Genomic DNA, 144179 nt, shown 5'->3' on the forward strand with positions numbered 1-144179 from the left:
TCGTTTGTGTACTCAAATTCGCTTGCATCTTTCACTCTTGTATCCTGACAAGCACAAGTGAGACATTTGGATTGACTTTAGTTTTTAAAATCCCAGAAGTATTTAAGTCACACAATTACTGCTTTGTCCCTAGAGGGTATTTGTGTAACTTTAAATAGATGCCTTGTTATTTCATTACCAAATGTCTGTTTTGAGCTGGCCCTTTCCATCATGTCAATGAAATGTTTCTAGACATGGCTCAGTAAAGACAGGCTAGGTAAAGACAGTTCTGCCATAGCTTGACAAAACAGCATGTTTCCCCAAAGCTCTCTAGTGTCCTATGTGATTTTAACAAGTTGTTTAGAGCAGGGATACAAAAATCTGAGGGCTTCTGAATGTTGTTGGATTTCTGTGCCTATCAGATGCAGCCATCATAGCCGATGGTCAACAACACTGGCAGGGCTACAGGATTGTCATTCCTGAGGGAGTGGGTGACATTGTGGTCTAAACTACTGAGCCTTTGGGGCTTGACGATTGGAAGGTTGGCAGTTTGAATCTATGCAACGGAGTGAGCTCCCATTGCATCTGTCAACCTAGCTGTTCAAAAGCATACCAACGCGTGTAGATAAATAGGTACCGCTGCAGTGGGAAGGTAGACGGTGTTTCTGTGCGCTCTGGCACTCGCCACAGTGTCCCTTTGCACCAGAAGCAGTTTCGTCATGCTGGCCACTTGACCTGGAAAGCTGTCTGCAGACAAACACCAGCTCCCTTGGCCTGAAGCAAGATGAGACTTAATTGTCCAGGGGTCCTTTACCTTACATTCCTGATATAAAGATTACTTGATCCAAACAGAGGTGTTGTCTCATTTCTTCAGGTTGGAAGTTTGGGTGAAACTCAGCTTGCTGAGAAGAGTTTATATAGGCTTAAAACAGACAGAGCAAGAGACCTGAAGATTATTAAGACCAGGCATCCCCAACCTTCGGCCCTCCAGATGTTTTGGATTACAATTCCCATCATCCCTGACCACTGGTCTTGTTAGCTAGGGATCATGGGAGTTGTAGGCCAAAACATCTGGAGGGCTGCACTTTGGGGATTCCTGCTTAAAACTATCCCCATACCTTTGACCTCTTTGCTGACCTTATCTCTTTCAGCAGAGAGAATTTTCATAAGTGGGGCAGAGTTCTCACTGCCGCGCCACCCAGAGGGGCAAAAACTAAGTTAAACAAGAGAAGAGTGTGTGGCAACCATCCCACCTGTTGCATGTGCCCACAGGCTGCTACAACGGTGGGGTCCCATTGCCCCCAGAAAGGGATTGGACAAGCCGGCAGAGGTTGTGATGCCAGGCCCGATTTCCCCTCCACGTGTATTACCCAGAGAGTGAGCAAACACACGAAAATGTGTTTCGCTGGCACTGCTATGAAGAAAAAACAAAAAAAATTCTTTCCAGTAGCACCTTAAAGACCAACTAAGTTAGTTCTTGGTATGAGCTTTCGTGTGCATGCACACTTCTTCAGATGAAGAAGTGTGCATGCACACGAAAGCTCATACCAAGAACTAACTTAGTTGGTCTTTAAGGTGCTACTGGAAGGAATTTTTTTTGTTTTGACTATGGCAGACCAACACGGCTACCTATCTGTAACTGCTATGAAGCTCTTCATAGCAGGAGCCAGGTCCTAGGGGGCCGTGGTCCCTTCGCCCCCCATAGAATATTGGAGGGGGCCGGCCCCCCCACCCCAAAAGTTGATACGTATTGCCATTCATTGCGCCCCATCGTATGATCGATTATGCGAGGCGGGGCTTACTTGTCCCCCTACAATATTTTATTGTCACCCTCCTGTAGCCCTTTTTCAGTGCCGAAATCACAGATAGTCACCACCAATGGCCTGGCTTTGCCGTGCAAGGAGCCGCCACCTCTGCCCACTGGCTGCGTGGCAAGGCGGACTGGGGCCCCGGCGAAAGTGAGAGAGACGCTCCCCCCCCGTCCCACAAAAAAAATCTCCGCTGTTGTCACCGGCGGCCGCCAGGGCTTACCGCGGCACCGGAGCCCAACCGGCCTTCGTCAGCCGACGTCCCCCCGCCTTCCTTCTCTCGGCTCCTCCTCCCTCGTCGCCTCTCTCTTGGGCCTAGCCTCCTGAAGCAATCCCCGAGCGCAGGGGGCGGGCCTTGGCTTGGTGCCTACTGGGTGGGAGGTTGCTGCCGCCGCCTGTGGAAGAGGAAGGGCACGTCATGGCCGCGCTGAAGGTCTCTCGGGTACGTAGTAGGTGGCGAGGGGAGAAGCCGGGCGCAGAAACCGAAAGCGGCAAGCTTGGGGGGCGGCCTCGGATTGTTGAGGGAAGGAGGCCTTGCAAGGTGGGGCGGGGTGGGTTCCTACTCGGGAGATAACCCCGTTTAGTCCAAGGGAGCTTACCCACTGCCCCAGTAAAGTGCTGATAAGCGGGCGATGTTTACTGCGTATTTAGTAGTCTTAAGACTTCTATAATTACAACATTATACAGTTGGAAGGGGCTCCCGAGGGGCATCTAGTCCAAACCCCCTTCCCCCTGCCATGCAGGGATCAGAACTAGAACATATTTTTTTAGAAGAGGGGAAGGATGCCAAGTTCTCACGGAGGAAAGGAAAAGGTATCTCCACCCGCAAAGAATCATACTTCCAGCTTATATAAAGCGAAGCACATTCAGTCCCGTAATAAACAACAATACCGCAGTTTTTGGTATTATGCAACAGCATATCTATTTATTTGTTTGGCATTCATAAGGAGGGGTTGGTTTCCGGAAGGAAACTGCCTTACCTTGATCCTAGGGTTTTTTTTAAAATTTATGGCAAATGTAGGGAAACAGAAGAGATCTATAGAAACCGAGGTCATATGTGTGTTAGGTTTAGGGGATTTTGATAGAGTTATCTTCTGTGAATAGGTTTAACTAATTATACTACCGGCTATATATTTCATATAAAACATTCTTGTGCCAGTGTAGCTGGTATATCTTCCAACTTTTATTCTTGTTTACGGTTTGTTACAAAATCCCAGTTTGTATTGGTTTTTGCCCCTAAGTATATAAATGATAAGACATAGTCTTAAGAATTCATATGCTAGAAAGAAAAACAACTTTTTTAAAGCATTGTGCTGTGACCGGGAAAGGACTGCTTTTGAATCTTGGTAGTTTGGGTGTCCCTTTGCCCTTTTAAAGTCCTTCTGTATTATCTACATACTATAGACAAAGACCTAAGGCTACGAAATGGTGCTTAAGGCCATCTAGTATGTCCATGGCAGAGGTGAAATTTAGAATACAGATAGTCTGATGAATAGGGTAGTCTCTACTATGCCACACTAGCTCTTTGAGAATGTTGGACAGAACAGTCCTTTTATGAGTTTTGTTTATACACTTGATTTATAAAGCTAATAAGAATACTTTTATATTTGCAGTTTTGTTTCAAATCTGTACAGAATACTTTGATCTAGTAGCTGTTTGCTCTTGATTTAAGCAAAATGTGAGCAAAGCTAGTAAACTTTGATAATTACCCACTTATCACTGATGAGTCAATCTATATGACATACTCAGTATGTAAATAAATGCATTTTTGCACTCTGAAAATGTGCGGGTTCAGATTGATGTATACAATAGTTCGCCTAGAAAGGATTTGCAGGGCTATTAATACTTCTCTGAGGATTTTTCTTCTATGACAGAAATGGCCCTACACAAGATTTCTGTTGGTTAAATTTGTTGGTCGACAGTTATTGATAAAACTGAAGGATGCCAAACCACTGAGCTGAGTATTGCATATGGTGATGTGGTAATGTTGTGTGCAATTAATGTGCCACTTTTCCAGTCTCATACAGGTTGGTTTATGATGTGGGAACTTTGTAATATTCTACTCCGTAGGTGTCACACATAAATCATAACAAGTGATTGTTATGAGCATGTATTTCTGCTAGGACGTACCCAGCAAACTGGAGGATAAACAGGGCAAATGTTTCATTTGTGTACAGAGAGTTCTTTTTGAAAAAAAAATATTGCTATGAGAGTGAAAAGCAGAAGTGTTTTCCATAGGGACAACATATAATTGGAAATTGCCACAACGAAAAGGTTAGCCTTTAAACCACTGTACCTTGTAACTTTAATGGAATTTGGTGTTGGCAGTGCCAGTGAGTAGTCTGCTTCTCTCCCCCCCCCCCCAAGAGTATGACACATAAGATAACTGATATGTTCCAACCCCTGAAAAGCAAGGTATGGAGCAGAGTGCTAAAAAACTTTCTATTCCACCTGGCCATTACAAAAACTCGGTAACTAAAAAATAGTTTCTGTGTTTGCTTTTTTCATCCTCCCAATCTCTTTGCCTTTTATGTCTCATATTTTTGGTTGTAATCCTTGGGGGAGGGCCTTTCTAACACTGGCATTTGTAAGGTACTCTGGGAGCCTCCCTCCCTCTCTTTCTCTCTCTGTGTTGGCTGAAAGTAGGATAAAGATGCTTTACTTAAATCAAATAGCATTAGAGACTTTATTCTACAATTGTTTGCTAAAGCATCACCCTTGAAGCCAGGGAGCCACAGGTTACAAAGTATTTTAGTGTAAATTATTCTTTGAAATTGTAGTGAAGTTGAAATGGCCAATAAGTTATTCATATCCAAAGCTTTGTGGCCTTTTGGTTAATATTGTACACTTGATAGAACATCTTGTGTATGTCTCATGCAATCTTTATCTCATTCACTTCTTTTTCTTTTGAATGACTGGTGTGTAGTTGTATAATTAGATGGACTTTGTTCTCTTGCTATTTTATCAACCACTGGACCATCTTTCGTCACTTTCATATTCTGCTTAGTCAAAGCTACTTATTTTAGTTCTTGTTCCCCAATTAGGAGCGTAGGAAGCTGCCCTATGTTGTGTCAGAACATTGTCCCATCTTATCTCACTGTTCTCTGCACCAGTGGTGAGTGGGGCCAGAGGCAAAAGTGAGTTGAACCACAGATGTGACTTGTCCACAGAGCCGCATTGTAGCCCAGCAAAAGTCAGTGTTTCTACACTGCAATTTCCCCCTGCAAATTAGGAGTTTAGTCATTATGTTTGACCCTTCTCTTTCTTTTCTTTCTTTTTTTCTTTCCTATCTTATCTAAGGTTTGCTGGTTCTCTTGTTAATAATTCTCAATCTCTTCCATTTTAGTCTATTTAGATTAAATTCCTTATTCAGACTCTAATTCCTGTTTTGGGCTGATGACTGCAATGGTTCAGTAGTCTTGTGCTTCAGTTTAAACTTACTTGGCGGTATCAAACACTCATCTTATTTAACTTCCACTCTCTTGTGCTGTTTCTCAACTTCATGCTTTTTCTGGGCTCCTTATATGTGGAACTCTCTCCCTCTTGATATTCAGTTCACTATCACTTTGTCCCACTTTAAGAAAGCACAAAATTGTCTTTTTTCCCTTCAGTTTTGCTTTGTTTCTTTAATTGTCAGTTAAGCATTATATATATTTACTTTGAACATTTTTTCTTTCTTTTATTCTTCCAGAGAAAGTTTCTCCATTTCCCCCTTCTAAGTCCCCTCTCCTATTGTTTCATGCCTTTAGATTGTAAGGCAGAGACCTGTCCCTGAAATTTGCTATGTATTTTAGTCACTTTCATTAATAATAAATGCTAAGGATACTACTAGATCTTTCATCAATAAGATATAATATATGTCCTATAAGTATGTATCTTCAACAGAACTATATAATAATAATTTGCAAAATCTTCAGTTTGCTCCAGCAATGGAAAGTTCATAGGAGGACAACAAAGTCCATAGAAAGGTACAGGGGCATATTTATTTGCAAAGGCCACATTGAAAAACACAGAATTCCCCAACTACTTCTAGTGAAAAATACGATCAGTTCTGTGGTAAATGCATTGGTCTCTGCTGCAGACTATTTTTTAGTTGGCACTTGCAATAGGATTGAGAAATTTATTGGAGGCTTTTATCGAAGCTATTCATTCCCCCCCCCCCAAATCAAAATTTCAGGTGTTACGAAGCATTGCTACATGCGGTTGGAGATCACAATCAAGTCAAGCTGCTGCAACAGCACCCAAAAGTAAATCGGCAGCTGGATTTAGCTTTGGTAAGTATTGACAAAGCACTGTAAAAATATCCCCTATTACCCTCTTACATTATGTCCCATGCCTCAAGTATTTCACTAACCTAAAGAAAATTATCAGAATTTGAACCATTTGATGTGTGATGGCAGGAGACTGATGACTCAATGCCTGATGCACTTACTTTTTATTTTACTAAAAGCAGCTGTGCAGTTTTACTAAATACAATTAGTGAACTACGAGTTGTAATTGGAGAAGTGCAGTGTGCGTTACATCTTTTCCTTATGCCACTTTCCCAATTTAAATTGCTTTCTGAGCTGCTTTTTGGTTCATAAGGGAAAATACATGATACAGGGGTTTGCAATTTTTTCAGTGAGGTCAGACAGGGGCCCACATACCAATGGATGTCGTAGCTAGAGGCAATACAATAGGCTGATCAACAGATGTGGTGGCTGCTTATGTGCAGTAGACTACACTGCAGCCACACACAGTCATCTCTCCATCCAGGCTTTCAAGGAGGGTGCAGAGCAGGACCAATAAGGAGCCTGGAGAGAGATGGTGTGGCCTGGGGAGGACCCTGATGGCCAGGGATAGAGGTACTTGGAGGTCTGAGCTGATCCAGCAGGGCTTGTCTTATGTCCCCAGGTGGAAAAACTGATGTGCAGTCATCTCGCTTGCAGTAGATGCTTCTGTAAGAGGCAAACGAACAGTCCATTTCTTGAACAGAGGCTCCTGATTTTCCTCACACTGTTCCAAAAATATAATTTATTTCAGCTGATGTTGCTTCATGCCCTTATACCTCTTAGAATATCCTGCTGTCATGGTTTTCGCTATATTGCTGTGCTGCTTAATGTCCTGTCACATCCTGGCGAGTAGAATTAGGGATGAGTTTAGGTGCCAAAATAATGCACTCTAGCAATCTCAGGTGCAAAGTATTGCAGTTCTGCTACTATGTTGAATTATTATGGGTATTTCAAATATTTGGATATATTTGATTGTCTAACACGTGAATGCCTTGTTTTCTAGAACTTACTGATGAACAGAAAGAATTTCAAGCTACAGCTCGTAAATTTGCTAGAGAGGAAATCTTGCCCGTTGCTGCCGAGTATGACAGAACTGGAGAGGTAGGCTTGCTATATAAGGGGGAAACAGCTTGCTTTAACATTTCATTGAGTAAATGTTTCTAAAAAGAGACACTGTACATGAAATGAAATGTTTTATTTCTTTTCTTTCTAGTACCCTGTTACCCTCATAAAAAGGGCATGGGAGCTCGGCTTGATAAATTCACATATACCAGAGAGCTGTGGTGAGTAAACTACCTTTTAAGCAATAAAATAGCATCAACTAAGGAACACTTTTAGGAGGCAAAGATACGACAGATTTTACGATAGGATGTTTTATGAATGTGAAGGAATAGCAATAGCCAGTATGTGTGGTGTAAGATAAGTTTTCATCTCTTGAGACCTTATTAGAAATAGCAGTGTTGCCAAACATACAGGGTATATGTATATGGATATTAGTTAACTTCTTTGCAGTATGTTTGATGATTGGTAAGTGGATATGCAAGCAGACACCATTGAAAGGTGTTGTATTACATCTTGGACCATCCTCTTCAACCATAAGGCCATTTACCACCAATAGCTCTGTAGAAAGGATCCCGAAGGTTTATTGTGCTTTGATGATGTTTTGATTTTTATTATTGTCTTTCAATATTACTTGGAAGAATTTGTATCCTGAATTGGTATTGACCCATTCCTACATGCAAGTTATGATATAGTTAACTACTCGGGTTATTCTGAATAGGGATATGCTACCAATATTGTGGGGGTTTGGTGTGTGTATTTTGTTGTTGAAGGGATATGTACAAATGGAATTGAAAAATCCTGTTACACTGATGTCAAAATTCACCCTATCAAAGGTTAGAGTGTATAGGAAGTAAAGTGCGCTTAAAATGGATTTGTATGGGACTGTTTTTTATTTCATAATGTTTTGCTATAGGTGGCCTTGGCCTTGGCTGTTTTGATGCCTGCCTTATTACTGAAGAATTAGCTTATGGGTGTACAGGGGTTCAAACAGCTATTGAAGCAAATTCCCTGGGTGTAAGTATTTTCCTTCTTTCTTTGTAGATAAAGTCTAGATAATGACTTTCTTTGTACTGAATGTTTCCTTTTTTTTCTTGCAGCAAATGCCAGTCATCATTGCAGGAAATGAGCAGCAGCAGAAGAAATATCTGGGAAGAATGACAGAGGAACCTATGATGTGTGTAAGTTCCCCCTCTCCCCCCAAGTCTGTAGAATTTTAATAATAATAATAATAATAATAATAATAATAATAATAATAATAATAATATCTTTATTGTCATTGCCCCCTCTCGGGGACAACGAAATTACTTGACTGCTCCATAAAAACACTAATTAAAACAATACAGTATTTACTTTGCTTTCTCTGGTGAAAAACCTGTATACACTTACCATATTTTTCTGTATATTGGATGCCCCCATGTATAGGACGCCCCCTATTTTGGGAGACTCCAAATTAAGGAAATGGGGAGGAAATTGGCCTAAGTTGTTGACATTTTTTTGGAGAGGATTGCCCAGAGCCTAACAGCCGTGTGCCTATCAGCTGTTCCCTCGCGGGCAATTGCTGAGCTTTGGGGGAGGGCAGGGTTGAGCTTTTTTTTGCGGGGGGAGGGGAAGAGTGGTGAAGCTTTTTCTTTCAATTGCTTTTAGCACTTTTCACCTTTCCCATGGGGCCTCTGTATTCTGCTTGCCTCTGCAAGGCTGTAGGCAGTCTGTTTTTGTGCACAGGCGGCGCAACATTACACAGGAGGAGTGTGGTGATTGAAGTAATATCCCTCCCTTTGCGCCTTTCACATCAGCGAACATCAGTGCATAAATGAAGCTGTAGGACGGGCAGAGTGGGAGTAGACAAGCAGACTAAGAATGCCCCACAGGAAAGGCACTGCTACTCCAGTTGGCTGCAGCGATCAAAGATATCTCTCCCCTCCATGCCTTTCTCATGTGGTCTTGTTAGTCTGCTTGGAGCCGTGCGAAGACGCTGCACAAAAACGGGCTGCCTACAGCCTCCCTCCCATCTGTAGGGCGGACAGAGTGGGAGGAGACAAGCAGACCACAGAGGCCACACAGCTCGCCTCTGCCGGGAGCTGCGACTGCTAAAGCAAGTACCATGATTATTTATATATTTAATTAATTGCTGTATTCCATGGATAAGACGAACCTTGTTTTTCAACCTAAAAAATCGGGTAAAAAACCTCATCTTAAAAATTGGGTTAAAAACCTCATCTTATAGATGGAAAAATACGGTATTATTAATTTATATACAGCTTATATGCAAAATATTGCTTCCACACAGTTTACAACAATAACATCAATGCATGATTGAAATACACAATAGCAATTCCATTGGGCACTAGAATAAGTCTTGATGAAAATATGCAATAAAACAAGCAGTTAAACACCGCAGTTAAAACATCTAAAAACAGACAGTTAATCCAACAAAATCAGAAGTGCAGTTCAGGGGATTGCTTGCCTAAACAGGTGTGCCTCCTGTTTATTCCTTTTTCTTTTTTCTCTTCAGGCCTACTGTGTAACAGAACCTGGAGCAGGCTCTGATGTAGCGGGTTTAAAAACAAGAGCCGAAAAGAAAGGAGATGAATATATAATCAATGGACAAAAAATGTGGATCACCAATGGTGGCAAGGCTAACTGGTATAGCAATTCGTAACTAGCTTTACTTTCTATGTAGTTCTTTCCCACATTTGATCTGTTTTTGTGTCATGCTCAGTGTGACTAAGATATAGAATGTTTATTAGAAACCAGTTGGGGAGATTAGGTATTATCTCTTACCCTATCACAAATGAGGCAAGAGCCAGTATGGTATTGTGTGTCCACATTCTTGACCACCATCCAGGATTTGGTTTGGAAGGAAGGAATAAAGTGAGACAATTTGGAAGAAGCAGTGACAGTACATGTTGGGAGGGCTGAAACCATCCTTTTACTAAATACCATCCTGTGCCACATGTGCTTTATGAGTCTTTTCCTTGTATACTGTCTTGTATTTCCTTTTTGTTTTATATATAATACTGAACAATAGAAGTCTTCAAAACACACTGGGTTATCCTCCTTTTTTGAAACCGCCTGATCATTGTTTTATTTCTGGTATAAAGCTACCAGAAGCATCTGTTAAAGTCAAACTTGGCTCTTGTTTTTGTGTGTGTTTATTAGGTATTTTTTATTGGCTCGCTCCAATCCTGATCCCAAAGCTCCTGCAGGCAAAGCTTTTACTGGATTTATTGTGGAAGCGGATAGCCCTGGAATACAAATTGGAAGAAAGGTAGAGTACACACACACACCATCTAGATTCTGTGTGTGGATGTGTAAAATCACAAGCATAATTCTTATACTCTTGGCTATAAATTACCAATCTACATTAGTTTTTTACTTCATCAAATAATTATGTTAAGGCATAATTAAATATTTCATAAACTTTCTTTTCAGGAACTTAATATGGGTCAACGCTGCTCAGATACAAGAGGGATTGTTTTTGAGGATGTGAGAGTGCCCAAAGAGAATGTATTAATTGGTGAAGGTGCTGGCTTTAAAATTGCCATGGGAGCATTTGATAAAACAAGGCCTCCGGTAAGCATCTGAAATAAGTTCTAGAAAAATATCATTTTAGAGTTCTGTTTTTATGATATCCATCATTAAAATTACAGGTAGCTGCTGGTGCTGTAGGGCTAGCACAAAGAGCTTTGGATGAAGCTACAAAGTATGCTATGGAAAGAAAAACCTTTGGAAAGGTCATTGCAGAGGTATGTGAATCTCTTTATCATTTATATGATGCCATTTCCAGTTAATGTGTATTAAGGGAAATCTTTTTCACAAAACTTATATTGTAGGGTGCTAAAAGAATAGCTTAGCAAGTTGGAAGTCAAAATGCTGGTAAAACCAAAATATGATCCACCAGTCTCTTACTAGAAGCCATTTAAATTTAAGGGTAGTGTTGCTTTGTAAATGGGTCTCTTGTGGTGTAAGAGGATTCAAGATTGCTGCAGCTGACAGTTAAAAAATGTGGACTGTCGTATAGCAAAGCTAATGCTGATTTTGTCAATGAGGGATAGTGTGGCTAGTCACTGCAAAGAACCAAACTAATCACATTTGTATACTTCTCATTGTGTATTAACTGTGAGTCTCCATACATAACCCCCCCACCCCACAAATGGCTTATTTGGGAGGAAAGGCAAAATATAAATTTAATAAATAAATACATGTTTGACTCTAAGTCATTTTAGGGTTTTCTTGTTTGTTACTGAGACAAGGCGACATGAAATCATTTAGTAATCTGCACACATTCATTAATAGATAATTATTTAAATATATAAGCACTTCAGATTAAACCAGCACTGCCTTCTGATAACTAGTGCTACTATCACAAAATAAATATAGCTGAGGAGTGATAGGAGTCCTAGGGAAATCCTAAAACCAGATGAAGAACCAGAACCAATAATTCTGACTTTGGGTAATTCCTGAGGCTTGGCTGTGCATTGGTAACTTTTCTAATTAGATGAAATTTCATTCTAATTTTTAACAAATATGAACAAAGTAGCTTAGCAAAATATTTAATTCTATATATTGTATTGATAAAGTTTTCCTTTTTTTGGTCTGATTCACATGTCACTTTAAACCATAGTGAAACCTAACCATGAATTAATGGGGAACACACAGCATACACCCTGGTAAAATTGCAGCCAGAACCTCCTTCTGAGAGCTAAGGCAAGGCTCATGGTAATGTGTCTCTCCAAACAAATCATGACTTGTAACCAAGTTTAGTTCTTATTGCTCGTGGCTTCTTTGAGGAAAATAAATTGTGAACTTGCGTTTGGATATAACACTTGTTGGCTCCCAGCAACACAGCAGCAGGAGAAATGCGGGAGGGGAAAATACAATTTTAGCACTAAGCAGAAGCCTGCTACATGTTCCTTGATATGTATTGTACAAAAAGTAAACTTCTCAATTCTAACTGGTCAATATTTGCCTATATTCCTCAACCATCTTAGCACCAGGCAGTGTCCTTCATGTTGGCTGAAATGGCAATGAAAGTGGAGCTTGCTCGCTTGGCTTACCAAAGGGCAGCATGGGAGGTGGATGCTGGCCGTAGAAACACCTACTATGCATCTATTGCAAAGGGATATGCTGGAGACATTGCAAATCAAGTAGCTACTGATGCCGTCCAGATTTTTGGAGGAAATGGATTCAATAGTGAATACCCAGTAGAAAAGCTAATGAGAGATGCCAAAATATACCAGGTAGGTAACCCATTTAATGCAAATACTAGAACTGTTGCCCAGTTAACATTTTTAGTGAATTGATAGCAGGAGTCTATTAATAAATTTGTGTATATAATATAAAGACAAAAGTATGTTTCCCTTTTAAATGACACATCTGTGTTGTTGCAGCGTTCATCTTAAGAGGTATTCTCTTTCATAGGGGAGGCAGTTTCTTTTAAGGTGGCACTCAGCACCTGCAGGGGTTTTTAAAGCAGTATTTGTATGAAATGCCTGCAGGTTAAAAATTAAAATCTACTGAGCATTAAATCCGGGGAGAAAAGACCCGTTTAGGATGCAATCCTATACAAAATATAGTAAATGTAGTTATCTGGGAAGTAAGTATGTTACATATAACGGCTTGACCTCAGATAAAAACACACATACAAACATGCATATATATAATTAAAATGTGGTAATTATTAACAAAATACTATGTTATAAACAACTAAGTCATACTCGGAGCAGAACCCATTGAAATTAAGTAACCTAGCAATGTTTATTAATTTTATGTTGGCCTACTCAGAGTAGGATTAGCACCTATATGGTTTGAAATCAAGTAATATTTTTGAAAAGGAGGTAGGTTTCCATAGCTGAGGTTATAGCCATTCCTTTTTTAAATAGTATAAAAATTCTGCCTGAGGTCTGAATGGCATAACTGTACAAACTAGAGCAGTAGTCTTTTACCTTTTCAGACCCAGGACCCACCTTGAAACCCATTTCTTCATATTTACCATATATTTGTATGGTGGTAGTGCTGCTGTTGTGACCCACGTATGATTAGGCTGGAACTCAGTACTGGATCCTGACCCACCAGCAGTAGATCATTGTACTTCAGGGATTTGAACTTGTTTCTATAACAGAAGTGTCCATATGGAAAACACATTTTGAAATGGAGGAAATTTTCACAAATGATTTGTAATGTGCCATGGGTGTCTGCTGTTCAGAGAAGAAAGTTGAAAAATGCCACTAGGTACGCTCAAGTTCTTAGGCTTAACTAAAGTAGCCTATTGGACCATAGCCATTTAAGTGCAGCCTTGAAGTACCTGGTGAGAATTGTTTTCCCCCCATTAAGCATCTGTAGCAACTTTTGCATTGAACTGGTAACATACTGATAAGAAGTTCCCTGTATTTTCATATTTTATGTAGTTTTGAAATTGCTCAAAAGCACCTGCCTTTTATTTATTTATTGTATGCTTTCTTTTCAGATATATGAAGGCACAGCTCAGATACAGAGACTGATTGTAGCTCGTGAACACATTGGCAGGTTTAAGGGTTGATAACTTTTGAAGAGAGACAGGGCATGTATTAACCTGATGCTGCAAACATTTGTATTTATTCTGGTATGCTCCTTTTAAGATTGAAAAAATAAAATGGCCTCAAAGTAGTAGCATATCTGTTTCAGATCTTCAGTATATGGGGAAAAAATTGTTTCCTTAATTATTGAAACTGTTAGCTAGAGACTTCTTGAAAAATTGGGTTATTAGATACATGTTGGTGCATGTGGTTCTTTTTAGTTTGTTTTTTTAGTGGCTGTTTTTACTTTCACCTTACTCCATAGTTACTTGGTTATCCCTGTCCTCTGATCTTCTCACAACATTTTTAAAGTGCCTCAAATTGAACTTGTGACACTGTATTGGATTAAGAAGTTCATACCAATACCAGCAGTTTAGGGTTCTTCTTTTCTATTTGCAAATTATGTATTTTGGGAGTAGGGCCACTTAAGAATGTTTATTTCTGAGCAATAAGAAGATTCTGGACTCACCATGTTATCATACCAATTATTACCAAATAATGCATATTGTACGCAAGGTAAGGTGTGAAATTATAATCACTATCAAGTCAGCTGTACTGTGACTGTATTTTAATTTGCCATTTCTCTATTTAGCGTAGCTATACAAAACATCTGTGGAACAGCTGTAGTGTGGATTTTTTCAACAACATACAAAGAGCAATGTGAAACAAAGAAACAATGAACCTTACTTTTGAAATCAATGTGTACCTCACACCATGCTACAGTGTGCCTCAGAACAAATTGCCTTGACCTCGGAAAAGCCACATTGCTGTATATTGTATTAACTTCTATGAAAAAATAAAGATTTTTAATTTTATGACTTTGGAAACTGAAGAGTAGCAGTTTTGCAAACAACTTTGTATGTTGTTGTAAAACAAACCCAATGGTGCCTGTGTTGAACTTTTCAATTATCTGAAGAGTATACATAATGGTTTTGGTGCCTTTAGCCTGATTATATCAACCTTACTAAACAAATGTTTTATTGCACTCAAATATGAAAAAAGCCATACAATGTATTTTTTTGTTCCAGTAATGTTTACAGTACTGTCATTATGTCAATTAGCTATAGTATCAACTAATTAAAAAAAATACTTGCCCTGAAACTCTGTTTTTCTTCTATAATCTGGGTATGAATTTTGGCATTGAAATGGAAAACAACTCATTTGTGTTAGTATTAAATCTGTTCTAAGGTGTCATTAGAATACTAGTGTCCAATCTCTGCTTCAACTGTAGTGCAGTTCAGTTGATCTCCGATGCTGGTTTGCTGTGAAATGCTATCCGATAACTTTTCTCTTGCAACTAAATGCATTTTTTATATGGTGGTGGGAATTGTGTGCATTGAAATGCTTTTTTTAAAAATGACTGGTGCATTTTTGTGTGTGGATGGTCAGAGTGCACATGCTATAATTTATCTCTTAGGTTGCATTTGCATCTTTGTTTTAAAAAGACTCCTTGAAAGTTCTGCCATTTCAGTAAGCTAAAACACTCTTTGAATATGACACCTTGCCTGTACTACTCTTGCCATTCCGACTAGCTATTTTGGACTTTTTCATCAAAGGCAATCTACTCTTGTAAATCATTTTAAAACATCTAACTTTTATAATAAACCAACATTGATAATTTTGAGAGAGCAAAACACTTAAGTAAGATAATGCATATTAGAATTATCTGTTTCAAAAGCTTCTTTCCTTTTTCTACATATTTATGCATAGGGCAAGTGTTCACTGACAGCCATGGTCCCTTCTTTAGTTCTGTCTTGCGACTTTTAACTTCCAGGGATGCCTTTGTGCTGCCCCAAGGAAACACTTCCACCCCACGGCCCAGTGCAAACAGGCATCAAATTATGAATAGTTTGGGTCATGATGACACAATCCCCAAAGTTCAACTCCTTTCGTGTTTTTCTGATCGTGTGAATATGGGGCTTGATGGAGCCCGTGTCGTTCCTGTGGAAAAGAATTCACCCAGGACAAATGTCCCCATTCGTCTCCTTCTGCGTTCAATATCTACTGCAAAAAGCAATAAATAAATACTGAAAGCAATAAAAAGAGAAGGGGAGAAAACGCTAGTTACGGTTTCCAGCGGTGAAGAAACCTATTCAGGGGAGAGAGGGGAAAGCCTTGCAATTTTAAACGGCAAAAACTCTCCCCAAGGCTGCTAATAACATGGGCCATAAGCAGCGCCTCATACATTTACGAACGTCACTGCAGGCATCACATGGACAGCTATGCTGGGGGTCCTCGAGCCGGAAATGACGTTCTCTTCCGGCCGAGGGGCGCGTGCGCGCTGGGCTCAGGGCTGAGTCCCGCAGATGTGCCAACATGGTGAGTAGCGAGTCGCGTTTTCCTCCCCTCCGCTCTCAGGGCGGTTTCCTCTCTCCCTTCACCCCGCCACCCCAGTTCCGCGAGCTGTGAGGGGAAACGAATCGGTCGTGCCCGCGTAGCGGACGTGCTACGTCGGGTTTTCGGTAGACGGTCTGGCGGGGGAGGGGGAGGATAATAGAGCCTGCGAAGGAATAGCTGAGTCTAGTGGAAGACGGGTTGGGCGGTGATTGGCCACTCGGTCCGCCAATCAAGCGGTTGGCCCGTCTGCGGCCTAAGAGCTGGATAGGGACGTGCCCGCCCTTCAGAACCTGCGCGCGGCGCCCCCCGAGGGAGAGTCACGTGGCTCTTTCAGAATCTCGCTCGCGGAGCCATGGAGGGTCGCATGCTGGGAGCCGCGCACGTGGCGTGGCCTCGCTTCGTCTTCTCTCTCTCCAAGCAAAGGTTTTTGTAATGGGGTTACTACGGATGGTCTCAAAGGGTTGCGGGCACTCTTCCCTTGATCGCTGGCGGTAAAGGGCTGTGCGGGTTGCAGGCACGAGGGCTGCGGGTTCGGCCGCCATAGTAAAACATCGCCTCGCCCTTTGCTTAAGCAACGAATAACTGCACCAAGTGGTGCTTTTCTTTTTTAATGTAGAATTGCTCTTTATCTTAAAGCGGCATATTACGCAGCATAAGATTGCAATGTAACCAAAGGCACGTAATTTTAAGCAACAGAATGGGGGGGGGGGTTATTAGTTGCTAAAAATAGGCAACGTGAACTTTGGTAGGCTATCGCAAAGCTGTTTGTTAGCATTTGAGAGCGAATGTCTTCTTCAGTATGGCTGTGGTAGGATTTCCTGGAACTGTTAAAAAAAATAAATCAAGATTGTAGTTTTAAGCTGTACTTTATTATTTAATGCTTATAAAGTGCCGTAACATTTTCTGAGAGACTAGATACAGTAAAAGAATGCCCTTGCCCACAAGCACATGCTCTAATAGACATGATAGAGAAGAGCATTGGGAAGAAAATGGAAATAAAGCTTGGGGGAAAGTGGCTGATAGACGGAGCCTGGTTGACCGAAACGTTCTCCTGGGAACTGGGTATAACCTCTCAGTGGCCCTTGGTCTCCTGGATCTTGGTAGAGGCCAGAGTGCTGCCTTTCAAGTCCAGTCCCAGATGACTGGTGCAGACTGGCTTTTTTTCTGGTGGGCTGTTTTGCAAAGCTGTTTTGGCCTAGATGAGAGTAACATATTCTTTTTTCACTGCTTTAGCAGATCCACAAGCTACCAGTCCCCAAGTATATATGAACTGCTACCACCTCCTTTCCTAAACCCACCCCACCCTGAAGCCACATGGCTTCTTTGTTCTCACATAAGTGGAATGTTTCATGGATGTGTAAAATGCTCTGTGTTGGATTCCAGAGTTCCAAAGGGAATGGCATCTGAGAGGACATTTGGAGACCCAAAACCTTATAGATTTGGTTTATGTTTATAGATCAGGTATATGTTTCAATTTTACAGTGCCCATTTAATTAGCATAAATTCTTAAACTTGTAAGCTTTTTGCAATTTTCAAATGTTTTCAGGGTCTTACTCTTCTGTATCTTTATTTTCTTCTTTCTTTACACGCCCCTTTCGTCTACTTTGTTCTTTTGAGAAAAATTGTCTTTTTAAGGTTTTGTATAGTTTGTAGTGTTCTCCATGTTGTGTAAGCATGGTAGAGGTGAGTGTACATTGCCTATGAGTCAGCACTTAAGTATTATTGCTGGATTTCACATTTCTAATTTATGTTGGGGAACATGTAGTCAAGAAGATGTAAGACAGGGTAATCACCTGCTCCTAGAATTAGAAATTAGAATAGCCTTTCCTAAATACTCCCCATTCTTTTTATTCTGCCTATACTAAGCATTAATTATGAGAATTCATTTTATTTATGATGTATACAGTGCTATTTTCCTAGAAAAAGGTGCCAGAACATCACTTGGAAAATCTGTTTTAGCGGCATAAATGCTTACATAGCGTACGAAACTTTTATAGCCAATTGCGTAGGTACAGTAGCGTTTCTTAACTACAAAACCAAAGAAGTAAAATATATGAAGGATCTTGATAAATTCCTGAAGTGTATCTGCCATTTGTTTAATTCGTTTTATGTCTGACATGTTACATGCAATCAGATTTAGGGGGAAATGTGAAAATAATTTTACCATATTTTTTTTAAGGGAACGCCACAAAAAGATGTCATAATAAAAAATGATGCACCAACTTCATTATTATTAGAAAAACATGCGGACTACATAGCAGCTTATGGAACAAAGAAAGATGATTATGTGAGTACCGTAATATAAGCTTGGTAGCATTTTTAATTCTTTTATTACAGTATAGTTCATATGACTATTAATATATTGAGTAAAAGAATAGGTTTATTTGTGACATAAAGTGCAAATGGTTTCTCTAGGTCGGTGATGTAACCTGGCATGTATTATCTGACTACAAAGTTGAAGATACACTTATTGATCTGAGACCTAAGAAACGTTTATTTAAGTTGATTATTGAATGTGGAAAAAAATGTATTGCACTTGTGCTGAATCTGGCAAACTTATACATGTCTACAAAGAAGTAAACCCACCTTAGTTCAATGGGACTGACTCCTTGATAAGTGTTTATAGGAAGGCAGCTACAGTGGATTATATATTCTGTGGTGTAGTTTGCATAAAACAGTAAATCAGAATTAAGCAAACTGGCTTACTGGGAATGAGCAAGTGTGCTTCTGCATACTGTTCAAATTGTGTCTGCCCACCACATTTTGCTTTACCATGAGGAAATGAGTGTAGGCATTTGCATGCAAGCCTAGTATCCATAGTTTGTTTCCCTCCAAACAGACCACAAGAACAAGCTGAGAACAAACCAGAGTTTACAATTTTGTGCACACCAAGCCAGTAAATATTTAGGCAGCTATTCTGAAACCTCCACTTGTGTTCGAATTTAAGCAAATATTAAGAGCCAAGTTCACAGTATTATTTTATAAATTGTTCTAATCTTGATATGAATCTGTTGTAATGATTGAAAGCCTCTCAAGGGAGAACCTTGTTAAATTGATCATAGTGCAACTAACCAGTGTCCTATCTGCAAACATTAGCATGAAGGGCAACTTGGTTTTAAGTGACTGGAAAAGTTTGAGCAATAAATGTGCAGTAAGTACTTCTGTGTTATGTAGCATCCATATTTATTTTGCTGCTGCAGAGGTTGAAAGCTGTTGTATTGTGCTTTAACACTCAAAGCAATTTATAGATCAAAACATTTACAAGCACTTCACTTAAAAAAAAATAGTTCTTAGAATACAGTTCAGTACACATCTCCCTTGATTTTAAAAATGGTCATTTACAAATATGAGCCATAAACAGATATAGAGAGCCTTCTCTAGCAAGGCCTTGCGCTGGATTGGTGCTAAAAGTGAGTATAAAAATAAGGGGCAATTTAAAACTGGCCGTTTAAAACTGTTTTTAAAGGGAATGAAATCAAGCAGCTTGGTGTTTGGGGGATTTCTGAAACTACTAAATGCGAAGTTACGTCAGTTTTATACTATATCACTTTAGGAACTAATCCGTTATACTTTTTTTTAGGAATACTGTATGTCAGAATATTTACGAATGAGTGGTGTCTATTGGGGACTGACTGTGATGGATCTCATGGGGCAGCTGCATCGGATGAGCAAAGAAGAAATTCTGGCATTTATCAAATCGTGCCAGCGTGAATGTGGTGGCATAAGTGCCAGTATAGGTCATGATCCTCACCTATTATACACACTTAGTGCTGTCCAGGTAAGCTCATGAGTAATAGCATTGGTTTAGTGAATTAATTTGTCCTTACTAATGGTGAACTTTCTGAGGCTATAATATTGATTATATTGTAGGAAAATTAAATAGTATCAGTGTGGGTACATCCTGTCTCGGAGGTGCTACTTAATTACATGAGGTTTCTTTTGGTGAAGCTTCATCTGTAGCTGGCTAAAAAGCAATGTTATTGCAGGCCTTTTCTACAAATACTGAAACACTTTGTTCAGCTAGCTTCTTTGGAAGCTTTTGAGCTTGAAGGCCAGAAATTAGGATGGGTAGTGGGCACAGTTTGACACATTTTGTGCAATAAAAGCATGAACACGGCTGCTTGGGTCAGTGATGAGATTTAACATCTTTATCTGAATCTAAAGTTGATGTGGTTTTTAACACATAGCTCTAGAATTACTCTGAGACCTGAGAATATTTCATGAAAATAGGGGAAGAATGCATCACCGAAGGGAAAACAATGTAGCAATAAAAAGTTAATTCTTTTCATGATGTTTGGGGTGGAGTTTGAAATACGCAAATATTTGAAAACAATTTGAAGTAGTTCTGGAATACACTAACATTCAATTTGATTGGTTTTGTTTTTCAGATTCTAACTCTCTATGACAGTCTCCAGGTTGTTGATGTAAATAAAATTGTTGATTATGTAAAGAGCCTACAGAAAGAGGATGGATCGTTTGCTGGAGACATATGGGGTAACATTTTCAAACTTGCATTATTGGATGTCTTTCCCTTCAAAGAATGCAAAACCACATGTTTGGCTTTCCTTTTGTATCATGCACAATCCCCGGTGTGAAAGTTCAGTTTTAGAGGGGTTGTCAATAGTATTCCCATATCCATTTTTTACTGATTCAGTAGCTTCTCAGGTCTGTGATGATTTTTGGTATATATCTGATAGTAAAGTTGATGTCTGTCACCACTTTAGCTCTAGAATTACTCTGAGATCTGAGAATAATATTGTTACACCTTTAATACTTTTAAGATCCCATGATTTTCAGCTTATTATTTTATCTACAAGCAGATCAAGCTAGTACTTTACTAGTACTAGTGATTAAGAAAGTGCTGATATGCTTATTGAAAGGTTTTACAATGAAAATAATTTGGGGAGGTTACTCCATATCACTACAGAATCGTTTCTGTGATGCTACATTACAAATACTTAATGAAAGTAATCTTTGGGGGAATTAGAAAATAGGAACAAGGGAATAATTCCATTTAAAATGCTTTTTTGCATCTGTTTGTTTATTGAATTGCTTAAATGCTTTGTCAAGATGAAAACTTAGTTTATTTCTTCCTGCAGGAGAAATAGACACGCGGTTTTCCTTCTGTGCTGTTGCAACGTTGGCTCTCTTGGTGAGTCCTTTCATCAGTGGCAGTCGTGATTTTGAAATACATGTTTAAATTACAGTGGGCAAAGAAGACTTTCAAATAAACTGTATTTCCTTTAGGAGGTAAGAAGTTCTCCAGCATACCACAAGCAAGCTAGCAACTTGAAATACTTCCAGAGTTGCAAACGGCAGCAAGTACTCATGACATGTTAGTTGTTCTGTACTGACCAAGCAAAGTATTTTAATGAATAAATGGTACAGCATCACATTTTGGTATTTTCTATCCCCAAAACCCTAGTATACAAGGTCTTCAGAGTGCGGTATTCTGTGGTCCTCCTTATTTTGCTCATCTAAAGTATACTTAGGATAGCATTGTTCCAGCTTTTGTGTGCTGTGGTTCATACATGAGAGACAGGTTTTTTGTAAAAAGAATTTGGTAAATAACAGTACTGTGCTATAGAAATATATTACATGATCTTTGTCATATTTGTTTCCTTTGTCATATGTTGTGAAAGGAAGCTTCTCCCCGCCCCCCAGTGGTAAGGAGCTGTAGGCAGGGATAAGTTTGGGATACTTGCTTGTCTAGTGACCTGTAGAGAACAAATGAATCTCAGGTTCATCTGCCAATTTTCTAAGAAACATTCCCCCCCCCCATGCCATTCAAGTGAAAATTGCAGACATTAACGACTTTCACACAGAAGTATATTACAGGGATAGCACTAGTATGTTGGGAGTTGAATATCCTTGGTATTAAAATGGAGGAAACATATTACAAGGATTTTACTGCCTTTCAGGGGAAACTGGATGCAATTGATGTGGACAAAGCAGTAGAATTTGTGTTGTCCTGTATGAACTTTGATGGAGGATTTGGTTGTAGACCAGGATCTGAATCTCATGCAGGGCAGGTAAGTAGTTCTGCTTCTTAAATAAACCTTGCAAGGGATTATTGATGCCTGTTGACACCAATTAACATACTAACCTATTTCTGTTCAGTTTAATTATTTCAACTCAAGTATTTATTAGCTTCACAAACTTCAGATATGCAAACCTTTAAGATGTCGTAAATCCTGTATAATGTAATGCAACAGGGAACTATTTTCCCCAAATATGCCTAGAAGTAGGACAGTTTGCAAATGTTGCACTTCATGGGATGGAGGAAGGAAGGGTGTGATTTGTAGAGATGTCTATCCTGGTTCCCGTGGTGCTTAATATTTCCATTATTTATTTGGATGGAGGCTAGGAACTGGAGTCTGAAATGGGAAAACTGAACTTGGTTAGGTGTCCAGTATTAAAATAGAGCAGCTTATGTATTTTTATATTCACCTGTGAAAACAAAAGTAACTGTATTAAAACTAAAGTATTAAGCTGGAGGAGGAACTCTAATTAGGATCTTAGCTGCTTTATCTTTGGAGGTCCCACCATGGCATCTGATTGGCAAGTAAGACGCCTCTATACATAAGGTGGTGTGCCTAGAACCTCCAAGTAACCCATCCTTCCATGTTCAAAACTAACAGCACAGAACCACCTTTTGGTGATGCAGTGGTGTTAATCCCCTCATGCTAAATTCTGTATTCATAGGTATAGGCACCAAACACTAAACATATATTGGTGTTAAAAGGGGTGAGTCTCAGTTATTTCATTTTCCTGTTCTTCTGGCACTGCCACAAGTCGGGTGGATGTTTGGAAGCATTCACTTCCATTTACTGCAGCTTTTTGTGACATTCAAATCTAAACAAATTGTTCAGTGACTTTAGTCTGTTTGAAATTGGTTTATGAACCTAGCTTGTTTTCACCAACTTCAGTTATATTAAGCACAGTTGTTGTTTCTCTAATGCAATGCTAAACCGCTTAACCTAAAAGATGCAGAAGCTTCTGATCTCCAAGTGGCCATTCCAAAGAACAGGGGGTGAAGGAGAGAGTGCTTGAGCTCAAAACTAGTTGTGGATTGTCCTTATCAAACTAAGCCATGGTTTAAATTTGCATGCAGACTGGTCCATTATCTTGCTGAATGCTACACATTTCTAGATGTGTCTCAAATGAGGAGTTATGTAAGTTAAATCAGCCTCTAAAAATAATAATTTTGATTTAAAATTTTATTAATGAAAGATGCTGATTAATTTCTTAAGTAAACATTTTTGCACAATTGGTTGGGATTCTGCATTGTAATCTTCCTTTGTTTCACCTGAGTTTCACCTGAGCTATATTTTTAAATAGACATGAACTTTATATCTGTAATTTTAGATCTATTGTTGCACAGGATTCCTAGCCATAACTGGCCAGTTACACCAAATAAACGCTGACCTGCTAGGCTGGTGGCTTTGTGAACGCCAGTTGCCATCTGGTGGTCTTAATGGAAGGCCAGAGAAGGTATTAAGTTACATTTTATATTTTATATACTGTATAGATGGAGGGGCCTGTGGTGGGGGAGTAGAACTAGTAGTCCATAAGTAGATTTCCTAAAGAGTGATTTTGGTAAATTATATTACGACTATTTTAACTTTGATCATAGTCTGTAGAATTGGATTCCTCTTTCATAATCTTCTTAATATGCACAGTTAAAAAAAGGTACAACAATTAAGCAAAAGTTAGCTTGCAGCAAATAAATACACTGAAAGACAGTTAATGTGTCTATTATATTCGGGATCAGGTTTGGCAAACTTGGTGCTTCACGCACATAAACCATTCTGTCACAGCACTAAAATAAAAAGTCTTTAGAGCTATGGGCCCCACTGTATTGATGGGCAATTTACTGTTTGATGCAAGCTTATCTCCATAAGCAAGCCACTCAGAAAGTCCTTGTTTGCATCACTGCTTTAGGCAAGCATTGTGAAATGTTTCTAGTTCTAGTGGAAAATAGGATGTCAAAAGTATTTCACATTTTTCTTAAGGGTATGACATGACATCAGGGTGTGTGTGTGTGTGTGTGTATCGTCCATTATTTTAGTCTATTTAATTAGGAACCTAAGCATAGCACATTGTATCTTAGGATGGTTTAAATTTAGCTGTGCACATGTTCAGTGGAAGGATAGAATCAAAAAGAAAACTGGGTGTAACAATGTGGGTTTTATCCCACTAAGTCACACTCGTGAGTAGATTCATCAATATGTTTAGCATTTGCATATTACAACATTTGTCTTAATACTTTAAAATTGTAAACCACTATGGCTGTCTTGGCAGAAAGGTGGTATACAAATGCAGTAAATAAAGTTAAATATATTAATTTCAGTCTGTCTACACAACAACCCTTTGTGTCTTTATGTGGTTGTTTCTCACTACATTCAACAGTTAACCCGATCTTGAGATTATAATTGCAATTGACCTAACCTATATTGCCATTATTATATTTGCTAGTTACCTGATGTATGCTATTCATGGTGGGTATTGGCATCCCTGAAGATTATTGGCAGGTTGCACTGGATTGACCGAGAGAAATTGCGCAGTTTTATCTTGGCTTGCCAGGATGAGGAGACCGGAGGATTTGCTGACAGGCCAGGAGATATGGCAAGTTACTAATCTTCAATACTTTTTATTTAACTAAACCAGGGTTTGCCAACATTTTTCAGCTGGTGGGCAGAACTTGAATTTTTGAGGGAGTGCTGGAGGGGGGTACCACCCCCTTTTGTCACCTCTGAGTTGCGCTCTCTCACACAGATGCACAGCAAAGGTGTGTGTGCATGTGTACTTTGATTCTACTGAATCAGAAGATCGATTTGATAAGCAATTTTAAGCCTTGAAAAGCACATACACTTGGAAGAAAAAGTAGAAAAGAGTGTCACTCTCCTAACTTCATCTTGATGTACTTTTCAATGTTTTGTGGGTATCAAGGAAAGGCCTCAGAGGCACTATTAAACTACAGTAGTACCTTGGTTTTAAAACAGAATGCGTTCTGGAAGTCCGTTCAACTTCTGAAACGTTCGGAATCCAAGGCGTGGCTCCCGATTGCGCAGGTGCGCTGGAAGCCATAGCAGAAGCTGCATCAGATGTTCGGCTTCCAAAAGAACGTTCGAAAACCGGAATGCTCACTTCCGGGTTTCGATCGTTCGGGAGGCAAAACATACGAATACCAAGGCGTACGACAACCAAGGTACAGGTGTCATGATGTATGTTTGACAATTCTAAACTAATAACGCAAAATTTGAGGCTCTTTAAAAGGAGCCATACTCTACAAAAACAGATGTAGTGGTTCTGGATCACTCAAGAAGATAAGACAACTGATATAATTTCATATCAGAAGTTGAGCTGATTTAGGCCCAGGTGATATTTAATAGATAACTGCTTTGGGAGAGGGGGGGAATGTTCTGTATAGGATATAGCTAATCAAATATATTCAAAATACTGGGCCTGTAAGTTGAGATCCAAAAGGCTTCATGCACTGAACATGGATACTTTTTAGCTCCTCCCTCTGTCAGTGTCTTAGAGCTCTATAATCATCTCAGCTAAAGGCCACAGGATCCTCTGGAATGAAACCCTGTACAAGGGTTGTCACTAGAAGGTGTTACATTCTTGAATATGCATGGGCATCTTGCTACAGAGGAAGTGCTTTCCCAGTCTCTTCTGCCTTTTAGGCGGTTCTTGATAAGCATGTGTCAATTAAAGGAAGCAACAGAGCTACTGGAATTTTTGGCTGGCTTCTAGGCTATTGCAATCTGGGTATCAGTTGCCTATAAATTCAAACAGTTAACTTTAATCTCACAGTTTATTCGGAATTTGAGAGACGTCAGACAATAAAATATCTTATTGCAGCTTTCTGCCTTATTTAAACCTTCAAATCTATTAATGCACACCGACTAACCTTTTGAAAAGTGCAAAACCATGTAAAAACCTCCTTGTGTATTTAATATTCACCTTGGTATGTTGTAGGTGGATCCATTTCATACCTTGTTTGGAATTGCTGGACTATCATTACTGGGAGAAGAACAAATTAAGCCTGTGAATCCTGTGTTTTGTATGCCTGAAGAGGTTCTTCAAAGAATAAATGTACAGCCAGAACTTGTAAGCTAGGTTTTGATGTGCACAATTTTGCCATACTCAGCTGCTTTGAATTTTCTGTCAAAAGACATTTCTAAATGTGTTTACATGATAAATTACCACTTTACTGTAAGCACTGTCATTTTGTATCTGGATTGTATCCAAAGTAAATAAACTGAGTGTTACATGTGCTTGAGGTTCTCAATAACAGATGTAGACATATGTTTAAATGTATTTAAATATGTTTGCCTCCGGGCTCCATTCCAGTCATGCTACTTTGAAATATACTGTACTAGACACAATAGAAGAATACTTGAATTGTGTGACTTGATATTTATGACACAATCATTCACTCATCTTGGTGACAGCATGTACTGGACAGTGAATTGTCCTAAGCACTGTTTCTATCGAAAGAAATTGACTTGCTAATGCCAGTGACACTTTATGCACTTGAGTTCCTGTTTAGGATCTGACTGCTACACTTTTTTATCCAATTTCAATCACATGTTCTAGTTTTACATAACTAGAAATTTTATGGTACTTGGACAACTGCTTTCTACTAGTGACATTCAATGAAGATTAATTACCATTAACTTGTTTTGAACTAATGGCCTTGCTGAATTTTAGAATTTGTTCCTTTGCTCTAATGTATTTATTGTAACTGTGGCTTGAAGCCCAGTTTCAGTAGCACTTCAAATGGTTGTATATAATCAAGAATAAAGCTATAGAAGAATATTACTTTCTGCAGGATGAATTATCTGCTTCCACTGGAACTTTAGAAGTGCTTCCATTTCACATTTGTCACAATTGTGCATTTGTACCTTGGCTGAAATCTGAGTATGAAATGGGATTCTGCTTCAAATAAACTAAAGCTTATTATGAAGTAACTACTTGAAGTACTAATGGTCCATTGGAGACAATGTTGTTTGTACTTTTCTTGTTGACAAGCCATTTTGTGAAAAATTGGTTTCCGACTGGTTACGACATTTGGGGCTTTCTGTTTAAGAACAAGTAAGCAAGGGAGGCCATTGATTGAAGTGTTCAGAATTATGCATTTTGTGGAGAAAGTGTACAAGAGAGATGGTTGTCTCCCTTTCTAGCAGTAGTAACTTGAGGAAGGACACAATAATTTCACACATTACATAGTTAAATTGTTGAAAATCGCTCCCACAAGATGTAGTGATGCCTGCTACCTTGGATAGCTTTAAAAGAGGATTAGACCAATTAATGGGCGGGGTAAGGCAATGTTCCTCTTCCACAGTCTGAGGCAATATGCCTTTGAATAGAGTTGCTGTGGATTACAGGTGAGGAAAGTTGTAGTGCTTTCAGGTCCGCTTGCGGGCTAAGAGGCACCTGCCCACCACGAGAGCAATGCTAGATTAGATGGACCTTTGGCTTTTATCCACTTGGCTCTTAATTGAACATTATGGTTGCATCCTTGGAACTGCTTCTGAATAGTGCAATCAGAACTGGAAATAGGGCAGGTTGTATCCAGCAAAGTTGTTCTATTAGCACAAGGAATTATGCCTCTCCAATGAGGCTTCCTTTCCCTGTGCACTCTCAAATCATCCTCTTAGGATATCTCTCCTCTCACTTGCAGGCCTTCCGAAATCTCCAGAGAAGATGTAGGGTTGAGCAGGATGAGAGAAAAGTCTCGTCACACAAGGGGACATTAACACCTGTTACATTGGCTGCATCATCAATATTTTAGATTTGAAGTGAAAGCCAGACATTTTGGTACTAATTGCAGATAAAGGACAGAGGTGCTAAAAATCTCTACATGTGTTGGAGAAATGAGAACCCCTTTGAGACATAATGTATCCTGAAGGGGGGGAAAGAAAAGAAATGTTAACCTGTTTTGCGGGCAGAAAGGCCAGTGCTTGTGACCAAAATAACTAACCACTATCTCTAATGCATATATACCACCCCTACTGCAGTATAGTTTTTTTCTCTGTTCATCACAGCTTTTCTTTGGCTGGTTTGATAGATCTTTTGCTTGAATTTGGCTGTGGGTAAAACCTCAGTGCCTAGGACTTGCTGATTGTAAGATCAGCGGTTCGAATCCCCGTGGCAGGGTGAGCTCCCGTCGTTTGGTCCCAGCTCCTGCCAACCTAGCAGTTCGAAAGTACCCCTAAGTACAAGTAGATAAATAGGGACCGCTTTATAGGAGGAAGGTAAACGGCATTTCCGTGTGCGGCGCTGGCTCGCCAGATGCAGCTCCGTCACGCTGGCCACGTGACCCGGAAGTGTCTTCGGACAGCGCCGGCTCCCGGCCTCTTGAGCGAGATGAGTGCGCAACCCTAGAGTCGGTCACGACTGGCAGGGGCACCTTTACCTTTATGCTAACGTTCTTCATAAATTCAAGCCCCTATTCTCATCCCCCCTGCCTTTCTAACAGCGTCAGATTAGTATAAGGCTACAATCAAATACTGTAGTGTAAATTGGGTTTAAAGTGTATTTTGCTTGGTGAAACTTCAGGAAGTTCATGGAAGGGAAATTTCCTGGTCCTTTCCCTACAGCCACTTGAGCCCTCCACCCCCAAATCTGGAAGATAGAACGATTTGTAGTGGGGCTGTTAGAAAAGGAGCCAGCATAGGAAGCCTGCACAAACTTCTGTTTTCAGTTTTCCCTAGCCACATTCTGCAGATAGTCATAAAGAAATTCCTCACAAGTGGTTTTTTTTTGGGGGGGGGGGCTGCAGATAGGACGAGGGAATGGAAAATTACTTTGTGGGCCATTCCCTAAGTTGAGGACAGCCGACGTGCTGCCTTCCAAATGTTGGGCTACAATTTCCACCATTTCTTTACTACTATGATGCATGCGTTGCCTTGTACCCTTCAGAACATAACGAGTTTTCTTCATACATAAAGGGAAGGCCGCATGCTGTTAGGCCTATGAGGCAGGAAGAAGTGACAGTCGGTCAAAGGGAGAAGCAGGCGCTGCCGCACTTAACGAACCTCTGGCCGGCACTAAGGCAAAGCCATTGGGGTCACCCGCTGTCCCTGTGCGGCGCTGAAGCCTCTATAGAGATGGACTGTACCACCTTAAACCTGCGCGCGGGGTGGAGTGGAATCACATTATTATTTTGCAATGCTCTCCATGTGGAGAGTGGTCGGGAAATCCCCTTAAATTAGGAAACCAGCACTGCGTGGATGTAGGTGAGGTGTACTCGGTGTCTTTACTGTCGTTGACAGTAACAAAAACTACCAACCTTCCCCTCCCCTCCCTCTGCTGGCTGAAATGGATCGGCCCGTTCAACCGTTTTTCCCGCCGTGCGGATGCTTCGCTCTATGCGAGCCGAGGGGTGGGGGAATGAACCTCCGGAGGCTTCAAAGCCGCTTCTTCTGGCTTCAGGGTTGGGGAGACATTTGAACAAGCCTCCGAATGGAGGAGGTTTCGGCAGCCTCCACCTCCTTCTCGGCCCCCTCCTCTTCTTCGCCTTGCGCGGAGCGGCGGCCCCGTGGCCTGCTCGGGTCGGAGCAGGCGCCTGCTGGCCGCGGCGGCGACCCTCCGTCTTCCTCGGACGAGCAGCCCCTTCGCCCTGAGAGAGACCGAGGCTCCCGCAGCGGCTTCATGGCGCCCTTCCTCTCAAGGGGGCTGGAAGGTGGGAGAGGCAGTTTCTCTCCTCTGGCTTAAAACAGACACACAGTCAGCTTGGGTTCTGAGGGTTCAAAGGCAAAATAAAAACTGGTTGTGTTGATAAGCAACCTAAGGACGTGTTCAGCTATGCCTCTCCTTTCCCAAAACCACCTCAGTTGCGGCGCTTTAAATTGGTTAAGTGCTGCACAATTCCAGATTTCGTCAATCTTCTTCTGGCTCTTCCAGAAGACCCCATATTCTGGGTTTATTCTGCCAAGTTTTAATTGTGTGCGTGTGCCTAATGAACGGTGGCACCGGGTCTTTATTCACATAGCTAGAAAAGGTGTTTTCCTTAGTAAAAAGAAAGAAAGTGTGCTTTGCTTTCTCTCTTCCCTAAGATGGGAATATAAGATTTTTGTATTTGCAACAAAGCACTTTCTCTGTTTTCTCCATACTGCCTTTCATTAACACATGAATCCACACAATTCAAAAGAAGCTGAAAGGCATGTGAAAACTCCCCACATCTTTCCAAAATGTGTAAGATCAAACTGGGGTAGTAAATAATTATTTGGACATTTACAAATCCACTTCTCTGCACCTAAACACTCAATTCCACTATGGCTGCAATTGTATGCACTAGGTTTTTTCCAATGTTCTACTCAGAGAAAACCCTTTGAAATTAATGAACATGACTTAACAGTAGGTAAGCACAACTTTTTTTTATCTGAGCCAGACCTTAAGAATAAAAATATGCTTGCACCACACTGAATTTTATTTTATTTTAAAGAAAAAATCTCAAAGCAGTTCGCAACACATTGAAACATTAAATAAAACAATCCACAATAAAACAAATTCAAGCATCAAGGAAAATATATTGGATCCTTCTCTAAGTGGGATTTTGCTTTCCTCATATTTGTTTTCCTATTTAATTTATACAGCGGCTCCATAACAGAAGTACTCTAGTAAACCAGTGTGGTATAGTGTTTAGAGTGTCGGACTAGGACCTGGGAGATAAGGGTTCAAAAATCCCACCCTGTCATGAATATACATGTATAGGATTGCATTGTAAATCATACTATTCACCCACTCAAACCAATAAAAAAAGCCCCAATGCTAAGGCTGTATTCCCATCCAAAATGATTTATTAATTAAGCCCATTTAAATACAGTTCAAGGTCCAGGATATGTAAATGGTCTAAAAGTTCAGAAATTAACTAACTCAGGATTAGGTGATTAGAAAATGCAGTAGAGTGAAAGGTACAATTATATATAACAGATAGAGGGAGAAGCACAATTATATATAATAAATATATAACAGGTACTGTTTTTTTTTCCTTTTGCTTGTGCAGAAAATGATTAATTTTTATTAAAATGGGAACTGGTTATCTTGATTTTCCAAATACGTTTAAAACATCCTAAAATTATTTGTTAGGGTGATCATTTCTGTTACAGGTCTCAGACTAATTTTACATTGAATTTAAGAGGATCAAGATTGTTCTTACAAGGTACTGTTGCAACTATCTCTGTGGAAAGCATTGCAATCACTAATTCTAAATTTCTCTTTAAGAGCAATATTTTTTTTAATTAGAGTCATACTTTGGAGACAAGAGTTCCTATGCAGAAAACATTAGCACGGTGAATTTGACAAGCTCTTCTTCAACCCGAGCTCTACATATTTCTCGAGTACGAAAAACACCTCTCTCATCTAGTAGAACAGGGTGCAGAAACGGGACTCCTTTTATGGGATATTCAGGTGAAGTTCACCTACTGTAATTTGTACATCTTAATCTTTACACAGATGGGTTGTAAATACGGAAAAAAATAGTTGGGGCAACACTACATGAATGGACGTCTTCTCTGTCCCCCACAGCCTCCCCAAATTCACTTTGAAGATGGTCCCCAGCCCCAGGATAAAATTTTGGGGCTGCAGGGGGCAAGAGAAGAAGGGAAAGTCCCATTGCCTCAGTGGAAATCATTTCCGCTGGTGGGTGGCCACCACTGGGCTCAATATTTGGTTTGATCATTTGTTACCCTAACACTCATGGTTGTGCAAAAGAGATTTTCTTGAAGAATTTTCACAAATTCTGCTATAAAGCATCAGAATGTAACTGTATCTTCAAGATGAGGTTAGGTTAGAAGATGTCTTGTGTATCAATATATCACAAAATAAATTGTCACATTTCTATGTAACAAAAAGTCAATGTTGTGCACTGGATAGAATGTTGAGGCAGCAGCACTTGCAGGGTCTTCTGCCAAATGGCTCAAGGCTTCTGTTGTTACCTTCAGGGGACAGAAAGAGTGCAGCAATGCAGCAGCTCCCACAATGAGAAGTTAACTTTAGGGAAAAAAAACAAGAGATCAAGATCAACTATCAGTTTCATGGTTTTCCTGCTTTATACCTGTAGCTCATGAATTTAGAAAATGCAAATTTCAGACTTGTAGGAGAACATAAGAATTGCATTGATGGATCAGATTAAGATCTATTTAGTCCAGATACTGTAAATTGTGATCAGGCCCAAAACCTTTGAGAAGCTCACAGGCAAGGCTGTGATGACCTCCTGCTTTTTGTCTCCAGCATCCAATACTCAAATTTTACTGCCTCTGAACATGGTGCTTCCATTTAACTTTCATTAGCTCTCTTTCTGAAGTTGAGAGGTGTCAGTCTTTATGTAACAAAAACAGCGCCTTCCACATACCAGAAGGAGGTATCACCAAGCTTGTGAGAAGAGCTAAATACAAAGCACTTTTAATTGTTGCAGGTTCCACTTCTCTTAAATAATACCTATTGAGAAACTCTTCCTCCACTGATTTCTCCAAGCTTTTTCAAAGCTATATAGTTGAGGGCCATCACCACATACCATGCTGGGCAATTCTGCAAATTTCTTACTTACCGGTATTGTTGTGTAATGTATCTTGTGAACCTACTGCCAGTCTATTTCACTGCACATATCCAAATTCTATTTTTATGAAAGTGAAAAATAAGGTGGCCAAGTTTGCTGATAACACCAAATCATTAAAACAAAAAGTAAAAATAAAAAGGGGTTGTGAGGAGCTCCAAAAGGATCTCTCCAAATTGGGTGACTGGCATTAAAATAGGAAATACAGTGCAATGTAAGCAAGTGTAAAGTGATGCATATTCAGAAAAAAATAATCTAATTTTGTATATTCAGTACCAGTGCACACTTGAAATACTTCATACAGTTCTGGTTGCCACATCTCGAAAGAATATTGTAGAGAAGAAAAAGATACACAAGGCAGCCATAATGATCAAGAATCTACAGCTACACCCCCCCCATGAAAAAATATTACTTCTTTAAGGCTTCTTAATTTTTTAAAAAGTGGGTAAGGGGAGTCATAGTGTGGAGACAGTTGACAGAGTGCAGTGTTTCTCTCATGATAACAGAACTAGGGGTCATTGAGTGAAGCTGAACGGCTGGAGATTCAAGACACACAGAAACAAGTATTTCTTCATATATTACATTATTTAATTCACTAATACAAAATGTAGTGATGACCACCAACTTGGAAAGCTTTCAGAGATGGTTAGACAAATTCATGGAGGTTAAGTCTATGCTCCAACTCCACTATAAGAGGCAGTATGTGTGTGAATACCAGTTGCTAGGAATCAAAAGCGGGGCTAACATGGTTGCACTCAGGTCCTGTTTGTGGGTTTTTGATAGTTACTGTCAGAGTTATCTGAATACCTGTTGCTAGAGATCACATGCGGAAGGTAGACCTGCTTGTGGGCTTCTCTAGACATCTGTGAGAACAGAATGCTATACTAGATAGACCTTTGATCTGATCCAGTAGATCTCTTCTTATGTTCAAATTTCTCTTTACGCAGTCTTTTCATCAATCAAGTAAACACCTGCTCAGCTTCAGCAAAGCCACAGCACCTGCATTCCTATCCTTTCCACCTTGGATCCCTTTCTACCCTTTCCCCAATTTTGTAGACCACTGTCATATCCTCTCATAATTATTTTTTTCTGGACTAAATGAAAATCTCAAACTCTAAAAAAAATTCCCACAGGAAGGGTCATTTTGGCCTTTATTGTTTTATTTGACATTTTCTGTGTCTTTTCAGCTCCATGATAAGATTTTTTAGATGGGTCCACTAGCACAGTCTACAGTATTCTAGATGTTGCCCTGTGCAAAGATAGATACTATTACAGTAAATAGTTTACTGGTGCTCTGAAGACTTTACAGATTTCTGTTAGAAAGTCATTTCCCCCCAAAGTGATATCCCTGCATGTTCTGGTTTCTTAAGTTATAATCAAACAGTTTTGAGGCAGATATTTAGCATCTCAGGGAAATCTTACAAGTATTAAGACCAAAATTGTTGAAAAATTATGTGGCATTTCATTTTGTTATATTCTTGCATCCACCATTGGCAAAAAATTAAGTGGACAGTAGAGGGCAGTGTAAAATTATATTAGAATGTTTTTGGAAAGTTACAGCTAGCAAACCTGACTATGGTTATAGTAGTTAACAACCACAAAGAAGAATTACTATTTAACATTATATATTTGGTTAGGCTAAGCTATTCTAATGAAATATAATTATTCAATTATTGGGAGTGGGAAAGCAAGCAGTTTTGAATGCCTTCTCCATTGTATAGTATGCAAAAAGATAAATAAGAGGAGAGTTGACATTGATGAAGATGTTGACTGCCAGTATAGTGAGCATGATTCTGAAATGGAAAAAAAGATTGATGATGATATTACTTTCCATATTAACATTTGATTAAAAAGACTGATGAGTTCTCTAGTGTTGTAATCACCAACAGAACGTGTTTTTAAACAAAAGAAGCAAACATATACTGATGCTTTGACTGGTGATTTACCATTAACATACTTGTAGTTTGTGCTGTTGTAAGCATTATCTGCTGTATGACTGAACATGATCATTTAGGACATCTGAACCACATTGAATATAATTTCTTAATGTCAATTTCTGGCCCTTAAGGTATTTTGTAATAAAAATAATTACCTAGACAATTCTTGGGATATTTTTGAAAATATAATTACATTAGAAACAACGTCATTTTATTCATCATCTAAATGTTTTGTTAACTGACAGTTCCATTTTTCTTACTGTCACACTAGCATTTAAATGCCATTTTGTATTGGAGAATAGCATTAGAGGATTGCTTGAAATCCCACTTAATGGTCTGTCACTGATATGCAGTAACTTGTTTTTGCCTTTGCTTAGCAAAACTATGCCAGGAAGGGAGGAATGGTCACTTATTACAAATAAAAACTGCTCTTGGATTGCAGCTTGGTGTGTGACTGGGCCTCTGGTATTGCATTTGACATCTAAAAATCTTAGTGTAGTGGCTCATACCATTCACCTGTTAGTAAAATTAGTTAGTATAGCACTTTGACAATAAGGTCACAAAAAGTATTAAGTTATTCAGATTTCCCTCAACACCATTCACAAACAGTGGAAATTGTTTTAAGAAACAGCATCAGAACAATATAAAAAATTAGTGACTTTTTTTGCAAATAAAAGGTCAGCTGTTTCATCTCACAAACAGCATCCTGATAAACATTATGGGTCCAATTAAAGAGAGAGGCTGTGCAAACATACCTCTTCATGCATGTGGGAATGATTGGATCCTGTCCATTGTAGTAGACAGGATGCGACAGTCCTCGTATTTCAAAACTCCACATGTGCACTAACCTGTCTTCTGTTTACTCTTTTAAAACACACATAAACAGTTCTTACTATAAAATAAACCAGAAAATGTTGGCATTATTTAATAGGCATTGGGGTCTAATAGAAAGGTTGGCATTGGTTTATGTAAGTAATGCAGAAACTTTATGAGTAATTTTCTTCTGACTTAAAAATTATGGAGCACAGTTCAGCCATATTGGGTAATATTCCACTTGTGCAACAAATTTCATCTTGTGCAAATGGGAGTTCCCTTCCTTTATCCCTCCTTACATCCACTATGAACTCCCAAACTACTCTGGAGGATTGGGGACCCACTGGAGCAGTTTGGCGGGGACTGCCGCAGGAAGGAAGGAAGGATAAATCCATTGGTACAATGTTGGACTCTGATCAGTGACCGAAATCAATCAATTCATTCAATGTTGGATTTTGCCCTCTGTTTTTAATGAGCAAGAAAAGCACATGCAGTGCTTAAATCGGTGGGACTACAAAATGCTTAATGTTAAAAACAGTTGCTTATAAAGTATATAAGCTTAGTAAAGTACTGCTTATGTTTGTCTTTGTAAACATTATTGTTCTATGTAGATATGTTATACTGCACACATATCTGTAAATGTTGCACCATGTGTGATTTTTCTCAAGATAAATTATTTTGGGCTTTTCAAAGTTTTGATATACCTGAGAGAAGCACATGCTTTAAACAGCAATATGAACAATCAAGTGTTGCTTGTAACAAACTCCATTAATTTTTGTAGAGCTAGAGCAGAGTTTAGATTAGGTCAGGTTACCTAATGTATCTCACTGTTTTTACAGTTACATCGTCTTCAGTCTCTGCTCACAATGCTGCATCTGTTATTGTGGCTGTAATAGAAGGGAGAGGTCTTGCCAGAGGTGAAGTGGGGATGGCAAGTATTGACTTAAAAAATCCAGAAGTTGTGCTATCTCAGTTTGCAGACAATACAACATATGCCAAGGTAAATCTGGATATATATTTGTATATAAACTGCTTAAGTCCCCCTTGCATTGAAGTCAATAGGTATTTGCATGTACTTGGCATAGAATTACAGTCACTGACTCACTGGACAGGATTACCTAAATTGTTGCGTGTGCATAATGAGGCACACTCACACAATGGAACTTCCCCCTTCTCCCTGTGTGCCTCCTCTGCACTTGTTGCTTTCTTGTCCTAGGTCTCAGCTTTGTCTGCCTTGACAGACCAAACAGAGATTTTGGAATAAAGGAGCTAGGAAGCTACTCAAAATGACAGCAAGCCTATGATTCTTGATAACAACATGTTACTCAATTGCTACCATTCTCTTGCTCAGTCCCCCCTTTTCTTTTTCTTTCCCTCTGTTGACTCCCTGTGTCATATTTGAGATTGCAGTTTAAAGAGCAAATACTTGTCCTGTAGTTACACACTGTTGTGCACACTGATTATGTCTCTCTCCCCCCCCCCTCTCTCTCTCACACACACAAAATAAATAAATAAATAAATAAATAAATAAATAAATAAATGCATGTGCTATAAAAGCTGCTCGTGTAAATATTTTTACCAAATCATGTTAATTTTTTTTAGGTTATCACTAAACTCAGAATTTTAGCACCTTTGGAAATCATTATGTCAAATACTGCATGTGATACAGGAAATGCAACAAAATTGTTCAGCTTGATAACAGAAAATTTCAAGGTACATTCAAGGAACACTTATTTAATATATTATTTGACAAGTATCTGTGTGGTAGTTGTAGCCCAATTTCTTAAAGAAGAACCATTTATTTTCTCTGAATAAAAATAAAATTAAACCCTCATTTGGGGGGAAATTGCATGGTGTTGTCACTTGCATAATAGAGAAAAAGATTATACAGTGCTACCTCGGGTTACCTACGCTTCAGGTTACAGACTCTGCTAACCCATAAATAGTGCTTAAGGTTAAGAACTTTGCTTCAGGATGAGAACAGAAATTGTGCTCTGGCAGCGCGGCAGCATCAGGAGGCCCCAGTAGCTAAAGTGGTGCTTCAGGTTAAGAACAGTTTCAGGTTAAGAATGGACCTCCGGAACGAATTAAGTACTTAACCCAAGGTACCACTGTAATGTATTAGTAAACTTATGGTAGGTTAGAGGATCTTTCATAATAATGAGTGCATGTTTCTACCCTCAAAGGCATTTGTTAGCATTAGGACTTTTGGGTACGTAAATTTGGAATGACATTTGGAACCATTGCCACAAAGCCAAGCTGTTGCTTGAACTATTTCCTTTATCTGAAATACACATAGTAGAATCAATTTTCTGAATAGACCATTAATTACCACCCAATACCAAGGACGCTACCCAAAAGTGCATTCTGTCACGAAGTAGTGTTATTTTTGAGCAGAAGGTAGACTGGACCAATAGGTAAATTCTAGTGGAGCACAAAACTCGTATTTGTAGTTGGGATTCTTGCAAACAATGCTGGATTAGGTGGACTGTGGCTCATTCTTGTAAGGCACTTCATCTGTTATGTAAGAATACATTCTCAGGATTGTTCAGCTTTGGGCTCATCTGCACGACCCAAACTCACTTCAAACCTTGCTTGTCTTTGCACTTTGGGGCAAGCAATCACATGATGTTTCCTCTGTCCTGCTGATATTTGACATGTTCTAGAGCAGAAACCCACTTTCCTCCTAACCGCTAGTAGTGTGGAAAGGATTTTGAGTGTGCTAACATGACAGTTTCCCTTTAACATACAGTGGTACCTCAGGTTAAGAACTTAATTCGTTCTGGAGATCCATTCTTAACCTGAAACTGTTCTTAACCTGAGGTACCACTTTAGCTCCACCGTTGCGCCACCGGAGCATGATTTCTGTTCTCATCCTGAAGCAAAGTTCTTAACGTGAGGTACTGTTTCTGGGTTAGTGGAGTCTGTAACCTGAAGCATCTGTAACCTGAAGCATCTGTAACCCGAGGTACCGCTGTATGTTAAACAAGCTAGTCCAGCCTGGCACAGCCTGCTGAGTGTGGGTCATTGGCAGAACAAAGCTGATGATGGCCAAGTCATTAGCCTAACAAAAGATGGGTCATCAGGAATTTCAGTGTCAGACAGCAAGGAAAGTGGAGCCCCTCCTCTAGCTGTGTGTTAGTGTGCAGAGACAATTTGGAAAAGGTTTAGGATTTCATTTTGGCCTGATGCAAGGGAGCAGGAAAATCATTTTGTAGTTTGCAAGCTGCTGAGAAAGTGGGCCACCATGGGACAGAGAACATGGCTTTTTGCTGTTTTGCATACAAGACTGCTGCATCTATGCAAGAAGCCAGAGACCCTACTGGAATGTGAATACTCTGAACTCCCTCCATCTAGACTCTGGTTGTATATATGTGTAAATAAACCATATATTGTAAAGATACTACAGTCTCTGCCGTGCCTCATTTCCAAACGACACACAGATCCTGCGTAAGTGCTTGGACCCCTGAAATCTATCACCATTCAGAATATTGGGGTGGCATATAACACTAGCAACCATTTTTAGTCAGAGTGCAGTATATCCTCCTTTGGAGCTGAAAAATACTCAGGACAAACAACGTGCATGGCAGAGAAAGCTGAAACCAGGGTCAGATAGTAATGTACCGTACATTGCTGAAATGCATTGCTAGAAACAATAATATTTAGTCAGAACACAGCAATAATCAAACAATGTGATGGAAATACTGAAAAAGAAGCAGAGAGCACATCCCCCTATATCTTCAGAAAACAGTGACAGAAAGAAGTGTCATCTAGTTTATGGTTTGGTGATGAGAGGTACATGAGAAACACAACAGTAGAGCCTAGGGGGAAAATGAGCAGGACATGTGAACCTTTTACTATGGAATGTGAGATCACTTGTGGTACAGAACCACTAAAGACTGTAGTGCAAAACAGTGCACAAAACAGATGTGGAAAATGGTGCATTTTCAAAAGATGTGCAGAAGAGCCCATAAATTAGCAATGCTTTATTAGTAAGGGAGGCTGTTGCTTTGTAGATTTAAAGCAAATTGTTGAAGTAGTTTTTTTTAAAAAATAAACAACAAAGTCTGCAGTCAGCCTATTCGTGTTCTAAAAAAATTCCTACCAAAAACTCCTTCATTGATGACTCAGACTAATGCTTAAACTCCTTTGAAGCTAGCAATGTATTGCTACTAATTTTGCAGTTCAAACAATATGCAAAACATTTTGTAGTAACCATAGTTTAGAAACTATATTAAGATGGTGTGCAGGATTCACCTTGTGTTTCTAACATCTGGAAGTAGGCCAATCTGTTATTCTGATTCAGCATGTTATTTAGATCCAAATCTGATTTGTTAAATCGGATGCTCTGCTATGCCTCCAATAACTCTAAAGGGGAATCTACAAACAGTTATATCTTGGGGAGATGCAAGATTGCAGATAAAGGAGCCTCTCGAGAGTAGATTAAGCCTGCCAAATCTCAAACATTCATCCAGGGATTTTCATGTAGAAAACCAATGGGGTGGTATCCAATCAGGTGCATCTGCTAGCACAAGGACTTTTGGCTGTGCAATGGAACTTGCCCTCCTCCTCCTTCCTGGGAGTTCAACCTATGAAGGAGGTTCTTACCCAGGGTAAGAAACCTGCCAAAGTTTACACAGGAACGTCCAGAGGCTATTTGAAGGAAAAAGGGTGGTGGGAGGGGGAAAAGAGCCATGATTTTTAATTGCATAGGAAAAATGAACAATTTATTAATTTCTTTACAACATTGGAATGAAAGGTTCTACATATTGGAGCAAGGTTCTGTAATCCTGCCTTTGCTTGTTTTCCAGAATGTGACTTTCACTACAGTCCAAAGAAAATACTTCCATGAAACGAAAGGCTTGGAATATATTGAGCAATTATGTATACCTGAGTTCAGCACTGTTCTGATGGAAGTTCAGTCCAAGTATGTATGTAAATAGAAATTACCAGTTTATCTTTGGATATGCCACATTTTTAGTAATTTCACAGTTCATAGGCTGGTCATCTACCTACAAGATTATTAGTCTACTGCTTTCATACAGTGATCTAAATATTTTAAAATACTTATATATGTTGATATAAATATTCTTCAAAACTTTATATATATTCCTTGTTGATAATAATGATTGATTTTGGCCCAATATGTTGGGTTACTTATTATTGTATATTGGGTTGAAACCAAAGATACATGAGTAGAATTCTAGGGTTTTTCCACACACACCCCTCACCACAATCCCCTGGTATATCCTGAAAAGCAACTCCTGAAGGCAAGGAAGTGTTTGGAAGCATATAGAATATAGCACAGAGGATTGCAGTGGGAGGGTGAATCAGTAGCAACTGAGCTGCCTTGCATCAATGAAATCCCATTGTACTTGCCCAAAAGCAGGTTTGGATCCAAGCCATTGTTTGCTTTCAACATTTCTGTAATCATTATCCTCGTTGAAATTTCATTTACCAACCAATTATAATTTGATGTTGTTGACTCTTACACCAACTAGATGAAATAATTAGAGAGTGCGCTAAGGTTTTCTCCAAGCCTCTACAATAGATTGGGGGCGGGAGGGGTTTTGGAGGCCGGGGGAAGAGAAAGAAGGGAATTTCTGTTGAGTTCTTGGTTCTTGTTTCACATGTGCAATGGTTTAGTTGGCTATAAGCTCAACTCTGCATAAAGCAGCTTGGAGTATGTTCTGTTGGCTCAGTATAACCTTCTCCTTAATACGGTAATTGTGGGTTGGATTTATAGAAAGATATGATATCAAACAATGTTACATGAAAATAAGGTTTATATAGAAATACTTCCAGGTAAATGTGTTTAGGATTAGAGTGTTAAACTGCTGTGAAGCTGCTGTTTTCCTTAATGGAATGTCTTAAGAAAACTCTCAGTTATCTTTCATTAGTTACCGGTATATCATTTTAGTTCCTTTATAGCTCCAAGTTGTGTTCTTATGTTGCTCTTTGATATGTGCAACCACTGTTTTATTCCAGCAGAGGGCGTATAGGCCAAAATTGTTGCTTCTGTTGGAAAAAGAACAATTGCATAAAGTAATGCATTGTCTCCTCTGTTCCTGTTTTTGTTTATTATTCAATTGTAGCTTCAAAGTTTTGCTCAGCTTCAGCAGTTTATGCCTATATAAATTCATTTCAGATAGTCCAATCCTACAGTGTTTGAATCACCACCAAGTATGACTTTGCACTATGCTTTTATCTTAATCTCTCTACATTCAAGACAATGGAAAAATTGGCTTTGTCTCAAGATTACACTCTGTGCATATGCCAGGATTACTTTTCCAAATCATTTGCTTTTATTAGCTTTCATTCTTAATTAACCTTCTTTGAATCTTTTGTAACAGTTTCTAGACTGTGATCTACAAATTTTACAGGACATGGTTTAGGTATCTGCCTTAAATGTATTTATTTCACTTATATCTCACCCTCACTCAATTTATTATTGTCATTTTAGCTTTTCAACAACAGTGTGAGTTAAGTAAGGCTGTATGTCAGTGGTTTGTCCAAGGTCACTGTGCTGCATGGTTGAATGTGAATTTTAATTGTTTACCATATTTCAATCTAAAATTCCTCTTAACCTGGGATGCTGCAGAATTCCAATAAAAACAGAAACCAGGATAGAAATTGCCAATGTTCACTTACATCCAGAACAAAAATAATTCCATTGAATATGATTCATATTTACTATTGCTGCTTTCAGTCTACAAATGATATCCAAGTATTTTTCCACATTCAATGAATGTAATTAAATAACATCATGACAACATAATTTACATAATAAGTTACACTTGTTACATAATTTCACTAGCAGACAGAGAGATGAATAACATAGCTTTTAATAGAATACTAACTGCAGCAGAATGGAAACAGTGATGCATATGAAGAATACAGGGCAGGACAGAGAATGATGCCTTATTACATCCCTACCCATAACTATGTAGTACAAGACTTCAAATTCTTTATAAAGTCTCTGTAACAGGACTGTAAAACCCAGCTGGACATCGGCTAAGTAGTATTTCCACCTGTCCTATCTCTGAGCCTTCATTGATAACAGATGGTTCTTGATTATAATAAGATGTGTTGACAGGGAGATTGTGAGTCATTCCTGTAGAGCAGGCAAACATGACAACTTTATCCACAGAAGGGAAATTATTTCAGATGGTTTACCATCTGAAATATTCCTTGCTCTTCCCTTAACACATGAGTTGCTTTGGAAGATCAGACAAGATTCATCTCATCCACTATTCTGCTTTCAAACAGTAGCCAACTAGCTGCTTCTGAAAAATTAACAAGCTGGGTATCTTGGAAATAGCCATCCTTAGCCCCACCTCCCCAGCATCTGGGTATTATACATACACTGCCTTTAATATGAATAATATATTTTGCTTTCCTGGTTGATGACTGATGGAATAAGCACTATTAATTCATGTAAGCTTAATTTTTTTAAAAAAATGTCTAAGCTAGATGAAATCTCCATTCCCTGCTTAAATGAATGATACGTTAGCTATGTGTACTGTGAAGTATTTTTTTTCATCTATGCTGAATTTACTGCCAATCAATTTAATTAGATGTGTCCCAGTTCTAGAATGATGAGAGAGAAAATATTTAGCATTGTCCATACCATCCATAATTTTTATAAATATATTTCATCCCTTCCTTCCTCAGTTGTTTTAAAGCAAAAAGTTACACTCTCACAAGTATTTCTTGCAAAGTAAATTATTAAAGTCTCTTTAGGTTGTATATAATGACATTATTGCAAAAGTAGAATTACTGCCACTTGTGGAACAATTTCCCCCCACTCCCATGTACTTCACGCATCCCCCTGATCTGCTTTGGTGGTTCCCCCAGTGCTCAGGAGCAGATTTGGGAGATTGCAGGGCATGCTGGCATTGAAAGACTACCAGACTAGATGTCAAATCCTCTTGCCTCCCTGACCATTTCACCTTTTGTGTCTGTCATATGTAAGACTGCAGGCAGAGACTCTCTTATTTTAACTGATTTTGTATAAGCCTTTGTAGGAACTTCTTTTTGCTGAAGAGTAAGTTACAAATGCTCTAAATAAAAATGAGGGAGTTCCAGAAACAAGGTGCCACTGCAGAGAAGGCCCTGGACTTTATAGCTTTCTGATTCTGAAGTTGGGAGGACTCAGCAGTGAGCCCTGGAGAAGATCTTAACAGCTAGACAGATGTGTATGGGAGAAGCGAGCCCTTTAGATATTTTATGTGATTTACTATCTTTCAAAGAAGGACCTTTCAAATGTCATTATCAATTTCTGAGAGTTATTTGAGAGCCTTACTCTAGCTCATCCCAGCTAATATTTTCAGGGTTTCTACCTTCAAAGCTAGGTAAGCCGTAAGTCTTAAAAGCTTATGCACAATAGTATGTGCAATTTTGTTTTTATTTTGTCTTACAATTTCATAGATACTACTGTCTGGCAGCTGTTGCAGCTGTGCTGAAGTATGTTGAGTTCATACAAAATTCAGTTTATGCACCTAAGTCACTTAAGATTAGTTTCCATGGAAGTGAGCAAACAGCAATGATTGATTCAACGTCAGCCATAAACCTTGAATTAATAACTAACAACAGGAATCCTAGGTAAGATGTTTCATTTCACGACTCTAAGGTATAGAGAAGATAGAAATGAATTTATATTTGTATTATACAACAACTGGTGGATATTGATGCATACCTACGGTGTTTTAAAAAAGAAAGTTTGTTTTTCAGCTAAAAATATATTTTGGTCTTTTCAGTCTAAACCAGGTGTCACCAACCATGGCACCCATGAAGGGCTTCAATGGTGCTCTCGGGCAGGTGCCACAGACTGAACTTTATTGTCTTCTAGGGAAAAAATGATATTGTAAACTTCCTTGTGATCCTCAGATGAATGGTGGTATAGAAATTAAATAAATAAATAAATAAATAAATAAATAAATAAATAAAGTTATTAAGCAAAAGGTGCACACAGTTTTCTAAATGTGATTGCTCCCATCTAGCAGTGTATGAGTGAAGTCAGAGCTGTGATTGTTGTTTGGACACCAGGCAGTAGAAATCCCTGAGATCCTAAAGAGCTTCTCCCCTCAAGTGCACTCCCCCCTGGTTAATCCTCTGATTCTTTTTATAGATATTTGTTGTTCCATATTGAACATGGTATAAATTCCATTCTGAATGTACCATTTCCTTTAAAGTTTGTGATTAGGATTATTATATGCTACATGTGATGAGCAGTCCCATGATTCTTCCTTCAAAGTTGTGTATTTAACAACAACAAAAGGAGTCATCGGAGATGTGGAGAGAAGAGGGATATTTATTCCAGCTCCAATGATTCTCCTAAACTAGTGCCGCTGCCACCACCATTAATTCTTACTTAGGAACCTTTAACTGTAGCTTCTTCCACCCAGTTCTCTGTGTTAATCTCTTCCTTCCCACTGCAGACAGAAATGGTAAATGTGGTACTAGTTTCAATATATTCTTCTGAAGTCTGTTCTCTCTCTTTTTGCTTGACAGAACATACAATTCTAATATTCTTGATAACATCTGTACAAATGATTAGTTAAATTTTCCTCTCATTTGTTCTTATCACAATACTTTCATTTGGCACTGTCTGAGTAAATTACTTCCTTTTCACTGAGAAATAAAATTCACTGCTCAGAAGAAAACTTTTGATGTATTATAGTCACACACTAATAAGCAAAATGCATGACTTGGGTCTTTAACATAGCTATATGCATAGCTATATGCTGAAACTGTATTAGTAAGTCATATACTTGTTGCATAATAATTGCCGGTATTATCTCTTGTGCTAATTCCCTTCTTCTTTGGCACATGAAGAACAGGTTTGGAGCAGCTCACATTAGACCTCCAGCATAATCTTCCCCTACTCCAACAGAGCAGCTGCATTGGCGCTATGATATTGATGTCAAAGGCCACTCAGTGCTTTCCTGTACATGGCATCCTTTCCTAAACTTCTAACTTCTGATTCTTTCCCTTATTGAAAAGCACCTACACACAGAGAGATGGTTGCTAAATATTTCCAGAACTATTTCAAGCTTTTGTGCAGTTAGCTGGATGCAGCGGGGGCAGAGGTTCCATCATCACTTGAGTGCAAATTTCTGTTAATAAATGCAGCAACACGCATTTCATAGAGGTGGCATGGCAGGTACTGCTGTGCTTTCTGCAGATTGAAGGAGCACAAGTGTAGCCTTGAAATGTGATTTGTGTGTTAGCAGTTGTAGAACGTTTAAATTGTTTTGTATCAACTTCTTAATGAGATTCCCCCCCCCAACTGTGCTGTTTTTCAAAGGAATGGACACACTCTTTTTGGTGTTCTAAATTATACTAAAACACCAGGGGGAAGTCGGAGACTTCGATCTAATATTCTAGAGCCTTTGATTGATGCTGATACCATTAATACAAGGTTGGATTCTGTTCAAGAGCTACTTCAGGAAGAGGAACTCTTTTTGGGTCTTCAGTCAGGTAATCAAATATCGCTTTATAGAATGGATAACATTTCCTTTAATAATGGGTATCATATTTCTATTAATCACAGCTTTTGAGCAGGATGAATATTGTTGCTGCTTCATTCTCAGCTTGTTATGAGTGGATCGCTGTATGTATGTATGTATGTATGTAAGTTTTTAAGTGTAGGATCTCCAAATTTGATTGGAACAGTGGGGCTTGGGGGAAGGAGTGTTTAACTCTTCCTACACCACATTTCCAAGCTAGCTACCAATGACAAAGAAGTGAATTATGATACCAATGATATATCTGTATCCCCCCCCCCCCGGCCAATAGCAGTTTTGGAGGATTATCCAGATTGATGAAACAATATGAGAGAACAGCTTCTCCCAGTGTTGCTGTTCTGATCAAATTTAATGTTTCTTAAGATAAAAAGTATATTCTGTCTAACATTTTGGCCGTATTAATTTTAGATTTAAAGCAGTTTAGCCTTGAGTATATTAATAGGATTAAATCTCAGTAAATCAGATATAATGGTTGTGGCTTGAGCTCAATGATTGCTTGATTTCTGTTTTATAGTTATTTCAAGATTCCTGGACACTGATCAACTACTTTCGGTTTTAGTTCAAATTCCAAAGCAGGATACGGTATGTTTATAAATACTTTTACTTCATAAATGGTAAATAAATAGCTGCCACTTATCTTTCATTTTATTATTGATCACTTCTGTGTTTGTTGTAGAAAAAATTCTTAATTGATGTGTGTGCTCAGTTCATAACTAAATGAAAATTTTACCATTTAAATTTGAGTACTTTCACACCAGAGTACAAATGAGATAAAAATCTTTATTAGACCTCTAGAAGTTTGCAATGACAGGGTATTGAACATATTTTAAACGTTCATTAATTACTAATAAAAATTAATTTAACATACTATATTTATTTTAATGGCACAATTTAATGGCATTTCTCTGTGTTTAATTTTCACTGAATTACACTTACACTTTATGTTTTTGAAAATCAAATTATTTTTAGGTATTAGGTTTGTTGGTTATAACCACTAGGCACATAGTCCCAATCTCCAAAATAATGATTTCCTACAACAAAGAGGGTAATGTTGTTATTATTGTTAATAATGTTTTGGCCTCCAGTAATACAACACTAGAAAAAAATATGTACAAGCTCCCGTGAAAATTCAAATAAGAGAATGTTTTCAAATGGTGACTGAATAAAACTACATATATAATAAAAAGGACAAAAAGTGAAATAATTTTATATAAAAAGCATACAAAATACTTTAACTTGAAAAAAGTACCAATGACGCAACATTTTTAAAAGTTCAAACAGATGAAAAAGAAATAAGGTGCCCACATCCACCCAAAAAGGAGGCCAAATGCTGGGTTCCAGATACAGAAATGTGGTCATGTTGGCCAGTGAAGTAGAAGGCAAGAGTCCACAGGATCATAGAATCATAGCATTGTATAGTTGAAAAGGATCTTAAGGGTCATCTAGTCCAACCCCTTGCAATGCAGAAATCTCAACTATATCATACATGATAGGTGGCCATCCATCTCAATAAAACTAGAATTCACAGATCAACCTTTATCCAGTAATAAAGTCGCTCGTGTTATGAACCCTATGAATTACTGTTCTTTTAAGACCTGCTACTATGTTATCTTTCACTAATTGTCAATTATTCATGCCTGCCTAGAGCTATAGGTGCTACTATTTAGTCTTCATGACACTAAAGCTAAATTCCTGACTAGAACATTTCTAATAGATTACTAGAAGTGGCAAGCTGGTGGTCCACAATAAATCCCCCCTTTCTCCATAGCACCATAGAATGAGATTGTTAAGTTTTGACCACTAAGGTGTTGCCTAGGTGAACAGGTAGGTGCTAAGTACTGGGGTGCGGGTGTGGGTGTATATTTCTTTTTCCCTACCCAAAGTGTATGAAAGAGGCTCCTGTTTCACTTCAAAAACAGATAAACATAGAATCACCAAGTGTCAATATTAGATGATTCTAAATGATGGTGATATAACAGTGCCAGTCAAAGTGATGAGTTCATTAGGGAGAAAGGAAATAAATCAGTTAATATTCCTAACATTTGTGGTCATGCTTCATACAGAAAAAAATACGAATACAAAAATATGAATACAACAGGCAACAATTATATTAGGTACAACAGTACCTAGGCCACATTATGCTAATCAAACAGTAAAATAATGATAAAGTATATACCTTTTCTGCTTTCTAACAGGTTAATGCATCTGAATCAAAGATAACAAATTTAATTTATCTGAAGCACACCCTGGAACTTGTAGAACCTTTGAAGGTATTCTGTCCTGAAGCATTATGTTAAATGTCAGCTACGGTTATCATTTGGCCCTATGAGTCTTAAAACCAAGTCCTCCTGCAGTGGGAACCAGGCCCTTTACCATCTGTGCCACTGTGTTAGTTTGCCAGAGAAGGGAACCAGTTGCTTGCCATCTATTGTGCTTCACCACCTCAGATGGCCAGAGGGTGGTATTATTGCATCTCAACTAGGCATCCAGTAACAAAGGGCTATTATTTCACCTAGTGCTGGAAAGCTGCTGCCTGGCATTATTCCTCGGTCTGAACAATTGATTACTTAGGCTGCCTGCCCCTGTATAATTTACCTGATCACTTCCTGCTCATCTCCAGAACGCTGGCCTGACAATTGTATGCTTTAAAAAGACAGCTACAACATAGATGAAAGCATATTAGGAGTAAGCATGGCTAGTCATTGTCTAGAGCTCATATTGGAGCCTACTCTGTGCTAGAAATCTATGCTCAGATATCCAGCAAAGCTCTTGTGAGGAGGCTTTTATCCCTTTCACCCCCATGATTACCTTGTGCCATCAGAGGCCTTCTATGATACAAGGTATTTTGCAAAGGAAATCGCTCACAACTTTGATCCCACTTTTGAAAGGATACAAATGCAGAATGTATCCAGGGAGTAATTTTATCAGTACTTTATTACTTAGATGTCTTTCAGTTGTGAGCTGAGGATGTGGATAGGATTATTGGAGCAGTTTGATCCATGCTCTGTATATATGACCATTATCTATCATGGTCAACTACATTTTGTCTGGAAGAAAAGGCTACCTGGGTTGTGGAAGTAATTAATGCACCTTGAGAGCGGGGGTGGCCGTAGCACTCTCTCTCTGCTCCCGTGTTTTTAATGGGTGAAATCCAATATGTCCATTTGTCAGTGAAATGGACGCCATTGTAGAACAGTCCCTCCCCACCCCCCCCGCCATTCAACCCTCTGCACACACCCAAAATCTGTTCCAGAAGATAGAAGGACCTCTCTTGGGAGTGTGTGGAAGAGAGAAAGGGGTAGTCTCATCATGCAAATGGAAGTCTACTTGTGAGACATTAGTTATCACCTAATGAGCCAGTTAGGGTTAAACCACAGAGCCTAGGACTTGCTGATCAGAAGGTCAGTGGTTCGAATCCCTGCGATGGGGTGAGCTCCCGTTTATTTTAAATAAACTGATTAGAATTCAAAAGCAATAAAATTCTATCTTGCACAAGATTGTTCTTAATATTTATGGCATTTCCTGGAATGTGAGCCAAGTTCATACAATAATCAGCCAAGAGGTTAAAACACTAATGTTTAGATTTTTATTTTAAATTGACTCTTATACCGTACTTACAAGTACAGAAAATATCTTGTTCTATGTAATTATCTAATATTGACAGATTTTATTAGCTGTTTTTTCCAGTTAAACCTAAATGAATGAAAGGGTATTGAATCCATTAACATTTCTGTACACTTGAATATATCAGTTTTTCATGTTGATTTTAACAGGATGCTTTAAAAAGCTATAAAACACCATTGTTAAAGGCTTACTATAGTTCTTTGGAAGACAACAGGTACTGTTTTATTTTTAAAAACATCTTTGACACTGATGTTATTATTTCTTGCACCCTGTTTTTGTAAAATGTGCATTTTATTTTCTCTAGTAGAGTAGGGAAGGTATTCAAGACCCTTTCAGATTGCTCCTCTTCCCATTGGAAGATAGGGCCAGCTTGCAAGTTGACTCTATTGAAGGAGTGGCTGACTGGAAGAGCAGGAAACTTGTTGAAAGACAGAAAATAACCAACTTGATTAGTTAGAAACAAAGCATACCATGAAAAAGAATACTTGGGTGAAAAACTAGCGCTCACATTGAAGAAGAAAAAAACATGCTATTGATTTCAATAAAATTGCCAGTAAACAAATAATTCTGACCAAGAAAATTATTGTTCACATCTAAGCTATATTTAGGAAACCCATGCAAAGTATCTAACATGTGATCGTGCAGCATTAGATATGAAGATGTTATTAGGGTTTTGAAAATATCCAAATTCAGCATGAAGAGTGGACTTCTACTCATGTAGTAGGCCTTTACAGTGGTGCCCCACAAGACGAACGCCTCGCAAGACGAAAACCCGCTAGACGAAAGGGTTTTCCGTTTTGGAGGCGCTTTGTAAAACGAATTCCCCTATGGGGTTGCTTCGCAAAACGAAAAAAATCTTGCATCCCCCCGCGGGTTTTTTCCGCTTTTTCCGCCCTTTTCTTAAGCCGCTAAGCCACTTAACAGCTGATCGCTGGAAGCCGCTTGACAGCTGTAGCGCTAATCCGCTAAGCTGTCAATGGGCTTGCTTCGCAAGACGAAAAAACCGCTATACGAAAAGCCTCACGGAACAGATTAATTTCGTCTTGCGAGGCACCACTGTACCTTCCTCTCCATCAACCCGCCAGAGCAAATTTTGAGTGTGCGCAGGGGGCTGCAGGGGAAAGGAGAGGAAGGCAAAGTTTTGCTGTTTTGCTGTGCAAGTGAAAGTCCAATCCACTTAGGCACAGACAACTTTGGTTACAACCCAGTGAATATGAAGTACAGAGGTTTTGGATTTGAATATTTTAATTACATTATTTTTAGATAAATACAGCATTTGTAAAATATGACATAGACATTGCCCCAATTTTATATATTTCTAGGTTTGGAGTCATACTTGAAAAGATTAAAACTGTCATTAATGATGATACAAGATACACAAAAGGATGCTTGAATATGAGAACACAGAAATGCTATGCAGTGAAGCCTAATATAAATGAATTTCTTGATATAGCACGAAGAACATACACTGAGATTGTGGATGATATTGCAGGTACTTCACTGTTTAGGTATTTAATTTTGGGTACTTTAAATATATATACCTTTCCTGCAATATTATAGCCCGTACTTGTTTGCATAATAGTACTTCCGTCAATATTTTTGTGATAGCTATGATGAACCTTACTGTGTTACATTATAAAATGTTTTTGTTTTACATCTTGCTATGAAGGAATGATAGCACAGCTTGCAGAAAAATACAACCTTCCTTTGAAAACAAGCTTCAGTTCTGCACGAGGGTTTTTTATTCAGATGAGTGCTGACTGTGCAGCAATACACAATGGTCAACTTCCTTCAGAATTTACCAAGGTACACATTTTGGAGCTGTTGGGTCATTATAGTTAGTGAATTTACTTCAAGATTTGATGGCTGTAGAATGCACCCTTATTTACACATCTAACATGCCAACCTTGCTGCCTCAATTAATACTGGATAAAAAAGGTAAAGGTACCCCTGCCCGTACGGGCCAGTCTTGACAGACTCTGGGGTTGTGCGCCCATCTCACTTAAGAGGCCAGGGGCCAGCGCTGTCCGGAGACACTTCCGGGTCACATGGCCAGTGTGACATCGCTGCTCTGGTGAGCCAGAGCTGCACAAGGAAACGCCGTTTACCTTCCCGCTGGTAAGCGGTCCCTATTTATCTACTTGCACCCAGAGGTGCTTTCGAACTGCTAGGTTGGCAGGCGCTGGGACCGAGCAGCGGGAGCGCACCCCGCAGCAGGGATTCGAACCGCCGACCTTTCGATCAGCAAGTCCTAGGCGCTGAGGCTTTAACCCACAGCGCCACCTGTGATAAATGGCAGCAATTTTTCCCTTTGTCCAGCCAAGATCCAGCTTCAGATGCACTACTACTTACTTCTGTGCTTCAGGCCATCTCTTCTCTGATGTTGAGGCTATCAGTTCTGATGTGCAGATCACTGATTTTGTAACTCTTCTCTATCCCCCTTTTGGGGCTAGCCCAGTGTTTACCATGCTGCTGTCCTAAGAACTGCTCCTCACCACTATCCAGCCAGTCACGGTACTAGTCTCCATGCTGAAGTTACTGTCAAGATAATTCATGGGGGTTGTTGCTATTTTTAGCACTAGAAATACCGGTACTAGGTTGTCACACTCCCTGTTCTCATTTTCACTCTCAGCAAGGTGGTAAGATTAAAGTGTCTTAATATTTAAGCTTTAAACTGGGACTCGTAAAGGTAAAGGTACCCCAGTCGCAAACGACTCTGAGGTTGCAGCGCTCATCTCGCTTTACAGGCTGAGGGAGCCGGCGTTTGTCTGCTTCCGCACACAGTTTTTCCAGGTCATGTGGCCAGCATGACTAAGCCACTTCTGGCGAAGCCAGAGCAGCGCACGGAAACACCGCCTTCCCGCTGGAGCGGTACCTATTTATCTACTTGCACTGCGTGCATTCAAACTGCTAGGTTGGCAGGAGCTGGGACTGAACAACCGGAGCTCACCCTGTCGCAGGGCCTCGAACCACCAACCTTCTGATGCTGTTTTGGGGCATCACACTTATTAGAAGAAGCAAGTGAACCACTGGTGGGATAGCTGGTTCGAGAGGCACCTATGCTCTATCCTAACCCCTTCCCTCCAGCCATCAGTATTAAGAAGACAAGGCTGCACTCTTTGTGGTATTGAGAACCAAGTGAAATCAGTGTGAAAATGTAATTAATACGATTAAGTGAAGTCATGCTGATTTCAACTAATGCAGTCTGGATCTAGCCTGTTATAAATAATATTCTTTCTATAATATCTGTAAATATTCATTAACTACCCTAACTTGCAATGTTACAGAAATGAAAATAAGGATTTTCTTGTATATATTCTAGGGGTTTGTATTGAGGTAATTCTATGAAGAGTCTTACATTTCTGAATTGAATTGTTCCATTAAAAACAAGGCATCTTGAGTGGCTCAAGGACTCCCCAAATATCCAAGTGACTCTGTGGTCTCATGTCCAAAAAATGCTCAGCCGTTTCTCCCTTTCCCCAAGAAACTAAGCTTGGGAAAATAGGTCTAGATTTTAATCACAAGTATTTTCTCAGGGTACTCCTAAGTGCAGTGATTTGCAGGAGGGATTGGAATTTGTTTTTCACGTCAAGTTAATCGAAATCCTGGAGATTTATAGTATTTATTCTATTTCCCCACCATCTCCAAGACAATGGAGACATCTCTATTGCATCCCTAAAAATCTGTGGGTATAGAAGCCCATCCCTGCCAGTGGCCCTTCCTTGCTGGAATGATGCCACTTGCTCCCACCCCCCCATCTTTTTTCCATCCTGCATCCCCTACACAAGTCAATAAAGAAATATATCTTTGGACAAGAAGCTATATTTACAGAAATCTGTGGTGGCACAGAATTCCAACCCCAACAACATTTGGTGAAGATTCTTCTCTGTATGCTGTATTCATTTTCTCTTCAGTAGTCTGTCATGTAAATGCTTATGACCAAAGAGTGTGTTTATAATCTGAACACAAATTTCTTCATTTTAAAGCCTAGAAAAGTTTATAATCTTACAGTGGGTTAGCTTGTGCTACCTCAATTTAAACACATACAAAAGCACTTGCTATTTTAATAAACATTTATGGGGTAGTGTACATTATCCAGTGATAAAATAATTGCACACTAATTATTTTCAATTTATGTTTCTGCTTTATTACTATTGCTTTTCTCTTTTTTAAAAAATAATGAAGGCAGTTTACTCTCATGTTTTTCAAATTGCTCTTGCTTTGTTTTCTGGGAGTAGTTATTTATGCTTATCTAGCATCTCTTTTTGAAATTTCCCTACAGATTACTAAAATGAAAAATGTGTATAGCTTTACTTCACAAGACTTAATGAAAATGAATGAAAGATGCCAAGAGTCTTTGAGAGAAATTTATCACATGACATACTTGTAAGAATACTTCAAACATTTTTATTTGATATTGTGCCCAATTAACATTTGGATATGAGCTTTTAAATCTCTTTTTGTGGGTAGTGATTTTAAACTAGGAATTTTCACTCAAACTTGGAATTTTCACCCAGTTTCAGGTCTTAGATTCAAGCTTGCAACTTTCTTAAAGCAAGTTGTGCAATTCCTTACTGTCTTCCATGTTTTCCTCCTTTGACACTCCAGTCATACAAAGGGCTAACCATCTCCCTGGACAGTTCGTTGCTTCTAATAAAATAATATTTTATTGATTTCCTTGATTTTTTATTTTATTTTTTTGCATCCCTTATTGTCTGCTTCCACTTACTTCACCAGACTTGGTGTTCCTTTTTGTTCTCCTTATTTGGGCAAGACTTACACTTATTGAAAGAAGCCTTCTAGCTTCTAATAGCTTTCTTTATTTGGGTCATTAAACACACTGGCATCCTCTTGGCCTTGGTGAAACTAGTCCTGATCTGCAATATACATTCTAGATCAGTGTTTCCCAACCTTTTTTGGGCAAAGGCACACTTGTTTCATGAAAAAAATATCGAGGCACACCACCATTACAGCCCCGTGACGTCAGCGCGCAGCGTAACGCCGGGAGGGACGCACGAAAGTGTAAGTTTCAATTTTTTCCCCTCCCCCTTGCCTTCCTTCTGTGCCAACCGCCAAAAAGCCAAGAAAAAAGCCAAGACTTTAGGGCAGCAGGTCGACACGGAAGAAGCTCCTACCTAAGGACAGGTGCGACGGCCGTGTCCTCTTCTGCCACACTTGGCAGCCCTGCCTCACGGTCGTGACTCCCACCCTGATTTCTCCCCGCAGTCTGTCCCCCGACCTCTTCTGAAGGCTGGGGGGGGGGACAAGGGCTTTTCTTCCGACCCCCAGCATTTTAAAAAACCCCGGGACAGCGGAGGACTTCTCCGCTGTCTGGGGCAATCTTAAAATGCTGGCGGGCGGCATTTTAAAATCGCCCGGGACAGCGGAGGACTTCTCCGCTGTCCGGGGCGATTTAAAAGCCCCTGGGAAGGCAGGCAGGGGGGACAAAGATTTTCGCCCCCCGCCCGCCTTCAGAAGAGGTCCTGGACCTCTTCTGAAGGCGGGCGGGGGCGAAAGCCTTTGCTCCCCCCTGCCTGCCTTCCCGGGAGAGCGGAGAAAGGCAGCGCGTTTCTCCGCTGTCCTGGACGGCTTTTGAAGGCAGGCTTTTGAAAGCCGTCCGGGACAGCGGAGAAACGCAGCGCGTCCTTGCCGCTGCCCCCCGACTTGGCTGGAAGGCTGGCGGGGGGAGAAGCCTGCTCCTTTCCGTCGCCAGCCCCGCAAACTCGGGGGACAGCGGGAGAGGCGCAGCGCGCCATCCCGCTGTCCCCCGACTTGGCTGGAAGGCTGGCGGGGGGAGAAGCCTGCTCCTCCCCGTCGCCAGCCCCGCAAACTCGGGGGACAGTGGGAGAGGCGCAGCGCGCCATCCCGCTGTCCCCCGACTTGGCTGGAAGGCTGGCGGGGGGAGAAGCCTGCTCCTTCCCGTCGCCAGCCCCGCAAACTCGGGGGACAGCGGGAGAGGCGCAGCGCGCCATCCCGCTGTCCCCCGACTTGGCTGGAAGGCTGGCGGGGGGAGAAGCCTGCTCCTTCCCGTCGCCAGCTCCGCAAACTCGGGGGACAGCGGGAGAGGCGCAGCGCGCCATCCCGCTGTCCCCCGACTTGGCTGGAAGGCTGGCGGGGGGAGAAGCCTGCTCCTCCCCATCGCCAGCCCCACAAACTCGGGGGACAGCGGGAGAGGCGCAGCGCGCCATCCCGCTGTCCCCCGACTTGGCTGGAAGGCTGGCGGGGGGAGAAGCCTGCTCCTCCCCATCGCCAGCCCCGCAAACTCGGGGGACAGCGGGAGAGGCGCAGCGCGCCATCCCGCTGTCCCCCGACTTGGCTGGAAGGCTGGCGGGGGGAGAAGCCTGCTCCTCCCCATCGCCAGCCCTGCAAACTTGGGGGACAGCGGGAGAGGCGCAGCGCGCCATCCCGCTGTCTCCCGACATGGTTTGGAGGCTGGCGGGGGGGAGAAGCCTGCTCCTCCCCATCGCCAGCCACGCAAACTCGGGGGACAGCGGGAGAGGCGCAGCGCGCCATCCCGCTGTCCCCCGACTTGGCTGGAAGGCTGGCGGGGGGAGAAGCCTGCTCCTCCCCATCGCCAGCCCTGCAAACTTGGGGGACAGCGGGAGAGGCGCAGCGCGCCATCCCGCTGTCTCCCGACATGGTTTGGAGGCTGGCGGAGGGCTTCCTCCTCCCCCAGCCCCGCAAGCTCCCAGAGCGATGCCAAAGCTGCGCGCAGCTTCGGCATGGCTCTGGGTCCCGTTCTGGGGGAGGGGGAAGCTCGGGCTTCCCCCGCCCCAGCCCCACGCCTGGCGGTGGGGGAATAAATTTTCCCCCCTTTATTCCCCCCCCCCCCCGCCAATTTTTCCCGCGGCACACCAGGCAAAGTCTCGCGGCACAGTAGTGTGCCGCGGAACACTGGTTGGGAAACACTGTTCTAGATGACCTTCTGTTATTGTGGTTTTGATTAACCCCCAAGCATTATGGAGAAATTTGAAGCTCCTGAATTTCCCTTTCATTTTTTAAAAAATGAACCCTGTATTTTTGAGATGTTCACTCTTTCGAAGAAAACTGTGACTGTGCTGAACTTGCTTGGCAGTTGTCCACTTCCATATAAGTAGACAATTATACATTTAGTTGTATTTGATTTATTCTTAGTTGTATTGGAATACAGTTGCTATTTTAGACTAAAAGCTCAACATTTTTATTAAATATTTTGTCTATTGCTTTGAGGAATAAAATAAACTGTGCTATTATGTGCTTTCAGGATAGTGTGTAAATTACTGAGTGAAATTTATGAACACATTCATTGCCTGTACAAACTCTCTGATGCAGTGTCTATGCTGGATATGTTGCAGTCATTTGCCCACGCCTGTACGCTTTCTGACTATGGTGAGTAGCTTTGTTATTTAGAAAAGCTTTTACTAAAACTTGCGGTTTACCTCCCCTGTCCCCACACTGTGAATTAGTCAAATAATAGTGCTGACATAATGTAATTGGCAGATTCAAAGATTGCCTGCATCAACATGTCCTTCAATTGTTTCGTATGCGTCTTTTAAATAGAAGCAAATAGCGAGTACACGTATACAGGACAAGCAAAATATAGCAAAAATCAAATATTATTTAAGGAAACAATCCCCTGAACTTTGTTGCGTTAAAGTTACAGTTTTCAAAAAGTTACTTCTTTATATTATTCCTATCAGTGGAACTATTCTTAGGCTCAGACCCAGCACAATAGTCAGCTAGGTTAGGTGCTGCACCACCACTCACAACTCTGTCAGGCACTGGGCTGTTTCAGTGCTAGGTGGGTGGTGCCACCACTTTTGAATGGGAGCTAAGGTTGGCTCCTATCCACAGTGGCCACCAACCATGTTTGTTTACCCATTGGTGACACTTTGCTGACAGCTGCCTCCTTGGACTGCAGTCTTACCCAATCACCTAGCAGTAAGCCGCATTTAAATTACTGGGACTTCTGAGTAAATGTATGTAGAATTATATTGTTAAGACATGAGGATTACAGTTTTACTCAATTTATTCACCTATTTCGTTCAGAATTTATTGATTACTAGATTTCTCATAAACTAACATGTAACAAGAACAAGACTTAACCAAAGTAGGATTGCGATATACTTGTTAATAACAGCAAAACATTTAAATATTATCCATTTTTTCTTAGTACGTCCTGAGTTTACTGACACATTAGCAATAAAGGAAGGATGGCACCCTGTTCTTGAAAAAATATCTTTTGAGAAACCTGTTGCCAACAATACTTACATCACAGAGGGAAGTAATTTTATCATAATTACAGGACCAAATATGAGTGGAAAGTCAACTTACCTAAAACAGATAGCCCTTTCTCAGATTATGGCACAAATTGGTAAGCAGTTATTTGAACTTTCATTGTTTCTCTTATCCAATGATTTTAGTAAACCAATGTGTTACACTTTCCTTTCCCTTTAAGTTCAGCAGCCTTGATTCCTTCAGAGTTCCAAGTCTGTCTTAGTTTTAGAGGAGACCTGGTGAGGTTACTATCCTTACAGGAGGTCTCAGCAATTTCTCATAATCAGGAACTTAAGTTTCAAATAATATTGTTTAGTTATCTTGTTTAATCAATTCTGATACAGTCTCCCCATCCCCACCACTCTACAAATCTGTTCCATCACTCACAGTCTCTACCTGAGTTCTCTTCCTTTCCCCAGCCCAGAATACTTATTTCTTCTCTTTTGTTTAGGTTTCATTACCCAGGCTGTGCAGTTTCCCATTATATGAATGCACCCCTTCTCCCTGTTTGAGTATCTATTGATAAGGGTGAGGCCCATACTGTCATCACCACACAAGACAATTTCTGGCCAGAGAAGGCTGAAGACAGGAGTCATCTGATAACACAGCCTTACAAAGTTATTATTTAGAAGAGAGAACCTTATCATTTCCTACTATTTTAAGAATTTCACATGGCTAACATTAAACTGCAACATTACTGCCAACTTCTCCTCACATTAATTTGTCCTTCTCTTTAATTTGCAGGATCTTTTGTCCCAGCAGAATATTCTTCATTTAGGATTGCTGAGCAAATATTTACTAGAATAGGTATGGATGATGATATAGAAACAAATTCATCAACATTCATGAAGGAGATGAAAGAGGTATTCAGATGAGCTTAGTGTTTCTTTTATGAGTGGCCTTGATTAATATTTAATTGGCCCACAGGTTTGTACATTTTGCTTACATATAAATATTCAAGGACCTCTGCTTCTGTTTTTCTCCTTACAGGGCAAAGATTAGACTAATAGGCTGCACATACCCAATGTTTTCATTTTCTTCTTCCTCAGCACACCAGTCCCTTTCCCATGCAAACACCTCCACCAACATACACATGCCACCTTGTAAGCTACCATTTAAATTCCCCAGACTGTGCATTCTTGTTGCAAAATAATAATGGCTAGGATCCATCAGAATTCTGGAGGGGAATCAAAGGGACTTCTACTCATACAAGGGGATATTCCATTTTCCAGTTCCCCACTCCAGCTATGAGCAATTGAACCACATCTCCTGCCATTTCTGAGGGGACTGGAAGAGGAGACAGGGAACGCCCATTCAGAAAGTGGATCTCTTTCTGTAGTGGTTCAGCTTCTATGCTGAATATTGTGCCAAACCATATATTGCCTTTTACATTGACTTGTGTTACTTTATCTCTCACACTGAAATAACAATTAGATGAAAATATTGCTGCTGCTTCCTTCCTTCCTGTCTCCCATAAGCCCCCAAACCTATCTGTGGCTCTGTCAAAGTGCTGGAGGCTCCCGCCTCTGGTTTGGGGGCCCTTTGGAAGGCAACAAAGGTGGTAGCAGTGGGGGCTCAGATATCGGCCCTGCTCAGCCCACACTTATGCACAAGTAATCAATCAGAGGCATTCAGTTGTTATTAGCACCTCTTTTTGCTGACTGACAGCATCCCTAATGGAGCTGCTACCAGCAAAGAAGTTTGAAAAGGGATGTGTAGCCTTCTGTGTGCATTGAATGTGCATTCAGAACTCTTAGACTGAGCTGTTTGTGTTGATGGATGTTCTGTTTTTATGTGGCAGCTGGTAAAACATTCCTAAAGTAAATTTCCTGACTCTTGTTTTGGGCAGGAAATGAGAATTCTTATTAACAGATTTTATCCTCACATGCTACTGCTAGTAATGAAATTTGATGTCTTTCTCTCTAGATAGCATATATCATACAAAATGCTAATGACAGATCACTTATCATAATTGATGAGCTTGGCAGAGGTACCAGTGCTGAAGAAGGCATTGGCATATGTTACGCAGTCTGTGAATATCTTCTTAATTTGAAGGTATTATTAATATTTTAATCAATAAGTGCATGAAATTTCCCTAACTATTATAAAAGATAGTAATAGTCATTAAGATTTCTCTTTTCCAATAATTTATAGTCTATTTAATTTCTTGTTTCATACTTTAGGCATTTACACTCTTTGCCACTCATTTTTTGGAATTATGTCAAATTGATGCCTTATATCCCAATGTGGAAAACAATTACTTTGAAGTGCAACACGTGAGAAGTAGTTATGGAAGTAGGGAGAAAATTGCTTATACTTATGTTCTTTCTAAAGGACACACGGAGGAAAAAAACTATGGTAATATGCTGTATGGATTGTTATAATTTACAGAAATAAACATATAGAACATTAATATGAAGAGATAAAACAAGAGTACCTAGATACCTGTTCCATTAAACACATGAAAGATGTTGTCTGCATGTGCAGAGGGATTCATTCAGCCACTACTTTCTGTATTTAGAACTATATGGTTTGTGCATCTATTTCACTCAGAAGCTTACTAAGATTTTTATTACCTACTTGTTATTACTGCTGCTGTCATTAGCCTCTCCACTCTGCAAAATGTTCCACTTCTTTTCAGTCTCTTGTATTACTCCACTGTATTTACGGTACTATTCGATATAATATCGTGAAGAAAGAAATGGCGGTATTGGTGTTCCTCTTCTCATTCTCATTATTTAATAATTATTTAGTCTGTCATGGGGGAATATTATATAAATTGAAGAAACCTTGTTGAGCCTTTTGAGAATCAATATGACAGTTGATTCAACATGACAGTTGAACATGGACAGCTATTCTGATTTTGAGTTAACTTTCTGCTAAGCAAATTACCCAGTCAGATAGTAATAAGAAGCATTTTCAAGATTGACATTAAAAGGTTTTTTATTTTTTTTTAAAAAATTAGAAGCTACTGCACATGTAATGACCGCTCCCCGCTTAAAACGGGGGGCGCCCTTTGCGTGGACGCGTGCAGCCCCTAGACCTGGAGCGGCTCCAACAGCATAGGCTAGGCTATGCCATCCCTCAGGTGGGATACCTGGAGGTCTCCGCCTACCTCAGTCAGTTGTCCAATCCCACCTGGGGGAAAGAGTTGCCAAGGAGACCAGGCCAGGTAGGGGAGGGATTACCTGCCCACACAAAGGAGGGAGGATTTTACCTGGGAATTCTCACTTGGCTCCAGAGCTTCTCCCACCCTACCCACCCTCAGTCAATGTCTTATGTTGCAGGTTAATTTTCCTCACATGTTTTGCAAGTTAATTTTCTTCACAGGTATGCGGGCGCTGCTACGTTAAGGTCGCTGTTAAAGGGCCGGAAAGGAATTTCCCTGCATTGGCAGGTTTCGCCTTTCCCGTAGCAAAACGTCACAACTTTGGCAGTATCAGGCCTTGGGCGGAATCCTTTTGTCCATCTTCCTCTTTGCGGCGGCGATACCAGGGTTCCCCGTTAAAGGGGTTTCTGAAGGGAGGCTTTGACCGTACGCCGGAAGGTCGTCATTGCTCTCCCCTGCGGCGGCGGCGTTACGGGGGCGGCTATCTCTGCTTGAACATATGTTCTCCAGAGCCGGCCCATCCCCCCCCCACACACTGGATAACCCTGATGCTCCCTAGGTCCCCGGCTGGGGACTGGGGAGGGAGAACGCCCAATGCCTGAGCCAAGGTCTACCCACATTTGAAATTTAATAAAGTTGTGGCCAATTTAATCCCATAGCACGTTGTCTTGAGTCGTTATTCCACATGACGGGGGGACCGCGCAGGATCTGGGGACTCCGCCTGTCCACGCAATGCTGCTGACCTCTTGGCTGTGGTTGAGTCATGTGAGCATGTGCTCCCTCATCTCATGTTTGGAGTGAATTCTACCCTACATTTCCATGGCTTAGCATTATATTTGTACAATTCCTAACTGTAGTTAGGAATTAGCAGATCCTAATAAAGAGGGTTTTTATCAGTTATCACAGTTAGCATTTAACTATGATAACTGATAAAAACCCTCTTTATTAGGATCTGCAAAGCTGCTTCAAATCTTGTTAAAGAAGAAAATTCTTGTTAGCATTTATGCAGATATAACACTAATCCATGGTTTAAGCTCACGTGGGAAAGGAGATGGGATTTTGGAGGGGAGGATAGGTGGAGGTTACGTGTCATCTTGTGGCCTGCTCTGCTCCTAATCTTTTAGCTTTGGTTAAAAGACCAGGAGCATTACATCATCACTGGTCCTGATAGACTTTTTGATTAAATGTAACATTCTCTACCTCTGACAATTAAAAACAGCTTCATATGTTTTATATTTAGGACTTAAAGCTGCAGAGGTTTCTTCTCTTCCTCCATCAATAATACAGGATGCCAAGGAGATCATAACTCTGATTTCTAGACAAATGTCGGTATGTAGTATTATCTCAAAACATTCTCTGGTGTTAGCTCTTTTTGTTAGGTGCTGATTTTTTGCTTGGAAGTAAATTCTGTAATTTATTTTGCATTGTATATACGGGCAACATAGTGGCAGTTAATGCAGCATACCATCGGAATAAAACAGTGATTTAAAAAAAATTAAAGCAAAAACCATCACGTATAACTCAAATTATCAGCTCAAATTGGCTCATCTGTCTGCATGTTTCACATTTTAACTTTCTTAATTGGAGACCAATTGTTTTTTGTTCATGTTTTTAATAAATGAAAGTTCCAAGTCTAGGCCTCCTTGCTGGTGCAATTGGTCCAACTTCACCGCTGATAGTGCAGCCTCGACATTGGCTTCCAATACATTTGCAAGCCCAATTCAAAGTGTTGGTTTTAATTTACAGTATTATGCAGCTTGGGATCACAAGACCTATCAGAATGCCTCTCCTGACTTGAACAATTTGGTTGTAGTCCCCCATCTGTGCAAAGTTTTCCCCAGCAAGGATTGCTGGGCACCAACACTTTTGGCATCTATCTTATTCCCTATATGTTGAGTTGGTTGTCATGGCTTATTCAATGGTGACATTCTGAGTTTTGCTTTTCTTTTTGGCGGTTGATGTGCTTTTGAAACATTTATGTTAATTAAATGTATAATGTTAATTGTTTATAGCTGAAACTTTTGTAAGTTTAAAATCTGTTGTTAGTCCCCAGTAGATTGTTGGCATTAGGCAACTAAGTAACTAATCAATAGTAAATAAAATGCTAAAAGTCTGGTTTTAATTTGTTCATGTCCTTTTAAATAACAGAAGCAACAAAGAAGCACTCCTGAGACATTAAAGAAGAAGGCTATATATCACTTAGCAAATATGTTAGTTCAAACTGCTCGTAACTCTCGACTGGATCCAGATAGTTTGCGAATATACCTAAAAGGTCTGAAGAAAAAGTATGAGACTGATTGCCTTGCTGCTGAACAAGTACCTACTGAAGACCAGCAATAATTTATACTATAGTCTGAAGCACTAATATAGGTAGAGCCTGAAAATATACATTTTTTTAAAAAAGGCATGATAGTTCTGGAGCATTCTGTCTTTCTGGTTTGCATGCACCAATTTTGCAGCAGCAAAACCAGATACATGAACAGAAACAGTATAATTCTAGAACTTTTAAATTATTATTCTTCATTTCAAAACATTAATTTCCACAGAAATATATTTAAAATAAGTTGTTTATAAAAGCTTTAAAAATATGATTAAATTGTTTTTTATTCTAGATTATTTCATTTGCCATATCTATGATATCCCTTCATATAAGTTTTATTGTTGGAATCTCTAGATGTGTTGGTTTGATAAGCTGACTCCTGGGTTGTTTCTGCTTCTTTATGGTGTTTTCTTGTGCAGTGGACAACGCTGTTATAGTAACTGCAAGTATTTATTGTAATATTGATGGCTGCACTGACATTCTACATCATGTTACTAGTAAAAAAAAAGAATTGAGCACTTTCTTTAATGATCTAGTATTTGACCATACTAAGAGCTCCATCATTCTGCATAGAACAGCTCTTATGCATATATAATCCCATTTCAGCAGAAAAGAGTGATCTGTTCTGTTTTCTCCTGCACTTCATTGTACCTAATGTTGCCTAACAGTGTAGAGCTCCTTTTAAAAACCATCCACTTTAAAGGAATTTGAGGGTATATGTTGAACAGTGCTCCCCCCCCCAAAAAAGTGCCTGTACTCACCAGGAAGCAGGGAGAGGGCCCAGCACATGAGGGAGGGGTGTGGCCTGATGCCAAGACTGAGTGGTGAGGAAGGGTTAGCTGCTTAATGATCCCTCGCCTGCCCACCCACTTACCGGGGCACTGCCTTCCAGGTGAAGAGACTTCCCCTGCCCAGTTTTGGCAGCAAGGCTTCAGTATAGTGTCAGAGCATTGCGCCTCCTTCCCTAAGCAGGGAAAACACTTCCCAGGCTTGGGGAAAGCGGCATGGTGTGTTGACAGGGTCCGAGAGCCCTCCCACCTCTCCCCCCCAAAAAAAGGTAGTAGTACTTCATACTGTTACGTACTGCCAGAAAAAAAGCACTGGTGTTGAGACTGATGTGTGTTGAATGGAGAATACGTATAGATATGGTGTGCATTTACATGAAGGCATGGAAAATGAGCTCAAATTGACAGTATAAACTGGATATTTCATACAGTGGTTTGTCAATATGCATAGTTCCCAAGTGAATTTGGAAGATGTAAATTTATCTGAGGAACTACATTCATTGCCAGTCAATATACATGGTCACTAAGTGAAGACTATGCATAATGTTTGAGTGATATATAATATTCTGTTTGTTCATGTCCATTTTTACACATTCTTCATATCTTCTGCTTACTTCTAATTTCTGGTGTTTGTACAGTACATTCAACATAAATTTCCCAAAACATACATATTGCATTAAATGTTTATTTGTTTTGTTTTGTTTTGAAAACTTCTATCATATTAGATGGCCCTGAGAGGCTCTCAAAGCAATTTGCAAAAGATTCCCACAATATAAATCACATTCAACTCTGGCATCAAGAACAGAAATAACATGGTACCGCTGTGGTGTCAGAATTTTTCAACTTTCATTTCCTGCCCTTCCCTAGTATTGCCTGTCAGCCTCTGTCTACCAGGCAACAGTCTGACTTATGTTCTCTGAAGCCAGAGCATGAGGCTAAGCAGCTAGATCTCACTCAATTTGAGGGGGTAAATCTTCCCTGGGTGGTGGTTGCCAGGCAACAGCTTTCGCTAATGTCCTCTTAGCCAAGGGAGTCCTGTAATATTTTCTGTTCTTTCTTTGTATACCTCCAGAGAGAACTAAAATTCTTTCATTGTCCTGGCATAACCCATCAAACCCATTTTGGGCGGGGGTTGTTCTACCAGGCAGATAAGTGCTGCCTGTAAGTGGGCACGTGGTCTTCTTTGGATGGGGATATGTCTTCTGGTGGGGGTACTATACCAGGAGGGGGATGTGGGTGGTAGTGTGGTCTAAACCACTGGGCCTCTTGAGCTTGCTGATTGGAAGGTCAGCGGTTTGAATCCACGTAATGGGGTGAGCTCCCATTGCTCTGTCCGAGCTTCTGCCAACCCAGCAGATCAAAAGCACACCAGTGCAAGTAGATAAATAGGTACCGCTGCGGTGAGAAGGTAAATGGCATTTCAGTGCACTCTAGCCTTCGTCAGTGTTCTGTTGCACCAGAAGTGATGTAGTCATGCTGGCCACATGACCTTGAAAGCTGTCTGTGGCCACTCTCTTGGCCTGAAGCAAGATGAGTTCTGCACCCCATCGTTTTCTTTCACTGGACTTAACCGTCCAGGGGTCCTTTACCTTTACCTTTTATACCAGAAGAGCCGTTGTGCTATATTACATAAACCCCTCCAGCTTGGTGGATCTGGAGTTTGATTGCACAGTATGTCAATAAATCTAAACAGGATTACACAACCTTTTCTGAATCACAGTAAAATATTTACGCAATGCATCCATTTTAGTCATTATGGATGCAAATGTTTATTACTTGTGTTCTTATAAGTATAGTTTAATTTTGATATTGAAGACAGAGAGATTCTAACAGATGGATTTGACTACATTCTTTTGAACACATTGATTAGATGAGTATTCTCTTCACTTCTATAAACATGAGAAAAGCAATTAAATGTAATATTTACCATTAGCTCCATATTTGTGGTAATTAAATCTACTTGTTACAATTCATTCTTGACAATCATGTGAACATAACATTTGGCAATGCTATTTCCCCTAAGGATAAAAATTGCTTCTTGATTTGATGGACCCTAAATAATACAGTGCATATACCTTTGCCATAAGAAGCGCCCTGCTGGGTCTGATCAAGGGCTTATCTACTTCAGCATCCTGTTCCACTGAATTCCCAAGCAAAATTCATTCATTCAGCAATTTTTACACACCTTTCAGGGCCACAGTGCCCCTGAGAAGCCAACAAGCAGGACAGGTGGACAGAGTTGTTTTCCACTATTACCCAGCAACTGATATTCAGAAGATGTTACCTCTGATCCTGGAGATAGCATAGCAGTCACTGGTACCCTTATTTTCCCACTTGCTAGCATATATTTTTGTGCTTCACTTTTGACCTTAAATTTCAAGGTGACATTTTAAAAGCAATTTTTAAAACAAAGCATTATTAGCCTTTCCAACAGCTCAGGGCTGCTACAGTGATGAGGACAGGGAAGAAATTTCATTGTTTCTGCATTTTAATAGGGTTGTGACCATGAATCAGATGCTTCCTAAATAGATCAAACAAATCCCTGTCTTAAGCAATGACTTGATGGGGCATTATAAGAACAAGGCAATGAAATCTAATAATGCTATCCTTCCAACTGACATTGGAACGTTCTCATTTGCTATTAAGCTGCTGCATGATAGTGAATTGTCTTGTACTACTAACCATAAGTGATTGTGTTATTAGCATGCAGAAGGATGTAAATTGTTTAGGATTATCTTTAAAAGCCCAGAATTTCAATTGGCTCATTATCGGTCTGCTTATTTCATGCTTGCTTCTATTACAGATTAAGAGACTCTAGACAACCTGTTTTTCCCTCCTGCCCCATTTATAAACCAGTATTTAGTTTCCTGGTATAGTGCAGTGTAAATAAATAATGGGTTCAAGCAGAGAAAATGGAAGTGTGAGACCTACATAATAATAATAATAATAATAATAATAATAATAATAATAATAATAATACTGCAGAGAGAGGTTTTCCTGAGTTCCATTTGGCTGTCCCTTAATTATGATAAGGTTAGAAACAGGAAGACAAAACTCCCCCCCTCAAAAATAGAAAATTAATATGGATTTTGGAATTTTTGTTGGCCCTATTAATATGGTATTACCCTAAAATGGATTATGGAGATAAATCCCCCTACAAAATCCCCTAGACCTGTTTGTCTAGAATTTGGTGGAATTAATACACCATGGAAGGAATCCTATTTCATCCACTTGGGCCCAAAGGAGAAAATGTTATGGCCATTTTTAGACTCCAAGTGAATGCAGAACACATCACTTCGTTTTATGTTGAAGACCTTAGAAGCTGGAGAACAGAGCAAAGTGGAGAGTGCACTGAGCAACTCAGAAACAAACCAGAATGTTAAAAAATGCAGTTACAAGGCAAATCTTAGGGCGTGTACACACCCATAATATATAGCTCCTGTCTAGCACTTTGTATTATCCACCACAGTGTCCTAATGAACATGCCTGGTTTAACCAGGGTATAATAATACAGACACTCTTCTGCAATGAGCTTGATTGTATGAAGGCTGCATGTTTCTTGAGAGTTTCATTCAGTATATTGCATTATTACATTTAGTTCTTTCATGTCTCCCAAAATGTGGTCAGCAGTGTCAAAACTGACAGTGACACCTGCCATGTGCTGGGTATATGATTCTAATGTAATGATTGGAATGGTGTGTATAACCCCAGGATGCAAAAATCCACCCATAGGTATTTCATATTTCATACCTACGGGACCGCCTCTGCTGGTATGCCCCACGGAGGACCTTAAAGTCCATATATAGCAACACCCTAGAGGTCCCGGGCCCTAAGGAAGTTACCATAGATTAACCTCAACCAGAGCCAAGGCCTTCTCAACACTGGCTCCGGCCTGGTGGAACACTATCTCATGAGACCAGGGCCCTGTGGGATCTGATTTCTTTCCGCAGGGCCTGTAAGACAGAGTTGTTCCACCTGGCCTTTGGCTTAGAATCAGTTTGATTCCCTCCCCCTCTTTCTTTTTCCTTTCTCCTCCTGTGAAGAGGCTGCATCCTAATGTTTTAATGTTGTATTTTAATCTTTTTTAAAATTGTATTTTAATCAATTTGTTTTTATTATTGGTTGTTAGCCGCCATGAGCCTGGTCTTGGCTGGGGAGGGCGGGGTATAAATAAAAATTTATTTATATAAAGCATTCACAGTTCTCAGTCCCACTGGGAATCTGTACACACAAACTTTCATGTGCACGACTATTCCCTTTAACAGATGGTGTATGTGTACACATACAATGTTTCATGTTTTGCTTCTTTGTCCTAAAAAGGCAGGTGGCACAGCTATCTAAAACATCTGCCACACAACAAAATAGTATTTTGCCCTGAATGCCTAATACTAAAACTTGCAATATATTTTTAACGCTGACTCAAAGAAAAATAAGTTTACTTGCAATACATTTTTTTGTTTCTCAAGTGTGTGGTTAAAAACAAAGTGTAACAGAACGGATTTCTGCATTTCATAGTCATGGATGGAAGCACATAGATACACCCAGGTATAGCACATAAAGAAAACTGGACGTTTTAATGAAATCTGACAATTTGACCTGCTCAGAGCAAGTTGTTGCTTTGTTGCTTAGAATTCTGTTTATCTCTTCAAAAGAAAATTGCCTTGACAAATGCTATCCAGGCGCTTCCTGATTACAGGGATACAATTATCCAAGGGACAAACGATTTCACTACCATCTCCTGTTACAAAAGGATTATATTACTTTTGACAGAGAATCTATTCCATGTACCTTGTGCCCAGTGAGGTCATTAAAAAATTGCAAGGTCACCAAACAATGAAAAATTGACTGTCCCAGTTGCCTTTTTTATATGTTCAAGTAACACAGTATTGTCAGAAGAAATGATAATCAAATTTTAATGTCTTTGTCCTCCAAACATCTTTCAAGGCTGTCTTGCGATGTAAGAGAGGGTCAAAAGCATGTAAAGATGTAACTATGGTTTACTACTTTCATAAAGCCCTGAAAAGAGTACCGGTAATCATTACTCCTAGATACTTACTAAAGGGAGCTAGATTACTGTAAAAGAGGTTCTTTATTACTAGGTTTAGGCCATCATTCCCAAAGTGAATGCTTCCCATCTGCAGCACCCAATCCCCACTGAAAAGCTAAATTGCTCTTGGAAGGGTTAGAAAGTTATGTGAGAAATTAGTGAGTCCCCTGAATGAGCAGATATGTTCTGTTAGAAGAGCAGTTTAAAAACAAAAAAAACCAGGTAATTGATTTTATATATGATTCCAAGTCATAAAGCGGCCAACAAATTTAAGCCCCTCCCTCCGTTGATCAGCTCTCTGAAACTTATTCATTTAGTGGCAGTGAATCCTATGCATACTGACTCAGAAGCAAGTCCCGCTGAGTTCAAAAGGGTTACAGGTATACCGGAATATAGCCACAATATACATTTTGCAAAAACCATGGTATGGATGGCAGAAAGATAAAGAACAGCTTCTTTTAAAATGTGTGGTGGCTATAACCTTGTTTATCTTGCTTATTGGAAAAGTCACCTTTAAGTCATCTTTTCGTCAACTTTAGGAATACAAAATATTACAAAAATCATACTAGATGCAAAAGGCCTTCGGAAATAAACACATTCATCATCATTGCTAAAAATCCAGATTTATCACCTTGCCTGGAGTTTTGTGTTGTTTGAAGAGCAATTCTATTTCACTTTTATTCATCTGCTGGTTTTGGATATAACTAATGTGAAGGGAAAAAGTGTCCTTTTAATCATAGCCCCAAAATTCAACACTTTCTAACGCAAGTTGTGAGATCCAGTTTTCCTCTCCATATGAAAGCCTTCCTGTGGGCTCCATTTCTGGGTTTCTGACTGAGGGTTTCTGGTTCTAGTAGTGGCTCAGCCTGTGGGACGCAGCTGGTAGCATTAGCATCCCTGCAATGGCTTCCCTGTTGTTTATTGGGAGGGGTGAGGTGACTGTAAGGCACACTGGTGGGAGCATTGTGTTGGCTCCACTGGTGGAGCTGGACATTCACAGACTCACAGGAATGTAGAGTTGGAAGGAACCTCAAGGGTCATCTAGCCCAACCCCCTGCAATGCAGGAATCTTTTCCTCAACATGGGGCTTGAACCCATGATCCTGTGATTAAAAATCTCATGCTCTACCAACTGAGCGTAATAAGCAGCAGCTGTGCTGCAGCCAAGAGTGTACCCCGGGTTTTTTTTTCAGTCAGAACTCTCTTGAACTGCATTCCGACACCTCTCAGCTGGGGCCTGGAAGTGTGGGGATCTGACTAGCCTCAGCAAAGCCCCCCATGAAGAGACCCTCCCTGGAGCTGCCCGAAGGGAACATCTTCTACGGGCTCCGGAGAGGATTTCCTCATGAGCCAGAGGCAAAGTGGGGCTTTGCTGAGACGCTTCAGCCACCCAGCTAACAGTTGACATGTGGGAAAGCCACGCCTCAGCTGAGGGAAAGCAGCCCACAGCTGCTTCGGTTCACATGAGCCGGAGAAGGACTCGTTAAGCTTTTCAGCTGAGAAAAGAAGCCGCCTTGCACCTCAGGGGAGCAGCCTCAACATGCCTCTGGATGGAGAAGACCTGGGAGCAGCCGTTCCATCAGACTGGCAGGGGCATCTTATTTCCATGAGATGTAAGCCATTTTGGGAGCTTTTATGGCCAAAGAAAGGGGTACAAATGCTCTAAAGAAAGAAATAAGGAGTCTTGGTGACGTTTGGCCTTTGGGCCTGAGCTTCCTGAGTTAGAGGATATAGGTTTGATGTCAGGGCAAGACTATAAACACAAAAAGCTCTATTGTGTTATTATTAATATTATTATGATGTGGATGGCCCCACTTTCCATGTAAGATAAAGCTGTGTATTTTCATTTTATTGTGTGTGTGTGTAGGTGTGATGGGAGGGGGAGAGAGAGAGAACACAAAATGGTGCCTCCATAGAGTTGTAATATTTCGTTTCATGCTCCATAGCTACTAAACATTAAATATCCATTACCTATCCATGTGCCAGAAATTCCTCGGGACAACGTATCTGATTGACTCTATTTGTTGCACTGAGCTGGCAATTTGCACCGAGCTAATATATAAAATCCAGCTTGCTCCCGACTATCCCTGCGCACCAGATGTTTTCCATTAATAAGGCCCCCAGCTACCTCCTGCAGCAGAATGTTGCTTGTCTGCCTGTCACCGAGCTCCTTCATGGCTTTCCAGAGAGTACGGCATGCACCTGGAGCCGTGCAGATGCGTGGGTAAGACAAGTAAATGGGAAATGCCGGGAGTGTAGAATAAATGCTGCATGCCATGCACATTTTTTTGACAGAGGCAATTGAGGGAATTTGGAATTATCGAGTTTTTGGAAAAGCCTTTCGGCAGAAACTATGGTCAGGGCCAAAGAATTGCCACACTGAGTTATAGCACTGAATTTGAGACCTTTTTCTTGAGTGGCACTGTTTTGATTACTCTGGGCAGCAGGGGTTACGGTCCCTGGGAATGCACCTGGCTCCTGATCATCCATGACCGGTATAACAATGGTCAAATCCTTCCCCTGGTTCCTGGTTCCTGGACACATGATGCTGGATTGTTCGTGGGACAGCAGTTCAGGGTGTTCGTTCCAAATGGGTGATACTGTTGAATGATTTCATTGTGCCAGCTCCACCCATCACACCACCTACCAAATAACCCAAAGTCCAACCAGTATGACTGATGCTCTTCCAAGTGCCTGTCAACCTCCCCATGTTTGCAGTCACAGACAGCGGGGGGTGGGGATGTGATTTCTAAAAGAAAGTTTTCAGCAATTTCTTTGAAGTTTCATAGCTCAAATATAGCAGTACTTCTCCTGTTTCCAGCTCCCCACTTGCTGCATGGCCGGCTCGAAAAAAGCATTTTTCTACAAAGAACTATGTACTTGCAATAGAAATATTAGTTTATTTCATGCTGAAAAATTAGAAGCCATACATAGTGCACACCTAACTTTCATTGCAGAAGGGGTCAGAAAGACTGATCTCTTTGTGCTATTGAACTCGGGCAATGTTGTTGAATTGCTGACTTCCTTTACCAAAGCTGTAATCGCCAGCAGCCAGACAGTTATTAATTCACATCACACACTGGGACTTGGGATCTCATCTAATCAGGACTCTGCAATATACTGTCATATTTATGGCCACTGAACAAAAAAACGATTCAAGGTAAAATTCTTTATGACATTTAAGCAGGTATGGAAATAGCTAAGTAAGGCTGGCAAAATAATGTTCATGTCCAACTGTCCAGTCATAAAAATGTATCTATATTGGACCAGACTTATTTTGTTTGTGTCTGTTTGTTTGTATGTGTTCCACCTGTCTGAGCAGAATGCCTTTCCAATCTCTCCTTAAAATGTTGTTTAAGCATGTTAATGGATCTCATACGTTTTCTCTCCCAGTTTGCCTTTATAAAGTGCTGATCTGTACTCTTCCATGGTGGAGACAGGAAAGAGGAATAAGCATTTAATGTACTTTAAATTAGATTCTCTTTCCATCTTCTACTTAATGATAATTATACTTTCCTATTATTTTACTTCTTTCCTACTCTAACTTTGGCTTCAAACATATTTAATTCCAAGTGCTTGACTTCCAAAACTGCTGAGCACCTATCATCAACTAATGGTATAAATTGTTATCATTGCTGGCAATCTTATAGGGTAGTCTCCAAGGTTTCACATATGGAAATATTATAGACTCCCTTAGGGTATCCTTGGGTTAATTATATACTCTAAGTTAAATGAAAAAATGAATGGCCCTACAGTGTGTTATCATTGCTGTCGCAGTATATGAAATGGCAGGCTGTCTACCCAGAAGTAAGGCTCATTCAGTTCAATGGGCCTTACTCCCAGATAATTAGATATAGGATCCCAGCCTTAATGTTCATGCGTGTGAAATTTAACTTGAGCAGAATCAGGATTAATTCCTTCCCCACCCTTCAATCAGAAATTTAATTCTGAGAGCCCTGTGGAACTGAGTGCCGGATGACATTTTAAATAATTAATATGGACAGGTTTTTTACAAGGTATCACTAAATAGCAAAAATGAGGATGGTAGGTAGGTGTCAGGAATGGTTACCAGAAGTTAAGGACAGCAGTCAAGGGAAACTGGAGCATAACTCATAGCATAGGAATGGGAAATCTGTGGCCCTTCAGATGTTCCTGGACTGCTATCATCCTTGACCGTTGGCTTATGCTGACTCCATCTGATGCGAGTGCAGCCAAATCTGGAGAGTCATGGGTCTCCCACCACTGCAGAAACATAGGCCGTCTATGGCTAATGGCACCAGCAGATCTGTCTGAATTCATGATGCAAGAGCCCTGCACTCTGATGAGCAAGAGTACCATTACAGCAGTACAGGTGACCTTGCAGTTCTGAACAACACATAAGCATAAGTATAGCTGATGAAAGAGATGACATGTCTTTACTTCAAGGTCCTATTCTAAAACAAGAATTCAGGAAGGCACATAAGATCAGGCAAATTGTACTTTCAAGCACCAGGTGAATTTCTTGCAGTCATGCATTGATGAACTGACTGCTGGGCTGAATGCTAGCCCCCACCCTTTCTGGCTCAAAATAGTTCAACCTAGATGGTAGATGCTTCCAAAATCACTCTAGCAGGGCCAGTAGGTACTGTTTCGCTGCTTGAGGAGAAATAGGAAGTGGTGCTCTGTCCTGCCACTGCTACCTGCCCCGCCTTTGCCACCAGCAGAGAAGATTTCAGATGCAATCTCTTTGATTTCCAGCAAGATGTCACACACCTGTGATTTCTGTCAGATCTCACACAAAAAATTGCCAGAAATCAAGGTTGGTGCTGGTGCTGCATCTCCAGGGGCAGTGGAGACAATGGGGTGGGTGGTGGCTCTGGGGTTTCTTCAGCCTGAGGCAGCAGCTTAATCCCACCTAAGGGTTGGGCCAGCACAGTCTTCTAGCCTAAACTAGTAACAGAAGTCATAAGTCAGGCTGTGAGAAAGATGGAATGTGAAAAGGAGTGGTGTCAGAAATAAACTATAGGGAGTAGACAGCCTTGTGAAAGGTTCTGGAAGCCTTGGGATGTTGGTAGGTCCTACTGAGCTCTGGTCTCCCAGAATGAGCTGAAGAAGGATTTCTGCAAGACATATACCCTTCATGCTAGTGAACTACTGTCAGTAAGAAACAACTCAATTTGACACCCATTGTTATATTGTAGCTGAGAGCAATTACTATTCATTTCCCCACCCTAAATTCAAAATTCTTTCTAGATTGACATTTGTGATAGTTCCTCCCTGAAATGATCTATTTAGTGCTATGGGACACACAGACAGGCACAGAAACTCAAGGTCTTCCCTGTCTCCCAAATCATAAGACTAGTTAAATTTGACATTTGGGGTTTTCTTTCTCCAGATTTATGATCCCTGAATGGCTTCTCTTTAGCCTTCTCATGTTACATTTGTCATTGTTTGAAAAAATTTCTGGTTGAAATCCCCTTTTATGTCCTGCAGTGTCCTCTAGTTCAGGGTCATAACTAAGTCCAAGAGATGTGAGCAAGCACAAATGAAAGCAATATATCTACCAGAGTATTAATGATTGCCTAACTGGCATGCACAAATACTAGTTTTGTTACAAATCTTACAGTCCAATTAATGTGCAAGTTTCACCAGAGCAGAAAGAGGGCACTAGAGTCCTCTGTGAACATCTGTACAGTTTCTAATGTCTTTGCAACTGCCAGGAGAACACATAAAAGCAAACATTATTTTCCTCTCCTTTCTTTGTGCTGTATTGCTTCTGCCTTAAGGATACTTAGCACAAGACCAATTCCTTCCATTTTGGAAATGGCATAAATTAGCTCAGCATATATTAACAGACGAACGTGTGTCCATTTTAATGCAACAAGTTACCCCTGTGTAGAAGGCATTTCCTTATGTGTCATAGAAGCAAACTGGGAGCAGATTAAAAGATCTGTTGATCCATTTTGAGGGAGAATTGAATTCTTTTCTTGGAATGCTTTTTGGGAGACTGAAGCATTCCTTATGTTTATCCAAGGCAGTTCATGGTGTAAGCTCAGCTGGTGATCCCTGTGATCTCTTGTTAACCTGTAGAATTTGCAACTCCATCCACATGTAGTATGAGCTAAAAGTAAAAGGAGATTTGAAGCCATAAATTCTTGCCACCATAAGACATTCTGGGGATGGGACATGGATGCGAGTAACAACCTGATATTCCATGTCTTCACAGCAAGGTAAAAGCAATTAATCCTTCAAGGAGAACTGTTTGAGTAAATAGACAGTTCATTTAACTTGCTGATTTTAAAAAACTATCCCTCTTTTATTAGGAGGGAACTTAAAATGCAGGGTTAAATGCCATATTGAGTGCACTTGAAGCTATGGCTTAAACATACAGAAAACAAAGCTCAATTAACTACTGTGTTTTCTTTTACCTAATATTTAATTCTTTTTCCATATAGAAAATTACATTTGTTGCTTGACAAATAACTTTTTATATAGACTAGAAATGGTTTCTATTCTTCTAAATTTGTATCTTTTATCAGTGCTGTAAAATTTGCCATGTTCTCATACTGCTGATTGTGGTGAGTTGGGGAACAATACCTCAGCTTGGTGTTTGGGAATGGACAAGGCAAACAGCAGAGGTGGATTTAGGGCTGTGTGACTGGTTCTGCTGCATTGGGTGCCGAGCCTAGGGGATGCTGCAGAGCACTGCAACTACTTGTGGTAAATTGAGCAGAATGGAAGACAAGAGACAGGGGGTGCCAAATTCTGGCCTTGCAAAGGGTGCCAAAGAAATTTCAAAGAGCAAAGTCTGCCTCTGCAGACAGGATATCCTTTGTAGAAAATATTCAGGGCTGTAGTTTGAAATACACTTTGTGGTACTAGAAGGAGAAAGGTAAGATACTTTCAGCATCATATTTGCAATTTGCAGGTTTACAGGCAAATTGCTGGGTGATTGATGGTTGAAAGGCAGTTGTCCTAGTGGCCCCAGGCAAGGGCTAGGCAAGGATGCAAAACCAAGTAACAGACCAGGAGACAGAAATAGGTTGAAACTGGCCACAGCTTCATTAACTGCGCTGGAAACAGATTGTTATGCTAGTGGTGTTTTATTCTGACTCAGTGGGAGAATTTTTGAATCCGTAGATCTGAACAGTGTTTCCTGCTCCATGCAAGATCCATAACTGCTTTCAAACCGCTTTTGTGATATCTAAAAACACTCTTGCTGCCCTCAAAGCTGAGAATACATGTCTTCTATAATATATGGCAAGGGTTTGCTATGGAAAACTGCATACAGATCATTGCTTTCGCATTTGAGCTGATTCTGAGGCTAACAAAGTATAACAGCTTAGAAGCATGTTGGACTCCTTCACTTTCTCAGGAAGCAACAGACAGCTCAAGGTTACCTGCAAGGTCTGAATACCGTATATAGTTCTGCCTCAAACTGGTTCAGCTCACTGCTGTCGAATTGAGTTTCCAAGCTTCCAGTCTAAAATGAAGTTAACAATGAAATATTGAATATGTTCCCTGAGGTCACCATGGCGAACTGGAGATGAACTTCTGTACCAGACAAATCTTCAAGACTGCAGGAGACTGAAGAATTATGCTGACAGAATTGTATTTGAGGATTCAAAGTGCAAAAATGAGGCCTGTGTCCCAAATCCCAAAGAGAAATTGGGCTATAGTGGCAGAAGGAGTCTCAACAAGGAAACGTTAAGCCTTTACATAAATGGTAGGATTTTGTAGTCTCCTCTCAGCACTATAAAACATGTGCAAGGTTGGGGCTGCCAGAGATTCCAAGACAGCTGCTTTTCCCCTAGACACATTTGTGGTTTCTTTTATTATTAGGTACTTAATCTAAGCAGCTTGCCTCACTCTGAATAATGGTCCAGATGTTAGCATCTTCCTTCCAAATAGCAACTAGAACTTTTCGTCTCCAGAGATGGTCCAAATAGTATTTTGTCCTGGAACTAGGCACTCCTTTTTATGCTTTGCCCATTGTTTTTTCCTATTGAAATGAGCGTCTCCTTGGCAGTTTTTGAAATATGATTGTGTGCAAGAGCACTTCTGACTTAGATGGATCTTGCTAATATATCCCCCATGAATGAGTTGGTTTGGCACTGTAAAGGGGGAGCCCCTCAGTCGATTATTATCAAGAACTTGATAATATTTCTGGGCTCTTATCACTCTGCATAGGGTCATTTTAATTTATATAAATGCATGCCTAAATTTACATGTGGTTAATTAGCAAGGGGGTGGGGACCCCCCTTTTTTTGTATATCTGGCATTGTATATGTTATAATTTGTTATTCTTGGATTATACTTGCAGGTCTACATACAGCCACTTGCTGCGGTTGTTCTGCCACTTTGGGACTGAAAATATTTGCAAAGGAGCATCTCTGAAGTGTCCAGCACCTCTGCAAATTAGAGAACCACCTGGACTGACTACAAAGTTTGCAAGTAAAAAATGTTTTATTTTACTCTTTGTACATAGTCACGGGGACTGTTGCCTTGTTAATCTTTTAAACAAATTACTTATGCATTTAGCTCTTTAGGAGCATTTGCTGTATTCTACATACATAATTACATATGTACATACGTACGTACAGTTCCAGTTAAAGAAAATTGGCTTACCAGTATTTGCCCGTTTTAATCCCTCCTAAGGCCCATAGGACCCAAACAGGCAGAGGTTGCGTTTTCTCTCAGGAGCGCTTAGCTGGCTGTCACACCCAGGCACAAAAAGATGCTCCACAGGTTCTGGAGGAAAACCTGAATTGACTTGAGCTCCAGTTCCACTGACATATTAAGGCTGCAATCCTAAATACACTTATTAGGCAGTAAGCCACAATGAAGTCAATATGCTGAGGATTGCACTGTGAGTGGGTATAAAGCAAGAACAAACAAAGGGCAGAGCTCTTAAAACAAAATATCCAAGGGCATAACCTGCCAAGGCTTTTGAAGAGGAAAATGGGTATGGGCGAGTGTAAAGCAGGAACTTTCCCAGGGTCCAAGTCAGGCCCAACAAAATGTTTAAAACACAGTTAAAATACTGTTAAAACACAGACGTCTTATAGACGAGCACAAACAGAGTCAACATTGAAAAACAAAATATTATAGCAGTAAATGAGTTATCTAAGAGAAGCTGAAAGAGTTGATTTATAAAGAAAGTTCCCAAAATCCTGGAGGGCAGAATTTAACCAAGCCTCTTTAGGAAAGACATTCCAGAGTACAGGCAGCATTTCAGAGGCTTTTGTTTTGTGTTTCTGCCAATCTAATATTCTGGCTGGAGGAATCATTCCCATTTCCATGCTTATGCCATATACATCACAGGTGCCCTGTTCCATTGAAGTGAATGAGATGGAATGGAACGTATGTGCATGAGAGACAGACAGAGAATGTGCAAGAGGGAGGGGTAGAGGGAGAAAATATGGCAATGGTACATTGTATGAGGATTGGAGCCCCTGCATCCATCCAACTACTGGCAAGAACTGCTGTTTATGTACATATATTAACTTAGTCCAGCTTATATCACAGGGCTGTTGCAAAGATATACTGTAAAGTGGGAGGGGAGGATAATGTACGCAATTCCTGGAAGAAAAAGCAATATACAAATATTCAACCACAAATACAGATGATGTAAAGAAAAATAAGCATGCAGAAAACCAGAAAACCAGCCCCCCTTGCTTTAACTGTGACAGTTCATAGTCCTGATTTCTTCTGTTCTGGGAGGCACACCCCCCCCCCCCATCCTGGATCCCAGCATTTCTTCCTCTGGTTTCTTAGCAACAGTGATTGATTAAGCGACCTTAGCAACAGCAGATTCTTAGAAGCTTGCCTCCACGTTTTGCTTTCTAGATGCCTCCATGTTTAGATTTCTTGCTGACTTCCTTTTTACAAAATGAGAGCCAAGAGTCTGGGTCCACCGCTGGCTTGGGGATGGTCTATGAACTCCTTATGCTCACTTGTTGGCATCCCTGTGATTGAAAAAGACTAGAGTCATTTCCAAGTTTGTTAAAGAGGCTGCAGCTATGCATGTAGTTCATAAAATTGGTATAATAGCTGGTAAACCAATTCTAATGTAAGTTGTGGCTGTCACCTCATTCAGATTCTGTTCCTCTTGGCTTCAAATGTTGGCAGATTTTATGAGCCATGGACATAAAATACCCCTAATGCGTTAGTTCTAGAATTAATTTAGCCAGCATGTGTACTGCAGGAAATCTTCTTACTGGTTTTGCCAGAACAAAAGTTTTGTTGTGTCTTCTAATGATCTTTTACTGTGTTGGGGCTGACTTAGAAAGCCTTGGGATAAATTATGACACCGGAATACCATAGGAGGGCTGTAAAAGAAACAAACATTTGCTTATAAATTATTGTTTTTGGAGAGTGCACATGAAAAATACATACTTGGTGAAAGGCTGTTTTACTGCCTCCCAGAAATTGTGTGAATTATGGACAAATATAATATACAACAGCAGTAGCCAGCATGAAATCCTACCATGCTTGCTTCTTAACCACCATGCTCATTCGTTTGTGAACAAATATAGCCAACAATACAGATGTGATAAGGATTGCTGAAACTCCAAATTGCTTGTAGCTAACAAGAGTTGCTTACTGGGGGAGGGGGTCATCCCAGCAGGATGATCATTATGTGATGTCTGGGTGTGTGCATTGATTGGAAAATAAGATCTTGTTTGGGATGTAAACTGGGGAGAGAAAAGACCATGGTTGGAAATGACTAAAGTGTTGGATTGAACCAAAATCATCACTATCTGCATAATAAACGCAGGAAGTCCAGTGGCTTAGAAAGCAGGTCACACCATTACTGCTTGAAAAGAGAAAGGTCTGGGGGTTGTCCCACATGGGAAGCTATTTGTGTGTAGTGGCTATTCATAGTTTTCTGACGTTATTGGGACTAACCCCCCCCCCCACACATTCTAGAGAATATACACAAAATGATACAGGAATACAAAAGAGTGTCAAGAATGACAACAACTTTAAAAGGGTATAAAATGCACGTTATGGTATGTATACACACACATAAACAAACATATATATACACACAGAGACACATTCAATGATAATGAGTTACTTTTTTAAAAGAAATATTGCAATAAATAAATGGATTCTTATCCAAATCCCAGAAGGGTATAAAACTGTGTCAAAAAGAAAGTAAAAACTGGGGGGGGAATTAGTTAAAAGGTTTTATGTGGTTGTTTTTTAAAGAATTAATTCCTTTCTCACTCAGATACTGTTGCTATTGTAAGTGGCAATTCTCTGGGGACAAACAAACCCGGGCTTGTGCTTTCTAAGTGCTTTGTAGAGGTGTTCAGAACGAAAGTGAGCAATACAAAAACTGCCGTATGTGGGTCTTGGTGAAGGACAGGCAACATTCAACTCTCCATATAAAAGATGGGGAAATGATGGAGAGAAGAGACCCAGGTGAGATCTGGAAGGAAATGCTGCCACAAGTGAGAAGTCTGCTGAGTACCATCCAAAACATGTAAATTAATTCTGGTGAGCTTATGTGGAATGCCCTGATATGTGTGTTTCAGGGAAGCTTTGACTCAACAGGAAGTGTTAGGCAAGCTACTCTACTGAGGTTTGCAGAGAAATTAGGCCTTTTGTTGTGGGAGGATGGTCGTTTTGGTGGTTACTATGGAGGGCTGGGTATTTTTTATTAAACTGTTGCAAACTAACTTCTCCTGAGAAGGGCTTAATTAGATCAGGTGTGGAAAGCAGGAAACGATTGGGCAAGATTGTGGGTCTAAACCACAGAGCCTAGGGCTTGCCGATCAGAAGGCCGGTGGTTCGAATCCCTGCGATGGGGTGAGCTCCCATTGCTTGGTCCCAGCTCCTGCCCACCTAGCAGTTTGAAAGCACGTCAAAGTGCAAGTAGATAAATAGGTACTACTCCGGTGGGAAGGTAAATGGCATTTCTGTGTGCTGCTCTGGTTCACCAGAAGCAGCTTAGTCATGCTGGCCACATGACCCAGAAGCTGTCTGCAGACAAACACCGGCTCCCTTGGCCTATAGAGCAAGATGAGCACGCAACCCCAGAGTCATCCACGACTGGACCTAACGGTCAGGTGTACCTTTACCTTTACCTTTAAGGTATCATGCGTAGGGGGAAGCTTGGCATGAGTGGGGAGGGTGAGTTATGTGATGTACGCATTTAGAGGCCTCATAGAACTAACATAATCAGATTTTCAGTGCTATGCTGAGTGCTGTTTGATATCTGCATAGTGCCATAAATGTGTGGTATATGACACCCTATTTTGTCTCTGCTTTTCATCTGTATTCAGATGTTGTGGTTGGTGTGCTAGACAGGTGCCTGACAGTGGTAAAGGACAGGATGAAAGCCAATAACTTGAAGCCTATTTTCCAACAAGCTGTGTGTGGGTGATTCTTCTGTCTGGATAAGTGGGGTTCAGCCAGTTTTGGAGGGGGAAGAATCAGGTTCAGAGTGTGGCAGCACCAATGTATCAACTTACTTTGTTATCTACATAGTGCTCTATAGATATATTTAATATAAGCTGAATCCAGGGGTTCAGTGTTTGGCACAGTTTAACTCCCCAAACCTTGATTAAGCAGACAACGATAAAACTCCTATATATAAGCTAATGACAGTGAGCCTGGATAAGAGGGTGGGAGCTGAAATGTAGAGAGGAGCCTTTGAGAAGTCAGGGCCGAACGCCTGAAGAAAAGTGCTGCAGCTGTGAACTAAGATGGGCCAAGGGCGTATCAACTCCAGGGAGTCCTTGAAAGCGAAGAGGGAGTCTCAGACTGTCAAAGCTAAATCTGATCAGGAAGGCTACACTCCTGCTCTGTCATGTGAGGAAAGAAATCCCATGCGGCGAATTCCAGTGGGGAAACCACAAAACCCAAAATGTGGAACGTCAATCTCACTTTGGTTGTTGAGGAGAAAAACGTATTCTCCTTTGAATCCAACTTTCTTTCATGACCTCTTGGGAGCCAAAAGACCCAGAGAGGAAGGAAAGGGAAAACAAGTCTTCCGTGTGGCAGTTGTCACCACATGACAAGCTATTTGAGTGCAGCAGTATATTACCATTCAAATCAGGCAGCTTTCTCCATTATGCTGCAGGCCACCTTCCTTTCTGCTAAAGTCTGAAACGGGGACAAAGTTGTAGTGTTCAGTTGTAGTGTCCATTTAGACGCTCACAGGTTCAGTATTGCTGGTTAAGGAAAGATCATGTGCCCTAGAAAAATGTTTTTATTTACCTGAGGACACAAAAAGACTTTACCAACCAAAGAAAGAAAATCTGATTAATTCGACTAATGGTCTCAGTATATGGCAGCATCATACATTTGTTTATAAATATTAGTTTTGGAGAATTACAGGTGGCTTGAGAGAAGCACCACATCTTGGGGTATACACCTGCTTCTGTAGACTCCACATTTTCCTCTGCATGTTTTGAAACAAATTTGCCAAAACTTGCAAACCCCATTCACCAGAGGCAAAAGCAAAATTCATTTGCACATCACAAGCAGGCAGTCCTTTTTTCAAGCTGCCTTCTGCTCAAAGAAAAAAGAAGAAACTATTTTCTGTCTTTGGACTTTGTTGAGTCACAATAGCGCCTACAAACAGCTTTTTTCTTCTGTCACCAGCACGAGTGAAGAGCCTTCTAGAAATGCCCAGAGAGACTAACGCCTGATTTTCATGCTCCTCTTCTTACCGGTAGTTTCTTTTTGCTCTGGTTACATGAATTCATCCATTGTGCTCTTTTCATTAAAATGAAAGTAGAAATTACATAGCACCAAGGCATGAAATCACAGAATCCAGATATTCAATCATGGATGGGGTGCCGGTTCTATGAAAGGAGTTTGGGAAAGCCATTACAAACTAAGTTTCAAAGCACCATTAAGTTGCTTCTACAGTATAAACAATGGAAGCGGGTGGCACTGTGGTCTAAACCACTGAGCCTCTTGGGCTTGCCGATCAGAAGGTCAGCGGTTCGAATCCTTGTGACGGGGTGAGCTCCTGTTGCTCAGTCCCTGCTCCTGCCAACCTAGCAGTTTGAAAGCACGCCAAAAAGTGCAAGTAGATAAATAAGTACTGCTTCGGCAGGAAGGTAAATGGCGTTTCCGTGCACTGCTCTGGTTTCGGTGTTCCGTTGCTTCAGAAGTGGCTTAGTCATGCTGGCCACATGACCTGGAAAAACTGTCTGTGGACAAACACCGGCTCCCTTGGCCTGTAAAGCGAGATGAGCGCTGCAACACCAGAGTCATCTGCAACTGGACTTAACGGTCAGGGGTCCTTTACAATATAAAGTGAGTGTTCAACTCACTCTCTGGACCAAAGATTTCATCTCCTTGTTGCGCAGCTTGGCACCTTGTGGCGGTGTCCTGCTTCTTCCAGCCCCAAGCCTTACATTGTCGGCAGCAGACTACATGGATTTAGCTGAAACTTATCCTTGTAGATATTGTGGAAAATCACCAGTGCTGATCAGAAGGTGTTTCAGAGCAAAAGCTCAGAACAGAACAATAGAAGACTGTGGAATGACAAAGCTTTTACAGTTAACTCCCGTGGAATAGTAAAATTAATAAAACCACAATGAGGCATTAAAATAAAAGAAACATTACCAATCTAGGCAAATGATCAGAGTTCAAAGCCATGATCTGGTTCATTTATATACTACACTGTGCACAAATACATAGTGCTCAAAGCAGTTCACACAAGACAATTTAAGTGAAATAGAACCAAAAATGAAAATAATATGCTGTCATATGCCATCGATATTCCAACAGCTACAATTTATTTGAAACATATGAAAAGTTTACTTGAGAATGAAACATACCAACAAGACACTTGCCAGTATCCAGCATCAATAATATCAACATCATACCTCAATGACAGACTAGCCGTCAAGGAGAAAAGGATAAAATTAACAGAATCGAACTACCTTTAGCAGCTATTAACTGCTACTTATCCTCATTTAAATCAACTGGATAATAACAATGCACAGAGTTTCTGCTTGCAATATCCACATACGTTTAAGCTACAGTTCTGCACAATCTCTGCTGTGGAAATCTGACCCAATGCCTCGTGGTGTCGCTTAAGCTAACAAGGTGGCATGCATTTTCCCTTCAAAGAGCATCTCCAATGAGACCTTTAGTCAAAGCCACAGAATGCCCTGGGACTTGGAAGTGCCTACAAATGAAGCTGCTGTCCGGATTCAGAATGAATTAGCTGCTGTATTTCAGCAATGCCCTTATTCCCTTTTTTGTTGATGCAAATGAGGCTCCTCTGCAGTGTCTCTGGGGCTCCCGGTGAAGGATGCGACATGCTGTGCGCAGCCTTTGGTCAGTTAACCAAGGCTGAAAGGAAGCAAACTGCAGGAGACTTCAAAGTGAAACTTTTTTCCACTGAGCAGTGCCTTCTTAATTGAATGCAAGTAGTTAGTCATGAGTTAATGAAAACTTTTGAGAATCTGCCTGATTGGCATGCTCCCTAAAGGTGCTAATTACACACATTCCTAATTGAAAGGACATCTGCTGCATCCTTTTAAGGCTCTTTCAAAATGTCTAAGGGCATATCTAACCTACAGGCTTAGGCTATGCATACACTCCTGCATCCACTGGTTTGCGAAGCCACGTGTACAATATGTTAGTCGCAATCCATGCATTTATCCTGTTGTTTCTTATAAAATACTGCATTTTGATGCATCCCCCCCCCAAACCAGCTTCGACCCAAGTTGAGAAAAAGAACAACCTAGCTGTATTTTGCGTCGATAATGTGTGCACAGCCTCGTTTTAGTTTTATACCAGTGCAACTGTTGTGGCTTCTTCCTGCCCTTCACAAAACAAAAAACAAAACAAAACAGCCCCACCCAACATCCTGGGGATTATAGTTTGACAAGGATGCTTAGAATTATGAGTTTCAACATGGCAATTCCCAGTAGAGAGGGGATGACTTTTAAATCAGTGTACACAGTGTATGCAGAAAAAATACAGCTGGATGCAAAAATGAAGCTAGGAAGTTGTGCAATGAGGCAGTAGGTAAAATGGTGACAATGCAACAAAGCTATGCAGCCAGTATACCTGGTGAAACTTTGGTTGCCTCATGTGGCTAGATCACATGATCCCTGGCAATGTTATTTGTTTATTGAACCAGTTTCTAGTCCAGGTTCTCTGAAGTCCCAGGAACTGCATATGGCCTCTCTTCTGGCCCTTAGAGGTCTCCCCTGGTCATACATCACTCGCTGGCCCTGCCTTGCACCCCAAGTAATTTCCCTACCCACAATGTGTCCTTCAACTCTGATAGAGCATCTTGTTTGGATGGAGGACAATAGAGGGCTGTGTGTAGAAACTGGCCTACTGTGCAAAGGTTGTTCTGCTCACATTTGCCTCTGGCCCCACTGACCACTGTCATGTGACCCTCAGAAATGTAGAAAGCAAAGATCACAAAATCACAAAATTAAGATAGAACAAAGTACGGTACATCCTGTCAATATCCCAATAAAAATCCAGAATCAGTACACTGAAGCAAAACAAAGAGTAATTCAATAGCAAAATCAACAGTCAGGAAATGCCCAAATTAACAAATGTATTTTTAATAGGCATCTAAAACATGTCACAGTTGACGCTTATTGGATTGCACAGGGGAACGTGTTGCAGAGGGTTGATGCAGCTGTGGAAAAGGCCCACTTTTTAGACTAGATGGCAGTCTGCCAGCCACAGTAGACTCAAAGCCGGAGCCCAGCCCACCTACTTAATTTTCTGAGTCACGAAGAAACTAGATGACCTGAGACTTGCAGCTCCATCGTCCCCTGCTGGCAGCAGTAAGGCAAGCTGCAGCCAATCAGCCCTGGAGGAATCAAGTGACTGGGAAAACCAACAATCCCAGCTCTACTATGAGCCTAGGTGAGCCCCTGGACTCAGGTGGCAGATCAAGAATGGTAGCAGAGCCATCCATCCACCTGTTAGCTATCTGCAACCTACAGCCAGTCATCTGCACGCTTGCCCATTGCTTCTGCCAATGTGCCTTTGCCTACCAATGTCAACAGGCTACTTCCCAAAAAATAAAGCAGGAATATGGGTATGCCTACTGATCGACCCATTCCCTCCCCTACAAGAAGTAGCCTTGGAACCCATACACTGGGTTGTTTTGAGTGGTGCCATTTGTGTCTGATCCTGACAAGCCCCGACACCCACCCACTGCTAAAAATATTGCTGCAGATGGTCGCTTGGTCAGCCAGCTTGGCCTTGTCTGTGCATTAAATAATAATAATGGTAGAGTTTGAATTTGACATTAGCATTTTTCTCTTTGCTGTAAGCTTTGTGTGTGCAATGGTGTTTGTCCTAGGTAGATTAAAAAAAAAAAGCTCTGAGCAATGGAAATGAAAACAGCATTCTGTAAAGCAAATAAAAATAAAGCAGCCACATTACAGGAATGTAAATGTCACTGAAGTCACTCATGGGCCGTGTGAGTCAGCTCTGAAGATTCACAGGTCTGGGCTGACATTCCTCAGGCACCGTCTCCTGGGGCTGCATTAAAACAACAACATTGCACCTTAGGATAATGCTTGTCATTTCTGTCTCCATTTGCAAATGTGATTGGACAGAAATGTGTCGGCTTTCCATCTATCAATTCTACCCTGATGCCATTCTGGTTAAATTAGATGCCAGTCTAAAGCCTGTGCAGTTTACCTTTCCAACTGGAACCCAGCTTTTCCTTGCAGAAACTATTGGCGCTGCCAATGTCCTTGTTCTGAGAGGTGGCTTGTTTGTTTGTTTTAAATGGGACAGAATTAACAACTTAGCATGGTTTTTTTAAAAAAATGGGACATAAATACAACTAAGCATTTTAAAAATATATATAATAAAGAATTGTATGGCTGCCATTTTTTTCTAATGCCTGACTGTGCAATATAGCTTCATTTTCATGTGTTATTCTGAAACTGTTAAAAAGGCTCTTTGTGGGAGAGTTAGAAATAACAGTGCTTGGGCTACAGTTAGTCAGGCTGTGTTTTGGGTCAAACTAATGGCAGAACTATGTTTTCGGACAATAAAGATCAGTCCCATTGCTGACCTTCCTACACCTCCCTCCCCCCCCCCCCCGTTCCTTCTCTTGCATACTCATCTTTCCTCCTCCACATCAATTTAGCTTGCAATTTTGTCTGAACTGGGTAAATTATGATTTGGGGAAGCGTAGGTTATCTACAATCCAGGACCAAAAACCCAGTTCAAACTCTGCCAAAATGTGAAAGACCAAAACATGATTTGATGCAATTTCTGAACCAGTACATTGGCTTACTATACCTTTTTGGCTATTAATTACTGTTCTAGTGCATAATACAAAATTTCATAAAGCACAAAGTGAAGTGGAAAGGTGTTTATTGGTAGTACAGTGGTACCTCGGGAGTCAAATGGAATCCATTCCGGAAGTCTGTTTGACTTCCAAAATGTTTGGAAACCAAGGCACAGCTTCCAATCAGCTGCAGGAAGCTCATGCATCCAATCAGAAGCCGGGGAAGCCACATCGGACATTCGGATTCCAAAGAACGTTCGCAAACCAGAACACTCACTTCCGGGTTTGTGGTGTTTGGGAGCCAAAACTTTCAAGTTCATCAACCAAGGTGTGACTGCATTCAACTAGAACTATAATCCTATCCTCATTTACCAGAGAGTAAGTCCCACTGAAAGCAATGTTGCTTACTTCCAGAGAGACGTGCATAGGATTGCACTGTTAAGTGAGAGGAGAACTACTTAAATCAATGGACTTGTCCCTCACTGCTAACTGCTGCTAATGAAAGTAATCACATAAACAAGCTACAGGGTAGAGTCTTAGATCCAACCCATAACAACTGGGCCAATGTTTAACTCTATAATTACCCAATGCTCGCTTTGTATCCTGTCTTTCCTGAAAGTCTGCTGCTTTGCCACTATACATCTCTGAATTCAGGTTAGAAACACAGAAACAGCTGTGAGCAGTGAGTGTGCAAATGCACCCAAAGCCACACAGATGAGACCAGAAAGACCTTGAAGAAATTGCCTGAAGCAAAGCTCTGTCCAACAGAATAAGTTAGGCAGTGTTATTTCAGAAATGATAGTTTTTCAGACACTTAAAGGCAGTGTGTAGGGCTATCTTTGCCTGGGGCTACACACATCTACCCCCACCCCATCCCACTATGGTTTCTGGTCAAATAAGGCTTTAAACAAAATTCTTATTTTATGATTTGTCAGGTATATACAACAGGTGAGGCCTGCAGCAAAATGTTGCAGCGTGTTCAGTGACAAGTTACATTTCCTTCCCAACAGTCAGTCTACAGCCCATGGCTACTTATTGGGCTGCTCTTTTTTGTTTGAATATTTTGCTCTCGTATGCCTTTAAAAGAGACATTTTTGTACTTCTGAAAACCCCAGGGTTTCCCCAGGGCATGCTGATACCACCTCCTTGTTTCTCAGCGGCCCTGATTGCCTTAAATGCTGCTGGCATTCACCACCAGTAGAAGGAAACTATGGGCATCAAAATGCCTCATTGTGCTGCTAAAGTGGCCCATGTAATCGAATCACAGAATTGTTGGAAGGGACCGTGAGGGTCATCTAGTCCAAACTCCTGCAGTGCAGGAAACCTTTGCCCAACATGGGGCTGAAACCCAGGACCCTGAGATTATGGGTCATGTTCTACCAACTATAGGAGCCTACTCAACTTTCTCTTCTGTTCAATCACTCATTCAAAAATGTTTATGCCCCTACAGTTGCTCAAAGCAGCTTACAACATAGGCTGGAAAAACATTATATAAAATATACTAAACTCAATGGCTTGGTAGGTTTATTTATTTTTCATTAAATTTATATCCTGCCCTTCCTCCCCTAGTGAAAAACAGGGAATAAAATTAAAATGTCAGTTTTAAAAAAACACAGTTTAAAAAGCAGTTGCAATACTGATACAGAATGGGAACGATTTCAACATGGAAGGTTTGTTGAAGGAGGAAGGCCTTCTCTAGGTGCTGAAAATATGACAGAGACAGCGCCTGCAACACAAAAGGCCCGATTCCTACAGTGTGTGGAACGGACCTCATGATAAGATGGCATCTGCACAGAGCAGTTATTGACTGGGTGTATAAGGGGAGAGGTTATCTTTCAGGTATCCTGGGTCCAAGGTGCACAGCCAGCACCTTGAACTTAGGCTGGTAGCTCATTGGCAGGAAGTTAACTTAAGAAAGTTCACAGAAGGAAAGTTCCCCATCCTTCCTTTCCCCTCTTCCTGTTAGCCACATGTGTCCCAAAGAGTTTCTCTACAGGGTCAGGGACCCTCCTGAATAACACGGACAGGGCTGTGTGGGCTTCTGAGGAGATGACAGGGCAGGCAGAAAACTTCCTGTTTGTGAGCTTCCCTTAGTTAACCTAGCCGATGATCCAAGTTTGCTTTTGGGCAATAGCCCATGTACCTGCCCCCCACCCCCAGCATATCACCTCACATTGATCATGAAGACCCCATGGAAGACTTCTCCTTTGTTAGTTCTTAACATTTCTCTTCTAACTTTTATCCAAGGAGCTTGAAGGGGTGCTCAACCAGGCCTTGGGCTGATTAATATTCTATAGCCTTTACATGTGTTTTTGGGAAGGGGGAAGGTATTGTTTTGCTGTTCTATTTTACTTATTTACTTGTTTTTATCCTAATTTAACTGCTCTGAGTTCCTATGATGAAGGGCAGTCTAATAAATCAATAAAATCCTAAAGTGATCAGTGACCCAGTGAGTTTCATGGTTGAATGGAACTTAAATCTTGCCCGCCCCGCCCCCGCCGGTCTTAGTACAACACTCTGCTACACTCACTCACGCAATCAAATCTTTATTACGGTCATAGACCAGCATAAGTAGGGTGGGGAACAATCATTTAAAATCTGCAAAACGTTTTGGAAAGCTAAGATTATTAAAACAGAAGGTATATATGAAAGACTATAAGAATCTAAAAGAAGGGTTAGGAGCATTAAACGGAAGTGGAAGAGCATAAAAGGTTAGTATATAAAAGGCTATGGCTATCAATTTGCAGAGCACTCTGATATGAGTGTTCATTTGTGGCACAGGTCATCATCCGACAAATTTTGAATTCTGCTATGCAGAACCTGGCAACATTGTATGTTGTAGCAGAGTTGGTATCTGAAAGCAGCAGGGGGGTATAGAATTGTCCTGTGCACCCTGGGTACTTATGGAGTAGTGGGGAAATGAGGCCAATAAAAAATGTCTCTATAATATAGGCACTGGAGAAGCACATGCTCTATTGTTTCTGTTTGTCCAGAATCACAGGGGCATTGTCCCTCTGAGTAAGCAATCTTCCCAAATCGACCTTCAATGACAGCCGAGGGGAGGGTGTGACATCGTGCCAGGGTAAAGGCCCTCCGGTGCTTAGGGACTTCGTGATTAGTTAGATATGTCATGGGGGAGGCAGAATACCTGATGGATTCACTGGCAGTAGAAGTTGGGGTCCACTCTGCTACACAATTATTATTTTTGTTGTTGTTGTTGCCCTTTATGGCTCATGGGATGCCCTAGATCGCTGAGCACCTTTCAGCACTTGAAGAAGGAGCCTAGAAGATCCCATGTTTGTACACAGAATAATATGGGTGGAAATGAGTTTTTAAGTACTCCAAGTGGAAGGTACTTGTGCTACATAACTATCTCCCTTTCCTAAAAAAAAATCAGTCACAGGCACAATCTCTCTCTGCATGAGGTTGAGCACTCCTGTTTCAAGCAGGATTTGCCTTTCATTTTCTTAGCAAGGCTTACACTTCTGCGGCTGCCATGCTTCTCCTAATGCTATTTAAAATAATAATTTGGAAGCTACTTTTTTTTTAACAATTCTAATTATCTAAAAGTTCATCTTGAACTATAAAATGTGTTATTGCCGATGCTGTGCGGAAGCATAAAACATACCATTAGGCATACTGCTGTCACATCTTGATAAGATGAAAACTGGGGAGTTTCAAAAATAATAATAAGAGCTTATTCAGATATGCTTCAGTGCCTTCAGAAAATTACAGACTATTTTTAAACTTACATTTCCAACTTATGAAGCAACTAACTGTACAATCTTATACACACCTACTCAGAAGTAAGTCCAACTGAATCAGACTATTATTTTCCCAGTAGGGCTGTATTCCTACCATATTATGTGAATGGTCCAAGTTTCTGATTTCATACACATCTTAACATGAGAAATTTCCATTCATTCTAATGGCACGTGATGATTAGAGTGGAGGTCTGCAACAGAACTGTTGCAGTGTAAAGTGCTTCCTTTCAGGCTTCAGGCTACTGCATACCATTTTCTGCTACTCTGACAGTCAGTCAGTCAGTCAGTCAGTCAGCATTTTTCCTTTGGTTTCATGTGACATAGGATGTATACTTGATAAAGGTAAAGGGACCCCTGACCGTTAGGTCCAGTCGTGACCGACTCTGGGGTTGCGGCACTCATCTCGCATTATTGGCCGAGGGAGCCGGCGTACAGCTTCCGGGTCATGTGGCCAGCATGACCAAGCCACTTCTGGCGAACCAGAGCAACGCATGGAAACGCTGTTTACCTTCCCGCTGGAACAGTACCTATTTATCTACTTGCACTTTAACATGCTTTTTAACTGCTAGGTTGGCAGGAGCAGAGACCAAGCAACGGGAGCTCACCCCGTCGCGGGGATTTGAACTGAACTGCCAACCTTCTGATCGGCAAGTCCTAGGCTCTGTGGTTTAACCCACAGCACCACCCGCATATACTTGATAGGGAGCACCAATTTTCTGATGAGTGTAACTGTGCTATTCACATGTTTACAACGATGTGTCTTATTCACATATAGGGCTGCTTCCTCTATCTCAAAAAACTGCACAAAAAATAACATGTGAACACAACCTAACCTTTAAGGTAGTCAGTTTTCAGTGTTTACAAAGCAAGATGGATTGTATCCAACTACGTCATATTCAAAGCAGAACCACTGAAATCAATGCACCTAGGTCTGTTGATTGCAATGCACCTACTACTCCATAACTTGGTCAGATACAATATATTATGTCCAAATAATCAGATACATTGTTTCAAGCTGTTTTTTTCTAAGCAGGTCAGCTTTATTAGTTGCAATTTTAAGCCTGATAGCAAAATATATTATTTGTGTGTAATGTTAATCATGCCACTTGCATTGTCGTGAAAATTTAGTCTACACCGAACATTCTGAGGCTGACTTAGCTGATAATTAAATTTCTTCGCTGTCTTGAAACAAAGGAGGCTCTTTATGCATTCATGACCCAGCTATCCTTTCCTCAGAAAGAAGTAACACACCATCATTCTGAAGTTAGGTTCTCTTATGTCTAACTTTTGAGAGAAACACTGAAGCAAATAGACTGTAGGAACAGTCATTTAATCCAAACAGCCAGCTGGCAAAACAGTAGAATTCCCTTCCATGCCTCACATCACTCAAGAAATGCAAATCTCAAATGGAATTTTCTCTTCTTAGCACTGTGTTTTGTTTAGGATATTGGCTTCAAAGGCCACCCATTTCAGGAAGACGTTTAGCTAACTTGCTCGTGCTGCTTTTATAGTTGATGTGTTTTTATTTGTTTATTAAATGTTATATGCATTCTACCCATGTAATTGTTTAATGTTCTGGGAAGCTTTATTTCTACCTTATTTGAGAGATTTTTGAGGAAATCCTCTACAAAATGGCTTACAAGACGCTTCAAAGCCAATTTGCACATAAGACATATTACTATACTATTGACGACAGTGAACTAAAACCCAGAATAGGCAACTGTTTAATCACACCTATGCAAGGAACCTTTATTTACAACTCCCAATTAAAAGCTACAGAGAAGTCTTCAAGGTTTTTTAAAAAGACACGAGGCATTGATAGTGGATGCTTATGTGGCCCCTACGAAAAAAATGCTGATCAGCTATTTTATACCTTTATCACAGAGGATGAGGATGGAGTACAGACTGAATTATATGCACAGGGGATGGAGAATGGTAAACCTTTTTGTCACACAAACACACACACACACTTATTCAACCTTCTTGATTTTGGTTTCTCTTCCTGATATTTTCCCCTTTCCTTTTTTTTCTATTTTCTTTCAACTCCCGCCCCCTACAGCCCTAGTATTTATTTTTAACTGAGGGAACACAGGGATAAAGTTAAATTACTTTAAATCTAAATGTGGCAGGATTTACCCCATTTAACATATGGAGATTAAACAAATACATCAAAAGAAAAACCTAATGTAATCTTTAGATAGGAAACTCATTTCAGGATAACAGAAGAGACTTTTTGAAATCCTTCTCTGATAAGAAATTATGCTGCTGAAGTTAGTTCAAACCAAAAGAGTTGTGATACAGATCCAAAATGTCCCTAAGAAGTTTTACAGAAGAATAGAACTATCTAGATGAAGATTAATTTTTATAACAGTATATTTGAAGTTACTGAAATTAATACTACTGCTTTTTCTTCTTCTTCAGATAATGGGGAAGAGGATTATTATAAATAACTGATTCTAAAGCAGGATAAGTTCTTTTAAATGGGGATGTGGTTTTTTTCATCAATTGGGAATCACAGTAGATTATTTGATACATTGGTCGGCTCTAGTTTTGTAATAGTTTTTATTGTGATTGTTTGAATTTGATTTTCTTTTTTAAAAAAATATATTTTTTATTAACAGGCCAATCAAATCACATTATTTCCAAATCACATTAGTTCCAGATTATACAGCCAGATTTTTAATTTTTTGTTGGGGGTACCCATACTTCAAGCTCCGAAAAGGGGTCCAAACATCACTTATATTACTGCTTTAATTAGACAGTTCTATCCAGTTCTGTCCAGATAGTCTCTTTGTTACTTTCCTCATCTTCTTGTTGTTATCATATATTCCTTTCTTTGCGATCTCTGATAATCTTCACAAGCGGGTTGAAAACAAACATCCTCTGTGTGGGTTTTACACTCTCCAAAAATCATATCACATAAGGACAGATGCCATTCCACACCTCCATAAAAAACTTTCCCTCAGTCTGTCCGTTGATTTCCCCAGGCTTGCCAAACATACCTCAGAGGGCTCTGCCAGGTTAGATCACATTCCGAAAATGCTTCGCATTCCGATGATCCTGGTCCTCCTCCTCCCGTCCTTCTTAGGCAAGCCTGTCTTAGCGAGACGCCATTTGAAACTGCGTCATAAAACTTTCCTCTGTTCTCCAATGTTTACCAATCCTCTCTTTGAACAATAATTCACTCCACACAGAAGGAATTTTTTTTGTTTTCACTCCACACAGTTCTTAAATTCCTACTTGTGATTAATAAATTGCAACGATTCTTCTCTCTGGGGTGGAGGGTTATTAATACTCACATAAGGCAAAAAAGAAAGAAAAGTTTTTTCCTCCACCCCCTTTCCGTTTCACTCCAGACATACCAGCCTTTTAATGGTGGTTCATCACTTGATTTATTTGTCCCGCTCGTCGCTCCGCTCACAGAGATCCATTAATCAGCAGTCTTAACTCCCAATCTTCGCTTGATGTATGTGCTTTAGCTTCTTTCCAATTATGTATTTCCAATTATATATTTCGAGCCAAAGCGAACCAGTGCGCTAATTGGAGACAGCGTCAGAAGAGCCAACTTCACACGAGGGCTTGTGCAAAGTGTCCGCACCCCCTTCTTTCGAATCCGGGGGTGAATTATGGACACCGCTGGCAAGGCAGTCCCCCCCATCACCTTGGGGGGCCCGGGAAAGCTGCATACTTCCCATAGCAGCCTTTTAATTACCTCGTGTGGGTTGGAGAGATGTTATTGTCGGCCAACTTCCAATGCGCCCCCTGGTGGCCCCCCCTTGAATTTGATTTTCTAATGGATTGTACCCCATTCTGAGATCTCTTATGATGATGTATTGTGGGAAATGTGCTAAATATAGAAATACAGTAAGGAACTCAACCTATAATTTCAAAGGCGTTTGGAACCTCTTTCATAAATTATTTTTAATAGATGCATGGAGGGGCCATTTTCTGTTGGAACAGAATTACACCAATTTTTCTGAAAAGCATAAATCTTGCCTTTTATCACACAGATAATCTTAAAGGTTATAATATATGTAAATATTATCTCTATAATATGAGTATTGTTTATTTGTTTATATCTTCTTCGGAGATCACTTGTAGCCAAGTAAGATTGTCTTCCATAATCATGGTTTGAACAGTGAGTCCATAAGTGACTGTGGAGGCCAATTCTGGATTCACATGTCCTTCCACAGTGGGGACATGGGGACATTGGTTTCCGGGTGGGAGTTGATCACGGTGTGGATTTGCCAAGCGTGCCATCCTCTTAGCACATTTCTCCCTTGCGTCTTGAGTTCGAGTGTCTTCAAAGCCCATGACACCTTTGGTAAAGGCTGTTCTCCAACTGGAGCACTCGCAGGCCAGTGTTTCTCAGTTGTCAGTGTGTATACTACATTTTTTTTTAGATTTGCCTTGAGACAGTCTTTAAACCTCTTTTGTTGACCACCAGCATTACGCTTTGCATTTTTAAGTTCAGAATAGAGTAGGTGCTTTGGAAGATAAGCATCAGGCATCCAAACAACATGACTAGTCCAATGAAGTTGATGTTGAAGAATCATTACTTCAACATTGGTGATATTTGCTTCTTCCAGTACACTGATATTAATTCATCTGTCTTCCCAAATGATGTGTAAATTTTTTTGGAGACACCGTTGATGGAATCTTTCGAGGAGTTGGAGATGGCCTTTATAAGTGGTCCATGTTTTACTTGCCAACATGTAAGTATAAAAATAACTGCACTAAACTAAAAATAACTTTCAAAAACCAATGAGTTTTCAAGACCTAAACTCATTGGTTTTTGAAAGTTATTTTTAGTTTAGTGCAGTTATTTTTATACTTACATGTTGGCAAGCTGTTCTTTTTCTTTATTTTAGCAATACATTCTCATATTAATTGTTATATTTATATCCCACCTTTCCTCCAAAGAGTTCATGGTGACATACATGGTTCTCCTCCACCCTATTTCAGCCTCACAGCAACCCTCTGAGGTAGGTTAGGCATACATCTTATGACTGGCCAAGCTCACACAGTGAGCTTCATGACTGTGTAGGGGTTTGAAGCCTGGTCTTCCAGACCGTAGTCCAACATGCTAACCACTACATGACAGTGAATATGTTCATCTGACTCATGTTTGGGACATAGTTAAATCACATATGAGGGAACAGTTTATTCATGCAAGCTTTCTTTAAAAATAAAAAGAGAAAACCAGCATATAGTATCAAATAATGTAGTAAAATGAGAAAATAGCAGAATAAAACTCCCTTGAGGGTAAGCAATTGTTAAGTGCTGTGACGAAAACATTACAGTTAATGAATTCACACAGCATGGCCAGAAGACTGCTCTGGTCTAAATTTTAGGTATTTGAATACAAGCACTAGCCAGGAAAATTATTACTAAGGTTATTATTGCCTTTGGACAATAGGCAATAGCATGGCTTTGCACAAGTATATTTCAGTGAAATCAATGATGCTTAAGCACACGTAATACAGTTAAACCCTTTCTAAACAATATATCCAACTTCATGGGGATCATGGGGGCAGGCTCACTAGGTAGAATACTGGTGATTAAGTGTACCTAAAGATACCAGGCCTGTATACACAATAACAACATCAAATGTGGGACTAGGAGAATAATCAGAAAGCATGAAAAATTATCTCTGAAGTCAAGTCATGATGACTAATCCTATGCATCCTATGCTCTATTTTTTTTTTAAAGTGGAATAAAAGCCATAAATCAGACCAAACCTTTAACTAACCTTTATCCATATGTTATAACCAGTTGCATTGGTGGGATGTTGTGTATTTTCATTTCAAGAAAGCTGGAATTAGTTTCTAGGCAGTTTGGCTTGCAATGCCTTGAGAGATCTTAATAAATTTCAGGAAAGGGACCTAATAAAGCTACAAATAGCTCCTATTAGTGTTTATGGAGAGTAAACAATAATAACCATTAGGCTCTACAGGACCCCAAAGAGCTTTACAAACAACTTTTTTAATTAAAGAAAAATTATCAGAAAGGATGGACAATTGCATTTGTTGAGTAGTACAGCTCTGAGTTAAACCTCTGAATAAAACCAGTGTTCGCTGTCATTTAGGTGGGGATTGCTGTGGTTTACATTATAAAGATTTTATCGCTGTTTGTTCTTATATTGTTTCAGTACCACCATCCCTGAAAAACAGATTAACTGGGTAGCTTCCTGGGCAGGCTCCCTGGCCAGAGATTAAAGTTTGCTTGAGTTCTTTTGTTTTTTGTCTTCCAATGTGTAAGTACTAGAATTTTAGCCTGGTTTACGGAAGTCACTCTGATTCAGAAGTCACCACACACAAAATTACATTTAGAATAGAGATGTGTGGCCCACACAGCATGTTAAGAAGATAAAGAGAACCTCCTGGATTGGGCCAATAATCCAACAGGAAGCCTGACCTCCTGTTCTGGCTGGTTAAGCACCATACATATAAAGCACATTTAAAGCTCCATCAGATTTTGGGCACTGTGGTTTTCAAAGCTACAATTCTCAGCACCCTTAACGTCATTTATTATCCATATGTTATACACATTTGCACTGAGACTTTGTTGTTGGTGGTGCCACCACTAGGGGATCCCTGGTTGGTGTTGACTCATGACAGGCCTGTTCTGCTCTTGTTTATTGTTCCTGGATGGCCCTCCCTAGTGAGGTGTGCTTGTCTCTAGCATTATGAAATTTCAGGAGGAATTTTGAAACATTTACGTTTTTACCCAGGCATTTGGCAGCTGAAGAATACTGTTCCCGGCAACTATGAGATCACTGAATGAAATAATGTTTCTAACGGTAACTGTTTTTAGAACATTTTGTCTGTTTTAGGATGCCTTTTTTAAAAAAGAGTTTATGTGAGGTTGCCCTTAAGAGTAGATTCAGATCTGTAGCTGAAGCAGAAGGTGGATGCTAAGTTGCTCAGTGAGGCTTCCTACCATGAACATGTTACATCTGCGCTGAAAGAGTTTGCACTGGCAGCTGGTTAGCTAGCAACTGAGCCAAGTTAAAGGTCTTAGTGGTTGTTTACTATGTCTTAGACATTTCAGGACTTGGTTATCTGAAAGAGCACCATTGTGCCATGGCCTACTCCATGGAGCCTTCTCTGCGGTGGCACCTACTTTTTGCAATGATCACTCCCTGGACATCAGGCAGGTTATGACTGTGGAAACCCCACCCCCACTGAAAATGTACTTGTTTACCTGGGAATTGCTATGGCCATTAATACCCAGTTCCGCTTTTTCTGGTTAGTGAGACTAAATTTGTAACATTATTTTATTCAGGGTGGATATTTGAACTTTTAATAATAATAATAATAATAATAATAGACAAATGAGTTAATTTTACTGCAAGATGTTGCTTGTGAACCACCTTGGCATTTCTTCTTGAAATGAAAGGCGCCATGTGAACTATTTTATTAAATAAATAACAAAGACAAGTTATATTTTTGAAAAGCCAGATAGTGACTAGCGCCTGAAAAACTATGTGACCAGTTCTGTGCATCAGAGAGGATGCTTTGGGCTCATGGTTCTTGATAATCTGTAATGTTTGCAATGGTCTTCAAAAAGATTTTTATATTGACGTTCGCCGCAATGACATTTTCTGAGAGCACAGGATATGTACTCTTATGTATATGAATAAATAAAAAGAACGGCAAAAAAAAAAAAACAGTTGGGGGGCATGTGTGTGTCTCTGCAGTTCAAAAGTGTGTGTTTGTGGGGAGGAACTCCAAGGATTCCCAATCCTTTGGGCAGCACCGGAGTTGTGCTTTGAATTGGAACCTACCCACTATGTTCTGGTTTGTTTGTTTTTTAACTTGCATTTATATGCTGTGAACTGCCCTGTGATCTACGGAGGGTGGTATCCGAATTTAATAAATAATAAAGTTTTTCTATGTGAGAGACTTTGCTTGGATGTTTCTCCCACAAGGCTATTTCTCACTGGTAGCACACAGCTGTGTGACACCCCCAGGAAAAGTCTCCCTATAGCATTTTCAAATACAGAAAGGACTCGAATAACCAACATTTTTTTTCTTTTAAAGAGTCTTGTGGAGCAGATAGCAGTTTGGATTCACCCTAAATGTCAGGTGATAAGATAAGCAAATCATGGAATAACTTTCGTTTCACTTTCGTTGCCTTTCCAGGAAGCTCAGGACCTATCCTTCGTAAACGAGTTCCATTTACAGTATTTATGCCATTTATCCATAAATTACATTTATTTATCCACATATTTCCCAAGGATAGGTTCCGAGCTTCCTGGAAACAAATGGAATGGAATTTACATACGTATTCTTTCCGGTAAGAACAGCAGCATACTGTATAAGGAGACACACTCAGGGCAAAGCGATCCGGCGTGTGTGTGTTGAGTCAGAACTGAGTGAGCCTCTTTCTACCGCAGGCAGTTCTGCAGGACTTTCAGACAAAGGAAAGTTTGTTCTCCTGACGAGGAAAGACTGCAGCGTGGCATTTAATAAATGTTTGCAGATGACTGATTTGTGTATGTGTGTGTTTGTGTCTGCGTGTGTGACCCCTCAACTACTGGGAAACACTCTTGTGCTTGTAAACTGACCAACGCAGCGGAGAAATGTTCCTTTTAAAAAAAAATACTGGAATGATCGGAAAGATAATTTAATGAGCAACTCTCTAAAACCCAGAACATCTGCACAGTGCAGATTTGCTTTCGCATCCCGTAAAGGCAGAGAGAGCATCCAACTGAGCCTTTCCCTCTTAAATTGAAAAAAATAAAATCCCCCAGCTAGAGCCATGAATCAAACTCAGTCATGTGACGGAGGGGAGGTACTGGGCTGGCTTGCAGCCAGTGGCAGAAGCTGATGGGTGGAACAAACAGGGCATGAAAAGACTAACATGACTAACGGATCTTAAGAATTGTGGCTCCTTCTCTGGATCTCCAGGAATGTAGGCACGGGCACCCCTCCGCAGCTCTCCGGCCAACCTCCTGCCTCAGACTGGATCTGTTACTCACAAAGCAGATCTCCTTCTGCTTTGCGGGCTGAGGAAGGCTAGGGAAGAACATGGCCTGCATTTTGAAGGTAAACCTCTATCTGTTGCTTGAATGGCTTGGTTAGAGAGAGAGGGAGAGAAACCCGTTTGCTGCTCTGTGTATGCAGTCCTTACATGGTCCTGCTGCAGCTTGGTCGTAATTGTACATTTCTGAGCATTGATCCCCACCCCAAACCCCCGCCTCCAGCCCCGCTGGAATAAGAAAGACCGAGAGATTCAGAATCGCCCAGCTGTGGCTCATTTCCTCCTCTGCCATTCTTGTCCTTTTTTCCCTTGCATTGTTGGAGCTGCCGGCGAGCAGCTTGCGGGTGTTGGGAAAAGAGGGAGGGAAGGACTGTGCGCAGCAATGATAGGCTAGGCTAAGGAGAGAAGCGCCGGCTTCGCCTGCCTGACTTTCTTGTGTTTAGGTTTAGGAATTGCTGTAGGAGCCACAGTGGGGAGAGAAACAGCATTTCGACTGGGCCGGAGAGGGTGTCGTCTTCTTCCATCGGTGAAAACACCGGAGACGTTTTTCTTCTTCCTCTTCTCCCCTCCCACCCTGCTCTTCTCTTCTTTGGGAACCGACGCTGCAGAACTTATCACTCCTTGCAGATTTGCACAACCGTACAAGTTGCTCCACAAGCACACGCGCCGACCCCCCTCCCCCTTCCTCAGTTTTCAGCAGAGCCCAAACCTGTCCTTAATCTGTTTGAGACGGTCAAACTCCACTCCACAAAACATCTTCTGGCTGGCTTCCTCCCTCGCTGCCTACAGGCAGCAGGACATCCTTCTGGGTCGTTATCACCTTTACACCCAGTTCTTTTAGATACAGGGACGTGGGCAGGCCTCTATGCAAATAAATATAGCAGTGGTGGTATATGTGGATCAGTGGGCCTCCCAGGAGGCAGAAGTGAGGGGTAGAGAGAACACTAGTTGCCTCTCACAAGACGCATCAGCACAGCCACCTGAGGCACCTTCTTTCTGGCTTCGAAGTCTCTGCTTTTGCTTTACCTGTAAATGCATGCATGGCCTCACACTAGTCTGATTGTGCAAGTCCTTCCCCCTTATTATTCTTGCCCCTTCTTATTAGCCCCCAAGGTTCCTTACTCTGCTTGGTTCAGCTCCTCAGAGTTGTTTATTGTAATAGCTGTCCTTTGCGCGGAAGCCCCCAAACTTGAAAAGCACCCTCCCGGAATGAGAAAATGCAGCCAGCAATAGTCTTGTGTTGGCCTTGCATGGTTTCACATGGTTTCACAATCATAGAATTGTAGAGATGGAAGGGAGCCTGAGGACCATCTAGTCCAACCTCCTGCAATGTAGGAATATGCAGCTGTCCTGTATGAGGATCGAACCTGCAACCTTGGCGGTCCTAGCACCACACTCTAACCAGCTGAACTATCCAGGTTCTGCTTCTCACAGTGTGCCCTAAGATTAAGATATGCCCAACTTCTTGAAGTCCTTATTAGTGCATATGCCAAGGTGTCTGTTTCCAAGATATCGCATTAAGAAGCACCGTTCCATTTATGGCAATAACTACACAGTTGGAAGAAATCTTATTCTGTGTCAGACCATTGGCCTGCGTAATTGACTACATCATGGGTGAGGAATCACCAGTTCATGGGCCTGTAGCACATTTGCATCTGGCCTGCAACCTGCCCTCTTCCCCAGGGGCAGAGGGAGGCAGCCACTTCAAGGAACATTTGCTGGGAGGCAGGGAGTGGCCTGTGGCCTGTTGTGACTCTCCAGTGGGACACTCTGTCCTGTGAAACAAGACTCCACTGCCAGCCTAGTTAGCTTCTGCATGTGGAAGTGGGAGCTCTTTGCCCCAGGCAGCAGAATCGCTTTGACTGACCCTGCCTGCCTGCCCTCCCCATTACAAGAATTAAGAGAGCAAAACAAACTCCTATTTGTGCAAGTAGGGTATTCCCCCACCCCAACCTCAATACTAGAAGTTAAAATACTAGAAATTAAACCCGGGGATTTCTGTGCCACTGAGCTGTCGACCTTCACTAGGCATTAAATCCGCAGTCTCAGGGTTAATAGGAAGGCACCCTTACCTACTGAGCCAAAAGGCCCACTGGAGGAAAGCAGCCTTGCAACAAAGCATTGCCAAAATGTGATGCTGAATTTGAGCTGTCCACATTCCGCATTTGGCATTAAGTAGATACCTTCTCCTATGTTTCAAACAGAAGCAAGGATGTGTATCTAGTTTCTGTGCCTTCATAATGTTCTCACCTGACCTAGAATACCTAGAATAATATGTAAGGATTCTTATCAGACTTGGAAAGATGATCTTGCTCAGACCAACTTCTACTCTCCCCACCTCCCCTCTTCCAGAGGCAATTCTTAGACATCACAAAAGTAGCTAATCCCCTTGCTTTTAAGGCTCTGGGCTAATTTAATTATATAGATGGCTATCAGGAAGATGCGGAAAGGTTAACCAGAGCCACTGGCTTAGTCTCTGCTACATTGTTCTAAGAAGTTTCCAAACGTTATGGAAACTGGTTAAAATAAACAGAAGTACCTTTAGAAGTGGATGAACAACTCAGTTTCCCAAGCACTCTCGAAGGAGTCTGACAGGGGGGAGTGAACTGGCCAGGCCTAAATGTGTCACCTCAGAAGCAAGCCCTGTAGAGTTCAGTAAGATTTACGCCCAAATAAGTGGGTATAGATTACAGTCTAAAAGTTACTTTTCATATGCCACTATTGGATATAGAAGTTTAGGTCTTCTCTGCAGATCTTATAGGTTACCCCCCACACCCATTATTTAATAGTACTATCAAGATAGTACTTTCCCAAGCTATTATTTTCCTTCACTGAAAAAGACTTAACAAGCAGGAATTGTGTAACCAAACCAGTATTGGCCTGGCTAATGCCTAATCTTGTTATTGCAGGAGGGTGTGAGGATAAAAGGAGGAAGGGATACTGGGAGATTAGCCACACCATAAGGCAAGCGGCAGTGTTGTTCCAGTTAAACATCACTCAAGGAAAGTGATCTCAAATAACTTCTCTCCAATGTTTACAGAATTGGCTCCAAATAATGAAAACCAAGTTTACATTCTATGGGGTGGCTTTTTGCTCCCCCTGATTACAAAAACGTCCCACCCAAACTTTCCAGTGAAACTTATCGCTTTTCTCCAAGAAGGGCTTTTTATTTTTTTGACAGATTTTATTGCAGGAGTCAGCAACCATTTTCAGTTGTGGGCCGGTCCACCGTCAGACCATATAGTGGGCCAGACAATATATATATTGGGGGGGGGGGTGAACGAATTCCTATGCCCCACAAACAACCCAGAGATACATTTTAAATAAAAGGACACATTCTACTCATATAACAACACGCTGATTCCCGGACCATCCGTGGGCAGGATTGAGAAGGCGGTTGGGCCACACCTGCCCATGGGCCTTAGGTTGCCTACCCCTGTTTTATTGCAATGGTATAGCACTAGGCTATGATGGCTGGCTTCTGTGTTTCCATGATGTTTTCAGCTGCAAGACAAGCAAAAAATAAATCTTAGAATGCAACAGACGATGGTGTAGGAAAGGGCAGTGAAACAGCAAAGTTGTTTACACCCCTTGCACCCCTTCCCACCCCTTGCACATTTTGGCTGAGAAGTGCATAGTGCATAGTCTCTAGCCTCTTTGAAGGGGCTCTGGTAATATCTTGCCAGAAATGCCAGAGCTTTGCTCCTGCCTCATCGTATTGCTGGTCAATGCCCCAGCACCTTGTACATTGACTCTATGCCCTATTGATAACTTATTTCTTTTGGTCAAAGGAAGTTAGGCACTTACAGTCTGATTATTGTCATTGGATTTATGTCTGCTCACCTTTCCAGTACACAACACAGGTTCTTTAAATATGTGCAGCTGACAGTGGTTCTTACATCAAGCAGTTCTGCACAGTGTTCTGAAGAGAGCTGTAGACACATCGATATGAGACTTGTAATTCATTATTTATTTTTAAACTGAATTTGCAGAGCTGCCCCATGGCCTAAGTTCTCTAGGCGCCTCATGAAACAATTAAACCATTAAATCTAGCTATTAAACCTAAAAACACAATTAAAACATCAATGTGTAACTGGAAAAAAAGAACCAAACAAAACACACCTACAAAATTTTCCTTGCCTGCCCCGTACATCATGCAAGAGACAGCGGTTTGCATGAGGCTGTGGTACAATAGAGACGTGGTGCCTTTGAGATATGGGCACTTCTTTTGTTCGCTGTCATCTGTGGTAGAACAGGTTTTGTAAGCCTTTGAAAAGTGACAAAACTTACAAGATCTGTTTACTAGAGACAATTGTGGAATGAGTGTACACACCATAAACATTGACACCTGCTCCACATCTTCTCCATCATTCTGAGGCAACCATTGCATGCCTCTTGCGATAGACTTTGACCAGCCCCTTCTCACGCTTTAAAAACATGCATATGTGCCCAGTTCCCTACATTTATTTCCCAAAATTTGATTAGGTAATGTTTATGGCAAAATTGTCCCTTAGCATAATGACAGGGTACAATGATCTGAGTTATAAAAGATCTGACTCACCCAGTCCTGACGGTTAACATCTGCTGCTAAGTTCGCCATTCCCCTTTAAGATTAATGGGAGCAGAGTCTAAATGGAAATATGTGAAACTTGTTTTCCTTGCTGTTCCAGCAGGTTTTGTGGAATCCACGTGGCTGTTTAAAAAGCTTGTTTGTGGTTTCTGAAACCATGAGAAGACCTCTGGCCTTGCCTTTAAGAGTAGTGCTTGCAGTTACCTGTAGTTCTTAAACATCTGGGGAAGTTGAGGTGTAGCAACATTGTATTTATGCATGGGGCAGTAGTAACTACTTCATAAACAGTGACAGCCCATGACTTCCTCAACTGTGAATGAGTGCCTGTGTGCTCCTTCTTCCCCCACCCACCCCTTTCCTGGCCTATTGTTCTGACATTAAGTCACTGCTCCCAGGTTTGAACATAACAAGGACTCTGACTTAATGCAATCTAGGATCACCATTGTAAAGCTAGTGCGGAATGAGGGAATGCAAGGCGTGAGTGTGTGTCTATGGCACACATACCATGGTTACTGAAGCTGTGGATGATGGTCCAAACACAGCCAGTGAGTTTTCAATGGGTTACTTTGCAGCGCTCTGTAATCTGAGTCCATTTCCAATTTCTAGGATTTCATGCATGTTAGTCTATAGAGGTCTCAAGAGATTTTGCCCTTCCATCAGTTTCATTGGTGGGAAGCTTCTGTCTTCTCCTCCACCCCTTAATAAGAACACTCAGGCTAGCAAATACTGTGTACACCCAGCCTAAATAACTTGCAACTTATGAGGTCAAGCACAACCCACCAGCCATATATTGTGGTCTGCCAAGTACTGGCCAACTCTCTGCACTGTGTTTTTGCAAAATTCCAGACAGGCACTCAAAGCAAGTGACTTGCCACAGGTCCTGAGGGCCAACATAGATGGATGATGAGCTGTGGTCAACTTGGTGGGTCGCAACTACTGCAAATCCATTATAAACCATGCGCTCGTAAGAACAAGTAGTGGTCAGGGATGGTAGGAATTGTAGTTCCAAAACAGCTGGAGGGCCAAGTTTGGCCATCACTGCTTTAAGCTAAGCCATGGCTTAACTCAGTGTGGTGCAGTAGCGAAACAATCAGAGAGGAGCAGAGTGGCTGCATTTTCCTCCCTGGGAGCTCACATACTTGTGCAGCCACACTAAGCCATGGATTGACTTAATTGTGATATGCAAATCAGACCTGTGTCTGTAGTCTTCCTAGCCTCGACATCGCCACAGTCTTTAAATCAGGCTCTAAACACAGAATATTGTTTCTCCTTTTGCACAGACAATCTATACCTAAGGGAAAGGGTAGTATTTTTTTTTAATGGAAAGTACTATGGCTTATGCGTATTGTACTTTTTATATTGGCACTGCTGCTTTCCTAAGTTGGAGCCAGATCACAATATGTCTTTAAGAAAAGCAGGACTTTGCTGAGAAAAACTTGCTCGGTTTGGGTGTTGCTCTTAGCTTCAGCAAATAGATTTAGCCAAAGTAACCCCTGGTACTTATGTGATAAAGAAACCCAGCTGGTGTGGTATTGTCTAGATATAATGAGGGCATTTTTCATAGATTATACACTTCCTTTTCCAAGGCTAGCATTTTCTTTTGTAAATCAAATTTCTTGTTCTCCTGATGTCAGCTTTTCATATAAATACAGCAGAGGATTACTGTATGAAGATTAGTGTCTGATCTTGGATGAATATGTAGGTTGGAGCTAAACTGAGAATCCATAAATGTGTTTCCATCATATTTTAGATTTGGCCGATGTGTGTGGTGTCAATAAAGAGTTGGCAGTGTTGAGAAGCAAAAGTTGGTGGTGAATTGTAGTTGCTCCCTGATCCTTGGTATTTGAAAACTGAAGTTTGAGATAGTTATAAAGATGACATAACCAACATTCATATGAAAAGCCTTGAGTTACAGTGCAATGCTATGCATGTTAAATCAGAAGTCAGCAGCAGTGAGTTCAATGGGGCTTTATTTCACATAAGTGTGTATATAAAATTGCACCTTAACTCACTCTCTTGCTGACTCTGTTTTTCTTGACAGAGATATCTCCCCTTTCATGTGGGAGGTATTCGGTTATTCTTATGGTTAGCTGAAGCTACCAAATTTACTGCAGGGAGAATGTGTTGTTCTTTACAGAATACATAACTAGTTGAATTAATTGCAACAAAAAATGTTTTAACATTTGTCTAATTAAACAACACACTGGCCTTTTAAACTCTGTGTGTATGGCGTATTCTTTTTATTTGTGATGCATTTTTGTGTGTGATCTAAACCACTGAGCCTAGGGCTTGCTGTTCAGAAGGTCGACAGTTCAAATCTCTATGATGGGGTGAGCTCCCATTGCTCAGTCCCTGCTCCTGCCCACCTAGCAGTTTGAAAGCACATAAAGTGCAAGTAGATAAATAGGTACCTCTCCGGCTTAGTCATGCTGGCCATATGGCCTGGAAGTTGTACGCCGGCTCCCTCGGCCATTAAAGTGAGATGAGCGCTGCAACCCCAGAGTCGTCCGTGACTGGACCTAATGGTCAGGGGTCCCTTTACCTAATTCAGTAAGACAGCTGGTAGGTTCAGTATTGGTTATTGTGTTGTTTACAATCTGCCTATCCTGAGTGAGAGAGACAGTGGCTGCATTTCAAGCTGTTGTTTAATGTTATATGAATGAGCCTATGTGGTGTAATGGTTAAGAGCGGTAGTCTTGTAATCTGGGGAACCGGGTTCGAGTCTCCGCTCCTCCACATGCAGCTGCTTGGTGACCTTGGGCCAGTCACACTTCTTTGAAGTCTCTCAGCCCCACTCACCTCACAGAGTGTTTGTTGTGGGGGAGGAAGGGAAAGGAGATTGTTGGCCGCTTTGAGACTCCTGAAGGGGAGTGAAAGGCGGGATATCAAATCCAAACTCTTCTTCTTCTATGTAGTTATTTCGTAGACTCATACACTCTCTTCCCCACCTTCCCTCCCTACTGCACAGCCAGGAGTTGTAGTTCCAAAACTAATGCTTAACTGTGGTGTGTCCCTTTGTTCAAACCAACAAACTATGTTTAATGCTAGCTATAGTTTAAAAGAAGTTCGCTTCAAAACAAGGTTTATGAAATGGTTTTGTGTACAAGCTGTCTTGCATTTAATGTTAATTGCTGTTTCTGGTTTGGGCAGACATTGGTTTAAGTGAAAGTGGTGGCAAAAGTTTTCAAACATCTGTCAACTCCAAAGATAGCAGCTCTGGAGTTTAGCTCCAGAGATATCATTATAGTGCCTGTAATAGAAGATGGAATGTTCAAAATAGATTGACATTTAGGAATCGTACAAATTTAAAAAGAAAATGGATTGTTTCGTTAGCAATTTTTGAACCAGATGAAAACATTTCAAAAAGTTGGTAAGTGGCCCACAATCCTCATGCTCTTCTCAGAGTGGCTCTGCAGGAATTTTGCTTGCTGACTTTGCTTTCCTGGGGCTGAACCAATTAAGTGAATCCTCTTGTGTGCTGGCTTAAGTAGAGGTCTGCTTCCTTTATGGGTGATCTCTGCCTGTTAATTTTTCTTTTTTCTTTTAAAAAAAGAAGAACCAGGCCTCACCTTGAATTTTGTTACTGCCCAACCAATTAAAAACACACTTTTACATGATCTGCTCTTTGCACTATATTTAAATTTAAGAACTTTTCATTACCAAAACGATGGAATAATACAGCATCAAGGAGTGACAGCGTATGCTTTATTGGCTCATTACTGTACAATCAAGTAGGGCTGTGAAGCTTCCCCAGGCATGTATTAATAGGACCATAAAATCACTCCAGAGTATTTTCAATAATAATAATGACCATTATATTTTTTGTGAAGCTAAGAGAATGCATTTTTCTTCCTGTGTATCCCTTGACTTTAAACTCCACCATCCCCCCCCCCCGCAAAGCAAAAACCCACCCATTCCTTTTATTATGTTGTAGCATGGGTTGGCAATGTGGTGCCCCTGGGCACACATGTGCCCTCAGAGGCCTTCCCTGGTGCCCTCAGGCTCTCATTTCCCTTACTTGAAAGAGAGCTTTTTTAGCCAATAAAAGACTTATTTTCAAGTCCAATTGCAGTATGGGGTCAAATACGGGACGCTTACAGCTGGGAGAAGGGAGTGCTGCGGCATGTATGTGGTGCCCACAACAGTTGGAATTGGAAATGTGCCCACAGGCTCAGAAAGCTTAGTTACACATACCTCAGAGTATTTATGGAAGAGAAGAATGTTAGCATTCCCAGAGGAGCTGGCTCTTCTTGCAGACACAGTGGAGAGGTAGAAATCAGAAAGTTGTTGATCACTGTGTTACTCTTAACCCTTGCTACATGACATAACAGTCCTCTGTTCCTCTCTCTGAAACATGCAGGTTGTTATGTTGGAGAGAGATTTAAAGGGAATCAAAGGTGGCATGATGGGACCATTTTTTAATCATGATGCATATCCACATTCCCTCATATCACGATTGTTTTGTAGGGAAGGCACTAGATAAACCTCTTTACAATAGAGATATGTACAGAAAGAATGCACAACAGGACTATGAGCGACACTGCTAGTTCAGTACCATATTTAACATTTTTTGTTCTTATTCTTTTTTTTTAAAAAAGCCTGTCTCCAGCCTCAGGGTTCCTCAGCAAGAATCATAATGTTATTTACTTATTATGCATTTATTATTTAAATGTTCTCTGGGTGTCATGCTGGAATATGGAGAGTTTTGTTCACGTGCTTCTCATGGGCTGGAATGCCTTAATGAAGAATGCTGCAAATTTCTTTTTTTAGGAGCCATGACTAATTTTAGGTTCAAATACTATGTTTTCTAACACAAATCCTCCACACGAGGGTTGGATAATGATGCAAAGTCACAAAAGGGGAAGAAAAGTTTGCCTGAAAGGCTACTGCTGAATGCCATAAGGTGGGAATGTTTTGTTCTAGAGTCCTGTTGCCATGTTCCTTCAGAGACTGAGATTACAGTGTTGGATAAGCTAATCATTTTTTATTAGCTCTGTGTGTGTCAGTGACAGTGTTCAAACTTTCCAGTTTCTTCCTTTGTCAAATTCGCTCTGCCTTGATTTGAACTGTATCAAAATTTAAATGTGGGAACTGTGTATTACCAGGTTCTTGTTTTTATGGCCATGGCTAGGTTCTGTAGAATTACGTCAAACCACTGTTTATGCAAATAGCTAGGAAGAAACATGGTCAGAGGGAAAAGTATGAAACTGAAGTGGCAATCCCTAATGACAGTGCTAACAGTTTCAGAGTAATTGGGTCACCGGGCAACAGAGCTCATTTGGGATATGGAGGCCTAATTGTCTGAATCTTGCCTGAGGAAATCTTAACTGTTCTTTTGTGACATAATTTTCCTGATCTCTCTCTCTCTCTCTCTCTCTCTCTCTCTCTCTCTCTCTCTCTCTCTCTCTCTCTCACACACACACACACACACACACACACACACACACTTTGCAGTTTGAGCACAAAGTTCTTCAATATTTCTGTTCTGAATACTGGTAGCAAAAGCTTTCAGCCAATACTCTCCATTCTTTCACATATTCCTCCCCTCATCTCCAGTTCTGAAAATTCTGAAGTCTCAAACGCAAACCAGGGAACAGTCCCTGTGGTGAAGAGAGAACTCTGCCTTCCTAGTCACCCTGTGTGCTCAGTAGGTTGTGGACCTCAGGAAATGGAGTGTGGCTGCTTTCAAGAACAGCATGAAAATGTTGACAGTAAAAGCAGAAAGATGAAAATGACACAGCCCACCTTCCATTTTCATCTGCTTCTGAAAGCTGGCAAAGTGTCCCCCCCCCACCCTATGTCAAGAAGACCAAGGCTGGTGATGCATCCCAGTGATGCAAGGAACTGTGACTGACCGTTCTTTCCTAATGGCTCTATTAACACTTACTGCCTCAGCTTTATCTGAAAAGTGCCCTGTGAAGCGTTGCATGAACAGAGGCAGAAAGCACTTCATGGGGAAGTGTAATCCATTTATGAAAATACATATCCTTCTAGGAGGAGGCAAATGGAAGGTACATCAGTAGTTCAAGTGTAACCAAGGAAAGGCCTTGTATATATTTTTTTAAAAAATCACAACATACTGGAGTTATCTGAAAATTCTTTGCGGATTTAAGAATAGCCCAAACGTTTTATAACGTGAGAAGAAGAACTGTAGCTTGTGTAAATGAACACAGTTTAACAGCGAAATGCCTTCCTGAAGTAACTTTCATTGTGCCTACTGACCAGGGATAGCTCAGTCGGTAGAGCATGAGACTCTTCATCTCAGGGTTGTGGGTTCCAGCCCTACATTGGGCAAAAGATTCCTGCATTACAAAGGGTTGGACTAGATGACCCTTGTCCCTTCCAACTCTACAATTCTATGATGCTATGATTCTATACCGGCCCATCTTCCTGGTATGTGCATTTGGGATCATAGCCTTATTCTGCAATACCAAACATACTTAAAGAGTAACTCTGTTTATACTTATTCAGAAGCAAGTCCCAGTGAGTTCAGTGGACGTGCACAGGATTGCAGCTTTACTAGGGAGTTGTTTGGAGAGCAGCCTTCAGTGCCCTGCATTGCTTAACACAGGAGTTCCCAAACTGTGGTCCATGGAGCATCAATGGCGTGTGAGATTCATTCAGGTGCTCTGCCATGTGCCTACAGATTTGTGATTGAAGAGCGGTAGACAGCATTTCAATTGCATTAAATAGCCAGATAGATATTTAATTGTGTTTTTATTGCTTTTCTTTCTTATATTGATTTTTATTGTATTACACTTTGAATTCTGTGGAATTCAAATTGTAATATAACAAAATACAATATATAATAAATAAAAGAAGCAATAAAAATACAACTAAAAACCATGCTGCATCTAGAGCAGCACATTACAATTGCTATATTATTAGTCTGCCAGGATCTTCAGCAATTTTGAATAGTTCTGTGGTGGAAGGGGGGGGGTGGGCTTGGGAAGCAGTGGTTTAATAAATGTTGTAAGATACTTTTTGAACTCTGTAAGGATGTTAGGCAGAAACTAAAAAAAGAAATCAAATTATTTTCCTCATTTTATGACTATCAAAGGCAGAATATATTAGGTGGAATAAGCAAGTAGATGCAGGTGGGAATGTATGTAAGAATTTGGGTTAATTTTGCACCATTTTAAAGTACACGTAAGTGCAAATATACACAGTCCTTCCTGAAGTAGCTGCTGCCTTTTAGTTTTCATTGTTTTATGATGGTTTATGTTTTGCTTTTATTGTATTTTATGATTGCTATTATTGCTGTACGTTACCCTGGGATCTGTTTCGATGACGGATGGTTTAGAAAAATTTAAAATTACACCAGTGATAACACTAAAAACACATCCACCCCCGTAAAAGCTCCAAGATCCAAGAAATAAATATAACTAAAACCATTTCATAAATTCAGTAACTCAATAAAAACCTGTTTAAGAGAATCAACAGTGAACAATTCTTTACAGTCTGCGGAGATGGGGCCATGATGTACCCACATTTGCAAAACAATCCACAAACAGGGGCACCTTCTGGGGGGGGGGGAACACTCCTGCTTCTGCCTTAAGGCTTCTGCGAACTTAAGGCTTGTACACACCTTAACAATGAGCACAGCTACAACTTGTCTCTACACATGTATAAGTGTTTGCATGAAAGTGTGTACACTTGTTGATCCACGAAGCTCAATTGCTTGTGAGCATAGGAGCACGGGTTGTGCACTCATTGAATGTAACTTGTGAACACCCCTTCTGTTGTTCTCAGAGGCACAAACCTGTGAACAAGGCTTGTACAGATGGTCTCAAAGTGCAGCCCACAGCTTTATGGGCTTTTCAAGGGAGGTGGTTCAAAGTTGATAGCTTTGAAAGGGAGGGGAGGTTTAAAAGTCTACCCGATAGCTCCCAGAGTCTTTTACTGATAAAAGTTGGTAGATATTTTCATAGGCTGAGCCTTTTTATCAGGGTAATTTGATCATTAGAGCTCCTACTCATGCAGCAGAGACTCAGTTGAGACTTGACCCGGCGCCATCTTCTCTGTTACTCGGATGGTCTCAAAGTGCAGGCGGGTGAAGAACCTCCATGCCAAACCTCCTCCTCCTCCTCCTCCTCCTCCTCCTCCTCCTCCTCTTCTTCTTCCTCCTCCTCCTCCTCCACGTGGATTTCTGCATGGAAGGGCTCCCTGCTTTGGACAGTTGCCCCCAGTAGGATAAACCATCATGCTTGCCCTCAGTGCCTCCTTCAAGTGTTTACAACTCCTGAAAGGCGCTTGAGAGAAAATTGGATGTTTTTCAGTTGTAATGGGGGCACATAGCCACATTTGCCCTCATATCGCTTATTTCACAGTGGGTCCTCTTGTCTTTCTTCCCAACCCCTGCTAATAGAAATGGTGTATATCTGTTCAGTTTGCAGCATTGATAACCAAGAGTAGAGCAGAGTAGCTCACCCAGCCTCGGTTGAACACCCCTTTCAGCAGAGGCATTGTTGAGGAGTTCCTTCCTTCAAAACCATAGCAATATGCCAAGTCTATGGGTTCTACTTGTGAATACTAGCAGCTGCCATTTTGGCATATACCTTTCCAGATTGGTGGGCCCCTCTGTTTCACTTACCAGTTTGCACTATGGGAGCTCATTCATCAGTATGCTTAACCTCCACACAGAAACAAAACTGATTATTTAGTGGTTGCTCTCTCATAATTGCTTTCCTTTCGAACACAACCTTTCCCATGCAAGTCACAAAAGGACGTAATGGAACATAATAGGTGTCGTTCTCTGTCTGAAAATGCAGCAGGAAGTGGTTTAATTTAGCCGATGTCGTTTCTTTGAAGTGTAATGGCAGGTTCAAAGAGTTGCAGCAAAGGAAGTTTAAGGCAGCATATGTTTTGAAACTCCGGCTTCAAATATCCATAATTAATACCACATTAAAAAAAGAGGCTTGTGGCTAAAACTTCCTTCTGGAGTCTCTGAAAGAACAGATAATGAAGTTCAAAGCCTGACTTTAATTTATATTTTTTAACTACTATAATGCCTCTCCAGCCCCCATGGATTCTCTGAGTTTACATTTATGCTTATAATGGGTTTCACCTGCTACTTCCATTTCCTGATTTATTACATATTTTATCTCAAGATGATACAACAGATGAGCTGTTCCCATCTTTGCTATGTTCTTGTCATCTGATTCAGAATGAGGAGTCTGAATAAAGTCCTCCTGGAGATACTCTCTTAGAAGAATCCTATTATATGGAAGCCTCTTTAGCATCTGGAGTAGATCAGTTTTCACATTTAGAAGGCAGGAGAAACTGCACTCATTAGCAGGAAATCAAATTACGGTTACTTAGAAACTGCTGCTTGACAGGTGTAAAGAGATTTTGTATTTACCAAAATGTTAGAGACTTCAGAACTTCAGTCAACATGATTCAAAGAGCCCAAACTAGTTCTGATTCAGCGATAAACAGGATAATTTATGGATTTTCTTTTCCATATAGATCAAATATGAAATGCACTTAACCTTTGCATCATCTTTCTTGTCTGTTGAATTTCAGAGCTTCTTTCATGACAAGATTCTTTGCAAAACTAATTCAAGCAGGCATGCTTTCAGCTTAAATCAGAAATCCCAATGCTGCAAAATGCCAGTTGTGAATTCATTCCTGACTTACAGTGTTTGGTACAGAAAGCCATGCATCTCAGTTCCCTCTCTCTTCCTTCCTCTTCTTCTCTCCTGTGGTCCTGTCACTTGCTGACTCACCACCAAGCTGCGCCATCCTCCTTTCTTCTGCCCTCTGCTCCCCGCCATAGTCACTCAAGTCTCCTCCCACCTTGCCAGACCTCCACGCTGCCCTGCTTTCTCCTCCACATTGCCCCCAGTCAGTCTGTTCTCCTACCACCCATTTCTCCACATTCCTTTCGCCTACAACAATTAGTGGCTGGCAGTTCTTTCTTTCTTTACATTTTTACGGGGTGTCTGGGTCCACTGTAAAGCAAAGACCACCAAGACTCCAGCTGTCTCCTGTCTTCATCTTACACCAGTACCTCTGGGCCCAGATGGAATTGCTACTAGCAGATTTGGTGTAGCATTGTGGGTATTTTGCTAGTACTTTTCAAGTACTCAAAATGGTTCATGTATATTTTCTCAGCAATCCTGTCAAAAGCCCTCAACAGGTAAGATTTGAACTTGTGGCTTACACATATTTACACCGAATGCATCCTCACTGGCCTGGCATCTTCCTTTCAATACTAAAAAAATATTAAAATAAAAATCAGCTAAATTCCACTCCTTTATTAATTTCTAACATTCAATAATTATGAGTGCCTTTGCACTTCCAAGCCCTGTTACCCTAGATCTGTAACAGAAATAATAAAAAGAAATTGTAGTTTTCTAGAAGTGACTCAGCCAGAGAGAGAAAGAGACTTTTCTAAACCCGCAGGTTTCTCTGGAGATCTGGTGTTAGGAAAGCGGTAGCTCTTTGCCCCGCCTATGCTGTCCTTGTATATTTGAAAATAAGTCAAGTATTGCAAGAACAATGTGTCTCCAGTTCTCCACCAAAGGAAGCCAAACCCCAAAACCTTTTTCCTGCTGGAGGAAGTGAGACGTGTGCAAGGAGGAAGGAGAAGGAGCTGCCCGGCCGCGCGGTGGTTTAAATAGTGTAAACCATGGCCTCTGGTTGACTGGATAGGTCGGCTGCAGGGTGTGACGCGGCCGGGACTCCCCAGTGACGCGGGTGGCATTGGCAGCCCCCCCCCGCTGTACATGTGGCCTGCCTGAAACCCCGCCTCCCCGGAAACGGGAGCGGCCCTGCTGAAGAAAGGCAGTGACATTGCAAAATGTCAGAACACTACCACTCAGTGTATTGTTTCTACAGCTATCATTGTAACATAGTGAACAATGCAAAGCTAAAAAACAGCAGGCAGGGAAGCATGTGCAGTAGATGTGTCTGAGTTTTGTATATAAGCAGGTTGCACACTCAAGAAGCTTGATGGGTAGCCTTGGACAAATTCTCGTTATTGACTCACTCTGCCTTCCGGGATGGCTGTGAGGATAAAACATAATGGAGGCACTGTAATCCCCGCTTAATACTTGGGATAGGGCAAGAGGGAAATCTTGAAAAGATTTGACTTAAAGGAACTAATTCATGACTCCATCCCATTGATCACAGTCTAAGTGTTAGACATCCATATTCCGTTGAAAACAAACCAACCCTAAACTTTAGCAGGCAAAACCTATCCTACCCCCATCGTGCATCTTATAAAAACTGCTTGAAACTGCAGCCAAACTTCTGCTCCACAATTCCAAGTAGATGTGATTATTTCGGAGCCAGGGAAAAGCTGGTAGGAGTTTGTTAGCTCAAATCTCTGAATTAATATGCTGTTCTGGTTGCTGGTCATGAAGCTGATAAATCCCTCAGCTGCTTCTCTCTCTGGAATGGAGCGATGGAACCTTGTGAGTGCGAGAGAAAAACTTTTCCAGAATCAGTTCGCTGATTTGCAGCCATTTGCTGCTCTGATTTTCCCCAGGGCTCTCTTCAAAGTCCATATTCAGGTTGATTAAATTTCTCATAGAGAGAATATGACTTTGTGAAATTATACAACAGGGAGTTGGCATGAGGGAGGTGTGTAGCTCATTACCGACAGACCATTTCCATGATGTTTCTTAAATATTAAGCAACGAATAAGGAAATGCCTGATGCGTAAGATCTGTATTAGGACTGAACTAGGGTGATTGAATCCAGCAGTCTGTTCCTGCTGGAAGCTGTGCTTACGAGCTCTGAGAAGTCTGAGGCAATTTTATTTCATCCTTAAATAATTCTGGTTCAGCTTTTGCAAGTATATGTTTAAGCCCTGTTGAGTTTTGCCTGTAAGGCATGTTATACCAGAGCCAGTCGAAAGCCATTTTATACTGGAAACAACAGCAGACTTGACTGGCACCTTCAGATATCTGCTGGCACATTTCTCACATATCATGTCTGTTTGTTGTCTTATAGCTGTCATATATGCCTAAGTGAAGGGCCTTTTCTGATCACGGCAAGATTTGTGCTTGAAACTAAGTGTATATGGAAAATATGTGAGTTGTGCTAGCCAATTTCACGTAAATAAATCCAGAGGCAGCAACTGAATTCTCATTTGGAAAAATGTGTCCTTCAGTCCTGTGTAGATCAATCATAAACATGTTTTCTCAGAGTAAGTCTCATTCAGTTCAGTGGGATTTACTCCCCAGCTTTTATGTTTAGCATTGCAGTCTAAGTTCCTGAGAGGGTACTTTAGGACAGAAGTCCAATGGTGATTTAAATGTTTTAATTTTGAACCTCTACTCTTAGTCTACCACTGCAATGGAGATCTGAGCCCAGTGCAGTGATGGAAAAATCTACCCATCACAGTGCTGAGAGGAAAGGAGAGGTTTAAACCTTTTTTCTAAACTGAGTACTGTGATAGAGCAATTTTCCTTTTCTTGACAGCACTGCCCTGGGAGGAGAGGAATTCCTCCTCTCAGTCCAGGGCTGAAAGATTGGGGCAGTACCTTCCCTCAGCCCAGGTTAAAAGATCGGGGCAGTACCAATGCAAACAAAACCAATTTTGAACGTAAATATATCAAGTTTATTTATTTATTTTAATTGTATGACAAAAATTTAATACAGTATTTTGTCATATATTTTCATTTTAAGCTATTAATTTTCATAACCACCAGTGATTAGTAATGAAAAACCAATAGCATTATTAATAGCTTTATTAATAAAATTGGGTACCAATAATGTCATAGCTGCACCTGCTGTCTAGGTAAACAGTTTTTATGGGCAAACGCTATACTGTATATCTGACAGAATTGATAATATACTATATTGTTATGGGAGCCAGAAACTAGCAGGTCATCATAAGACACTTGGATCTAGCCCCTGACTCCAGGAGAGGCTATTCTGAATATCACAACAAAGATCATCAGTTGTGATCTTCTGGGTGATCTTACATACCTCCATTCTTATGCTCTTCAACTACCTGACCCCAGAAATTTGCTCAATTCTGTTTATGAATCACTTTACTCACTGTTAAGGACATCCTAGGCAATCTGTGCATGTCTTCTGAGACAAATGTCCCAATGAATTCAATGGGACTTACTCTCGTATAAGCAGATGGAGCTGCATTATTAGAGGACTATGGTAAATGTGAATAGTATAGTTAAACTGCCCAGTTTAACTATTTGGATAACTAGCCAGTTAAAAGGCTGGTAATTGCCTCATTGAGAACTAGGACTGCTCTCTTCTGCTTCATGGGCATTCCCTTACAGGTCTATAAGCAAGATTTCCTTTTGAAATGCTCTTTTACCATTGCATGGTAATAATAATCATTAGATGTTTAGGGAAGTTTTTTAATGACTGGTGTTTTAATGTATTTTTAATCTCCTTTTGGAAGCCGCCCAGAGTGGCTGGGGAGAACCTGCTGGATGGGTGGGGTATAAATAATAAATTATTATTATTATTATTATTATTAACATTTATAACTCTTTAGTTTAACAGACATATTGCTGTGTGTGAGAGAAATGTCTATTTAACATTTCAAATGCATTGCAAGTTGATGTGTAATAAGCAAAGTTATGTGATAAATATGCAGTGGACTATGTACCTTGAAGCGGAATTCTGGTAAGATGGAGGTCGAACACTCCCTGTCTGAAGGAGCAGACACATAGTCTTCAGATACTTTTAAATCCATATTGTTGCCGGAGGAAAAATGGAAACAGTGGCTAGGAGTGCCTTTTACCAGCTTCAGCAGGGATATCAACTCTTCCTAGATGGGGATAAACTGGCCACAGTGATCCACACATTCATAATCTTCAGATTGGATTACTGCAGTGCTCTCTGTGTTGGGCTGCCCTTAAGCTTGGCTTCCTGGCAGCTAGCTGCAGCCTGTTGAATCAGGCCTTCCAAGAACTATTTGTTCGGATTAGCTGACAGCTGTAGAACAATGAGCTGACAAAGGGAGTTATGGTGGCCGTCATGTTGGAACTTGGGTTCCCATCTCTGATCAGCCATCTGGGATGACTGCAATGCTCTGCGGAGTTACCTGGGAGTAAGCACCATTGAACTCAGTGATGTTTACTTTTGACTGCAGAGGTTCATTTGGCAAAACACACTGTGCTTTCACTAAAGATCTTCGGCTAGCTGAAAGCCTTTTGCTTTTAATTAGAACTGCTAGCCTGAAAAAAGTGCAGGAGCTGCTCTGTTCATCACCATTTCTGGTCAACCACACCACCAATGTTCATCAACACCCACACCAGCCTGGCCTATCCCTACATCCTTGCTCAAAGTCGGATGGTGGTGGTGGTGATTTTAGGTCCTGAATTGCATTCACCTGTTCCTTATATTCCCCCCCTGTAAAGTCTCTTCTACCTGCTGCCATGTGAGTGTAATTCAAGATTATCAGCCCAGGATATTTTGCTGCCAGTGGCAGAGCAGCAGATGTCACCTTCCCTCCTAAATCACTGTATATAGTATCTAAAGCTGGTAAAATATTTGGCAATGGAGGCAAAAAACCCGCACAACTGCCTCTCTTCCTTGGCACTACAAGTGCAATTCCAATAAATAAAGTAATTAAACCATTTGTCACCATTTCGTGGCATCCAAAATTAGCTGCATGAGGCAGCAGTGTCACTGTCTAATAGTTGGGCCAGTACTCTCTGGCTCCACGTTCCCACAAGAAGACAGGACTTGACTTAGTTCAGCTTGCCTGCCATATATCAAACTGTATGGAGAGGCCAAATTGAAATGGCACCGCACCAACACGAACACATTCCCAGGTTCAGGCCTTGGCAAGTCCATGTGGGGCAAGGACAAATTCCCTGTCTCAACTCCTGAAGAGCCACTGCCAGATAGCCTATGATAGATAACACTGAGCTAGATGGGCCATTGATCAGATTTAGTATAGGGCAGCTTCCTAATCTTAACAGTTGCATTGGGATTTGGATATGACAGAGGGAATGGTGTCGCAATGTCCTCACAGTGCACATATGTACATACCAAGCAGAGTAGTACCTGCCAGTGCCCTAATCCCTTTTTCCGATAGATGCCTGCTCTCAGTACAGGAAGCATGGCATTAAAGTAGTCGCTGTACAAGCATCCAGAGTAATCATTTGGAGAGAGATGTCTTCAAGCTACTTAGCTTCACTAAGAAATATCAGAAAAACATACTTCTTGCATGCTGTCGAATCTAAATAGATCTCCAGTTGTCACAACTTGATGAGTCCCCCCTCCCCGAAAGCTTGCTTGACTCATTTCTGAAGATGCTGACTCAGTATAAAGATGTTTACTTTGCTGCCTAAAAAAGAAGCAGATGTTAGCGTATGTATTTTTTTTAAAAAAAACCACCTGAAACCAGAACAAATGACAATACATGCCAGTACTTCCCTTTGACCATTAGCCCTCCAACTCAGTCTTTTTTCTCTCTGCTCATCCAGTAGCCCTACCTGGAGATTCCTGGGATTTAGCCTTCAACCTTTTGCATGCGCACTGACAGGGTGCTTCTGTTGAAAAGCAGTTGAAACATTTTAAAATAAATGATATAGCCCATTGAGCCATTCCGTAAATTGAATTTATGCGAATTTATTGATTCAGTTAGAGTAACATGCACAGGAGGACTGTTTTATCATTTCTCCCATTCTTGGATCACATTTAACAAAGCATAAATATCTGGCAGGATTCATTTTCTCCTTTCCTTTCCCCCAATTTTCCTTTGTTTCCTAAAGCAAGTTTGCAATGGAATTTTGTGGGGGGCGGGTGTTGGGTGTCCTCTCAGCCCTCCTTCACCCCAGAAGTCTTCTGCAAGAAGAGGAGGAAATAGAACTAATAAAGTTCTAGATAGATACATATGAATATTCTGACCACCTGAGATCTTTTTAACTGGCTATGCCAGGGTTTTTTAGCAAATTGTACATAGAAAGCATGTGCTCTGTCTACTGCAGAGCCTCTCAGCATTATTCTTTCATGACCTAGTTTTTGTACTGGAAAAGTTCAGAATATCATGGATGTCGATGGAACTGTGAGCACTACAAATTCTCCTCAATTTGCGATCGGATTTCTCTCAGGCTCCTTGCCCATGTATGTGTGTTTGTACAATTATATGTGCTTCTTTTGTCATAGTTAGCTTTAGCCTGGTTGCATGGAATTCATTAGCTGCTCTCATGTGAGACTTAAATTTCTGTGCATGTAAGAGAGTATCCTATTTCTTGCAGAATAAATGTTCATTTCCTGGCAGGAGTGTAATAATAGAATAGGTTCCCCCTCCCCTGTATTTAAAAAATCTTCTGTTTACAGTAAAGGGAGAGAAAGCCACAATAACTGGAAATAGCTATGCAAAATTATTCATGGGCAAGGATTGTTGAACTTCAGGAAGTTGCTTTCCAGGAGAGGCATACAAAATACATTTCTCTTCAGTAACCAGACTACTGATGACGGCGGCCTAGAGACACCATTTTGCTTTTCCATATTTTGCCAACCATGAAAGTGCTAGGAGGTATTTATTGTACCTGTGCCTCATTTTTTTAAATACAATTTGCTCTCAGGGACGAAGAAAAATCCAGTTTGAACAGAAACAAAAAATAAAGAACAAAAGATAGTTTGGGGATATGCGCAAACTGCAGCCAAGTGTTTTGGTATTCAGAACAGATTATGCCTACTCTTTGTGAAGGCTTTTGCAAACAGGCTGGGAGATTTATATAAACTGGCACACAGTTTAACAGGCAACAAATAGATGCCTTAAAAAAAAAAAGGTCAGGGCTTTAAATTCCCTGTTTCTGGATAGTGAGGGTAAAAGTTGGAATTATGCTGGCTGGCTTACTGGTATAAATGACAGAGCAGAGGCAGAGATTGCTGGTGTCTCAGTGCAAAGCATTAAGGAATTTTGTGGTGTGGTCGTTGACTGACTTGTTTTAGTGTCATCAGAGCAGGCAGAAAGACATAGAGAAGATGGGTAGAAGAAGCACGAGGCTGGGAAAGGAAGAGGCAGCAGACAAAGGGATGGTCCAGAAGACTGAGGAGAAGAAAAATGCAAAGGGCTATGTCTGAGGAGGAGGAGACAATAGCTAGCAGAAGCAACAGCAGGCAAAAGAGGCTAAGAACTTAGAGGTGAGGAGGGCTGAAATCCAATGCAACCAGTTTGCCATCAGGAGTATGAACCTGCACAGGCTTGTGTTGTTCATTCTCTTTTTCCTTCATACATGTGTGGAGGAGAAAAAACGTTTCTGTTTTTGCATTCGAACTAACCACAGTTACTTGACATGTCCAAACTCAATAAAGTGTGGTTTCATGTAACTGTAGTGACTTAAAATAAACCAGACTCAAACTCTTTAAGACCAGCATTATCTGCCAGAACATCTGGGAAGCTGAGGAAGAGCATTTTCTAACATTACTGTATGTGCCACTTCCCTTTTGTCTCTGTCAGCCTCTGCTGGAGGAGAGAGCCAGTTGAGGGAACCAGTTGTGAACCTTGGACTATAGCAAGAAGACCCCAACCCCCAGCACAATATTTAAGCCAGGCTGCTGTGGTTCCTTGGAAGGAAAGGAAGGGCCAGATTTTTCCAAATGTATACCAGGAGAGGACATGTGAATACACAAAAGAAACAAGAAATAGGTCAAAGGTAAAGCCAACGTTACTTGTGTGTTCAACAGGAGGATGGTAACACTAAGGTTGTCTACATATTACTCTGAACACAAGTGCAAGCTGCCTCTACAAAGTGTTTGTATGGAAGAGTGTACACTTGATGATTTGTGCTGCTCATTTATTGTGTACACAGGTAGACCAATAATACACTCCTTGAATGTTGCATGTGAATAACTGTGCAAACTCACCCATGTGCATACAGGTATACAGATCATAAACTTGTTGAATGTAATATCTGAACACCTCTACTGTCAATGGATATGACAGGGGAACTTAGGAGGAAAGATGAGACGTTCATTGAGACGATAGTGAAGCATCCATGCACAAATATCTAAGATGCAGCTAGAGATGGAGGGTTGGATAGAGAGGGAAAGTTCTGGGATAGAATGACAAGGCTGGATGCCATCTGCATATAGTTGATATTGAAAGCTATGGGATTTGATGAGATCGCCAAGGGACAGTGTGCAGAAAAAGAAAAGCAAAGGGCTATTTTTATAAACTGTGTACAGAAAAGGTTTTTTTTAACAGTGTCAACCCTAACATTACATGTCTTAATGTCGTACTTCAGAATAAATATTTACTCATACACATTTAACTCTATTTAACTATATGAGCATGTCTTCTATGTTTAGCTGTATGTCTGTAGTGTTTTATAGGGAAAGTTACCTATTACTGCAGTAAACAGCTTCCTAAGGCTGGAACTGTATATATAATCTATGCACAGGCTGTTTTATAAATGCTTCATTAAGCAGTTGATCAATAACTGCTTTACAAATGAATTTACGGCATTCACTAAAATTCTAAGGGCTGTCTACTTCATTATAAATGACTTATTGAACATCTATAAAGCAATTTTAGAGAGATGTGCTGCCTTTAAAATAATGCATCTCTAGTAGTGATAGTTATAATAAATACTTCAGAAATTACAGCCACAGTGCTTGGCAATTCACTGTTTATCATCTAAAAGTGCTTGTTTATGAACAGCTCCTTAGCATTTATTATTTGGTAATCTTTAAAATACATATGGTTAGATCTTGAAAACACTTGCTCTACTGTGCTCTTACATTTCAGTGAGACTGCAGTACAATGAGAGCGTTGAGGACTGGGGCTATAGTACTTCAGGCTTTGTCAAATGGGGCAATAAAATGGGGTTGTTTGTTTTTTACTTCAGTTTTTGTATTTAATAACATTATAATACTGTACTGGCTGCAAGAAAGGCCAGGGATTCGCAATACATTGCGTGATTGGAAATTTTGAAATTGCTCTTGGGATTTTAACTTCAAACTGGTTTCAGGCAATGTATTGATAAGGGCCTATTTCAGTCCAAATGATTTTCTTCCTAGGGAGGCTACCACTCTTAAGCAATGGTGCACAGTGGGGTCCATTTTCAGATTCTACAGTCTTTCTGCAAGAAGATGTCAGTTGGTAATTGATTACAAAGCATCGTGTGTCATTTGCACATTGCTTATCATCTAGGCAGAGGATGTGTAGCACAGGAGGTTACTTGCTGTTCTTCATGCACAGACAGCTAAAATGTCAACTGTGGAGCCCAGAGCAAATTCCTGTGCAGATTTAATCGGCAACATGTGTGGCTCGGATGCTTGTATGTACGCTGAATACAAAAGCATTTTGAGGAACTTTCCCTTTTCCTGCACAAGCTTCCTGTCAGGGAACTGCCATCTAAAGCGCCGGGGGCGCAAAGGCTCACTGAGGTTGAGAGAGGAGTAGCAGCGGAAGAGGGAACCAGTAGAGGGCGAGCAAGAACTCCAAGGGAAAGTGAGTCGGAGGGATGGCTCAGAGACGCTTCCAGCGAAAACAGTGGGGAGGTCTCAGGACCTCCTATAGGGACACCCACACCTCGCCGGAAACTGTCACGCCGAGAGGCCAGACGACGTGTTTCCGTTAAAGAGCTTTTATGTTGGAAAAGATTCCGAAGGCAGCCACTTTCGGATTCTACTAGTGATTGACGCAGCCATGCTGGAGGGGCTCCGTCACAGGCAGAGGTTTGAAAACCTGATCAAACTCTGAGGGACTTGCATTTTACGCACAAGCAGCTCATCGTCCCATCACAGCAATCCGAAAGTCACCGAAAGCCAGCTTGTGCAGGGAGAAGCATCATGAGCAACCCAGCCGGAACCGGAGGAGCAGGAGCAGCTGGAGGGGGTCCAAGCCTGGAAGAAAGGTACAGGGCGTTGGAGATCCAGTTGGCGCTGCAAACGGCGAGGCTTGAGGAGAGGAGGGCTCAGGATGCAGAAAAGGGAAAGGAGAAAACCACCCCGCTCGCCAGAAAGGTACCAGGATTGGTGCAGAAATTCGGGGGGGATCCCAGGAACTATCATGCCTTTAGAACAGAGATGCAATACGCTCTAAACTTGCAGTTTGATGACTTCCCCGACGAGGAATCGCGAGTGGCTTTTGTGATTGGCCATCTCGAATCCGGGGCGAAAGATTGGGTTAGACCCCTGATGGCAGCGAATAATGAGATCCTAAAGGACACGAGGAAGTTTTTTCGTGCCATGGACCTGATGTTTTCCAGCGATATTGAGCAGGGGGTGGTGCGAAGGCAGTTAATGGCTTGCCAGCAAGGAAGCAGATCTGTCCGTGAGTACTGGACTGAATTTACTATGCTGATTCATAAATTGGGGTGGGACCTATCGGCGGAGCCCATCCAAATGCTTTTCGAAGAGGGGCTTTCTTCAACCGTCAAAGATGAGCTTTCCCGGGGGCCCAGGGCGGAGTCTATGGATCAGTTAACCAAATCTGCGCTGTCCATAGGAGCGCGCCAGGAGGCGAGGGCTTTGGAAAAGCGGGAAGGGAAAGGAGACCGTTGGAGGGAGTTCCGCATTCCAGACATTCCAGAGCCACCTTTCCCGCCGGCAGAGCCGATGGAAGTTGGAACAGCGCGGGCGCGCGCAGTTTCAAATCCCAGTGAAGGGCGGAAGAAGGAGGGAAAGAGCGCCAAGAGATGTTATCTCTGCCAACAGCCAGGGCACTTTGCCAGAGTCTGCCCACAAAGAAAGGAATGGCAAGGGATGGCAGGAGCTGTTGGGGGAAAGGAAGAGGAAGGCAAGGAGCAAGTAAAAGCCAACGCCTGGCTGCCACCGTCGGGGCACAGCAGCCAGGCCAAAGAGCAGTGAAAGTGCCCACGCCGGAACCTCCCAGACCCGCTTTAGTGATAGAGGTGTTACTAGAACTGCCAAACGGACACCCACTAAAGATCAAGGCGCTTTTGGATTCAGGCAGCTCCTGTAATTTCATGAGTAAGGAGTTTGCAGCTGAGCATCAGATACAGACCATCCCTTTAAGTAACCCCTTGCAGGTGACTACGATTGACGGCAGAGAGCTGTTGGGGGGAGAAGTTAGCCAACAGACTGTCCCGATGATAATGAGGGTGGCAAGGCACACCGAACAGATAGCGTTTAATGTGGCCATCCTGGGAGGAGCGCCCATCATTTTGGGGATGAGCTGGCTGGCGCTACACGATCCGCTAGTGGGCTGGCATCAGAGGGTGGTCTCCTTTGGGTCAGCGCATTGCCTAGAACACTGCAAGGAGGGGAAGGTTTCGGGAGGAGACAGAGTCACCCTAGCCGGGATGGAAGTAATGGACAAAGGGAAGGTGCCCCCGCAATACGCAGATCTGAGCAACGTATTCAGCGAAAGGGAAGCAGACAAACTGCCACCGCATAGACCCTTTGACTGTCAAATCAACCTACTCCCTGGGGCCCAACTCCCAGTAGGCAAGCTGTACGCCATGTCAGACAGGGAGATGCAGGAGCTGAGGGAGTTCATTGACAAAAACCTGAAGCGAGGTTTCATCAGAGAGTCCCGAGCGGTGGGGGGCAGCCCAGTGTTTTTTGTGGACAAAAAGAACACAGACAAACCGAGACTGGTGTGTGACTTTAGGGCCCTCAATGCAGTGTCGGAACCCCTGGCTTTCCCTATGCCCCGAATTGATGACATTTTGACCAGAGTAAGGAAGGGAAAGATTTTTACAAAGCTGGACCTGCGGGGGGCGTACAATCTGATACGCATAAGGAAGGGAGATGAATGGAAGACCACCATGTTTACCCCTTTGGGAGCCTTTGAATACCTCGTTATGCCCTTCGGTCTACAAGGGGGCTCCGCGTGTTTTCAAGCTTTTATAAACCACGTTCTGGGACCTTTGCTCTACAAGAATTGTGTGGCCTTTTTAGACGACGTGTTGGTGTATTCGGAAGATGAGGAACAGCATGTGAGGGACGTTCGAGAAGTGTTGGGCAGGCTGCAAGCCAACCAGCTGTGGGTGAAACTGGAGAAGTGCCAGTTTCATACCAAGGAGGTGGAATTCCTGGGGTACCGCTTGTCAGACAAGGGATTGGCCATGGATCCAGGCAAGGTCCAAGCGGTACTGGAATGGAAGACACCGAAGACCAAGAAGGACGTGCAAAGATTCTTGGGGTTTGGGAACTTTTATCGGAAGTTCATCAAGAACTTTGCCCACTTGACGGAGCCCATCACCGACTGCCTCAGCAGCAAGAAGAAATTTGTTTGGACGGTAGAGGCGGATCGAGCCTTTGAAGAACTGAAAAGGGCTTTCGCCTCGGAAGAACAACTTCTGCATGTGGATTTACGAAAACCCATGAGAGTGGAAACCGATGCATCCGACCGGGCGGTAGGGGCGGTCCTTCTTCAACCGGGGAGGAGTGCGTCGGAGTGGAGACCGTGTGCCTTCTTCTCGCGGAAGCTGAATAAATCCGAGAGGAATTACACGGTGTATGACAGGGAACTACTTGCCATTCACGAAGCATTCCGGAGGTGGAGACATTTATTAATTGGGGCACAACACAAGGTGCAAGTGTGCACCGACCACAAGAATTTAGAGTATTGGAGAACAGCTCGAGTGCTCAACCAACGACAAGTGAGATGGGCACAGGAATTCTCCAAATTCAACTTTGAAATTTGTTATGTGCCAGGCCCAGAAAACGTCAGGGCGGACGCGCTCTCACGCAAACCAGAGTATTGGGAAGGGGAGGGGGTGATCGAAGAGAGACATGTCATCCCTGAGGACCGCTGGGTGTGTGGGGCGGCGCTGGTGGGGCAACGAGAACTGGTAGAGGAAACGGAAAATGATGGATATGCCCAGGATAAGCTCAGAGGTCTCAGGGGGGAGGGCGAGAGTCCCGGAGGTTTTGAGGAAAGAAATGGGGCATTGTATTACAAAGGGGCACTGTATATACCCGAAGGTGAATTGAGGGGGAGAGTACTCAAGCAGTTGCATGATAGCCCCACGGCGGGACATTTTGGACAACACAAGACCATGTGGTTGGTTACCAGGGAATTTTGGTGGCCTAAGGTGAGGGAAGATGTAAGGGAGTATGTAAGAGGGTGTGACCAATGTCAGCGAGCCAAAGGGGAAAGAAGGGCGCCGGCAGGGTTATTAGAACCATTACCCACACCAGAACGGCCTTGGGAAGCGATATCAATAGATTTTATGACGGATCTGCCAAAGTCCAAGGGGAAAACAGCCATCATGGTAGTAGTAGACCTGTTAACTAAGATGTGCCACTTTGTAGCATGCTCACATGCAGTCACAGCGGAAGAAACAGCGAAGTTGTTTGTAGAACACATCTTTAGGTTGCACGGGGCTCCCTTGAGGGTGATCTCAGATCGCGGCAAACAATTTACTTCCAGGTTCTGGAGGAAGCTCATGAGCTTGCTGCACGTGGAAGTCAATTTTTCAACTGCCCGGCACCCTGAAACCAACGGGCAGGCGGAAAGAGCAAATGGCATTCTTCAACAATATCTGAGGTGTTATGTCAATGACAGAGAGAACGATTGGGTCGAAAAGTTGGCGTTGGCAGAATTTGCCTACAATAATGCGGAGAATGTGTCCACAGGAATGAGTCCCTTTTTGGCTAATTACGGGTGTCACCCCAGGGGAAGGAGGGGAGAGATGGAGCGTCCCAGCGGCTGAACATTTTGTAGAAGAGATGGAAGCGATCCATCATCAGCTCCAGCTCAACTTAGAAAGGGCTAAGGCACAATATAAGAAGCAGGCAGACAAGAACAGAAGGGAAGGTGAAACCATAAGGGTGGGGGATCAAGTGTGGTTGTCAACCCAAGGGTTGCCGTTCAAAGGGGGTTGTAAGAAATTGAGGCCCAGAAGATTGGGACCCTTTGAGGTCATTCAGCAGGTCAACCCGGTAGCTTTCAAACTCCGATTACCCAACCACATGAAATTGCACCCAGTGTTCCACAGGTCGTTACTGTCACCATACGGGGGGGACGTGAAGGGGAGTACGTCAGGGGACCAGCCTTGGAAGAGAGGGAACGCCGCAACCATGTAGCGGAAATCCTCGATTCCAGGTGGAAGGGAAATCAGGTGGAGTATTTGGTGGCGTGGGAAGGGGAACCGGAGTCAGAAAACACCTGGGTAAGTGCAGAGGAAGTCAATGACGAGGTTTTAACAGAAACGTTCCACCAAAGGTTCCCGAGGAAACCTCAGCCGATAGCAAGGTTTAGGAGGGAGTATTTCGGCACCACCGATGAGGAAGAGGAAATGGAAGGGTTCGCGGAGTCGGAGTTGGAAGAGGGAGTGGACTCCGATGACGAAGATTACCGAGAGAGTAGGAACAGCAACAAGTGGAGGGAAGTGTTCGCGACGTCGGAAGATGAGGGAGGTTCTTTCAGGGGTTTTACCTCCTCACCGCCAGTAGGGGAGGAGACGGGAGGGGGTGAAGGGGGCCCTGGAGGGGAGGTGGATGTCAGGGAACTGCCATCTAAAGCGCCGGGGGCGCAAAGGCTCACTGAGGTTGAGAGAGGAGTAGCAGCGGAAGAGGGAACCAGTAGAGGGCGAGCAAGAACTCCAAGGGAAAGTGAGTCGGAGGGATGGCTCAGAGACGCTTCCAGCGAAAACAGTGGGGAGGTCTCAGGACCTCCTATAGGGACACCCACACCTCGCCGGAAACTGTCACGCCGAGAGGCCAGACGACGTGTTTCCGTTAAAGAGCTTTTATGTTGGAAAAGATTCCGAAGGCAGCCACTTTCGGATTCTACTAGTGATTGACGCAGCCATGCTGGAGGGGCTCCGTCACAGGCAGAGGTTTGAAAACCTGATCAAACTCTGAGGGACTTGCATTTTACGCACAAGCAGCTCATCGTCCCATCACACTTCCCTAACAGACCTCATAGATACCAGCCATTCCATAAGGTGTAAACCATAGCAGTAAAAAAAATAAAGTTACTTAACTTTCAAACATGGAGGTGTCTCTCTTTCCCCATAAAGCGGCAAACCTTTCTCTTATAATTGTGCTTCTGGATACACATTTTATTTGGAGGGCAATATAGTGGGCAGGATGAAGAAAACCATCTAAGAAAAACATCTAAGAAAACAATCTGCTTGGAAGTTGGTGAGTGGGGTGAGCACTAGAGTGACAACATTAGCCTTGTTGGTATATCTTGGCCACTTTGCACCCCATCTTTCAAAAACCACGGTCCTTGGCTATGTCATATCCCAACCCAGGACTGTGTTTTGTTATACTCCCCCTAAATCACTACCTGGAACAAAGTTTTGTTCTTGGCTTGGTGGCCATGATTCATTGCAGCAAACCAATGAATCTGATCCTAGATTTGGACATTACATTCATCCAGGGCTCATGCACTACCAGGGATGTGGCAAACAGCCCACAAAAGTTGCATTCACAGCAAACCGTTAAACGTGTTTACTGTAAATGGGTGCACTGGACCAACAAAAGGAAAATCAAATGTCCAGCTTGAAAAGAAAACACTTAAGGGAGCATTTCCTTTTGATTGGCTGCAGAACTCTTTCTGTGTTGGAACTGTGGCAATCTGAGGTGCGCAGAATTCTTTGTCATGCAGAAGCCAGCATATGCTTATACAGCAGCTTTGGACATTGCATATATATGAATCTGCCTTACACCAAGTTGGACCATGAGTCCGTCTAGCTCAGTATTGTCTACACTGAATGGAAGTGGCCTGTCAGGGTTTCTGGCAGGGAATTTTTCCAGGCCTACCTGAAGAAGCCAGAGATTGAACTCTGGGTCTTCTCCATTAAAGGAGATGCTCTGCCACTGAGCTGCATTCCTTCCACGCTTCTCAATCATTTTCTGAAAAAACTGGAGATACCAGGAATTTCTGCTCACCTCCTCCAAAAGCTGGGCGGGGTTTGCAACACCATGCAGGCTTCCTGGAACCAGGGAGCCACCTACTTTGTTACAGGGTGGCCATCACCCCGCCCCCATCTCAGCAGGCCAATGGGCTGCCAACTGGAGGTGGGGCGAGGGCTGGGAAAGGGGCCGATGCTCTTTGGCCCAAGTTCACTTGTTTTCTTTCCAGGAGATACCAGGAATTGAATAGGAGATGTTCCTCATGCGAAGCATGTCCTTCACTGCTGATCTGTGGTATCTCCCCAAGGAAGTGCCAACAGCCAGATGCGCAGTCAGTCTGAGCTCTGGCTGCTGACACTTCCTTACAGTGTCCAAAGGTGAACTGAAGTATTGCAGATGACTTAGTTCTGACATTACAGGAGCCAGAATCTAGTACGAAAAGAGTACTACAACTAATCCAAGATTTTGGTCGGGTGGCGGGATTTAAACTAAATAAGCAAAAAACCAAGGTGTTGGGAAAAAACTTGACAGATATTGAGTCGGAACGGTTTCAGAGAGAGACAGAGTTAACTGTGGTTAAGAAAGTTAAATACCTAGGGGTAAACATAACAGCAAAGAATTTGAGTCTGTTTAAAGATAATTATGAAAAATGTTGGTCTGAAATTAAGAGAGACTTGGATAGCTGGTCAAAATTGAAACTTTCATTGTTAGGTCGAATAGCTGCTATTAAGATGAATGTATTGCCAAAAATGTTATTTTTGTTTCAGACATTGCAGATTGTAGATAAAACGGAGTGCTTCCGGAAGTGGCAGAAAGATATCTCCAAATTTGTCTGGCAGGGCAAAAAGCCCAGAATTAAGTTTAAGATATTAACGGACGCAAAAGAAAGAGGGGGCTTTGCCCTGCCAGACTTAAAGTTGTATTATGAAGCCGCAGCTTTCTGCTGGCTAAAAGACTGGCTACTTCTGGAGGACACGGATGTGCTGGATTTGGAAGGTTTTAACAACGCATTTGGATGGCATGCATATTTATGGTACGACAAGGTTAAGATCAACAAGGTTTTTAAGAACCATATTGTCAGAAAAGCAATATTTAATGTCTGGACAAGATACAAAGACTTATTAGAAAACAAAACACCGAGGTGGCTGTCACCTTTGGAGGCTAAGGCCCGAAAAAGACCCAATATGGAGGCCAATTGGCCAAAATATTGGGAAATACTAGAAAGGGATGGAGACAATTGGAAACTGCAGAGTTTAGAGAAAATGAAAGATAAAGTGCGAGACTGGTTACACTATGCTCAGCTTAAGGAAGTGTTTAAGATTGATAAAAAGTTAGGATTCCAGGTGGAGAAATCGAAACTGGAGACAGAACTGCTAGAACCTAAGACCAAGGTACTTTCAAAAATGTATAACTTGCTGCTGAAATGGAACACACAAGACGAATTGGTTAAATCGGCTATGATAAAGTGGGCCCAGGATATTGGGCACAACATTATGTTTGAGGACTGGGAAAGGTTATGGACCACCGGGCTGAACTTCACAGCATGTAATGCTCTGAAGGAAAATGTAATGAAAATGATATATAGATGGTACATGACCCCAGTGAAATTGGCTAAAATATACCATTCGTCTGATAACAAATGTTGGAAATGTAAGGAAAATGAAGGAACATTCTTTCACCTCTGGTGGACCTGCCCTAAAGTGAAGGCCTTTTGGGAAATGATATACAATGAGTTAAAAAAGGTATTTAAGTATACCTTCACCAAGAAACCAGAGGCCTTCCTTCTGGGCATGGTCGGCCAGAACGTGTTAAAGAAGGACAGAACATTTTTTATGTACGCTACAACGGCGGCAAGGATACTTATTGCTAAGAGCTGGAAAACCCAAGATCTACCAACACTGGAAGAATGGCAGATGCAGCTGATGGACTATATGCAACTGGCTGAGATGACTGGCAGAATCCGCGACCTGGGAGAGGAGAGGGTTGAAGAAGACTGGAAGAAATTTAAGATTTATTTACAAAAGTATTGTAATTTGGTTGAATCCTAACAAGGAAGCCAGAGCAGAAATAACTGTCTACCATTAAATTATAATTTTTTATTTGAGTTTAACCTAAATATTGTAATTAAGAGCATAAACAAGATGATAATTTGCTTGGAAAAATTCGTTTTTAATGATGAAAGTGGAAGCGGGAGACGTGAGGGAGTCCGCAATAGAATGAAAGGATGTTATGAAACCTATTCTGTTTGTTAATCTGTAAAAAATCTTAATAAAAATTTTTATAAAAAAAAAAAACAAAGGTGAACTGAAGTAGGGGAAATGTGCAGCAGTCAGTTTGCTGCATGTTTAATTAGCGTTGCTTCTTGGTCCAAACGACAAAGAAAACCAGGCTGTTTCAATAAAAGACAGTGCCCAGGTGGGTTGTTTTAAGCCAACATTTAATTCGCCCCAAAATAAGATTTATTTGAATAATGCATGTATGTTACTATTTCTCTTTGGGTTTCTCCCCCTCTTTTATGGCCATGTAGGCATGCTATCTAGGGATGTGGGTGGCGTTGTGGTCTAAACCACTGAGCCTAGGGCTTGCTGATTAGAGGGTCAGCGGTTCAAATCCCTGTGACAGGGTGAGCTCCCATTGCTCGTTCCCTGCTCCTGCCAACATAACAGTTCGAAACTAGGCCAAAAAGTGCAGCTAGATTAATAGATCTGGCGGGAAGGTAAACGGTGTTTTCGTGCTCTGCTCTGTGGACAAACTGCTCCCTCGGCCAGTAAAGCAAGATGAGCACCGCAACCCCAGAGTCATTCACGACTGGACTTAACTGTCAGGGTTCCTTTACCTTTACCTTTTTAGGCATGCTATCTAGTTGCTAAACAAATCGTTTGAAACCATATAAGAGCTTCCATACAGCCTAGGCACATGTCACAAGACACATCTTTAGAGACAGATTCTGTTTGGGCACTTGGTACACCTGCAAGGGTATGTATATCACTTCCGTGAAGACTCTGCAACCTGTTTTATGTATTCAGGTGTTGATGTTAGTGGGCATGGGGAGAAGAATAGAGACGTAACAGGAAGATTCCGCGTTCAAAGTTTGTTTATTCATGTGTATTTTATTTATTTCAACATAATGTTAGAGAAACACTTTTAAAAGACAATAATGGGTCTTGCAAAATGAGATCCAGTTTTTGCTTCTATATGATTTTATTTGGGTTTATATACCGTACATTTTATTTGTTAACTTCTCTATGGATACATAGTTTGCTTTGTTAGTTTCCTTTGCCATGGCCTGATAACTGGATACCATCTAACAAACATGAACCTCTGCCTTTTAATTTCAGAAAGTTGTATCCCACCTTTTGGTGTCACTGCTTCCAGGATAGCTAACAGGTGTATGAAAAACGATAAAGCCATAAATCAATTAATTAGTGTAATACCATTGTAGCTCAAACAAAAGCAACAAGGCAAATAAAGACCACATCCCCACTGCAGCCAACTAAAAGAATCAATGTTTAAGAGGCCTAGGAAAATAAAAGTGTTGGTATTTGCAAAAAAAGTAAGACCAGGTACCAGGAGACTCTGCTTAGGAAGAGTGTTCCTAAGACCACATCTGCACCATAAACCATAAACATTATTATACCATTTTAGCAGTCATGGCTTCCCCCAGAGAATCCTGGGTACTGTAGTTTGTAAAGGGTGTTGAGAGGAGACCTCTGTTTCCCCTACAGAACTACCATTCCCAGAATCCCCATGACTGTTTGGGCATAATAGTGCTTAAAATGTATGATATGGATGTGGCATGAAACAAAATACAACAAAGACCTTTCCTTGCCTAACCTCTAAGCAGAAAGTCACCTAGAGAAAGGCCTTCAAAGGTTATATTAGTTAAGCTTTCCCTAACCTGGTGCTCTCTAGATATTTTGAATTACAGTTCCCATAATCCCTGACCATTGGCTCTGCTGGCTTGGGTGGTGGAAGTTTTAGTCCAAAACATCTGGAGGTCTTCAGGAAGACTATTGTGGGCAGGTTCATGTGGGAGAAGACACACTTTCAGGTACTTTGGACCCCAAGCCATACCAGCACTTTGAATTGTGCTCAGAAATGGTCTAGTATCCAGCAAACGTACTTCGGAATTGGCAATGTATGTTCCCATTGTCAATTCTCAGCTAGCAAGCTTGCAGTTGTACTTTGAACTAATTGACATTTCTGAACAGCCATCAAAGGCAGCTTCATTTGAAGGGAGCAATCTTGCTTCCTGGTAAAAACCTGCACACGATCAGACTTTGTCTCCAAAGGCAGTTTGGAATTTTCAGCAGAGATCTTATGAGAGTCTTAGCCACCCTGCAAGGCCATCAGACTTTACCTGCGGATTTCGGCAGGTTATGTTAGGGACTCTGGTCACTTTGTTCTAGAGATCTGATCTCACAATGCTTCATTAAAATGAGATGTTGTTGTTGCTACTGAAACAGCAGTGCAAGAATCTTTTAACAGGCTTGTAACTGAATAATAAAATTTGATTGATTGAGTGCAAGAATCTACGTATTGAGTTTGTTGATTTGCACAGCAGCTTGCTATCTCTCTCTCTCCCTCTCCCCTCTCCCTCTCCCTCCCTCTCCCCGCCCCCCAACATGGGTATTTCACTATTGGCAGGGCATTTAGCATTTATTCTCTGGGCGATTTCATGTAGTACCATAAACAAACACTTGTTAACCTTTTGTTTTTGTCTTGGGTGCTCTAATAATCATAACCTTTCTCCAAGGTTATGCTTCTGTTCTAGACTCCTTTTAGGTTCTTTTTAGGTTCACTGTTAAAAAGAGAGGGGAAGGTGCATGACTGAAAAAATGATACAGTTTTGCCAGGACAGTTGAATGGCTATTATTTGTATCCTCCAGACAATCCCTAATGGCAGCGTTTGCTCTTGGTGTGCTCTAAACCTTTTGCTTCTATTCCTCGGATGGGAAGTGCACGTATGTCTCCTAACACCTGTGGCGTGTCACCATCTAAACGACCTATTTTCAAATGAGCACAAAATTGGGTTTTGTAGGAATGACACTGAAACTTCTGAACCTTCCCCAGCACCCCTAGTGTGTTTCTTAATGACCTTGGGACTTTTGAAGTCAAGCGCCTAGGATTCAGTTTTTCCTTCCTACACAGGCAGAATCAGGTCCCTGCAGTCTCTTAACAGTGGGATATTGACTCCTAATTGATTCCAGAGACTGCTGGATGGGAATGTGTTGAGTCTTTCAACTCTCCCTCCAGGGTGTCAGCCTGAAAGTAGGTAGCTCAGTCGCCTAATGTGCTCCCCAGATTCATAATAACCCACTAAGCAGATGTCTAGGGAGGAACTGCAGATCACCTTGCCATAACTTCCCTCCCGAACAATTTGCAAGCTGTGATGCAGAGCTACAGCCAAGATTTTACAAGATTAGGAGAAACTGGGAAAAAATATTGGAGGGATTTCCATAGTCTGTTTATACAGGAAACAGTATTTAAACCATTGAGGTTTGAACCCCAGAAACACATGTAAACACAACCCGTCTTCATTTTTCTTTTATTTGTTACATTTGTGTATACCACCCATGTAAATTAAGTTCTCCAGGTGGTTTATGGAGCCATGAAAAAATATAGAAGCAAACCAGTATTTACACCATGTAAACACCTCTAAATCTAATTATAAAATGAATCGCAAGAGCTGTAACCATTGTAAGCACGTCAGCTAAAAACAATATAAAACCAGAAAGGTGAAACTTGGTGCAGGGAGGGGAAATCTGACATGCCAGACAGATGTAGCCATTGTAATGAAAAATCATGGGAGTACAGAAAGTTCTTCACTTGGTGCCCAGAGACCATAGGTCATAGATCACAGACTGTAGATGGACCACAGGGGCCATCTAGTCCAACCCCTCAATGCATGAATCTTTTGCCCAATGTTCCTTAAGATATAAAAGCAGGGGTCAAGATTCCTGGAAGAGGAGCTGCAACCTGAGACTTCACAGGAGCATGATGTTGTTCCAGCAGTTAGTCTCACTTACCTGCCATGCTTTGAAACAGAAGCAGGGGGTGGGGGACAGGACGACTGCAGCTGCTTGCAAGAATGTCTTTCCTGCCAGAAGCTCCTGGGCTGAAACCTGGTAGTCCTTCTTGGGGGCTGGGTCTGCTCCTGCCTCTTAATGCACCTCTGTTCCTTGGAGACAATGCCTGCCTCCCCTCCTTCCCTGACAGCTCAGTTTGTGCTGTGGACCCACCCCTCTTGCCTGGCAGAGAAGTGGCCTGCACCAAGTTGCATGGTCCTGTCTCCTCGCCCTTAGCCAAGGAAGAGGATGCTTGTGAAACTTTCAAAAGGAGAGTCTCAATGGAGGACACTGAACCCCAAGTCAGGGGCTTGAGTGGAAGGCCTCTGATCCATGTCCCACTTCCACCTTTTTGTCGTCCTTGTCAGAGTTATAGAATAAAATAATAGAATTGTAGAGTTGGAAGGGATCACGAGGGTCATCTAGTGTTTGGGAAGTGTCGTGACAGATGGATGGAAAAACAAGTCTTTTCCCAATCCAGTGGGCATAATATACTCCACACCTAACAAATGCAGCATTCGTATTTCCAGTAGGATTGATTAAGCCTTATATGTTTTATTGATCAGCTATCCCAAGCTGTTCAATTTTGTATTTGTTTTGTAAAATGACTTGTTCCTCTGTATTTAAGCCTATGAGAGAAACAGCAACTACAACTCATGGGCATTCTTTTTATGACTGTAGTGCAATTACAATTCATAGCTTTAATATGACCTCTGCTTCTGACCTCATCTTAAGCCCTTCTTTGAGTCTGAACAGCCAAATGCCTTGCTTTCTGAATTGTCAAAATTCCATATGCTTGAATTGACCTAGATTTTGTTCCCTGGCAGAAACTGATAGAGACTGATCACCTGGGGGAGGGGAAAGGTGAGCTAAGCTGTTTTCTATTGAAGTCCCAAGTCCTCCCCTCCCCTTTTTACTGTTAGAAAGTTATTAATACTTATTTTATTGTTAGCAATTTTGTCACTGGAATCAAGGTCAGGTGACTTAACAAGCCCTTCAAGTCCTCTAGCTCTGAATCAGTGACACCAATTCTGTTATCAAATTCAATGCTCACTGCTTTCTTTTTAAACAGAGGGGATCTCTGCCTCAAGACAGCTTTTCAAAGGTGACTACAGGGCTTTCAGTTAAGTGCTAGGAGACTTGGGGGTAGAGGAAAGCACCCTCATGGGACTTGAGATTTCTGTAGATTGTGCTGTACGAAACTCAAGATGGATGCATGGAGTAATACTTGGTAGCTGCTGGAATTGCCATTTTGCTGGGGCTGACATCTGGCATAATAAACTAAGGTGGAAGAGAGGAAGGAGTAGTTCTCTCGTTTGATCTGTGGTAGTCTGCAAGTGGCCCTATGCCAAATATGATCGGAAAGAGGTCACCACTTGTCCCTGTAGCCTAGGAAGATCTTTTCCTCCTGCTGCATATGCAAACATGCTTTCTGTCTGGCTGGGTGCCGCAGAGTCTCCTAGCCAGCTCCATTCTAGCAAGAGCACATCATAAGCTGACACGATTCCTCCAATTGCACCCCTCTTTTTATTCTTCGACTTGGCCTTGGGCCAGCATGTACATTTGAAGTCTTCAATGAAGGCTTGCAGGTATTCCTGCCATCCGAGATGAGGGCTGTCCTCAGTGGCAACGGTCCCATTTCTGCAGCACTCATAAGCCCGTGACCCAACAAGCCAACAACAGCAACTACGAAGTCTGTAGAATTGGCCCTAGTAAGGACATTTTGTATTGGTACAGGTCATCTCAGAAGTTCATTAACTTTCTGTTCCAATTTTCTCCATGGATGTTTTTCACCTTCATTAATAATAGCAATAGCTTATTGTTCTTGCTGATATTCAAAGAAGAAAGTTTGCCATTCCAGAAAGTTCAAATACCATACTGGATACTACACTAAAAGAATAAGGAAGGCAGGTCTCATTCTCCCTTTTCAGACAAGGTAAAATAGAGGACCTGAACAGAATCAAAATGATAGGTTTAGGTTTTTTTTAAAAAAGCATTGCAAGTTTGTCAAGGATATGGGAAGGATTGTTGAAACTTTTTCTCATGACCTAGATATAATTTTACCATGCAGTGAAGCAAAAAAAGGCTGTTTTGAAGGTATTGCTGCTTCCTCTAGTAATATGTGTATATTTAATGACATTGCTGCTCCGGTTAACAAACAGACTAGGAGGGCTTAAGTTAGCTGTACCTGTGATCCAGTGTCTGGAAAAAACCCTTTCATCTAAGCCCCACCATGACCTGCCCTGCACCTTACAGTCATACCTCATGTTATGCCTTTCATGTTATGTTCTTTCAGGTTACGTCCCGCAGTGACCCGGAAGTACCGAAAAGGGTTACTTCCGGGTTCTGCCGCTCGCACATGCGCAGAAGCGCAAAATTATGTCACACACATGTGCAGAAGCAGTGAATCGCAACCCGCACGTGCGCAGATGTGCCGCTGTGGGTTGCGCTCTTTTCATGTTGCGGAAGCGCCTCTGAAACAGATCCCGTTTGCAACTAGAGGTACCACTGTATATGACATCAGGGGCAGGGAAGATAAAGGCAGGACTTTTTTCAGTCAGAACTCAGTTCTGGCACCTCTCAGGTGGGCACCATTGTCATCATAAGAGAAAAAGGTGCATTATGGCTCATGGTGCATTTTGGCACCATGGCTGACTTAATTAGGCTCCCACCCCTGAACCAAGAGAACAATCCTAAACTCAACTGAATGGCCTCAGAAAGCAGTGGAAGTGCTGCTCTGCTATTAGAGATGGCCGTCTGCTGGTGGGAGAACTGCTGGAAATCCCCTGGCATACCAGTGGAGAGCTCCATGGGTGGCAATCCATCAGTTGAGAGGGGGGAATTTAGGAGATGCCATGTAGAAACCCCCTTCATTTCCATGACATACTCACAGAACCAGCATGCACACCCTGGGGCTGCTGTAGTTAATTCCCTCCCATTGACTATGCCCTTCCTGCAGTGATAAAGCAGGCCAGTGGTTGCATGTATTTATCAACCAGTATATCTACCCCAACCCCATGAATGAGCAACAGAATTGCTCATTGCAACCGAATTGTTCAGGTACTCGTTGGATGTAACTCCATTCCTTGGGTTACGATATTAATTTCATTATTCCAGATTTCATACTTGTTCAGATTTCATCTACTGCTTTTAGAATTGCTTCCCAGAGATACCTTCCCCTTCACTCATTCTGCCTGTATAATTGCAGTTGTTTCCACTGAAATAGGTGCACCTGCCTCTGTAAATCTGGCTTTGCTTTCGCTGGGAACAGTTGTGAGGCCTAATGAGCACCTGCAGTTTCGGAATCCATGGCGTTAGTCAATATGTTACCTTGGGGCTACTGCCGCTGAGCCTTTCAGTTTTCATTTTCCTTTGTGCCAAATGATGCTCTCTTCAGACATCCCTGAGTAAATAGGCCATTATTCTCTGGAAATCGCCCACTGAAACCCTGTCTGAGCCGAAGATGGGCAGCAAAAAAGCAGGAAAGCTTCTTGGTTTATCTCTATTGTCTAAGTTATTTCCAGTCTGCAGAAAAAGATTTGCTTTGCTTTATTTTTTTATTGAGACCTGGGATATCTCACTGTTTTGGCCTGTAGGACGGATGACTCCCACAGCACTGAATTGAACCAGAGAACCTTGATGAAGTCTTCTGCTGTCGCAGGGGGAGAAATAACACAGAATAAATGCTTGCACAGTCTTTGCCTCTGACTTTCTTCTGTAATTCGTTCACATTTGTGAGGATTCAGAAACACAGCGGAACAAACTCGGGAAATCGGGCTAGAATAGCATAGCACGTCAGAAGGAAGGGAAGACGTGAAATCAGAAGCGACAAGCAGAGAGCAATTGTACCTGTTTTGCTGCCAATGTTACATAGTGGGACATCCTGGTAGGTGAGATGTTGTGGCACTTCCTCACACCAGAGGGCGCTCTTGGAACTTTGAAAGCGATATTAAGAAGAAATAATTCACAGGGCCTTATTGAATTTAGCCTTGCTTAACAAGCTGAACAGATTCTATTGGTATTGCTTTTGCTTGACACTGGTAAATAAAAGTGGAAGCTTTAAACCACTTTGAGTTCTCAGAAATGTTTGATTTATTTTATTTTCTGCACTGGCGCAGGTCAATTAGAACTTTGGTGGTGGTAGGAGAGCACCTGTGTTTCTAAGTACCAGATTTGAACGGAGAAATCTATCCGGTGTTTCAAAAGTGTTTTGTATCCCTAGCATTTGTGTGGCAGCGGTTCTGGTCAAGTAGGTTAGGCAAAACTATCTTCTTGTCCTGGTTTGCAAAGCATATTTGTATTTTCAGCTGCTTTTGGACTACAGTTCCCATCACCCCAACCCCTGGTTCTGCTAGCAAGGGAAGATGGGAGTTGTAGTCTAAAACAGCTGGAGACCCAAGTTTGGGAAACCCTGACATATTTGAAGCTACAGGCGGGGGAACTGTGGCCTTCCAGATGTAGTTAGGCTTCAAATCCCATCAGCCTATTGGCAGTTGCCAAGGGATGATGGGGATTGTAGTTTAGCAACATCTGGAGAACAACATCTGGATTTACCAGCACTAAATCCAAGGCTGTGGGCTGACTGGTCCTTGACATAGAAGGCATTGGGTAGCTCATAGCTTGTGTCTGTGCATGTGAGACATGTACAAGTTGCTTTTTTCAAATGTTACAGAAGAAAAGTGGTAGGATTAAGGAAGCATGGACAGAAGAAACATGATTACTTTGCAGTTCTGTTTCAGCGTCTGTTGGGATGTCCTCAGCACATTCCACACAGGCTTTGTCACTGCATGCAAGAAAATATCGGCCTTGTTACCAACTAAGGTTCTTTGGACTTTTGCAAACTGCAGCTGAAGAATAGCACCTAGCAAGCACAGTTGATCAATGGCTTTTTATAGTGGCGTATGAAATTGGTGAGAACTTGAGCTGTGTGTGTTGTTAGTGAGAGGAGAGAAATGTGCCTGGACAGAGAGAGAAGGAGGAAGACATGTATATGTGCATATGAAGTGTGTGTGTGTGTGTGTAAGTGAGAGGAAGCTAGGTGCATGTGTGTCTGTGGACTGTATGTATATGGTGAATTCATCTGTGTGCTCTGTGTCTGTGTGCAAGAGAGTGTGGCCACCTTCTATGCTTTCCCTGGTACCAGTGAATGCTCCCTACTGTGTGTGTGTGTACATACCACAGACTCCCAATGTAAGCATTCGGGGAAGAGTGGGCAAGCAGCAATGACTAGTGTCTCTAGTTTTGTGCTGTGCTGTACCCTTACATTGTGTGCTATGCCACACACCCCATGGAAGCCTTTTTGTAACTGTTATCCTTGGTAGCAGTCTCAAGTTTTAAATTATTTGTAACTTGAAAGGATAAAACAGTAAACATTTTTATTAGGTATTTTCTCAACGAAGGAAGCCTGAAATCACACAACCCTTATAGCATGTGGGGTTCTGCAAAAAGTTTAGAGGTTCAAAAGGGGTCCTCAGCCTGGCAGCATCTCTGCCCACTTGGCCTCACCCATCTTTGCTGGATTCCTCTTCTAGGGACTACTAGTCCATGCCCTTTCCAAAAGTGAGAATCTCCGAAGATGGAGACAGGGTAACTGCTGGAGGTAAGGGCTGGGGGGGGGGGGTTGTGAGCGGAATTGCTCAAGGTGGCCTGTGCTTGCCCCAATTCTGTTCACAACAATTTGAGCAGAGATGCTCACTTACAATTCTGACACATCCCTGCTTTGAGCTCTTGACTGATCTGTAGCAATATGTCTGGGCAAGTGAAAAACTCAGTTGATTTGCCTGCAGAACGTGCTGGGTTTGATGCTATCCATTTCCAAGTATGTCTGGAAAGGGCCTCCTCCGTCTAAAATCTGCTGCCAATCAGTGCTGTCGATACCGAGTTTTGGATCAATGGTTTGACTTGACTGATGCAGTTTCCTTTCTGACTGTTTTGGTTCCCGACGTTAGAGCAAGGAGACTTCCCATGCTCTCAGGTTCCCCCCAACCTCCCACTGCTGAAAGGAGAACATACAGATAAGAACAAGTATTTATTATCACAAATTAAACCATCAAGCTAGAAGACCTGCTAATTGCCCTCTCCCTCAGATCTACAGTTTAGACTGTTATGCTTTAAATCAGCCAGGCTACCTAGTTCTTATTATTTCTGAAGACACTGCATCTTCTTATTCATTTGGGTCTCATCTCCCAGGAACAGCTACTAATCTACTCAGGCATCTCCCTGCTCCCATCCCCAGTCCTTTTAATAGAATGCTGGACTTTTGCAGCTGTTCCTCTGAAATAATTAAGGTTTTTAAAATAAAAAAACACACAAGGTTTTGTGCTGGTTATCTATAGATAAATAGATGGATGTATACTGGAAGTATACGCCCTTTGCTTTGACAAGAGAGCTTCAGAACTAATGGTGAAATATTGGAAGTGTCTTGCAAACTGTCAGACCTTCATTTATAATTCTGTCAGCTATTTATGCCAGCCACTAATGACTAGAGAAGAGAAGGCATTTTGTTACTGGGTAAAAAAAGAAAAAAACCTAAATTATATTCCAGACAGGTTGACACTGATGCCCCAAAGTGCAGGTTTGCAAGATAATTCCTAATCTCAATAGAAAAGAGGTGTCAAATTCAATTTCACTGAGGGACTGATCGCAATTTGCCTTTTAACTCCAGAAGTCCACTGAAGGAGGGAAATGGCTTGATTTCCCCCTCAAGTGTTTCCACAGCAACTTCCCTTCTGTCTGCAGTCTGCGCACAAATATCCAGCCCTCTGTATTCATGGTTAGGCTATGCTCTGAATCACAGCTCACTCTTTGTCTTCTAAATGTGAGGTTGTGCTGTCATATCGCATCCACTCGTACTGAGATAACACCTACAAGTTCATTTTGTGGACTGCTCTCCTGAAAATAACTCTGTGAAGTTTCATTATGGGCCACTCATGAGATTTTGTCAGAACGTTTTGCCCCCTAATCTAGTGCTTTTAAGGGATGCAAGGCACTGACAGCTCCCATTTCATAGCAGTGGTTGGGGCAGCACTTTGGGGTGCACAAACATCCTTCTTCATTGAAATGAAAAGGCAATTCACAGCACACAGGACCTCCCTCTGCGGGTCTGTGTTGTTACTCTGCATCGTTTCTAAGATGTCAGAAGGGAAGATACTTAGAGTATCTTACTTGTTAGTTTGATAAAATGAAAGTCATGGTCAAATGTGTGTGTGTGTGTGTGTATATATATATAATCGCATATAATACATCTATGCTCAGAGTGGTTCTCATAACTGAAACAGTCCAAATACAGTGGTACCTCGGGTTACATACGCTTCAGGTTACATACGCTTCAGGTTACAGACTCCACTAACCCAGAAATAGTACCTTGGGTTAAGAACTTTGCTTCAGGATGAGAACAGAAATTGTGCTCCGGCGGTGTGGCAGCAACAGGAGGCCCCGTTAGCTAAAGTGGTGCTTCAGGTTAAGAACAGTTTCAGGTTAAGAACGGACCTCCGGAACGAATTAAGTACTTAACCCGAGGTACTACTGTATAACAGTGCAATGGTGATACATAATAAAAAGTACATCATTACAATACAACAGTAAAAAAACCACCCCTATACCTAACAATTAACACACACCTAGAGAGATGAAATGTTCTTGAATGTGTGTGTGCATGCACACTCACCTCCTTGCATGCATGCGTGTGCACACACACTTGTGGAAGGAGCCTTCTTTGCTCTTCTGGCAGTAGGCAACTTCTTCTTTCCATCCCTGGGATACAGCATTTCCTTATTCTTACAACAAAAGTCCGACCTCTAACAGAAGATGAAAGATTTTAGATG

The 144179-nt window shown here is 41.4% G+C and overlaps 4 protein-coding genes across 12 annotated transcripts in view; all 4 read left to right on the forward strand.

Moving 5' to 3' along the window:
• The first annotated feature begins 2080 nt into the window (after nt 1-2080).
• ACADM (acyl-CoA dehydrogenase medium chain) lies at nt 2081-14775 on the forward strand. Its single transcript, XM_081914668.1, has 12 exons — nt 2081-2229; nt 5965-6061; nt 7062-7159; nt 7272-7341; nt 8034-8134; nt 8218-8298; nt 9633-9763; nt 10280-10388; nt 10553-10693; nt 10771-10866; nt 12112-12360; nt 13587-14775. The coding sequence occupies exons 1-12, from the start codon at nt 2206-2208 to the stop codon at nt 13656-13658; spliced, it is 1269 nt and encodes a 422-aa protein (XP_081770794.1). The 5' UTR covers nt 2081-2205; the 3' UTR covers nt 13659-14775.
• Nucleotides 14776-15878: 1103 nt separating this feature from the next.
• Nucleotides 15879-26993, forward strand: RABGGTB (Rab geranylgeranyltransferase subunit beta). Of its 2 annotated transcripts, none has more exons than XM_081914677.1 (9): nt 15879-15993; nt 18191-18298; nt 19592-19789; nt 20400-20505; nt 21111-21163; nt 21933-22043; nt 23380-23505; nt 24490-24639; nt 25999-26993. In XM_081914677.1, the coding sequence occupies exons 1-9, from the start codon at nt 15991-15993 to the stop codon at nt 26137-26139; spliced, it is 996 nt and encodes a 331-aa protein (XP_081770803.1). In that variant the 5' UTR covers nt 15879-15990; the 3' UTR covers nt 26140-26993. The 2 variants fall into 2 exon arrangements, with proteins under 2 accessions (XP_081770803.1, XP_081770802.1); XM_081914676.1 differs by lacking the exon at nt 15879-15993 and adding an exon at nt 16782-17472.
• A 2414-nt stretch (nt 26994-29407) lies between these two features.
• MSH4 (mutS homolog 4) lies at nt 29408-64621 on the forward strand. Of its 4 annotated transcripts, XM_081914622.1 has the most exons (20): nt 29413-29710; nt 31273-31437; nt 36171-36331; nt 36934-37044; nt 40143-40258; nt 43762-43935; nt 45641-45813; nt 46375-46442; nt 48056-48130; nt 49634-49698; nt 50807-50976; nt 51154-51290; nt 53767-53870; nt 56728-56852; nt 57637-57837; nt 58485-58603; nt 59667-59795; nt 59924-60098; nt 62090-62178; nt 62998-64621. In XM_081914622.1, the coding sequence occupies exons 1-20, from the start codon at nt 29491-29493 to the stop codon at nt 63187-63189; spliced, it is 2769 nt and encodes a 922-aa protein (XP_081770748.1). In that variant the 5' UTR covers nt 29413-29490; the 3' UTR covers nt 63190-64621. The 4 variants fall into 4 exon arrangements, with proteins under 4 accessions (XP_081770751.1, XP_081770748.1, XP_081770750.1 ...); XM_081914625.1 differs by lacking the exon at nt 59924-60098 and having other exon boundaries at nt 29408-29710; nt 62998-63131; XM_081914624.1 differs by lacking the exon at nt 43762-43935.
• Nucleotides 64622-77310: 12689 nt separating this feature from the next.
• ST6GALNAC3 (ST6 N-acetylgalactosaminide alpha-2,6-sialyltransferase 3) overlaps nt 77311-144179 on the forward strand; it is a 244704-nt gene continuing 177835 nt past the window's right edge. For 4 of the 5 annotated variants that reach the window (XM_081914682.1, XM_081914681.1, XM_081914683.1 and 1 more), the window contains exon 1: nt 99766-100058. In XM_081914682.1, the coding sequence (XP_081770808.1) occupies nt 100041-100058 (18 nt within the window). In that variant the 5' untranslated portion in view covers nt 99766-100040. Of the gene's footprint in view, nt 77434-99765; nt 100059-144179 lie in introns of those variants that run through there. The other variant, XM_081914684.1, reaches the window with a different exon arrangement.

This window comes from Podarcis melisellensis, assembly GCF_964234715.1.
Source record: "Podarcis melisellensis genome assembly, chromosome: 6".
NCBI lineage: Eukaryota > Metazoa > Chordata > Lepidosauria > Squamata > Lacertidae > Podarcis > Podarcis melisellensis.

Excerpts from the sequence above, each read along its gene's own strand:
- RABGGTB (XM_081914676.1), top strand. Across the intron at positions 19,790-20,399 it reads ACACACTTAGTGCTGTCCAG|ATTCTAACTCTCTATGACAG; the intron begins GTAAGCTCATGA and ends TTTGTTTTTCAG. Across the intron at positions 24,640-25,998 it reads CTGACAGGCCAGGAGATATG|GTGGATCCATTTCATACCTT; the intron begins GCAAGTTACTAA and ends GGTATGTTGTAG.
- MSH4 (XM_081914622.1), top strand. The coding sequence starts at position 29,491 with ATGGAGGAGGTTTCGGCAGCCTCCACCTCCTTCTCGGCCCCCTCCTCT. Across the intron at positions 48,131-49,633 it reads AACTTGTAGAACCTTTGAAG|GATGCTTTAAAAAGCTATAA; the intron begins GTATTCTGTCCT and ends TGATTTTAACAG. Across the intron at positions 51,291-53,766 it reads TTCCTTCAGAATTTACCAAG|ATTACTAAAATGAAAAATGT; the intron begins GTACACATTTTG and ends ATTTCCCTACAG.
- ACADM (XM_081914668.1), top strand. The coding sequence starts at position 2,206 with ATGGCCGCGCTGAAGGTCTCTCGG. Across the intron at positions 8,135-8,217 it reads TTGAAGCAAATTCCCTGGGT|CAAATGCCAGTCATCATTGC; the intron begins GTAAGTATTTTC and ends TTTTTCTTGCAG. Across the intron at positions 10,867-12,111 it reads TTGGAAAGGTCATTGCAGAG|CACCAGGCAGTGTCCTTCAT; the intron begins GTATGTGAATCT and ends CAACCATCTTAG.